Source organism: Melanostigma gelatinosum, assembly GCF_949748355.1.
Source record: "Melanostigma gelatinosum genome assembly, chromosome: 3".
Classification (NCBI taxonomy): domain Eukaryota; kingdom Metazoa; phylum Chordata; class Actinopteri; order Perciformes; family Zoarcidae; genus Melanostigma; species Melanostigma gelatinosum.
In genome coordinates, this window is record NC_136636.1 from 16515458 (window position 1) to 16638732 (window position 123275).

Genomic DNA, 123275 nt, shown 5'->3' on the forward strand with positions numbered 1-123275 from the left:
ATATATGATTGGCTGACTGCAGATTCACAAGCAAGCAATGACATTTATTAGCATAACAGAGAGTCTATTGTTTTATCTTCACAGTGTCTTCAATATGTTGTTGTTAAAGTCAACATTGCCAGCGTCAAGCCAACATAAATAGCAAAGATCTAGTTTGGGGTCACTCACAAACAGTATGCAGTCTGAATGGGATTCTCCAAAGTCTCTGCAGGCATGAATGAACTTGAAGACCAACATTTATTGCTGTATTTGTTGAACAAAAACATAGAATTGTGGCTCTAATGTTACAGCAACAAGACAAAATCTGTGGAACTGCTCCAACAACAAGAGACTGGCCTCAGAGTCAGCATTTATGTTTGAGTTTTTGCATTTAATTATCTTTTGTATCGTTTAGCTTCTGGGCACATAAAGCAAACTGTCCTATAATTCCTACTAAACAACTGTAACGTGACATTTGACGTGGGATTTTATAGGTTTGCGGCGTAAAGATTTAGACTTGCCTTTAAAACAATAGATTTTTTGTTGAAAAGGCATTGTCTAAAGTTAGATATATGGATGGTTGTGGTATGACGTACAAAAGCAAAGTAAAAAAAGTCGCTAGTCATAAAATGTCTCAGGCATCTAAAAACAACCAAAGTTTTCAGGGCCTGATTCAAGTTTTCTCCTCTGTCTGCCAGATTTGTGTTGGAGGTATGACTCTGCGAAGTGCGACGTTATCTTTTTTCCATTTAAATGCTAATGACGTGCTGCCGTACTAGTCAAAGCGCTGCAGAAACCGTGTGAATTTTTAATATCTTATCACACCAAAAGGTAACAGCTCTCCCGGTTAGGTGGAGGGATGAGTGCATGTTCCCTCATTAAATTCTACACAAACTGAGGGCCTTTCTGTGTGTCACGGCATCCTCGGCTCTGTGTGTGTTGCTAGTGTAATGTGTGTGGTCAGTTGTGTGCACTGACATCAGTCTGTGTCATTTAGATGTGCGCACAGCAGATGTGCGCAGCAGTGGGCTGGTGCACTTGTTTCTTCACCTCATCGGTAATGAGCAGCTGTTAATTGCCTCCCCATCATGTGGTGGAGGCAGCAGACAGAGGTTGAGGTTGTCACAGACCGTTCATAATTACTTTAGCTGGTGGAGTCATTGATGACAAAAGGTTAGAGGAAAATTCATTGAATGTAATGAAACTCACATGAGAGAGTGACCTCTGCTCTTATACTGCCTGGATTTGTATTCCCCACTGGCACCTGTTTCCATGAAAACCACCAGTGTCTTCCACAGTGAATGTTAATGTGGTGCATTATTTCCTCATTATAGAGTTACAGTGGATAAAGAAGTGTAAAACGCTCCTCATGAGCAACTCTCAGAGGACTCAGTGAGAACGACAACACTAATCTATGCAGCGTTGCGTTCAAGTCCTCCAGGAAAATGACAACGTTTTTAAATAGATATGTTCAACTTGCCGTCAAAGTTGCTTTGTGGAAACTGGCAGGTTTAGTCTGATAAAAGTGAAGCATTAGAAGTGAAGCGATGTAATATCTGAATCAAATATTATACTTCTCGAGAAAAAGAAGAATTAAGTCTCCCACCAGCAGTATTCAAACTCAGATTTACAAACCTGGCATCTCCTATGCAGAATAAAAACGCTTTAATGTCACTTTTATTTTTTGCAGAATTCCTCTAAATGTGTTGCCTCTGCGGTCTGACAATCGATGGTGATCTTTGGTTTCATTGTTATCCTTCGCATTGTACTCGTCAGATAGCTGCTAGAGTAAGCAATGCTGGAGGAAAAACTGGAGAGGATGAGGGACTTTCATGAAGGCGGGCGCTCCTCAAAGCCAGAATTCAATAATTGCTTTCCTCTTGTCTCACGCAAGTGACAGATGGTGAGGCCACCAAAGGCCTGAAGATGGGAATAATATTGTTGATTAAAAAGAAATATAGAAAACAACATGCAGCTGTTGGCTACAAGACCGAGACAAAAAAAGAAAGAGTGAAAAATGGGAATAGAGCAGGGAAGCAAAAAGAATATTGGTAATGACACAACGAAACATTTAGATTGGAGATTGTTTGAGCTGCTGAAATGTGAAGTTTTGGGAAAGAGATTTTATTGTTTGACTGAATCATTCTTGATGGGTGCTGAGGGATTGGGAGTTGTGTTCCAGATATTTATGAAAGTTGTTATTTATTTGGCTCTGTACCATCTGGTACTCAGACCACCCTTCAAACACAAACGCCCACCTGCACATGTTAAACAGTGAGTGAGAAAAAGAGTCTGATGATTTTTCAAGAACGTCCAAGATTCAGATGGACTAAAGCGAATCAATATCTTCCACATTGTGTGCGTGAGCTCGTCAGCGTGGGGGTAATTGTTTCCCAGAGCTCTTTGCCGGTATCAGGGGAAATTTAACACTTTTAATGGCAAATGCTGATGCTGAGCTCTCTTCCTTCCTCTGCTATGAGCACCAAAGCCTGGAGTCACGCTGCTCAGCCTCTTTTGCATACAAACTAATGTAACGATTGTCTTTCTAAGACATTGTTCAAAGAACAGAAAACTGAAAGTCACAGCCAGAGATCCGGTATCTTTTTGTTCCCATTTATCATGAAAGTACCTTTTTGTAATGAATCCAATTTATTCAAGACAAAAGGTTAGAAAAAGATAGAAAGTATACACATTTTTTGACAAAGTAAATGACAAAATAAACATGCGAAGTCCTTCATCATTAAATTGGTTATTTCAAATGGAGCATGCAAGTAAGTTTCAGTGGAATTACCACCCAGTCAGTTTTTTTCAGTGGTGCAGGTTTTATGGTTTCTCGCTGTAACATAATCTTTCCTGTGAACTAAATCAGCTCCACCGCCATGATTCAATAAAAGAAAGTCATTGTATCCTCAAAATTCCTGTCTGATTCTATATATTTCTGCAATAGCAGCGTCTCCAAGACATGCATGAAGCCTGCGCTACAGTATTTATCATTTATGGAACATAATAAGCATGCATACTGGGCGTCAGCTGCGTTGTGCCTTGACTGGATACGAAGCAAAATAAGCCAGTGTGATCAGGGGAGGGATCGAGTGAGATTAAAAGATTTAAGGCTCCATTTGCCCATGAATATCTGATGCCTATCTGAGGCGAGAGCCGGTGATCCTCCATCAGGTCGTCGAGGTGTCTGAATAAATCTACCTTATCTCCATCTGGCCACTTTTCAACTGTTTCTTAGGTGAACGTGTGGCCACATTCCTGTTGTTCCAAAGAGTCACGCAGAAGCTGTTTGCATCAAATGAAAATGTTTCTTCTCATCTGAAATCATGGTCGGCTCGGTTATTCTCCTTTTGAGTCAAAATATAGTAAGTAATTCATGTCTCCTTCAAAAAGCAAACACTGTTCCATACTGTGAGACTGCCAATACCAGCAGATACTGAACAATTGTTTGGCTCAGACCTGGCATCTGAACGCTTCTCAGCACAACTCAGTGTTGGCACCAGCCAACAAATAAAAATCGGTAGCTGGCAGTCACAGGCTGATCAAGTTGTGAAATGACTTCAGTACTATTTTTGATACTCCAGCTTCTTCAGGACAATCAAAATAATTGTTAAACCTTATTGTTGCATGCAGTTTGGACATGGATGTGATCTGTGAATTTGTGTCAGCAAAATATGACTTCTCTGAGGCAAAATAAAGTTGACATCACATTATCACAAGTCCCTATATGTCCTGACAGCCAGCATGTGTATTTTACATTGTGTATTCCGCAATCAGTCATTATACAGATGTTTTAATTGAAATTGTTGTTTGAGAGCTCCACAAATATGCATGCCTTTGCTTATTTTATCTTAATGTACCTTTATCTTGATCTTAATACATATACCTTTGGTGACAATAGCAAATGCGAATTGTAATGAAAACAAACTGCATCATTCTATTCTACTCAAGGCTTTAGGTTTTATTTCAGTAACAAATCACAAACTACAACATACTATCAGCGCAAAAGTAGCCTAAATGATGTGTTCCCATACAAAACTGAATATGAATATGAATATGTGAGATGTGATATGATAATTACTGATCAGTGGGAAATGTATGACAATGAGAATGCAAGCACAAATATCTGTTGTCAAATGCTTTTAAAGTATAATTAAAACCAGATTTTAAAACTAACTCTTTCATTTTTTAAAGGAAACATATGTTTTGTTTGTAGCATAACGTTTAGAATAACTCCCCCTGTGTTGAAGGGAACATCTCCACCAGCTGCCCTACATTACATGTGGGCTATAGTTTGTTCTTCGTCGTTTTAAGTGAGTTTACCTCTTCAGAGGAGTGTAAGAAGATACAGATCTGATTTGCTTTGTGCTAAATTTTGGGGCGGGACGGAGCGCGGGGATGCTAAGGTGGGTTCCCTCCCCCGTGGGTGTGTCCACCGCCGGGAGACCTCAGTGTATCCACCTGCAGAAGCCGCTTTCTTGCACACTTGAGCGTCGCTGCGCGTGTTGGACGCTCCTCTCCGCCACTCTTCTCCAGGAACAACTCTTTGTTTCAAACCTCCTTCAGTGGAAAATACACAATCTGTTGATACGATTTAGAGATCACTTCAAGTTAAGGCGGCTGCGTCAAGTTCATTTGAATCCAAGCTTTGTTCGGCTCTGGGGATAATCGTGCAGGATCTGCGGCGGATACACTGATATTACTCCTGCGTGCAGACAGAGGAGCTCAAAGGATCTGGAGTGGATGGTTTTAAATGTTGACCAGCTTTAACACAATATTCACTGAACGGAACTAGAAGGTAGGTCATAATGCAAGTGATGTTTTTATACAAGTCAGATTCGTTATCTGTATTGAGACAGATGTGCTTATAAAACAGTAGGAAGCAACATTTGGTGGAGTCGAAAGGAATGATGCATGCTTCACGTGTACGAGTATGCCTCTAATATTTAAAATGTGTCTTAAAAGTTCTATAAAAAAAATTGAATATTTTAAGTCAGAAAATTGAGAACAGTTTATTTTAAGCAACATACTTCAGTTCGCCTATTTCTATGTTTGGCGGATCTTGTCTGGCGCGTGGGAGGTAGTTTTAAATGATCAATTCTACTGGCAAATACAAATTTAAAATAATGCATGAGCAAAGAGCAGTGGTGTGTGTGCGTGTGTGTGTGTGTGTGTGTGTGTGCGCGTGTTATGTAGACAACGTGCAGGAAGCACTGAAAGTTTTGGCTGCAGGTGATGCTGTATCTTTACAATCTGCTATATTCACAGTGATCGAATACAGTAAGGAGCCCTCAACGTTACTTCCCACTGTCTAAAACCCTCTTATAAATGGCACGTGGTTCATGTTCATGTCCTCATAAGTCAAAGCCCAGTCACGCTTTATTTTGGTTAACGGTCTTTGGAGTTGTGCCTTTAGGGCTCAATGTGGAACTTGATCTTAAACCCTGACTGACACTTTGACCTCAGACTCAAATGCACGTTTACGAGTAGATGAATGGATGATTACAGCAAAACAACCTCACTAAAATAAATAGTTTTCTCCCAACATGGCACGGTCAATTAATTACACAAGCCTTTTTTTATACAGCTGTGCCACCTCATCCGCACGCTGATAACTTGGAGCGTCTTTAAATCCTTTTATGGGGATATTATTAACTTCAGCTCTCTTTGTGGCTGATATCCGCATGCTCATGGTGAGCACTGCTCGTGCGCGCCGGGCTTAACGAGGCATCTCCGCGGTGAAATTCAGCTCTTTGTGGGTAACAGTGCTATATTTCTTGACCAGGAATTTGACGCTTTCACAAACACGTTTTGTGTCCGTTTACGTATGTATGAAAAGTGAGCAGGGAGGTGCACGCAGCTCCTCTTTCTCCAGCTGGAAGGTGTCTCCGGTCAGCCACACTGTTGCTCTTACAGCACACAGAAGCAGACACAGGCAAGAATAACAGCAGAGGCACATTGCAATGAGAGATTCATTATAAAACCCGGTAGCAATGATGGAAAATCAATGCTGAACCAGCAGAGTATATTACAACTGTCAGGTTTTATGGTTGAGGTTAAGTTACTTTCTATTGCACACCCTAAAATAATAACCGAGGCAAGATTGTAAGCATTTATACTCCCCCATAATATACATTCAAAGCATGGCACCTGTAGCAGGAACAGATCCAGTGTTTAGCTTTGTGTCTCGGTCCCTGCCTGGGGATCTGTGTCGTTGTATGACTTCAGTAAAAAGCTTTATTAAAACGAGACAATGTGGCTGACATTGGTTGCTACAATTGGTTTAAAGTGCAGGCTTATTGACTGATGCTCAACCCTATCTGTCCCTCAGCTCCTGGACTCTACTTCTGCTCTGTTAACAAACAGAGGGACAATGTTGTGGGACAAGCTGTGCTGGCTCCTGGCCCTGCTGGCCTTATCGTCCGGGGCGCTGCCCGCCTTCATTGAGCCCCTCTCTGCTCCCAGGATCTTCCTGTCCTTCAAAGGTAAGGCACTCACAATACTTGCAGCGTCTGTGACCCAGTTTGTTTCGTTCTGTGCTTCTCTACACAGATATGTAGATTTGATCACCAGAGTAATGGTTGTTTCTGTCATCTGTCTTTTATTTCTTAGTCTTGTTGTGGGTAAACTATTGGCACTAGCTGAATTCAGAGCTTGGCAAGCCTGTCATCTATTCCTTTACTGCCTAACAGAGAGTTTGCTTGTGTGTCGCGATGAGAGGGATGCGGAGATGTGCTGCTGATTGTCCTGACTATTCAGGACCAGAGAATATGTCTTCATTTAATCGCCTGGCTGCCATTAGTTCCTCAAACAGGCCTTTGTGCGACCTCGGCTCCCTTCTGAAATCAAGTCAGATTTAACACTTGGCTGGGCACACACTCAGGGCGCAGATCCAGCATGTTATGAATGTTTGCCAGTGCCACATGAGGCCCTGTGTGTGTGTGTGTGTGTGTGTGTGTTGAACTGCCCTGTTAAAATAGGTCTCAGCGGTGCAGTCTCCGGTGCTTTGTCATTCCAGCGCCGGCTCAGCCATCGTGTCCATTGTGTCCTTGTAAAGCTCTTGAGGTTTTATAGTAGGCCTACTTCGGAAGAAGATTTTAATAAGCATCGGTCATGAGATATAAACTCTGTGTCGAGTTTGAACAGTTAGACACACTGAATGGGAGCTGGAGGTTTCTCTGCTAATCATGGCATTGAAATCATATAGAGAATATTTGTAGAGTTGTGGGAAAATGTGTTTTTTTTAATGGCATCTACAATGTGTCATGTGTCTCTAGTCATATAGTCAACACTGGAATAGCAGAAATAACTAATTTGCTTGCATTTGTTTGTTGTTACTTATGTCATGGTCTCTTGCTAATCTGATTAAAACCTCTCTCTTGATCACCTGTTAGTTTTCTTTCTCACCATTTTTCTCTCTAATCAAGTTGGATTTCACCCTCCACTGGTTTCACATTTATTTGGTAAATAATTAGTTTTCTACTTCTTTTAATCAAGTTCCTTTTGGTTTTTAATTAGTTTTGGAGGTTACTTTCTGCCTCACAGAGCAACTTCAGATAGCTGGAGAATAGAAATGATCCCTATGCTGTGCATTCCCTAATTTAAATTGGTTTTGCACCGTACTGAATAGCTCCGTAATGTCCTTTAATTATTTTTTTATGTGTAAGTGTACTTAACTAAATACTTGGCTTTAGGTTTCATGATAACTGTCTAGTGCTGACACACGTATTTGCTGTTATAAGTGCCTTCTGATAACATAAGCCAAGCTCATTTTTAACAAGCATTTCAATTGTGATGATGAAAGAGATTGAGGCGATGAGCTCCAAATGTCGTCTGCCAACTGTAGCAGCGAAAAGTGTTTTTTGCTTTAATTGCGTTGTTGGTTTTGCTTCTGTCTGTGACCCAGCCTCACATGTTTATCCACGAAGGTTACACAGTATCACTTTCCACCGATCATTTTAATGTTATAAAGCTCCGAGAGAAGATTTTGCTGCTTTTGGCTGAAATCCAGCTTGTCTTTGCTGTTCAATTATTTTCCCTCTATCAAGAGAAACACACAAGGGATTATATAAATAATATAGACACACACACATTTCTCGGAAGAAAAATGATGATATCTCCGATGGCAAATACAGTATTAGTACTGCATTTCACTGTGATCATCTGCTATAAACCCTTACCTTGAATTTCCATTCTGCCATTTAATAATCACTCATTTCCATCTGTGTTCATTTCTTACCATTTGTACCGTTTTCCTGGAACTCTTCACAACTGAAAGCAAAAGGATTTTCATGCATACAAGCCTGAACAAATCAGATGACATGCAACATCACAGTGAAACAGGAGGTTCAGTTTAAATGCTGCACTTTGGTATTTGGCTCTGGCTTATTACTTGAACCAGTAGTTATTTTTAATTTTGTATATATTTGTATTCATATGAATTGTTTAATCAATTCCCCATATTCAATAAATAAGATGGAATACACTATCATATTTTTTGCACTGTAGTTTTCATTGTTATTGTTCAACATTTAAGTTCCATGTCTGCAGGAACCCTCAAATGGAAAACAACAAACAATAAAACAGGAACCCAGTAAGTACATTTTCACCACCAGATTACTTAAAACTAAGGTTTACATAGTAAACAACCATAAGCAACCTAAGCAGATAATTTCGTCTTTTGAGGTTCCTAAGCTACTGAGTGTTTTTGTACAAGCCGAGTTATGAACTGTGATAAGGACCAAGTTAGCAAACAGAGGCTTCAAAAGAGTTGCGTGCACACACACACACAATGCTGGTCTCAAACTAAACAGTGTGTTTTCCCCAAAAAATATAATAGCATGCTATATTCAGTATACATTTATTGAAAAGTGAAGTTGGGGTTATGCAAATGACATTATCAAATAACATCGATATTAGATGTACAGATGGTATTCCTTAAAAGCCACAGTTATGTAGGTGTATTCTTCTTTCTCATAAAAGACTGAACGAGGCTGGCTTAGATCAGCTGCTTTGAGCGCCTATATTTACTTTTAAACAAGGTCTATAATCACGTGCTATTTTAGTGCGAGGGGCTCTGCGAGGTTGTGACCCTTCAAACAGAAGCCAGTCACACCCGAGGTTAACTGCCCTCAAACTGTGGGAGAATGGCACCATATTAACAAGTAATAGCTTGTTGCGCTAATCTCCGGGCCCATTTGAAAGTGTTTAACTTTGTTTTTCTCCGGCCTCTTTAGTCCTCTGTGGAACACCTGGGCGCAAGGTTAGCTCTGGGAAGAAAGCCAGACAAAGCCAGGCGGTCCTGTAATTCTCAGGGACAATCTTAAGGTTACTCCAGCCTCTGCACTTTCCCATACGCTCTTTGTGTCCCACGTAATGCGTCAATGATTGTCACGCCGGAACAAAGACTTCACGATCAGCTCATCTCCCCTGACAGTTTTCAGGGTTTAGATCAGAAATGGCGAGATGTCCTCCACCTCTTTTATTTTTTGAATAATTAGGAGCTGCGACTGAGTTTGAACTTGACTGCTTGTTCTCTACAACAATAGACCTCATCTTCCGCAGCTTATGTTCTATAGGCAGATTTATGTGTATATATAGTACATGAGAGGGGCCCTTTGTCTTCCTAAAGTACTACAAGTGTGACATTCCTCTATGTAGGTGCTCCTGTACTGCTGATGTCCTTTTGACTCCTAAGCTGAAATAGAAAGTATTTTATTCATAATTATCATTGTCGTGCCCTGAGATATTACACTTCTCTCCAGATTGTAAGAGCTCCTTGCACCTCACTCAGCCTCCTCACTTCTTATAGACGGTATGTTGTGGCACTGGAGACAGAGCAAAGTGCAATCAAGTCTCAGCAATCAATGAGCTGCTGAAAGCTTATCCTGCTAGCACATGACAGACAAGGTGCTCGCCTGCAACAATCCCACAGACTTATAAAAATAAAAATAAATGTTTCATGTCTTGATCTGTGTCCTTCAAACAAAAGTGAACAGGCTATAAGTAACCAGCTATTGGGATTGGCTAATCATCAGGGCAATTGCTTGTTCTCATCACCCAGAAACCCTCTTGCTGTTCAGCTCCAAAAATTGGGTCATTAATAAGCCATATCAGTGCATTATATTACATGCATCATCAGAGATGTTAGACATAATCAGACATGTATTGCATGGTGAAACTTACTTGGCAGATTGTCACAGTGCAATCGTTTATTTATGGGTATTACACAATGGTAATAATGAGCATCTACGGTGTGATGTGCTGATGGTATTGCTTTGCCTGATGCACATTCATGTGCAGTATAGAGGTGAACATGCCCAAATGTTGACACATTGACATGTTCTTTGTAAATGGACATACTGTTGTCAGGAAGACACAATAGCTTCAAACAATGAAAGAAAAATAGTGTAACAAGGTAAAGCTTTAGGAAATAGAAAACACCGGCAGGAGCAATGTTTCTTTTTAAATAAATTATAAGTGTGTGTTTCTTTTTGAGAAACAAGCTGAAAAACCACAAAAGCAAATACATTTTTTTGCACTGGCTAAAGTCCATTGTGCACATGCAGTGTTATCTAATTTAAATCCTCTGTGCCCCTCTCCCTACCAGCTGTGCTTGTTTACTCCTTTCCCAGCAGATAATCATCATCAGCACATGAGTGTAACAAGTTTGTCACAGCCTTTTACTGTGCCTCTCCTACATGCGTTCAAATTCTTAGAAATTATGGATGGCGGAATGCTTTTTATAAATGTATTTTTGGTCACGTTGCTGCACATTTGTACATGTAGTACTTTGATGCAGTTTGTGCTCTTGACATGCAACATTGTACCTGTTGGCAAAGTAGTGCCAAGCTGCCTCCCTTCCCTATTATCTCCATCAGAGGATGTCGGGTCACTGCAAAAATGTTTCCACAGAGTAATGCGTGGTGGCTGTGGCACGCAAGCCTGCAGCGATTATTACAATACTTTTCTACTTTCTCTCCAGAGATGATGCTGCTGATGGAGGAGGGGGGTAGTGCGTCCCAGCAACCTCTGCTCTGCAGGATGCATGATGTCAAACTATGATTATTCAGGGGATTTAAACAGAAGGCGACAGCGCCAGTGCTAAATATAGTGTCCTTCCTGTCTGTTTCTTTCTCTTTTTATCTCCCTCTGCCTCGTCGTCCTATTCCTCTCCCTTTACTCTACACTCACACCCTCTCTATTTGCTTGTTGATAAGAGGTTGGCAGTGTGAGGTAATGGGACGCGAGCACCCAGTATGCCGCCCACAGCACCTGATTTAGTACACTAAAGCGGCGAAAGGGGAGATGGGGGGGTCTCTAAAGTGCCCAGACTTTCCTTGAGAGGAGGGCACATCGGTGAGAGAGCAGGGGGACGTTTAAGGGAGGAGTGGGTGGATATATGCACAGAAAGATGTTGCCTACCAGCTCAGTAAACGTGCAGTGAGTGCAGTGCTAACTTAGATCCCAGGCTTAAAAGGAAATGATGTGTCTCCATTCACTTGTTCGTCATTTTCAGTCAATAAATTGCTGGCAAATTGCTAAAGTTTATCAAATGACTGTTTAAATAGTTTAAACTTTGTTTCTGAGAAATCATGTTTCTTTCTTTGGTTTGATATGGCAAATGGCTCTAAATACTACAGTACCCATGAGCCATCAGTCAGCACTGCTACAGAGAAGAAGCAGCGTTATTGCAACTGGAGAATTAAGCACTTTGCCATCGTTGCTGATTACATCTGACATTGAGCCTGAGCTAAACCTGATCTAAACTGCTGCATGTTTCATCAAGTTTCTACAAAACCATAATCGTTAGCTTTCGCTTGCTGTTGGTGTCTCATGCACAGATGATGGAGAGTTTAATGCCCATCCAAGCCTTGGAAGGGCTCCAACTGACCACAGTCACCTAATGTTGTATGCAAAAAAGATCAGGACGTTTACTTTTAAAACATTCTTTGTTAATAGTTTTTTTTTTTTTGTCAGAGATCTTCTGTGTGTACATGATAGTTTACCGGTACTTACGGGGGATGCTTTGGCAGGCTCGATAAATAGCCCATCCAGTTCCCTGTCTGGTGTGTAAAGGGGGGCAACGCTTAGCAGGGTGTGACAGACACGATGATGAGTGTGTGTGTGTGTGTGTGTGTGAGATAGACAGTGCATCCTGGTGTGCGTTTGTGTCTCTCGGTTTCCTCCTGCAGCCATTTTTTAGGAGCGAAATGTTTCAGACAGTATAAAAATAGAAGTAAGCCACAGTGGTGCATCAGACAGATGTCATTTCTTTCTCATGTTGGAGGAACCTGATTGGCTTGTGCAGTTAAAGTGGTTAGTGCAGTCTGTGCAATCGTTTTCTGTCATCTTATAACAGAGCCCACAACTCTTGAGGTGTGATTTTAATCATTGTTAGAGGCAGATTATTATGCATGCTGTGATCAACCTCAGGAGGGCGGGGAGGGGGGGGTTGAAGCGGACGACAGTTGTTGTGGTTGGAGACAGAATTAGAGAGCGAGTAATGGCTTTTACAAGAGGTGGTTCTCTGCAGATTTAAAGTGACAGAGATGAATAGGAGAGTCTTGTTAATATTCTTGCAAGGTTTGTGTATATGCGTGTGCTCACATGCTTGCAGAGCTTCTGTAACGCGCCCTATATGACACATGCTTTGCTTGGTTGCCATGGCAACGCCTACCTGTCACTCCTCACAAACCGAATCGGGTTCAAATGATTCTCTCCACGGAGGAGATGCGGGATGTAATCGCAGCATTGTGCTTATTTCCCCTGATGTCTGCTGTCTCTTCTTCTCTCAGGAAATCCTGAAGTAAAGCAGCGTGGAGGCTTCAAGGCTTCGTTAAGACAAACTACTAAATCAATTTACGAAAACAATAGACTGTTATAAAGCTGCGGCACAGTCTTGTGAAAGTGTTGGGGAGGGTTCGAGAGGTAAATGAGAGAATAAGTGGTTTCTCTGTTTTGAGACTGGACGTGCTCTCCAGATGTAGCCACGGTGTGGGAGTCCTCTGGGGGGGGGGGGGGGGTTGAAATTAAGGAGACAGCGGGTCAAGGGCACCTCTCCACTTATTTACTCAGACAGCTATCATTCATTATCATTTGTCTGTCAGTGTTGGGATCCTGTTACTGCAGTGCCATTGACCTCGTCATATGGTGGCGATTGTGAACACTTGGGGTGGGAAAACTACACTTAAATATACATAGACGTGTGTGTGTGTGTGTGCATCTGTGTGTGTGATTTGATACTTTGTCAAATGCAACTTGCAAAGCTAATTCAGCGTTAGCTGGATTCTAATATCTGGTTCAAGGTAAAAAGTATAATTAATTGTCGTTTTTTTTCCCATATACAATATTGGTATACAGAGAATTGAATTGTGTTTCTTCAGTGTTCACAGATCAGGTTTTATTCTTCCCTGATTTTTCAGCCCAGTCGCCATGAAAACATGGAGGCATTGTACGTTTCTGCAAACTATGGATATGTTGAATGTTTAGGTTTTTGCATTCGGTCCACTGTTTGCATTGGACTACATCAAGTGACGCAGGAGAAGGAGCACCGCGTGTAGCAAGTGACGTAATATATCGAGTGACTGTCAGTGACCGGAGCTGTAGAATACCAATTACAAAAGACACAAAAGTTATTGATCAGACAAAACAAGCTAATTTCGACTTTGAAATATGTTGTACTCTTTTTATTTTATACAATGGTGAAGTCAATGATCAAAAGATGATTCGATGATGAAAGTAATCTTCAGTTGCAGCCTTGCTGGGCAGTGAGTTACTGTTGGAGGAGAGAGCCCACACTGTACAGACCACTGTTCATCAGTGTTAACAGGTGTGTCTGACGTTACATCAGAGCAGACAGGCTGGAGGAGAGTTATCTGTGGAGCTATTGCTGGTATCACCAGGGGAGCTTTGGCAATCACATTAATGTTATCTGAATTGGACATGGGTGACTTGTTCTCCTCCCTATGGACATGGACTGACATTGTTGAACTCGAGGAGCTCGTCTTGTTCCAGCTTAGACATCATACAGGAGGAAAGGAGGAAGGGAAGGAGACAGAGAGACTCAGATAAGCAGAGCAAGAGTCACAGTGAGGACCGTCTGATAGGGTGAGTGGAAGGAAATGTGAAGGGAGCAATAGAGCAGATTCAGACGGGGCTCTCTGAGAGTGCTAATGGACTACAGGGCATCAGTGTCAGGTTTGCTATCTCAGCCAGAGCGTGGATAGATGGAGGGATTTGAGAATGAGAAGGAGGAGAGGAGTGTGGGTGCACAAAGGCCTACTCAGAACAAATTGTGTCTGCTTCCCATTAGCAGTGTATGAGTGTCGGTTGAGATGGTTCACCTCAGCTGGTGGCTGTTGAGCTCCGTGCCAAAAGCCCCGGCAATAACCTCGCACCGCAAGGTTTGATGTTGGAGTCAATGAAAAGTGCTGACTTTACTCAACACTCACATGTTGTCATACAGTTTGTCTTAGAAGAAGTGTTTTTGGCACCTGGGAATATTTGGACTAGCCCAAAGTGCGCCCTGAACCATACATTTATTCATAGACGAGACAAAATTATGTCAAGCCAAAGCACGAATATTTCTTTTTGCAGAGTGTTTATACAATCAAAGTGCTGTAGCTCGCTCTGTGCCACTTTGGCAAAGTTTTATGGGAAGTGCTTCCTTTTCGTAAATTAAAGGTCAAAGTTGTTTTTTTGGCAAGATCTGCGCAACCTCAAACACCCACAACCCCATGAATATTTTCAGGTGTGGGAGATTCAGACTCCATCAAGCCTCTCCGTGTGAACAGTATATGTTGGATGAAGACCAAGTAGCTGTCTCTGTGATTATGGGAGAAATTAGGCCTGTGGTTGAGCCTGACCATGATCCTGTGGGAGGCTGCAGTAGTGGTGTTTCACTATTTGATTTAAAAAGCCAGAACATTCCTCTTCCTCCTCCTGCTCCTGTCAGAGCTGTATTTCATTTTCAGCGCTCTTCATACATTCGCTCTACAGGATGCATAATTGGTGAAAACTGAGCACTCAGTCAGATGCTAACATCATTACAAAGCCCACCCTCAAGGTTCAAGATGTAAATGCTTGGTAAATAGCTAACCTCCCTTGTCAGATTGATCTCGTTTCAATCGGATTTGTATTCCCCACGTTCCATTAGCTGTTGTGGCTTCAGGCAAGTGATGCCTGAGTTTGAAGGTCGGACCTCTGAGTGAGATCACCCCAGTGTGGGCGAGAACCCCCCCTGAACCCATGCCGTCCTGGAAGAGCAAGAGAGCCAACAACCAAGCGGAGGAGGAAGGGCAGAATGTGGTGGAACATGAGGTTTCCAGGCCTTGTTTTCTGGGTTCATGCACTGATGGGCTTCCTGATAATGTGCTGATTGTGGAGGGGAGGAGATTGCCTCTCATCCCTGATCATTGTGGCGGTTGCATTGACGTGATGCCAAGAGTTCTTTTTTTTTCGTGCCCCGTTCACGCCCCTTTGCCTCCACGCTTTGTTAGTCAGCCCTGTTCTCAGGAACCCTCTCTAGGTGTCCCTAATGGTATGTTGGCAGTGTTGTCCATGGTATCTGTGTCACATGTGTGTGTCTGTGTGACTGCATACATGTGTATGAATGAGAAATAGGAGCAAGGGCCTCCTATGTTGCTGTTGTTGTTGTTGTTTGTATCGACGCCTCACTCATCCCCGTGAATGGACTGCTTGGTCTCAATAGAAGAGGGGCGTTTGTGTGGGCTGGGTCCATCATTCATTTACTTCATTCATGTCCCTGGGGAAGCGGAGGGGGAGTGGCACATTGGCACGGCATTCGCGCTCAAAGCATCTCTGTACGTCCTCTTCCTCCCTCTGCTTGCTCTCTCTTTATGTCTCTCAACATTCTCGTCTCTCACTTTTTCTCCTCTTGGCACAAACGCTGAAACAGTCATCACTCAAAGCTTGGCTGTGATCCGGGGCTTTCATGTTCTGTAGGATTTCGTGTTAGATGAATTGATGTGCTCCTCTGGACCATGTGCTCCGCCGCACTACAATGATGGAAGACCACAGACGGCCCCGCAGAGAGCTTATAGGCACCTCCTGGCACAAACACAGAGACGCAAACTTTTTTTTCCGCGTCTGACAGATCGAGTTTTAATGTGGTCGACTCGGCTGAGAATCACACAGAGGAAACAAAAAGGGTCTTTTGATATCGGGGAAGATCTCCAACCTAAATGATGCTTTGTTCAAGTGTAATCGCATTTAGAAAGTATAAAACACTTGGAATTCATTAGTCTGTGGCTTTTTATTGCACCAATGTCACACGCATAAAGAGCTGGTGCACAGCGTGAAATGTACCTTTTCACCACCGTGGCCAGATTACACTGTCCTATTAAACCATCTATGCATGATTAATTAGTCACAAACCATCGTAATGCGTTTCAAGCAAATTAGATCCCAAGAAGCAGGAACCACACCACACTCTGTTCGTTGGCATTCAACAGGATTGTTCTGTGTCACCAAAAGTCATATTGTTTCTTTAGTTGCAAAGATATTATATATGAAAGTGGGTGTGCAGTGATGAACTTCGGATTCGGGAACACTCATCGGATTGGACCAATGTTTTGCATCATGAGATGGACTGTCCTCTACGCACGTTCGGTATCACAGTAGTCCTGTTGCAGTGAGATCCAACTGGCATGTTCAGTTAAAATAAAAGCCACATTTTATGTTTTATTGCGCAACGATCAAACGATCATTTCTCAGCACTCCCAACTCTTTCTCCTGTGAATGTTGGAAAAGATTCACTAGCTCTTAAGATGATCATAACCAGACTGCTGGAAAAGCTACAACAGAAAATATGGCAAGCTGCAAACAAACAAGCAGGAAAAAAACAACTTGTCTTCTGTTCAGATCTGATGAATGAAAAACAGATAGCGAAGATAGAAGAAGGGAGTGTGAGAGAGAGCGGGAGAGGGCACTCATAAAATAAAAATGTCTCTATCTCTCTATTTCTGGTGTGGATCAGTCTGTTTGGTTGCCTTATCAGTGCAGAGCGGATGGCTAAGCACTGATTTATGAGAAGGTATGACAGCGTAAGATAAGACGGGTTTTAGCCTCCATGTGTCCGTGCAATCACTGGCCTCCTTCAACACCCGTTGGGAGAACGGATGGAGGGACTGTGACCAAGATTTCCTTCTGTCACGCATGTTGTCTCCGAACTGATTAGGACTCTTGCCTTCCTCACTGTTTTTTTTCAGTTTTTTTATATCTTGCTATCTCTCTCTTTCTCCAATCAAAACAGGTACTTCCAGCTAACTTTCTTTTGTCAGAACTGTCTGAGCATCTTTCACCTGGATGTTTAAGAACAGACTTGCAACTTTTAGTGGTGTAGTGTGAGCCTGAAGACAAATAGCTACGAATGGCTGGATCCTACTGTAAACGAGACCGTGTTGCACCATGACTTTTTAACTGTTGGAAAGGTCATTTCAACCATTATCTATCTCCATTTGTTTGCATACTAAATATCCCTGAGCAGAACTGCCAACATTAACATGCCACATAAATTACCATTTTAGATTTGCTGGTATTTGGGTGCATCGTCTGAAATCTGAACAGGGCGGTCTTATTTCATGCCTGGTGTGCAGAAATTGCAGTGTAGAATTTACGAGAACCAGAGGCCTTGATGTGATTTGTGTAGTGCAGACATGTTATCTTGTATTAGTTTTTATGATTTAATCCATCTTTTATTTTCTTCCTGCCTCTTCTTCAAAGCTTCTCAGTTTTGCAACTTATGCCTCTTTTGTCTGCAAAACATCACCATTCAACCCCACAATTCAATTTGGGAAACGTATCCTTATTAATATTAATTTCCTACTAGTTAGAGGCATTCGAATATCCTCTCCCCACGGCCCCGAAGCAGCCATACTCTGCATGGCCCTTATGGTCACGGGTGAGAAGAAGGTCGCAGGGTCACGGGGTAGGATGTCCCACCTGTCCATCAAACATGAAAGCAGCCAAATCAACAGGCGCTGGTGTTTTAAATGGGAGGGGTGAGAGCGTCAGTCAGCGAAGGGAGTAAAAAGGCCGTGGATTACACAGACAGACAGTAATCTATAGGTCTGTCGGCCTGTCAGTCAGCCTGACCTTGGGTAGCTTTGCTTTAATTGCAGGCTGAGATGAGAGAGTGGGGCCCGCCTGTGGCAGACAATTCACATTATCCATTTAAGTTGTAATGGCTGCCAACATGTTTTATCTTGAATGACGTTTTTTTGCTTTCAAAGCACATTTTTAACCTATTGGAATGTAAATGGATGTTTTAGCCTGTAATTATTTTCTGTGAAGCCTGCTCGTTGTTGAACTAATGCAGGCCGTTCCTGCTGGGAAAGCCCGTCACACGCAGCTTTCCTCTGGTCACATTCTGAAGTCACTGTTTCCTTTTTGGAGGATACTTGAAATAAAAAAAGACAACTCCAATGCTGATGGTGGTCGACTGCTGCCATGTGAGATTACTCTTCAATTCTGCACCTGTTTGCTGGTTTCTTTAACTGTGTGATGCGAGTCTTCCTTGACGCCTCTGGAAAGCCCAGCTATCACTTTGTCAAATTATCACAGAGACCCTTTGACCGAGAAACAAGACAGGTGGCATATGGTGATGAATTGCAAAAGTAAGAACAACCCATGAAATGTTTGTCATCTTGCAAAAGCTTAAAAGATCCATCCATCTATGCGAAACAAATTTCATATTGTCTTTTTACTGCAGTCAATACAGTTTGAATATGTTCCCAAACCAAACTATTTCCATAACAATGTTCTATAACATTCCTTTCTGCCACCTCGTCCCCCACTTCAGCCCTTTGCTCCAACTCCCTCCATTCCCTCTAACACCATCTCCCGTCATACAGCCACTCTCCCACTTAGAAAAGATGAATGCCCTTGACTGACAGTCATCATCCCCCACTTTGTGTTCTCCACTCGTCTGCCCCCATTTATGCCAAACAGACAGACAGACAGCAAATGGACAAGTTAACATGAACTCATGTGTCTCACAGCACTCAGTCAGCTTATTCTCACCAGTTGGTCTCCCTTCTCTCTTTTTTTCTTCCCACAGCTTGTTTGATTGAATGTTTGGATCAAATCTGTGTTTGTCTACATGGGTCCTTTGTGTGAGAGTATTAGTATGAGGCTGTATTAAATGTCATGCTTGTAAATGTAGCAAAATAGAATAGTTACTGTTATAGGAAGCACATACAAAAGATAGTTGTAATGAAAAGAGCTAGTGTGATGTGGTCTGGTCAGAGTATTAGTTTGCAGTCAGTTCTTGCTCACCATGAAACCCATCATGCCACCAAAGAATCACTAAAGGAAGACTCTGAAACATACAGAAAACACTGCTGCTTGTTCTGTGAAGGGTTCAGGGATAGAGGATACTTAGTGTAAGCAGAGCCAGTGCTGGGCCCAAACCCAAAAACTGAAACACGAGCAAAAACATCTCACATTTGTGGGGCTCCAGCTGCTCTGACCCAGGCCATAAGAACAACACATAATATTGTCTCTTGGCTGCTCCCAAGTAATAACAGCTCAGAAGTTACCTGTCATAACTAGGCAGAGAATATCTGTGTGTGTTTTTGTTTGAGAATATACTCAAGAGTCGTCCGAGTACGTTGCTGGTTCATTTATTTTTCTTAGCCAAGCTTGGAATTCAGAGCTTAAGTGACTGAAAAGGCAGAGTTTGTGATCTGAGTGTAATTACCTTCAGAATCATCTGCTGAGGTCAATGCCATATTGATCTGTTGGTTCCGCGGTGCACAGTCGGACCCCAATGGAATGGATTACTGGAGGAATGTTATGTTTGATTTATTTGCAAAGAACATCTCCTTAGGGAGTGTGATTTAAAAAATATTGACGTAGCACTTGAAGTTGCAGACTGAACTAAATATTTACATTTTATCGGATATCTGTGCAGTCCTCGTCAAAGACTGTAAGGAAGTGAGTTTAGCCAGAAATTATGTACTGTATTACGAATAAGAAAGTGAAAGTCTACTGCCATGCAATCGGCCCTGTGAAGCTAACATCAGCATGCTAACATATCATGTTTAGCAGGTATAATGTTTATCATGTATAGCAACTTAGGTTACCGTGTTAGCATTCTAACATTTGCCAATTAGCACTGAACCCCAAGTGCAGCGGAGGGTGATGAGTATCATTCGTTTTGCAGGTTTTAGGTCATAAAGCAAAGCAATGAACATTTTGACATGATGTCCATGCTAGAAGGAGACCAAAGTTATTACAAGTCATCCTGAAAGGAACATGAATGTCTGAATGAATTTTTGTAACAAACCATTCAATATTTATTTTATTCAACAGGCCCTTTCACTAAAAACCACAAATGTAAACCTCATTGGTGGCTCTATCCCCCTTTAATCTTTTGTGTACATCCTCTGGGAACCACAAATGTCTGTACAAAATGTTTTGCCAATCCATCTCGTAGATGTTGAGTTATTTCAAAGGGTAAGTGATGCTGATGGTGGTATCAAGAAAAGTCAAGGGATCATCAGTTACTAGGATCCATCCTCTCGGGACAGTGAATGTACATTCCGAATTTCATGGGATTCTATCTAATTGTAGTTGAGATATTTCAGTCTTGATAAAAGTGGTGGACTCAACAACAGTGTTATGGTTATGCATGCCTGTCTCAGTCTTTGTGGCAAAACTCCCACTCCTTGTTAACTGAGCACAAAGCCTGTCAGACAAATAAGCAGTTCCTCACTGCAGGCCCGGACTCCCAACACCCCATCTGAGGACCATGCCATGCTGCTCAACAACCAGCCGCCTGATTATTGAGCATTATCTGGTTGTCCCCTGCCTGTCATATGGCATTAGTGCACGAGGCTCGACCCAGGATCTGTGCTGACACGTACCTGGTTGGGGGTGACCCTGCCTTTGTCTAGCAGCCTCGTTGGGTCAAGTGGATGTATGCAGCCGAAGAGCATGCAGTATTATTTCGACCGTGTAGAGGCAGATGGGCTTCTGGCACTCGCCCATTAGCGGCTTTCTATATAACTCCACAGATGCTCATGACCCCGGTGCTCAACTAGCTGCCCTGGCTGGCCCTTTGAAACCGAGAGAACATTTATATTCGCATCACAAACGTCTAATTGACCATCTCGTTTCACTGCAAATATAGGATAAGGAACATACGAGGCATGTCCTGAGCAATGCTGTGCATTTAACAAATAATACCACGTTTTCCATTTGCACATTTCATTTGATTGCTCCAGTTGAGCCTATTGAGTGCATTTCTATTCAACAGTTTTAATGCATGTTTGGAAAAAAAGTGTTTTTCTTTTCCTCTTGGCTAAGTTCAGAACATTTGCCCCGTCTCTCCAGGTGGCCTGTTAGTTGAAGACACACATTACAAAACGTCCCCAGTTCAGCTTCAGCCAGTGGCCTTTGTTGCTTGTCATCCTGTCACTGTCTCCGTGGTAGCTGACAAAAACGCCACATGGGTGTGTATGTGTGCGGACAGAAGAGACAAAGTCATTCATTCAAATAACATAAATGGGAATTATCTGGGAAGCAGCGATGAAATATCATGATGTGTCAGAGTTATTGCTTCTTGTCTGAATATGTCGTTGAGTCACTTCCTCCTCAGTAATTTGCACAACACTAGTTGATGGAACTACCACAAGCCATGGAACTACCACAAGCATTTCTTTTCGTCAACTTATGAGAAATTTGCCTAAAACTGAACATTTTGTTGGAAGCATAACTGTTGTCTCTTAACAACTCTTGTTAACTCTTTCTTCACGTTAGAGTGAAATACTTTTAATGGGTGAATCACAAGCCTGACTTTAATAGAAAAACACATCATCACTGAACACATCATGCATGCATTTCCCCCATCACCCTGCTTCCTCCACTTGTGGCATGCCGGGTGTTAAAGAAGGAGCGTGTTATCTCAATAGGTTGGTATGCAGACAGGGGCTAGTGGATGCTGGCAGGATCAGGCAAGCTGAGGAAAAGGAAAGCTGTCAGGGTGCTAGGTGATGAGCCATTACAAAAGCATAGAGAGGGAGATTCAAGATAGATGGGGATGCTCTCATTTTTCAGAAGAGTTGCATGCAATGACAACATGTTTTTAAGAATCTGTACAATGTTCTGGATGATGTGATGGAAGCTGGCGGAAATGCAATAATCGTGAGGAGGTTGATGCAGGACAGGAAAGTGATAAGTGATTGTTCAGATATTTGTTTCCTCATCACTCCTCACGACGAAGCTGCATTTTGGTTATCTGATTTTGGCCATCGCGTGCTGTGAATTTAAAATATTCCACATGAATGGTTGATTGAGAAAAGGAAGAAAATGTTTTTGCTTGTATTAATATAAGAAAGCTTTGGTCTTAACTGCAGTCACATCTCACTATCAGATGGTGTTCGGCCTTATCTGGACGAATAGCACTTGGATGATTGAACCCTTGCACATAAAACCACAGTGGTGTCAACTTTACCATGTCGGGAGCATAGAGATCATCCTGATCAGCTGCATCGCTGGCTGGACAAAGAAGTGCACTGCCTCAGACCGCTACTCATTCAGAACAATGCGTCTTCCAGATTAAAAGAGATAATTTGTCTATACATCACCTTCAGAATGAAACATAAGCGTTTTCTCATTGGGACATCATTTGTGAGTGCCTTCCAAAATTGTTACAAATTACTGTTGGTGAATAACCGAAAGAGCGTTCTGATCTGAGACTGCTATGGTTAAGTATAAAGTAAGGTTTAGGCACAAAGAAGACTTTCTGACGGACACATCTTGGTTACAGTTAGAAAACGTTGACTGTCGACAGGAAACCAGAAAAGAACAGCATTAGTGTCAGAGTCCAACGATTTGTTGACCCATCCATCCACCTCGACTGCCTCCCTCTGTGGACTTTGTGGCTTTATAACATAAACATCTCATAGCAATCTCCTTTACCTAGACGTAATTCCCATGGCTGGTGTTTGGGGCATTTTCTTGATCGACATTCTACCCAGGGTGTCTACCATAAATGCTACAAAAGCATTGCACTAGTACAGCTAACACCCCTCCAACACTGCCAATGGACTGTTTGAATATATATCCAAAGTGTGTAAACCAGCACAACCAGGTCTCAGTTCCTTACCAAAGGCCATTAGATTCCTGAACACTCCCCTTAATTATCATTTGAATCATTTCTTCCCGCCTGCTAGAACACGCCACTCTGCGTCTATTGCATTTACAAAAATAAAGAGCCAATAGTGTGCATCTTGTATGTCTTATAGAATAGTGCCTATTTGCTCATTGGCCTGTACATGCACGTGAAAATGTAGCACATATCTTCTTAAATGCATGGTACAGTATGTGCCGTCTGTTTACCATGTGAATTTGTCTGCAGATACGTTATGCGAAAATCTTGCTTCCTCATTATTCTTCCACCCTTCTCTTCTCTTGGGTAAATTACTTTTGAAAACTCCTCTCTCCTCTCTTTCCCCTCCTGCCCTCTACCTAAGCTGGCAGCTGAGATCTCAATCAGTGTTTTTGTGTATTTGGGCACACAATCAAGGTGTTTTGTCCTCCAACCCATGATTAGAATACACATTGGAGAGCCTCTCTGTGCCTTTTGTGAGCTGTGTTTTTTGCCCCCTCAGCAGCAGTAGACGGGATCTCAGCCTCGCTGTGTGTTGGCTGCACAGAGGAGCACTCTCAGAGTTTGACTCAGAGTTTCCATGGCTCTCTCCTGTCTGCTTTGATAAATGGAAGTTCTTAGGGTTGCTGTCAAGCTCCTCATCCCTCGAGACTCCTCCCTCCATTCTCACTCCTCTACCATGCCATTTTCTGTAGTGGGTGAAAAATGACCTCGGGGAATATCGTGGATGGGTTGGATCTCCCAAAGAGGGTAGAGGTGGCTGTTCTCCCCAGTGGATCCTGAGTCAACACTTGCTGCTAATGGTCTCTCTAAATTTACCTCCTAATTACCCCCCTCTTATTGCCCCCAGCTAGCAACACTGTGGCCATGACCTTGATCCACGAGAAAGCAAGAGGGCATGCTTAAAATGATGCCATGTTCAGTTCTGGTTAAAATCAGCGGAACAAGCACTGATTTATCGACATCTTGGCTCAGAGACTATGCAAATTTAACTCTCCCAATCGAATCGAGGATAAGAGGAAATCCATAAATAAGAATGAACAGACTCCTCAGAGAAAGCATTGTTCATCTGGGGGTGTGTTGGTGCAGCTGACAGAGAGGGAGAGTATTTGTTCTGAGTGCCAGGTCAGAGGTCAGCCAGGGAGGGGAGGGTTTTTTTACTCATTCACACCAGTGCTGTCCCATTATTCAGCCCTTTCCATAATCCCCCCCTAACCTGTGTTGTCACTGCTGACCACTGCCGCCACTCTGACCAGCTCGCTGCAAGCGACAGCACAGCTACAACAACAAACACAGCTTCATCATCATTACAGCAGCTTGCAGCATCTGCACAGGCCCAATGGCACACACACAAATACTAGTGCATACAACAGCCAGCCTCGGGCCCAAGCAGCGCCTTGGGATAGAGCATTGTATAAACAAAAGTAAGGAGCCAACCAGTGTTTTTCATGCTCTCCAAAACCCAGAGATTAGACGAGTGTTGTAAAGGAAGAGTCAGGTCGACCTGCACACTGATTTCCTGAAAGGCACGGCTTTTTAGTATTTACAGCATAAAATGGATTTCTCTTTTTTTTTTTTTCTGTGAAATGTGAAATATATATTGTATGCCTATTGAATGTATCCAACTATATTTATTCATGTGTAAACAAGCAGAAAAACCTGATAAACAGCTTGCTTTGTCTTTGCGTGAAGCGTATCTCAATTGAGCAGCAGTTACATCAGTGTGTCTTCCCCCCATGCGGACATCTATAAGGAGGGGCATTTTTCCAATCTCTCCCTGCTCTCCTCAAACCATCCCATCCCCTTATCCCCAGTATCATGACCACCCTGCTCTCTCCTGTCCCAGCTTGGAGCAGGCACCCTGCCTGACCCCTCCAGAGATAATCCTGATTATGCCGAAGTGTGTAGGATGCCAGGGATGAGCTTTCACCCCAGGCCCCTTGTGTCCTTTAACCTTTCACCTGCGGTCCTGCAGCAGGGCTTTTGAGGGCAGCTGTCTGTGGCAGTGTGTGTTGAGGGACAAGCATTGGTAGTATTCATATAAGACACCTCAGGCTTTTAGTAGTCACACTCCATTGGTTTTGGCTGGGTCTTTACTGAATGTATATGAAAAGGACTATGCACAAGATATGAGTTTGTCATATATATATATATATATATATATATATATATATATATATATATATATATATATGAAGTCAAGAATATTTGTTTCTTGACTGTTTTCTTGACAATAAAGAACATTCATTTATTATAGTCCATCATTTACAGGTGTAACATTTGAAATAACATGCCTTGTGCATCCCGTCTCTGCATGTAATCCCACTGTATCTCTTCTGATGACAACGTATACAGTATAACATGAATTTAATGAAGGTTGGGTTTGCAGACCAGACACAGTGGGATAAAGAAACTAAAACGACCTTTCCTGTCAGTTGAACCAGAGTTCCTCCTCTACTCCCTCATGCTTTAATTAACCTTTACTGTCATCAGAAACCACAGAAGTAGATTTTCTTTCTAATCTCTAGTTGCCACTCAGGAAGCGAACTCACTACATAAATCAATCTTTCGCTGCTCTTGATTTGTGCAGTGGGAGACAGGTGTCTCTGATTTGATGCGAGGATCAGAGAGCTCTATTTCTATGTACGCACACACATGTGTATCAGTGGCAGACGAGCGTGAAGAGCATCTGAGTGACAGCATCCGGAAGCTCGGAGATAAAGCGTAATCTGGTGCCAATTATTTGTCCTTGACAGGCACAGGTAAGCAGCAATCAGCTCCTGTGACATGTGTTCTGAGTCAATAGTCCTGGCCCCAGAGGGTGGTGAGAGGCTGATTATGAGGTGCTGAGCGGAGGCAAACACAAAGCTTGGGCTGATAAGGCTTCCCAGTGCCGTTCAGCCCCTCTGATATCTGCAATGACCTCTCCCTCGTGTGCGCTTACACTTGCAAAGATACACCGGAGTCACTCACTCAGTATGCACTTGGGATTTGCACTGAACAGACACACATTCTCTCGATCCTTGATTGTGTGCATTTTTAATACAGAAACTAATCCAAATGTCCTCATACCTAAACAACCGAGGAAAGGTCTGCTTGGGTTTAGACAACGCTTGGATGCAGTTGTGGGAAGATTGTGATTGTGGTTAAAGTAATGCTTTGACATTCATGAAAATGTGGGAAATATGCGTATTCACTTTCTTTCTGAGCGTTAGATGAGATACTTAATGTACAGCCATGAGAGGGAAATTGATCTTCTAATCATGCGATGATATAAAAATGTCATTACAGCACAAACAGTAGGTCATTTTCCTTGTAAAAAATAACCAATGCTGTCTTTATTCTGGTGAAGAAAGCCCTGATGTTTAAGCTATCTGTGTCCCACACTTGATAGAGAAAATCCACATTGGGACACATCCGTGCACGCTTGGCTGGAGACAAGCCGCAGCAAGGTGGGGCCACACCTCTACTTTATGAGAAGGTGAACATGAGTAGATTGGGGAATTCAGACAACATGCCAGAGATGCCTGGGCAGGTATGGTTGTTCTGCTGCCTGCTTACTCAGACCCCCCCTTTGTCTTTCACCCGTAACTAACACACACAAACACACTGACGGGAAAGATCTGCGAGGCTGATAACGGCATGAAAAGAAGTGGCAGCGGTATCCAAGTGCTGCGTCTTCCGACATATCTTTACAGATTAAAAACAGAGGTCCCTTATGTCCCTTTGAGGGTGACCCAGGAGAACCACGCCAAGGTGCAACTCTTGGCTGAAGGGCTACATACCTTGGCTGCAGAACAAAGCAGAGAGTGACACAGTTCAGAGGGATCACATCAACAGTTGGACAGACTACAGGCCCAGTTTACCAGCAGATGTCATTCATATTCTGGGCCAGTCGTAGGAACGGATTGAGTTTTATCGAACAAAAAAGATTGTGAACAAACCAAAGACAATTCACACACACTACAAAGAGAAATGCAATTTAGATCTGTCTGCCTGTGTGTCTGGTAGTGATTACAAAGACCTCGCTGGGAAACTTGGTGATACACACCAGATCCTGAGACAGACACTTGTACCCTATCATTGCCGAGTTTAGCAGCTGGTTATAAATTCAACCGTTTAAAACACAATGTAAAGGCTGCGTTTTGTTTTGTAGCATTTTTCTTGGCTTTAGTGGCATGCTCAATTTTGGCCGAGCTGCAACACACAGGAAGTCTTCTGAGAACATGAATTTGTACTGAAAAATGAGCGTATGAGCACCTTGAGGTGGACTGTTATCATGCCTTACTCCTTATCTCACCATGCCACAGGCATTATTTCAAGCGAAATGTGTTTTCGCGTGTCTCATCTTGCAAGGCTGTGGCATTTCTCCTGATTGCCACTTCATTTTCACAGATCAAAATGGCATGATGAATAGAGTTGAAGTACAGTCGAACTCTAATAGTCATTGTCTTTTAGCTGAAGGGACATTTAAATGTACTTTGGAATGAGTCCCATTTACTGTAGATGCAGTCTATATATGATTGTACACTGTATGTCTCGTGCATTATGATTTCCTACAATGCAATTTGATGTAGTTGAACTACGGGGCTGCATACAAAAAGGGTGCTGTGATGTCCATACAGCGCTCATATCACCCACCGACTGATTTTATGCTTTGGCCCAACCATTGCTCTTTAGATTACCAGTTCATCACATTTGGTTATCAGGGATTTGCAGACCTCCATGAAAATATTTCTTCCTTTTCATGTAAATTTCAGCAAACATCAAAATGATTAAAAGTTGTCCAAACCACAATTGGGTGTAATTTCCTGCCATGTTTCAGAAAAAAAAGATAATTATTGTATTTTAAAAGTGTTCAACACAGTTTATTTGAATATCATTTTTTAAATAAAATGATTGTGTTACTGCCTAGAAAGGTTGTTTTTTATCAGTAATGTCATAGGTACAAAATATTCTTCCCAAATTGAAAGTACAATATGTTTCTATGCATTCGGTTTTGATAAAGAGTTGAGTTTGGTCCTCACTGGGGGTTGTTTTTTTTCATGAAATGTGGATCATTCATGAAATTAGGTCCGTTTCAAAAGTAATAGATGTTGATCCAGTGATCCTGAATGGAGCTAGACTTGAGGAGAGGGAGGAAGATGAAAGGTTGTCAGACACTCAAAGTCAGTAGCTGCTAGCTGATAATGTGATTTGATGAATGTTTATTTGTAACATAGTAGGTTATCTGTCTGTCTGCCTGTCTAGTCTGTCTCATCTGTCTGTCTCGCCACTCTCATTGAACTTTTCGGCGACCTAACTGCTGTCGGACTTGTGACAGCCAGTCACCACCAGCAGGCTCCCATTCAGATGTCATTGCGTGTGAAACTGAGTGTAGAGGTGATGAATGTGGGATGTTTAGCTGGTGATGTCTGGTGTCCCTGAAGCTCCAGTATCATTGGATGCTGGGCCTGCCAGAATAGCAAGCTGGCTGAGTGTGTGGCGGACAAGCAGTTAAGGATGGAAAATGAGACGGGGCGTTCATGGAGAAAGAATGGAGATGTGCAGTTTTAGGATGTTTTTCTGTGTGTGTGTGTGTGTGTGTGTGTGTGCTGTTTTTGTGCAATCATAGATTTTAACATATGACACCCAGGGGCTGTGATTCATCATCCTGTTGCTGTCACTGCCTGTACCCGTGTCCTACGTTACTGAGCTCATGCGTATGTGCTCCGATCTAGGGCTGGGTGATAGTTCAAATCGTAAAAAATTGAAGTTCTAATCTTTAAAATTTTAGTTCTGGTTGATTAGGCAACATCCTTCCTTGCTGATGGTAAAAACATGGCGGTTTAATACTAAAGCAAAAACTAATTGCGATTGTTGTCTGTGTCCTCTATGACAAATACATTGCATTTCCTGTGAATTCTTCACAATAAAAGCAACCTGGTGTTTCACCGGTTGAATGCTTTTAATGTAAATTAGCTGCAGTAGGAAATGTTTCTATTATACCGAAAACACGTCAGGCAGCGGCGAAGTGCGGCTCCGCGCCATAGTTACAGTTTCCTGCGGCAAGTTCATAGTTTTCTGGTTGCGTGTTGTCGTTATCCTGAACTTTATTTTAAGTGAGTGAGCTGCAAACGATGAGGTTGAGGTTGATGCGATACCATTATAAACAGTGTTAGGAGTGGTAGGGGGGTTATAGTTCTCCTTTCCCTGAACATTTTGGACTGCTTTTTGTTCAGACATATGATGTGTAGTTAAGCTTTGTGTTGACAATAGGATATCACTGATAGGTGTGCGTGCTTCCACTGGAGTTATCTAGCCAATTACATAATTAGACTCAGCTGTGAGAGCAGCACAACAGGTGAGTGAGTGCTGAGTGGAGTCAGATTCTGAAAGTGCAACTCAGGATATACTCCTGCTTCACACCTTTCCATCTCATGACATTGTGTGGAAGCACTGTTGTATTTCGGGGACCCATCTACCAACAACCTAAACTGAGCAGAAGTAATGTTAACGAACCAAGACGGAGGTTGCAGCTCACGGTATCAGAGACGAGCGCCATCGAGGCCTCTTCTGATGGACCCGCTAAACTGCTAACCCACTGACCAGCCTGCTAACTCTGTAAACTAACCCACCTCGTTAGTCTTAGGAATGAGTCCAAGACATGAAATTAAGCCATCTCACATGGATGACGAATTAAGTTCCATTCTATTCATTCAGCAACTGGTAGTTGGCTAACTAACATTAGCTTGTTAATTATGCTTTCATGCTAACCTTATAAAACATAAAAAAGCGCCACATGAACTTCTGGGCTTCGTCTACTTTTCTTAGGACTTAATGTTTTTTATATAACCGTTCATGATAGCCATTTACCCTTTCAATTATCTTCAGATTATGCTAATTGCTATGCCCACTATTGTGATTAGGGTAAGATCTGAGTGCAGCGGATGGTCTGTTATTCTGGCAAAATACACAAATAACGATTCTGACTTATGAAAAAGTCTGCCCAGCCCATTCCAGTTTTGTTTGTAAGAAGTAGAATTAGCAGTAAGGCTCCAGGCTTACTGTTTTTCACCCCCATCCTGAAAAATGATTTAAACCCGAAGTAAATGAAAACCGTCAAAAATTCCAAATGTTATCGCTTTACTTTTATTGTCATCTATAGTGGTTACTTAAATACAAACGCATAATTCAAAGGGTGAGAAAAATACAGAATTGTATTCATATTTAAATACTTTTATTTAAAAAATCTTGGCAATAGTCGTTTTAATTATGAATTATAAGATGCTTAGAGCTAGTGTTAGGAAGTCAAACAGATCATAATTCCCTCTCTAATTATTTTATATTGCTGTGAAAACATCCGTATGAATTCAAGTTTCTCGCCAAAAACGAATTTTTACAAGAATACATTTCAACACATGTTAGCATTGTGATTTACCTTTGCCCAATCCTGCCAAATTTTTACTGAATGCCTTGAACACCACATAATGCAACTAGTCAATGCAATCTCTGGTACCGTTAGCTGTACGTACATCACAAGAAGGAATGTGCGAGGGTGAGACCTTACTGTCTGCAGAGAAGCCTGTCCCTGCAATTACTCTGAGCAGCATGCATGGCAATAAATTACAATATAATAAGTATCTGATTAAGCCGTTTGTTCCTCCAAGACTTATTTTTGACTTGCAGTTGTGACAAATTGCATATGAAGGAGACATGTGTCCTTCACTCATGCTGAAGAACATCCACACCGCCGACTTGTGTGTGGCTGTGACGGTGCTGAGAGCTGAAACGAGTATTAAAGCTATGTGCGTTTAGAGGCAACTTATGAGAGTTACATGGTTGACAGGCATGTCTACTCCTATTTACTACCTTATCCACCCCACTGCTTGCCGTGATGCTGCAGCGTGACTGCAGCATTTCACAGTTCCTGAAGCAGCTGAGAAGCAGCTGAGAAGCTTTCTGGCTTTCACTTTCCCAAGCATAGTTGTGAACGAGAGCAAGAGAAAGAGAGTCCTCCTATCAGATTCTCTTAACAGCTCGGTAGGTAACGAGAGGACCGGGAGAAAAACATGCTTTCCGTACACCAGATCTCCATTTATCTCCCAGCACACCCCGAGTGTAACTTAAACTCACGCTCACCCACCAGGGATCTGCTCAGAGCAGCATGTGAACCATTAGAGAGAAGTTTCATGTCGAAATAGTTTTAACAGTTATGTGGAGGAAAGGATGTGGCAATGTGTTGTGTATGATATGGTGTGAGACTATACGCCTGGGAGTCGTCAGCATCTTCTCTGCTGCAGTTGAAATGGAGAATTTGCAAGAAGGGATAGTGAAAGCTATCCTCTTAACCACAGCCATAGAATACAAATAAAAAAGCCATGGTGAGACTGCCAGGTCCTGAACATTATCTATTTGGCTTTTGAAATGAAGCATCCTGTGTGGGGGGGGAAAAAGCAGCACAAGCTAAAATGATTATGGTCATTTTGAGTTTTCTTGACACCTTAATGCTGTCATACATCAGTGAGTGATTTATGGTTTGTCTGTTACCATTCAGCTTTGACTCCTGTGAGATTTACTGTTTGTCTCCTTGCTTTTGTCAAACCTGCCATAACCAAATCAAGCCTGTCCATAACCTCATAATGGCAGGATGTAATTGTACGGGGAAAAAAGGAAAAATAAAAGAACTGCTTCTGTTAATTTAATTTAGGAGAGTCCGAGGGAAGATTTGGCACATCATTAGCATACTATCGTGACGTGTGTGTGTGTGTGTGTGTGTGTGTGTGTGTGTGTGTGTGTGTGTGTGTGGTTTAGATTTGTAAATGAAGTGGAGAGAAGATCACCTCTAAGTGAAAGAATGAAATAACTTTGGCAAACCAAATGGCGTCTTTATGCCAAAGAAAAAAGCCTACACACTTCTCTTGTGGCCATGTCTGGAGTTTGTGTTTCCCAAATGTATTGTATGTTTTCTGCTACAGTATTATCGGCACAACTTGAAGGAAAAAAACATTTATTTCTCCATTCTTTCTGTGTCTTTACAGAGTTAAAGTCTACCGGCACAGCTCATCACTTCTCCTTTTTGCTGAACTCGACTGACTATCGGATTCTTCGCATGGATGAGGACCATGACCGCATGTATGTGGGCAGCAAAGATTATATCCTCTCTCTGGACCTGCACGACATCAACAAGGAGCCGCTCATCGTAAGAAATGTCGCACACAAAGTATAATCCTGGCTTAGCTCTGCACAGGTTTATATCTAACCAGCTTGTTGATCTCTCCCTGTCAGATCCACTGGCCTGTTGCTCCCCAAAGGAAGACTGAATGTGTCCTGTCAGGAAAAGACACCAACGTAAGTATTCTAATAGTATGATAAAGTGAAGTGCTGAAACAATTGATTTTTCAATTAATCAGTCAATGCCCTTTTTTTAGTCCTTATTAAGCAAAAATGGCAAACATTTCCAGGTTCCTGTTTCTAAAATATATGGATTTAATATTTTCTTGTAAATGTATTATATTTGGGATTTTTGGGCAGATACAATTAGCATTTTTTTTTCATGATGGATTAAACAATGAATGAACGAGCCCAAAAATAAAATAAAACTCCCATGCAGGTGACCTCCTGAATATTTTGTAGATTTTCATACAAGCCTTTCAAGCATCAACTCTTAAGACCTGTAAGCGTTACAGACCCCCCCAATGTTCCTCCACCAATAAAAGCACAGCTGTACACCATTGTCCCTTTTGACCTGCTGCACATTTAACATAATTTTATCTGGTGATACCCTGGTGTTTAAAATCACAAGTGTGTTTTTCGTGTTAGTGACATGCATGATTTGAATGTGACACTGGGGTCAGTGCAGGGCATTTGTAAAGCTCCTTTCAATGTGTGATTTGCTGTGAAGCTCTTATTTACTGTCTCTTCATCCCTGATTACTGATTGCCTACAGCTGCAACCAATTAAGCTTTGGCAGGAACTCTGAACGTGTGACATTCAGTCGTCTCCTTCGAGTGCTGAAAACATATTACATGCACCTCCCTACATATCTCGTACATGTTACAGACGTTTCTAATTAATGTTTTAACATGATCTCATTTTCTTTTTTGCACAGTGATTATTTTTACCCTGTGTTGTCCAGGCAGGCGGACAAAATTAAGCAGCCCCTGGAAGGTGCAGGCCTGTATGAAGTGTTAATTCAGACGTTCAAACACAGCCACCGCCGGTGCAGCCCCCATGGAAACTCATCATGGAAATTCATATACAAACCAGATCCTTCTCTTTTGATTTTATTCACACATTATGACCCCCCCGAAACACTCGTCTCACACATGTTAGGGGTGAGCGCTGGCAGGAGCGGTGAGCACCGACAGGGTGATGAGGCTCTTGCTAATAACCCTGCTCTTCCCTGCTGGTAGAGAGCGCAGACAGCTGTTTATCCAACTGGAATGTCCATTTATGCGTGTTTGGTGACCCGCACCTAACAGCCTCTGGCTATGTCGTATTGGCCGTGTGTGTGTGTGTGTGTGTGTGTGTGTTAGAGGTGGGTTTGAAATTTCATCACTAAAATAAGAAATACAATTGGCTACTGGGAGACATCTTGGCAATCCTGGCCCACTCTTCAGGGAGTGACAGATGATGACAATTCAAAAGCAATTCAGAGGGGATGTCGGTTCAGGCAGGAGGTCAAAGGCAATCATCCCCACTGTGCTCTCTGTGGGGGAGCACAACTGTGCGCTGAATAATACACGCAGGCCCACATGCATAAACCCACACACAAAATAAAACATCCTCTCAAACCTCTGACTTGTGCATCTGTCGTGTTGCTGAGATCTGCCAGAATGGCTCATCCCCCATCCTGCGTAGAATCTTTTTTTTGTGCTTCGTACATCCTCTCTTTTTCGCCAGCTGTCACTAGTGGCTGACATGACGGACAAATCTAAACAGATATCATCGGCCTGTACATTTATGCTGAGAGTTTTGATTTGGGTGGATTGAGACCAGGAAGGCAGACAGCTGGTTGGACAAATAAAGAGATTAGAAAGCTGCAGACCTCGAAACCACAGAGCTGTTTTCACCAGCAGCACCTCTTTGTCTGCAGCCTAAAAAGAAAAATGATCATCTTCTAAATTCACTTACCACTTAGATATATCAATATGGAAACAAACCACATCAGTGGTGAGATGTTGAAAAGCTCACAACAGGAAGCGTCTCTTTCTAAAAAATGCATTTTCCACTCAAAAGTCTTGTTTGGTTTAACCAAAATGTTTTTCAAGTCTGACAAAACATTGAATTGCCTTCTACCCTCAGTCCCCATGGCGAAAACACTGAGATGCACTGCTTTTCCTGGTTTCTGCCATACTGTTGTATGTCGTATGGAAACACTTTTCCCTCCAACAATGTGGTCTGATGTGAAGCCTGGTCCAAGCCGTCACACAGAGCCAGAGAAAAGAGCTGCCAAACACAAGCCATCCAACAGCGGATGAGGATAGATGTGATGGTTGTAAGCCAGGCAGAGAGGTTATTAACCATCAGTGGGACATTATGTGTTATGTAACCCTTTTTTTCCCCATTGCATTTTCATGATCAGAGTAATGTTTTGAACCTAAATCTCTAATCCTGTTTTTGCTCTCCAACAGGGAGAATGTGGAAACTTTATCCGTCTGATTGAGTCGTGGAACCGGACCCACCTGTATGTGTGCGGAACAGGCGCGTACAACCCCATCTGCACCTACGTGGACCGAGGACGCAGGTCACAGGTAACCAAAGACGCTGCCCAGCAGCTATGGAGACATTTTGACCTTCACTCTCAGGTTCTATCTGTCAATCAATCTCGGGTCAGAGAATCTCCTTCTGCTCTCGCTCCTCGGTTTCACGGGCTCTGCTTCTCTTCCATCATTTTCTGCTTCTTACTTTTCATCGATTCGTGCTGTTTCACGGTCTAAGAGACTCAAAGAAAGAAGCTCATGGCCAGTCCTATCTAGATCTCTATTATTGCAAAATTGCTGTTGGTGAGATACCTAAGTGCCACAGCTTAGAGATTGTTGAGAAACCAATCTTTTCTTACCGCTGGGAATAGCATGTTGACAGTATATCTGTAGCAAAGAGCCTTCCGTGTAGTCCCCTCCTCACCTGTTTCATACACAACAGAGCCTGTGGCCTGTCTTTCTATCTGGGCTGAGAGCTTCTGAAAGGCCATCATTACTGATGAAGCCTCTCATCCATCATCAGCCTTGTAGCTCACCCCTCCGACCCTCCCTCCATCCCTCCCTCGCTCCAGCACGGCGGCCATGCAGAGCTGCAGCAGCTGCCTGCCCGGCTACAGTCCATACACTTACATTCACCACTCTGCCTGTCTAGTCTCACTGTTCAAATGGTGGGTTCAGATTTCAGTGTAAAGGTCAGTCCAGCCTCTTGTCATTCAGCTTCTCCCTTAAGGCCCAAATGCTATGTTACTTCACACTGTAAAGATTTTCTCCAGCAAGTGTAGATGTAAACAGAAACCAATTGTTCCAAAATTCCTCCGCTTAGTACACGGAGGGCTTCACACATTTTCTGTCCTCAGTTAACTCAACTTTTCCCCTTAACTGCATCAATCTTCCTGCTTTTTATGGTGTTTAAGAGCTCCTTTTTGCAGGGTTACACATTTTGGGAAAAATCTAAATGAGACTGCTGTGATTCAGGAGTGTAATGTGTCATATATATATATATATATATATATATATATATATATGAATATATATATATATGTTTTAATTTGTTCTATCCTTCACTTCATACACTGCTAAATGTCATGTATTTTTTTCAGTTGTTTGTCTCAGTTCGGTGCATTTCCTTTTCTTTTTTTCGTTCCTGGCACTGCATGGTTCATGCATGGAGTTTGCAGCTGTGTTTGCTTGACACTGATTCTAATCCAACATGGTTACTAAATGATGAACGTCACCCACCAGGCTTTCGTCGCTCTACTTCGAGCACTTTATTTATTCATTTTCTTTTTTTTAGTTCTTCGATTCGACTTGTTTTTTTCTGGTCCTTCGTTTCCTATTTCCATCTTTTGTTTATGTCCTGGTCATCATCAAGTTAAATACACTTTGTTCTGGGCTGTCGAATGTCGTAATGAGATGGCCCACTGTGCCATGTCTCTGTTTTTAGGGGTCCTACTACCTTCAGGCAGCCCAATCTGGAGGGAGAACAAGTCGGGCAGCAGACTACGGCACTACGTCAGAGCCTTTGGAGGCCAAGGTGGGCTGAAGGGAGTTTTGTAAAGGCTCCTAAGTTTGGTGCCCACCTGGAGTACTTTTTCAGTCTCAGTTGGAGTAGTAGAGATAGCACAGCTATCCAAAACGTTACTGGTTGTCAGACATATTGACACCCTAAAAACATCATGCTGAATCCCCAAAAACCTTTCAAAATATTAATGTGACTAAATATTTTTTTACAAATGTTTTTTTGCAAATAATTGCTTCCCACCAGTACTCAACACAAAACAATGCTTTGTAAAGTTACTATTCTCGTGCTAATGCAGTTTCTTCCATCAGATTTGTACTATGAGTGATGGGATCCAAGATGAATGCAACATTCTCTCCCCATGTCGGAACTATTTTGTTTTTTTCCATGAAATATTTCTTTGTTTTTGTCTGTGCTTTCAGCAACAGTATTAAAATCTTGCTCGATTATAACATCGGGATATTTTTTCCCAAACATTGATTTTTAATGATGCTTGTTTTGCCACAACAATGAATATAACAGAAAACAATTACCGGTAATATTTGGAGGCGTTAATGCTGCAGATAGTACAAAATAAGTGTTGTTGGCTGAAACCGTTGATTTGTTTTTTTTCCAAATTATGGTTTTCATCCACACACATTGTTTGTTTCTTTTATTGAAAACATATCTCCAAGAACGGGTAAAAAACATAACCCAGCTTTGACATTATTCTGCTTTCCCTTACATATTTCCTATCTGTCAGACATCATTAGCCAGCTTTAAAGTAGCTGACAAAACTCCATGTAGACACATACCCAGTGTTGACACAGATGTTCAAGATGTCCTCTTGCACTGTGGAATAATTCATTCTTGTTTGAGCCACTAACATCAGACGCATGGTGGATGAGTTTTGGATTACTCTCAGCATTTTCCTCCACCTCCCCATCTCACAGATAACTGGCTTTTTGTTCCCCTCAGCAGATCCAATATTGCAGTGAGAGTTTGTTTAAAACTGCTTTTAACATCCAAGTATACTTCAAAGTGCCTTGTAAATGCTGCATTCAAAGAATAACCTTCCCCCACAAACACACACCAATGATTCCTTAAACACAATACATCTTTTATCAAATAAGAAAGGAAAACAAGAAAATTATTTATTATGTTTTAACTAATTCTTTACTGTCTCATAGGAATATATCTTCCGACTTGAACCTGGTAAAGTGGATTCTGGGAAAGGAAAATGTCCTTATGACCCCAAACTGAACAGCGTTTCTGCTTTGATCAGTAAGTCCCTGCTTGTTATTTTCCCTCTCATACAACATGTACAGGCAGCTTTAAATAGTGATCCGTGGAAAAAGTTCCTGAATGTGTCTTTTGTTTTAGTCCATGTACGCTGTGTAAGTATTTACTTAAAGATAATCTCAGTTGGTTGTTACAGGAGCTGCCCATAAGGTAATACACTCTGATTATGGGTGAGGTTTCTGCACCAATGAACAGTTTGGGGCAGCATCTCATTTTATTGTCAATTAATCTGCCAAATATTTTCTCCATCAATCATTTAATTGTTGTGTTTGTGAAAGGAAAATGAATTGTGTACATTTTTTTCTTTTAAAAGCCCAGTAGTATTTGTGTTAGCCTAAGGCAAGGATTTTTTGTTTTGGCTTTTTGTCCAACCAACTGTCAAAAACCCAAAGACAATCACTTTACAATCATATGAGAGATAGAAAATGGGCAAATCCTCACAAAGTTGCAACCAGAGAAGTTTTGGCATTTTGTGCCGATCATTTCCGCTCTAGTACAGTTATAGTTTCATCAATGTGTTCACGGTCAGGGTGATGTGGGTGACCTCATGGGGGTGGGTGGTCTTTTGTTGTCAGCAGCTTACAGGTGGTCAGACATGGCAGTTTATCTGTGACCTCCTGCCCTGCTTGCGGGTGTGTGAGAGAGTGAAGGATAAAAAGAGAGAGACCTCGCTATGTCAGCTTAATTCCAGCTGACCTGAACACAACTGTCACACCAAGAAAATGAGCTCCAGGCTGTCCTGCACAGCTGGCAGGACAGAAACATACCACACTGAGGACAACAGAGGAAGCTGGAGTTCCCGTGGTTTAGGCATTTTTACACGTACTACTTTTCTTACCACCTATGACCTATCAAGTCTGATGTCACAAACATGATGCAATTGTGTAAATCCAGCTGTCCTTTGGAGTATCACTGATTGGCCTAATGAGTGTCATTGCAATATAATTGAGAGGTCAACATTTTCAACCCAGACGTGACACTTCTGACACGAGTGGACTGGGTTTGGTGAGATTTTAAGTCTGGTATGTCTTGGCACTGTGCTGTTGTTTTTAAAGAAATTATAATTATCATGCAGAGTAAAGACATCTTAACTCTGAATGGCCACCGCTGCTGTCCGTGCCGCCAGTCTGATTTTGATGAAACCTGGAGGGGTTACTACTTAATTAAGTTTCAATGAGAGGTGGATGACAACATGTTCGTTACTGAAACCTGAACATTTTTCATCCTTTGTGGCTTCACCTCTGCAACAACCTTCCTTCTTCCTCTGTGACTGACAGGTGGAGAGCTGTATTCAGGAGTCTACATTGATTTCATGGGAACAGACTCAGCAATCTTCCGTACTCTGGGGAAGCAGACAGCCATGAGGACTGATCAGTACAACTCCAGATGGTTAAACGGTAATGTCTCAACTCACGGCCTGTTCTGCAGCCAGCATCATTTCTTTCACTCATCTCTTTCCAGACTGTTTCTAATTTATTCCTCAACTCTTGAAGTACACTGCTGCAATGATTCTCGCAACTTCCTGTATGTAGCTTCCACACTGCCCTACATATCCTGCCCTGTCCCTAGACCTATGTGGTCTAGGAATGAGATTGCTGATCTGTTTCAGCCTGCTCCACATGAGCATTTGACTCCAAGCATGAAATGCACTTCGCTAATTGTTGACTGCACGCCTGCAGAGCTGTGACCACAAGGCAGATTACTGAATGTCAATAATAATTGAGAGTAGCCTCTGCTCTCTGAACGTGATTGTCCCGGCGTTGTAAATGCTGTTAGGGAGCTTTCGGTTGATGTTGCCAAATCCACCCCCCCCCCCCGGTGTCCCTGGCTTCCAGATTTTCCTCTGACCCTGTTGCCCTGACAACAGTCCCCTGGCAGTGGCACACTGAATCGGGACACCTGAGTCCTGCTAATCAGCCATGCGGAATCCCTCGGATGTTTCCCCCTCCCCCAATACGTGGTTCCTGTTTATCCCCTCCCCTGGTTTTTGTTTGTCCCCATTTGGGACCCTGGTCGATCACAGAGAGGAGGGGCACCCAGCGGTGACCCACTAAGCCAGCCAGTGGGAGCGTACTGTGATGCCAAATTAAGCATTGTCACTAGGAAGAACTAAAAGGGTGGGTTCAGGACAGTTATAGTGCTATTCTTGGCTCCAGGCTACTATTATTTCGGTTACAGCAGTACTGAGGTCTGGATGAGACCTCTGCCTCATCCAGCTTCTCTGTGACATGTTTACTGTCGTCAAGTTAGTGAGGGTGTTTGGCCCAATGAAACAGGACTTAAAACCTCACTTGTTTTCATGGATATGACTTAAAGTTCTTGACCATTTCAACGTATGTTTCTTAAGGGTCTACTGCTTTCACAGACTCTTAAAGGATTAGGTTCACATTCTTTTGTCTTTCTTAAAAGAATAGTCATTAAAACCATTTTTGTCTGGCTATAATCATTTCTCCTGTTAATCCTGGCCATCAATTTAAGTAATAGGGACCATAATGCACAGCCCTAATTCTGCTTAAACATTTATATCAAAGTTTAAACCAATAAATTGCTCAGATTAAGCAGGTAATATCTTACGAATTTTTTATTTTTTTGTTAAAAGCTCCCTGTTACAGTCCCCCTACCGTAGCACGCCAAGGAAAAACAAAGAGGGAACTTAAAACTAAACAGACTTGGAGGATGTCAATTGTATTTGTCTCACTCAGACAGCTAAAGCTTCATAATAGCGTCAGCTAAACTTAAGAATGATTTTTTTTCACTGAACAAGATCCCCCATAATTGACACTGGAAGCATGTAGATGGATCTCTTTATCGTGTACTTATGTACATGTTTAAGACAGACTTCAAAAATGTGGATCTATTCTTTTTTTTTTAAAGGATAAATAAAATAGCACAAAGGCGGAGGTTGATATGCACAACTTTGATTTCTTTAATTGGTTGACACTTAAACTATTGCATTCACACTACATCCTCACCCGGGGATCATCACATAATAGCTGGTTGTTGTTTTTTTCCTTTTTTAAATTTTTCTGGATCTCTTCTTTCTTTTCTACAGATCCCACATTCGTCCACGCACATCTCATCCCAGACAGCGCTGAGAAGAATGATGACAAGCTGTACTTCTTCTTCCGCGAGAAATCCTCTGAAATGGGCCAGAGTCCAATGACCCAGTCCAGGATAGGACGGATCTGCCTGGTGAGTTATCACACCGGTCGGCAAACCTCATGTTGATCATCACAACTGAAAGGTTTATATGTCTCCGTCACGGTTAGTTATAGTCCGATGCCTGTTTCAAAGTCTCTTAGAGGCCCATAAAGACAGTTCCCCACGATCATCTGTAATTGCTGAGCACGAAACGATAACTCAAACAAAATACCAGTTAGACAATCTTTGCTGTTTGCCTCAACAGCTAAGTTTGGAAAGTGTTGTTGTTGTTTTTTCCTCTGCACGAAATGTTTGAGCGGCAGAGTTTACTTTAGTCCACATCTGTATACACTCATTTACATCCATAGAAAGCTAGAACTGTGTTCACTCAGCGATGTGGTGCTTTGACCCAGAGTGTTGTTTTTCACTGATGGACAAATAATGACACTGTGTCCAAAACTGAGGAAGTATTGGGCAAATGTACATTTTTCACCAGATTATGGTGCCAGCTGAAAGATCAGGGAATTAAGTTTTTTTTATGATTCGTCCTTTGGGGCCTATGAATATCTGAACCAAAGTACGAAAATGTCAAGCTCATGGTGGCGCTAGAGGGAACTTCAGTGGATCACCAAAGTCAATACGAGACTTAGAACCTGTCCAACATTTGGGGCCAATCTGTAAAGGAGATATTTTATTGACCGAGTGAAAAGCCTGACCGGCTGGTGGCAATTTCATGCCCATCCAACCTGACAGCTGTCAAGGTACTTAACTACATTCCACATATATCGGGGGCGGTGGGCTGCCAGGCGCCTGGGGAGCCGGGGGTTCAGTGTATTGCTCAGGTACACTTCGACACGTGACGCGTCCCAGTCGGGGATCGAACCGTTGACCTTCCGGTTCCCAGACGACCTCTTAATCCAGTGCGCCACGGTCACCCCCATGTATATAAATTTCCCAAGGCTCTGAATCTCTACCTCAGCAGTAGAAGTTGGCTGACTCCTTGTGCAGATGGGCCAAGCTGAAACACAGAGCTGATCTTTATTCATACAGGTCCAATAACAACAGACCCTGTGGAAGGTTGTTTCAAACAGCTGTTAGTCAGACGTTGGTCAGTCTCTTTCCACGGAGGTGGCTGGATGACTTCTGTCTTTTCCCTACAGAATGATGACGGTGGACACTGCTGTCTGGTCAACAAGTGGAGCACGTTTCTGAAAGCTCGACTCATTTGCTCAGTGCCTGGACCTGACGGCGTTGAGACACACTTTGATGAACTAAGTGAGTTACTATTTTCTGTTTAAGAGGCTCCCTCCATCACTGATCCTTTCAGAGGATCTATGGTGCTTCATTTTATCTCTAAACATTTATACACCCAATCCCCTCAACAGGTGTGTCCTCTGTCCACCACCTGTTGATCATTTACGGTAGTCAACTTTGTGATCTAAATATTAACTTCAAAGCCAAATATCTCAAATATTTTTTTAAAGATCATGTTCCACAAATCAGGGAACATATGCATCTGCTTAGAGTTGGTGTGAAGCACGTAATGAATACGTGGCAGATGGAAAGTGGGAATTCTTACGTGACCGTGTAACTACAATTCGAAACGAGGGGGCTCCAGATGGACCTCTCGTTGACAGACTCAGTATCAACAACTTTCTCATTTACAGAGTTCCCTTCACATTTTACCCTCCCTTTGCTTTGCATACTTTCACCATGATGTTACAGTTTTAAGGCCTTCAGCATTAGCGTCGACTCACTGTACTGGAAGGACTCACGCCCGGCAAACTAGCGTTTACTGCAGCATGTGTCTGCTTATGTACAGCAATGCTGGGAAGAATCCCATGGAAGCTGCAGCTTTAGATTAACGTATCACTGACTCATACATGTTAAGCTTGACATGTCTATTCCTTTGAACACCGGCATGGCTCCAGTCGGTAACATCCTGAAAGGTAACATCCTGACTGTAAGACTGATCGCACTGCTTTCGAGCACCATCCACATGTTTTTGCAGAGAATTTGTATTTAAAGAAATAAAAAAAAACAAAGAGATTGTAAACCAAATACACACACGCATACAGAGTAATCAAAGTAGTAAGCAGCTGGCGCCAGTCCCCCCCCCCCCACCCATCTCCCGGATCATCCCGGCCTGTCCGTCATTCACATGACTGACAGGATTAACGAGGGATTTGTAGTATGATGGCGGGATGAGCAGTAAGTCTTTCACTACTTTCCACTGGTTTTTGCTCAGTTTTAGTAGAAAATGTGCTCGCTACACAATATTCAATGATGGAAAGACTGAATTCATTCTGATTTCAACTGCAAGCTTGAATTTACTTTGCGGCACCTCACTTTTCCTAAATCCTGCTGAAGAGATGGATTCAAGTTAAACTCTAATGGATAATGTTCAATCAAGTTTCAAGTCTTGTAAGGCAGCTTTTTAATGAAATGGCAAAACAAGTAAGTACTGTAAGTGCCACTGAATACATCTCATGGCCCGTAATGGCAAAAAATTAATTTGGAATGACTACAATGTCATGCACTTTTCTGAGAAATTTGTCATTGAACATTTTTGTATGAAATAGAATAACGTTTAGTCATGTAGTATAATTTTGTGATGCTAAATGCTAACCACCGCTAAAACGTAGAGCTTGTATCGGTAACCACCTTTGTTACAAAAAACAAACACAATTTCAAAAACAAAAGCTAAACAGAGGTAACACCTGCCAGAATATTCTTGAAATGATGGACAAGAATCTTGTGGAATGCGCAGTGTCTTTTAACATGGTCTCGTGGTACGGCCATTCAAATTAAAGGGAAAACGACAGATGCCACTCAGCAGCGGGCTTGGAATGAATACCAAGAAGAAAGAAAGCTCTGTCCAATCCATCGTACCCACAACTTATAATGCTTCCCTCGGGACGACGCTTTAAACTGCCTCAAGTCACCAAAAATGTCTTCAAAAAAATCCTTTGCCCAAAGCTTATCTAAATTATTATATACATAGTCAATCACACAGCTTTTGACTTAAAAGTGCACAATTTAAAATTCATAATGCACTGCTCACATACTGCAGTTACAGCTGATGACGCGGTCCATCCCGGACAGCATCGTTGCGTAAGCGTAGAGGTCGCCCTCCAGTTCCCACTCAGGTAAAGCGCTGTTAGTGCAGTCATTACTGTTTGCAGTTGTTTGCACTAATAGCTGCGAGCGGCCGGCTCAGCATCTAGAGCCGTTTCGAGGCCATAGAAATGCTCCCAATCGCTTACTCACCCCTTTAAACGTTGCACTTGAACACACCATTTAGATCACAGCTGACGGTCAGCAACATACACATACATGTACCCTTTTAAGAATATATTATTTTATTCCTATTTTGCCTATATATTGTGACAGTATTAAATAATTCACCCAGTAACTATGCACCCTGCACAGTTTTGAGTTAAATGTAGAGTAGCATCTCTTATTCCTGCTGTGATGAGGCTTTCCGAGTTGCAAATGTATGTTCTGCATTAAGAGCACTCGGTGTCAGTGACAGAAAAGAGCTCCTCTGGCAGCGTTGCTGCAGTTATAGTCGTCTAGCCACAGCACAGCAGGTCAGTTGTAGTTTTAGTGGTGAGGTCATTGTGAGTCCCGAGGTGCAGTGTAACATCCCACAGCTCTGTGGTCAGTCTTCCCACAACCACAGACTGTCTGGTAGAAATGTATTCTGTCTCCAGTCCTGCTGGTCCTGATGGAGCCCAGCAGAGGCATCAGAGTGGTTGTATGAAGACTCGAGGGAGAGAGTGGAGTAGATTCAGATGGTGAGGCACAGCCAGGGTTAACAGAGGAGAAAGCATTCAGTGGTGTACCGAGGGATAGGAGGAATATAAAGACAGGGGAAAAGACACACAGACGCTAGAGAGATGAAAATATCTGCTCGACAAAAATGAGAATAAATGTGTGGGCCATAACGTTTTATTGCCTTTTCTGAGATATAATTATGAGTTATGTTTCACCGTAGTCCACAAATCCCAAAACCCTTTTATTATCTGTATGAAGACATAGGTCCTTTCTGTTTGGGTTTCAGTTTTCTCTGTACTTTTTCTTAGTGGACATTTCATACACTTTCTCTTGTTTCTAAAAAAAAAGCAAACTTTAAAGCAACCAGAGATGTTTCTCTGCTCCTGTGATGTTGAGAGCGTCTCAAAGGCTGTTTCTGATCTGACACATTGGCAACTAAAGTTGCAACTTGTTCTTGTTCTCTGCTGATTTATTTATTTTCTCTTTCAATGTGCTCATCCTGCAGCCAAGAGGTCTGTGAAACTGGCGTCAGATGGGTTATGAATTTCTTCTTTGTCTGCCAAAAGTACATTTTTGCTTTAGGGTGCAGCCATCGCCTGCCATTCTCATACATTTGCATGTAAGGAGGTCTTTTTCTGAAATGATTTCAAACTCATGATCAAAAGAGTTTGATTTTGCAACTTTGCACATTCAGAAATGTTGTTTTTACACAAGTCGTGTGAATTTAAGCTTGTATGTTTCGTGCACACTCGATAAAGCAAAGGCCATAAGGACCATCACATTTCACCCTCAATTCTACATGCATAATTGTGGCTTAACATTTTGATCTTTCACTTCATGCTTCTCAAGTTGATTCAGGTGATATTTGAGAGATACATCAAATATGAAACAATGAAACTATCTCAGGTTGTAAAACAGAGGATGGGATTTCATGCCTCTTAACTGTAATTGGTGTTTTCTAAATACTTTTGACTGTAGGTTATTGTTGTCCTTCTCTTTTCAAGGCAATTTTAAACCGTTCCACTCGTTTCCAATTGATGCACAGCATTAAGTGAACTCGTGTGTTCAACTGCAGATGAAGTGTTATTCCACTCAACCTGTCTACTTTAAATGTATTCCAGTTTCCTTCTATACTGTTTTTCCTTGCACTTTTCTCTCATTAAGCCATCAAGAGGATACGCAGGGTTCACAACAGCCTCACCCGCGCAGTCATTGGATGCATATGGCTCCTATTAAAGTCATGTTTCACCAGAGATCTCTATTTCACTTGTATTCCACGCTGAGACTCAAGAAGTGTAGTTTAAGCTTCGGAAGAGTTTGGATTCAGGATCTCATTGAGGCTCTCGTAACCGCAATTCATGAGGTCTCCCTTTGCCTCCCACTCCTAGGAAGCAAAAAGTCTCCATATGTTACAATTATTTTGGATTGGAACCAAGTGGAATCAAGCCTTGGGATGATTTGACACAAGACACAGACCCTAATATTTACTTAATTAATTTAATTTAATGAACTTATACTTCACTACATGTCAGAGGGACATGTTGTGTTTATTACGATTCTTTTGATTTTACAAACAACGACATATGAAAAGCTTGTTTAGTACAATGCATAGTTAGAAATTAAACCAGTTGCTCTCTTGTTTGTGGCTCCTTGCAATATGTTTCAGGCTTGTATGAGAGAGTGATTTCCCCTTTAAATGTCAAGTTTCATTTGAATAATTGTTTGAGGCCCAAAAAAGGTCAAATTATCCAATATTTCACAAAAACAGCAAAGGGGCCAAAATATGTAGATGTTTTTGTAGCTGAATTTCTTTCTTTTCTTCTTTTTTTTCTCTGTATTACCTGTTTTCATCTCACAACCCTTCAGATTTATCTTATGGCCTTTTGGTGGGAGACTGACCCCTGGGTTGGGAACCACTGGACTAAACCGCCCAACAGTAAAGCAATTAAATGTAGCTACAAATATCTACCAACAACTGCACAGATTCAACAGTATCCACAATCTAACAATGTCAGGTATAGTAATGTGTGCGTCACAGGCACAAAGAGTCGTTTTACTTTTGATACTTCAGTACCCCTTTGCTCATGATAATTCTGTACTTTTACTAAAAGTTACAATCTTGAAGATCTCTTTGGCAGCACCTATGGCGATAAGCGTTAATTGCAAGATAAGTTTTTAGATGTCAGATCTAAGAGATCCGAGCGGCGTCTTGCCGACCACCCACTGCTGGGTGATGGGAAACGCATCACCAACACCGCTTGTCGCCACAGACACCCAGTCCGTAATATCGCAAATGCTAGGGCTTTCCCCAGTGCACCAAAGGCTCAATCACCATTGTGTTACATCATTTATTTATTTAAATGAGAATCTTAAAGATTATTTAAGTACAATTTTGAATGTCAGGCTTTTACTTGTAATTGATTGTTTTCTGATTGTCAATGTACTTTCACTTAAGGATCTGAGTACTTTCACTGCTGCCTTTCATGGTTTGTGACTGTGACTAATTACTATAAATGATGTGTTTATCTTTTAGGGGACGTGTATATCCAGCCAACTCAAGACACCAAAAATCCTGTCATCTATGGCGTCTTCTCAGTTTCAGGGTGAGTGACTGACGGCTCTCTCAAACTCTCCAACTTTCATGCAGTTTGGAGGGAAAGTGTATTTTGGTTTCCTCCTGCAGTTTTTTTGTTCATTTTCAGTCAGCCTGAAGTTGTCAGCGCTCCCTCTGATATTGAAATGCTGTGTTGCGTATGGCCTGTCAGATTCAGGCTACAAAGACAAAGGCTGTGAATCTGGAGCCCGGAGGGAGTCGCGCTCGTCTGAGAGACTGCGTGAGCCTAAAGTTCCTCGTAGGTCAGGCTTGATAGCAAGTTCTCATTCAACACACAGCATTAAAATGGAAGGAAACCCAACCAGACATAAATTGAGATTCTGTCTGCGCTCAGGCAGGGAGAGGAGCGCACAGAGTCATAATAAACATGTCTTGATTAATGTATTTGAGAAACAAATCCTGTTATTGTTCCATCCTCCCCTCGGGCATCAGGCACGTTTAAACCCAGCTGATAAAAACACATGCAGCGCTAATGATAGATCCCCATGACAGGAGTTACAAACATGGTACACCCACCACACAGCAGCAAGCAGCCTGAGCTCTGGCGATTCACTGCAGTATGTGGGTGTTTGTATGTCAGTGTGTCAGACAGCTTGACTCTAGTTGAGTCGGTTTAAGAGTGTTTGTGCGTCATTATGTTTCATTTCGTTTCTGTAAGAGGCCAGAGTACGTGGGAAGGAAGTAGATTCTACCAGCCGCACAGAGCACCCCGTACTAATTATCTCAGGGAGTGAGTTCATCTGTATCCCTCTAGCCGCTTTCTCTGTGTGTTCACCCTCTGTTCTCCTGCCTTCCTCCAGAGCTGTGTTCAAAGGCTCGGCGGTGTGCGTCTACTCCATGGCTGACATCCGTATGGTCTTCAACGGGCCTTTTGCCCACAAGGAGGGGCCCAACTACCAGTGGGTGGCGTACACTGGGAAGATCCCTTACCCACGACCTGGCACTGTGAGTTATAAACATAAACCATCATGAATACACATGCCTCCTCCCATTCAACACTAAATTGTGTGTCTTCCTTTTATAAGAAGTTTTTACTGCATGAGGAATTTGGTAAATTGCAGGGTTCACAGTCCTACTTCTTTTTTTTTTCTTTCAACAGTGTCCTGGAGGCACTTTCACCCCCAACATGAAATCCACAAAGGATTACCCAGACGAGGTAATCAACTTCATGAGAAACCACCCCACCATGCACAATGCTGTATACCCGGTGCACAAGCGCCCCCTGGTGGTCAGAAACAACGTGGACTATGAGTTCACCACAATTGCAGTGGACCAAGTGACAGCTGCTGATGGGAGCTACGAAGTGCTCTTCCTGGGCACAGGTCGGTGATCTCAGCCCTTAATTGACATTATGTGCTGATTGTCTAGACAGTTTTAAGTTCAGTAACTCTGACCTTGCCTCTCTCTGGCAGGTTCACACATAAGCAGCACAAACCTGCTTTGCTTTTTAATCATAGATAGGTTCAATTTAGAGAGTTCTCAAACCAGTTTTCTGTTAAACAGACATCTAAGTAGATGGATGAAATGAGTGCAACCTAAGCTAAGGCTCGAAACATCAACAGGGTTGCGGTTGAGCTTCTATCATGTTTTACAGATCGGGGGACAGTCCAGAAAGTGATTGTCCTGCCCAGAGACGACTTACAGACAGAGGAGTTGGTCTTAGAGGAAGTAGAAGTCTTCAAGGTCAGTCTTCTGAACTTATTCTATTTACTTCTTCTCTCTCCGTCCTCGGTCTCTGTCCTCTGACATTGTTTGTTGTCTGAGACATAAAAATAAGACACAAAATATTTCTTGCCTGCTCATTTAAGGCTGTTGTTAACTGTGTTACTGCAGGTTCCCACAGCCATTACCACCATGAAGATCTCATCAAAACGGGTATGTTGTTTGAAGTGGCTTTGACCAAAATGAAAATTATATAATTTTGGTAAAAATGATCATAATTTACAACACAATGTGGTAATGCTTTACTTTACAGTTCTCATAGTTTCAGTGAATTCATAGGAAGGTTCTTGGAAAGGTCTGACATTTGGTGCTTATCATATGGAAAATGGAAACAGTGTTAAAATGATTTACAGGTTACCATTTCAGTTATGCTTCAGTGTAGAAGTGGCGTTGAGCGGGAGTTTTTATCTTAGTGGAATTTATCTTAAGGGAAAAATACTGTACATATAGCCTGGAGAGCAATGTTTCCAATGATGCACTAAAAACAACTACTGCTTATAAATTCAACACAAGTAACTAATGTCCTAAAACTTCTACTTCCTTGCTTTTAATTTTTCTAGGAAAGCATTAAAACCTGAATATTGAAGTACTCTTTTTTTTATTTCATTTTTTTAACAGCAACAACTGTATGTGGGATCGGTCTTGGGGGTGACCCACCTGGCTCTCCATCGCTGTGATGTGTACGGTGAGGTCTGCGCTGACTGCTGTCTGGCCAGAGACCCGTACTGCGCCTGGGACGGCAAATCCTGCTCCAGATACTCTTCCTCACAGAAGAGGTGAGAATTAAGATCGTGTACACTGGCATGCATTGGGTACGGTACTTGTTTGTGTCTGTTTAGAACGATTTCATTCTTACGTTAGCACGTAATGTTTTCAAAATATGTTGAAGTTAAGCTTTTTATTTTTGATTGTTGATCTGACCCCTCCAGACGGAGCCGTCGGCAGGATGTCAAGTACGGCAACCCGATCCGCCAATGCAGAGGTTATAACTCCAACAGTGAGTATTAGGACAACTTTGCATTAAGCCCAGACAGTACACACACAATTTGGGAACAAACATGAAAAATGGAAATAGTAATTTTGTTGAAATTATTATTTTGCCTCTGGCTGGTTATTCTAATTCATGTCTTACCATCCATCCATCTATTCCATATCATTTCTCAGTAAATAATGCATCAAATATATTCTACACATTGTTTTACAGCCAATAAGAATACTCTGGAGACAGTTCAGTATGGGGTGGAGGGCAGCACTACGTTCCTGGAGTGCCAGGCCAGGACTCCTCATGTGTCTCTCAAGTGGCACCTGCAAAAGGAAAACAGTGACAGGAGAAAAGAGGTGAGCAAAGCTTTAACGGTAAAGCAGTTACGTTGTTTCAAATGAATGAATGCTGTTTCAATTGAACTTCTTTTAACATCTTAAAAATTACAGTTTTTGAATTGTCCTCTTAACTGCCCTTCTTTCCAGATTCGCTCAGAGGGCCGCATCCTGAAAACAGAACAAGGTCTTTTGATCCGCTCACTGCAGTCCTCTGACAGCGGCATCTACCTGTGCACATCCACAGAGAAAAACTTCAAACACACGCTCGTGAAACTGCAGCTCGTGGTCCTTTCCAGTCGCATGGTCAACAACGTGTTGGTGGAAACGGGCAGTCCGGCCCTCCCTCCACTGCAGTCCAGTGTCTGGACTCCGAGCGCCGGTCAGTATAAAGACCTGCTGACCATCCTAAGCCAGCCGGAGATGGGCCTTATCAACCAGTACTGCCAGGATTACTGGCAGCTTGGAGACGTCAGCCCCGGGGACAACAAAGCCAAAAGCCTGAAGGAGCTGAAAGAACAGAAGAAGCCTCGCAACCGTCGGCATCATGATGAGGAAACAACTCCCGCTGAGACATGAAGAGCTGGACATACACCTCATCACACTCCCCCAGTCTACCTTTCCACACCACCTCCTAACACTGCAACCCTCCATTCAGGGGAATGACTCCAGTTAGAAAGATGAAATTATCTTAATGGACAAGACAGATACTGCAACCAAAAGCAACAGCATCAAACAGTTTCTATGTAACTGTTGGAAAAAAACACAATATTTATTGTCGGTTGTAAAAAGTAATTCTTTGTACCTAGCTAGAAAACATGTTTTTTTGTGAATAGGTAAATTTGTGCAAATATTGTTGTATTATTGTTCGTGTTTATTACAATGTGTTATTATGTTGAGAATATCTTTATGTTTGGTGTTTTTGAGAAACTGCAACAATAACCGAGGACTTTGGGAGTATTCACAGACGGACATGTATTCAGAAAACTGTTACAGGCGACCATGTTGGATCACTTGACTGCTGGCAGTATTCAGTGTCTAAGCTGGAAGTCGAATCGCTGGTTCAGAGAAATTCTCGAATTTCCCTAAACTTCCTCACCAGACAGAACTCTCTACTGTATATCGAACAGTTTTGTTTCACTGCAAGATACGAGCTGTTGACAGAATGATCACCGCATTTCTTGGGACACAGAAGAATAAAAGAAATGGCAACAGACTGCAAGCCGTGACAACATATCACGGTCAAACAGTCGCACGTTAACGAAAGGCCCTGTGTGGCAGGTAAGACACCAATCCTTTAAAGTGTGTGGTCCAGCCTGGCCTCAAGTAATGATGTTACATCAACCACCCAAACTCTTCCAAAATCCGTTGCTGCCAAGTGTTTTGTTTATATGTGAATAACACATCTCAATGTTGTATCCTTAACAAACGTGATCTTTGTAATAAGCTGTGTTTTGGGGGGGAAAGGGTCCTTTAACGGCACAAAAGTTGAAAATATAACATTGCCTTCTCTTTTGAGATGAGAAATTCCAGCAAGTTTGTGACAGTTTGTGATTTAAAAAAAAAAAAAACTAAAAAAAACATCAGACACAAAGCACCTTCTGTTGCCAAATCGGTAATCTTGATAAAACGGTAGATACTTCACATGTATCTGTGCCATATGCAGTATATTCATATCAGGCAGAGCATGCCGTTTGTATGCTCAAAGGTTTTTTTTGGCTCTCAATGAATCTAAAGGTTGCATTCCTGCCAGTTTCATGCTAAATATTGGTTTCTCTAAGTGAATAGTTATCATTAGTCATGTAAATGGTCTATGCTTCTCTTGACTTACAGCCACAAATGGTTCTGTATTTTCTATAGCAGCTGGTTAACAACAGTCAGCTACTTGTGTCAATCCAATGCAGCGCTATGCTGCTGTCGTATGTGCCACATACGTCGTATAAAAGTTCCATACAGTGAAACAAAAGTCACAACCACGAACACGCTGATCACCACTAAACCTGAAGAGAAACATGTACCAAAATCTTCAGAAGGTGGCTTTTCATTGTGCATGGCATGTACAGTGTAATGTATATGGTATTTGTCTAAAATGCTACGTTACTGTGGATGTCAGTGAATGTCTTTCTCGTTGTGGGAATATGAAAATACTATCCGTGCAAGAACGATGCTGAAAGTACAGAAAGGTCAGATTGTGCTTTTAGATTTCAATCTCTTTCGCTCTCGCTCTCGCTCTCGCTCTCACTGTATGTCTCTTGTTTTCTCTTTTTTTCTCAAATTTGCATATATTTCAAACATGTGCATCTGTTTTATTTTCTCTGTTTGGCAGACTTTGCTCTGGGTCATTGAGGTAAATTAGTGTATGATATAATGCACAGTTGGTGTTATTGTAATGTTTTAAAAAAAATACCATCTTTTCTTCCTCATCAATGTTGCTGACTAATAAATTAAAGCTCTATATTTTATAATAACAGAGATTCTGTTGTCTTTGCTACATAGTCTGAAGGGTTTGTTATGTGATATGTAACACACTGGCTTCATTGCTGTTTGTGTTGCTGATGCACAGTGTTGGAGGAAGCAAACAGACCCTCTACTAAAGAAGTAGCATTACCACACTGTAAATACCCCATTACAAGTAAATGTCTTGCATTGTTACTTTATCTAAATAAAAGTATATAATGATCAGCTAAATGTACTTGATTATCAAAGGTAAAAGTACACAATGCTGGAAAAATGGCTCATTTGAGTGATTTACTATCCCACATTAGATCATTTTTTTTATTATTACAAACTTAGCTGATTAAGATAAAGTTATTGAAAGTTATATTCATTGTTCGATAACATTTGATCATGTTTCATAAGCTCATCTGTTTTCTATTTCTACAGTAACCTACAGCTGTCATATTGACCTGAGGAAACGTAATGGACTATAAGTACAAAGTGACATGAAGTGGAAATATTCAAGAAAAGTGCAAGTATTTGAGTAAATGTACATATTTACATTCCACCACCTGCTAATGACTCAGGACGACTAAGGAAGGGAGTGTGGTAAAGTTAAAGTGATATATTCTCAGAGCGTTTACAACAGACTAACGGTAAAGTTGCTGTAAGTGTTCGACAAACGTGCAATGCTAGCATACAGTTACTGCACACACATACATACATAATTGAAAGTGAGTAGATTAGGATCCTGAACCAGCTTCAGATTGAGGTCAATGAGATCTGTCAGGTGAAACTGCAAAGCTCTTTAAGCACTTCAGAGCTCACCCTTCAGTCTGCAGTATCTTATGAGAAATGTCAGTTTGTCTTCCTTAATTTTTGGGACTGGCAGGTGAGGTCTTGGTTATTTATCTCAATGACCCCATTTTGCTGAGTGCATTCTTCTGCTTTCATCACTCTATTTGACCTCTTTGCAAAAGTGGGAGTAAGTGTGGTCTTACGTTTACTCCCACTTCTGGTTTAATTTTATTTTGGTGCTGATGTGAGATGAATCTAGTTTGGATGACTGAGTTCCCAGCCACAGGCACACTCAACGCTCAGCACCAAGTTATTTAGCTTCACATGCTTCTCTTTTAAAGGCACCCACGAACAGCATAGAGAGATAAGCACTTGAGCCGATGTTCATCTTCCGCTGAGCACAGCAAAGTCCCCCTAAATGTTAGAGCACGCCTGCACTGATGTATGTCTGCTTCTCCTCACACCTTTGGCTCTGCCCTAAAACAATCCTGTCCTTGTGCTCCATTGGCCCTCCTCAGTCAGGTGGGCAAAGGATGCCCAAAATCCTCTCCTAAGACAGGAAAATACTCAAACAGTCTCCAGTGTTTGCTGCGGCGCAGTTGACGGCACCGGTCAGGAAGGAGGGCGATCAGCTAGGACCTACTTCCATTTTTCCTGACACTTGGCTTTTGAGCAGAGGGGCCCAAGCCGGGAAAAAAAGTAGGATGGGGGCTGGAGCGAGCGCCGAGGAGAAACACTCCAAGCAGCTGGAGAAGAAGCTGAAAGAGGATGCCGACATCGATGCGAGAACCGTCAAGCTACTGCTGCTAGGTAAAGACGGTCAAGTTGGATACAATAGCGGGAAACTTGGGTAACCCCCACGGTGACACATATTTAAGGGCCTCATAAGGCCCCATGGTGAGGCTATACTTGACCTTAAATCCAGTCTATGGGACATAATTGTAGCTGGTGCATTATTTTCTCTCTTGTAAAATATTGGTGTACTCTTTATTTCTAAATTATCAACACAGACAGATCTTGTGTGACGTAACTGTGTTATGGATGGACCATATTAATCTGAACAACCTTTAAAATGTACTTAATTTTATAGTTTAAAAAGCCTGTTTGTTTATATTAACCGTGATGAAAACAAAAAGCATGTATGAGTAAAGTAAAGGCTTAATTACCTGTGTCATAGAATTAGACACTTTAATAATCACTCAACTCAATCCCTTTTTAATCCTGAAACAACGGGTCGTCCAACACAAAGGGCTTAACCCTGAAGGACACAGATACGCTACTGCGCAACACAAACAGTGGCTGTAGCATTCAGATACAATAACCTGATGTTCTTTTAATAAAAAATAAAAAAAGTTTACACCCAAATGTCTTGGTATTTTATAAAACATTTTTTGGTACAGTTGGCATATTATACCGCTCTGAATATCTGTTGGGTTGTTACAGATTGTTTCACACTCAGCTTAATCATCTCCGAATGACAATGTAGGTCAGGGCCAGGGAAAGTTCCACCTGACATCAGCTTTCAACAAGATTAGACCTGAAGTAAGAAGTATTATGACCTGTTGCGATCCTCTATGCCATTGCCTGCAGTTAATAGCATTAATATAACACACAACGTAAATGAAAGTACCAAAACTACAGTCATATTTTTTCGAAATCCTTATAAATGTGGAGCATTTTGAAATAAAGTTTGGAATAAAAGCATAGATGTATTATTTATTGCAAATAACATTTAATGTTTTTCTACTTGCATATAGGCGCTGGAGAATCAGGCAAAAGCACTATTGTCAAACAGATGAAGTAAGATATTTGACTTTTGCACCAAAGCAGTGTCTCATTTCCTGTCCAACACATACTAATGCTCTGTTTTTCCCCAATCAGAATTATCCACCAAGATGGTTACTCACGTGAAGAATGCTTGGAGTTCATTGTCATCATCTACAGCAACACCCTGCAGTCCATGATGGCCATTGTGAAGGCTATGAACACATTCAATATTAACTTTGGCCACGCTGATCAGCAGGTAACATTCTGAGAAAGACTTCAATGTGTTTTGCATAATTTGATTTCAGTTGATGTGACCCTGTCCACTTGCATCTGCCCTGCAGGATGATGCCAGGAAACTCATGCATCTTGCAGACACCATTGAGGAAGGCAGCATGCCTAAAGAGTTGTCGGACATCATTATACGCCTGTGGAATGACTCTGGCATACAAGTGTGCTTTGACAGGGCCTCAGAGTACCAACTCAACGATTCTGCGGGATAGTAAGAAATCACACAAGCTGAGATTCAAAATGGTCCCATTTTTGTTTGTTATTGAATTACTTTTATCTCCCCCTCAGCTACCTGAGCGACTTGGCGCGACTGGTCACACCAGGCTACGTGCCCACTGAGCAGGATGTGCTGCGATCAAGAGTGAAGACCACTGGTATCATCGAGACAACGTTTTCCTTAAAAGATCTCCATTTCAGGTCAATCAGTGCAGTATTTCTCAACAGAATGTTACCAAGTTACCAATAACTCATCATCGGTGCTGCCACTGTGCGGCCTTGCAAGATAAAATGTATGCTTCTGTTTCCGTGCAGAATGTTTGATGTGGGTGGCCAAAGGTCAGAGAGGAAGAAGTGGATCCATTGTTTTGAAGGTGTGACTTGTATCATCTTCATTGCTGCTCTGAGCGCCTACGACATGGTGCTGGTGGAGGATGATGAAGTGGTATGATAACAGTATTCTATACAATTTGTCTCTCTTCTTTTTTTGTACAGTCAATAGCTGGTTACTTTGAAAGGTTCTTGACTGGGACTTGGTAAAATCACAAATCCTTTCTTTCAGAATCGAATGCACGAGAGTCTGCACTTGTTCAACAGTATCTGCAACCACCGCTACTTCGCCGCCACCTCCATTGTGCTCTTCCTCAACAAGAAAGATGTGTTCGTTGAGAAGATCAAGAAGGCTCATCTCAGCATGTGCTTCCCTGATTACGATGGTGAGGTTCATCAAAACGCACACTGTAATTTGTCGCACATTTGAGAACTTTAAAAAACGGTTTAATGTACCTCTTCATCTTGATTTCTTTCGCAAAGGCCCGAATACTTATGAGGATGCTGGTAACTATATCAAAATTCAGTTCTTGGACCTGAACCTGCGCCGAGACATCAAAGAAGTCTACTCTCACATGACCTGTGCCACAGACACAGAGAACGTCAAGTTTGTGTTTGACGCCGTAACAGATATCATCATCAAAGAAAACCTGAAAGACTGTGGTCTTTTCTAAGAGCCACACGAGCCACAAGACCAACGAAGGTGAGTAAAGGTTGCACTGTATTGTAATGGTGATTCAGATTAAAACGTATAAAGTTTATAAAACCAGCTTATAAACCTTTTCTTTTTATTTTACAGGGTGATGGTGTAGCTCTGTCACATTCCACAAATCCCCCCTCAATTCAAACTGAGGACCGAAGATGAAAACTATCCCCTCAAATCGCCATCCTCAAACCAACGAACACAAAAATAAAAATTAAAAACTGAGGCCAGAAGACACCTCTTCAGTCAGAAAATCCCGTGCAGATGTCAGATGAGTTGAGTTTTAGTCAAGCTAACTTTTCTCATGAGTCTCTTGAAATCATCTTTTGGAGGGCTATGCAATCTGTCGTTAAGACATCAAACGCTTCAGGCGAGAAGTGATTTCTTCTCACATGGACGAATGTGACTAGATGTCAGGCTAATGCATCTTTGCTCAACTAACTGGTCAGTATACAGCCAAAAAGCAAACGAGAGGGCCTCACCACCTGCAGATGCACTTCAACCTGTTAGATTTGAAAGAAATTGTCTAGAAATGGCTTTTATGTACACTCTGCAGCACAATTTGAGACAATTCAAACAGTTCAGAAATGGAATTTTTAAGATTTAGAAAATGTCACTTTTTGCAATAGTTGAAAAGGGCCAGTGTAAATAATTAAACTGTTTTCGATTGGACAGTTGCTGAAGCGTGGCGATACCCTGTGGATCTGTAACACGGTAGAGTGATAGATGAACTTTAACTAAAGGCATTTGAGCAAACTATCCTGTACAGAGAAATATTTGTAAACCTTGACTAAACATATTAAAGCTTCTGTAGAAAACTGAGTACTTTCCCATTTTTCACCAATAAAAAACAGCACAGCAATGTCTTGTTCATAAACAGTTATTTAATATTTCTGGTTCTTTGTTTAGCATTATAAAACCACTCATGTTTAGAAGTAAACAGCCGTTACCTTAATTCAATTTCTGACAGATTAAAGGCATAATTTGACATTTTGGGAAATACACGCATTTGCTTTCTTGCCCAAAGTCATGTGAGAATATTGATACTTCTTTCATGTCTGTAAGGTACATTTTAAGCTACAGCCACCATCTCTTTACAGCTGTAGCTTAGCTTAGCACAAACATTGGAAACAGAGGTAAACAGTTAGCCTGGCTTTCGGCACCAAAATCTGCTTGCTATCATCTTAGAAGCTCACTGAATAACACGTTCTTGTTCATTTCGTCTTCTTTTTTTTTTTTAAAGGCAGCCCTTTCCTCGTTTCCCGTTTTTGTGCTAAGCTAACCTAGCCAGCTGCTGAGCGTGGATTACCATACAGGGAACCATTTCACCAAATTTGCGATAAGGGATCAATTCCTATCCACTTAGTTTTGATTAGTACAACACAAACATTAACACCAAACTGCTGACAATTGCATGAGCAGAGTCCTGCAGGACTTGCCTATTTAGCTGCAATTTCTTGAACAAACATTTGCATCCCAAAACTCTTCTCAAAAGTCTAAAGTGAATAAGCGTAATCCCCAAAATGTCACTATTTCTTTGCGGATAATCTGAGACAAAGCGGTTGGGGTGATCATTCCTGTGGCCTGGAGCAGTTTAGAAAAAAACTTGATTATGAACAGCTGTCTCCCAAAGCCAAAGAAGATGCTGATGCTGTGAAGTAAGAGAGCCATGCGGCCTGAAGATCTGCTGAGCTTTACAGACACTCAGGTTGTTTGGTAAAATATGAACCAGCCCAGAGGAGAAACATCAGTAGAGCTGTACACAAATCAAACATCACAGTTAAGGAGACATCACACAAGGTGTCTGTCTGTTTGGAACAAGAATGAATATTCACAGTACAACTGTACTTCAGTTCAGTGCAGTTATCCTTTGACCTCAAACAACCAAGTTGGAAGATTTGCAATATAAATACCTAAGGCATTGTACGCAACAACATTTCGAGAAAGTATGTTTCATGAAAGCATTCATTGATTTCACTTTTTCCTTTTAACCCTGAGTTCTAACCACATGGCAATTAATGGGTATGATGGTGTGCAATTATGTGACAGAGAAACAGCAAATGGAAATCTCCATCTACTCTAAACGACAATAAAGTATGCAGGAGAGTCTGTGTACCAGTACATCTGACAGAAAGATTATGGAAAACAAACACGTTTCCGCTGGTTAACATTAAAAACAAAAATAAGTTTTATGGCTTGTTTCGTTGTGTCTAAAAAGAAAGGAGCTTAATGTCATAATCAGTGTAAAACAGTACATACACATGGAATGACATCAATTGTGCAATATTGACAATGGCTTCAAAAAATAAACTGTTCTCCAGAAATAAAATGCGCCGTTCCGCATCCAGAAAGTTCAAGAAGAATTGAAGGCACTTTAAAACAGCGAGTCGTCCTGAGCCTCTCTCTCACCGCCATTGTTTGTTACTGTGCAGCCCTTATTTAACAGCACTGACATAGTCAAGTGAATCAAATGCAAAGAGGCACTAATCATCATGTTGCGAGAGATATTTTGTTTTTATAGGCTATACATTGTACATGTGTGGCTACTAGATGGCACTGTTGCCAGTAACACATTATGATTCACAGCTCAGCTGTACAAATATCTCCACACACACACACACACACACACACTCATACCTTAACCAACACACCGGTAATTCTAAAACCCACTTGCACAATCTCAATTCATCACCAAGCAAACTATGACTCCTCATTTTCCAGCACCTTGGTTGACCACATGCTCACCCACCGAAGAGCAAAGCACCCGCACAGACTTAAGTAATACAGCAAGTCATCAAGCTTCTTTCTCGGGTTTCCTTTAGTGTCAGTTTCCTGTCTGGATCCGGAGCAGTGGAACAGATGGGACGAGGATTTTGACTGAAGGGGTACTGAAGGCCTTTCCATGCACCGTCTCACTCAGAAAAGTCCCACCATGTGATCGATCTGCCTCATGTAGACACTCTTCAATGGCAGAGTGTACCGTCGCTCCTCTGGGATCCTGTTGCACTGTTAGAGAGAGTAAAGGAAGACACAATGCATTTGGCGGTGAGAGGTACATGATATGAGATTGGGAGCATTTCGATTGCCTCTCAACAGCTCTCAACATGGCGGCGCCGTAGCCAGCAGCTCATAGCTAACGGTGCTAACATTACAAACTAAGGCAAACGTGCTGACAGCGCTAACAGTGTTTACCTGAGGCGGGGAAGTGGAGGGAGGGGTACTACGCTTCCGCGACGACATTGTCGATCGGGTTATCAGTTGTAACCGGCATATGACAGCAGCGCCGCAAGGTGGCCGTGAGCTAACCAGTGAGGCACGCGCCCGTGCACTAAAAGCACAAGCGGCAGGCCTGGCTATATACATAAAGCAAGGAGAAGCTCGAATAACACACACACAGAGGAAGAGTGACTTCATTCTCTGTTCTGATAGACATCACTCCACCATATCTTTACATTGCAAATCGTTTTTTGCTGCTATATTAATGCTCTAAATGTCGTATATTGCTCCTTGAAAATGCACAGTATCATAACATGTATTTTAAGATTATCATTCTTTTTTTAAATCACAACATGAGTTACATATGAGACTGAAAACGAGGACGGTGGCCTTACATTGCTGATGTTGCTCGGTGGTGGTGGCCGGTTGTTTGGCTCTCGTTCTGCCAGCACTCTCTCTTCACAGGGAAAGAAGTCGCTCCACTGTTTCTCCCTGAAGCGCTTGTCGATAGGCACAAGATGGCCCTCTGTGGTGAAGATGTACTTGTTGTCGGATTTGTGAAGTGGGTTGTCCTCATCAAACAGCTGCAATGCAAGACAGACGTTTGGGATGAGTTGAGCCAAAAAGGGCCTGAACTGTATTCCGACGATGGCCCGGTGTTGCCAGCAAAATCAAATATGATTTTTCATTGATATTTTGGATTCCAGCTCGTCAAATGTTGGGATTTGCTGCTTTTATCTGGTTAATATAATTTAAAATCAAATACATCTGGGTACACAACTGCTTGTTTGAACAGAACAAGCAATTTGAGGATGCTGCCTTGAACTCTGGGAAAAAGCTGGTTTCTGACATTTTCTAACAGCCATTAATTTAAAAAAAAATTAAATGAAATCATCTATAAATTAATCTAATCATGAATCTATAAATACCCGTACATTCATTGCAGAAATATTTTAAAACATAAGAACATAGTGAAATTAGGTTATAATGAACATTTGCTCAGCTAGAACAGTGTAGTTTGTGAAATTGTACCAGGTAATTTACTTGCAATAGCTTTTTTTACAACCATCAAAACTTTACAACATTTCTAGAATCATATATAACAAAGCTCCATCTCTGGCATGCTCAGGCTGTTACTTACCAGGTAAAGGTATTTGCATGTCTCACTGAGGAAGAAGCTCTCCATGCGATCCTCTTTGGATTTGTCCACGACATGGTGGAGAGTGGCGTACCCACATCTGCAAATGAAAAGCTCAGCTCAGCTCACAGCATCAAATCATTGTACAAATTACCAAAAAAGGTATATATTCCACATTTAGTTATAAATATATTCCACACCTGACTTTGGTATTTTTCTCAAGGCTCTGAAGAATATCCATTCCAACATGCAAATAGAAAGGATTTTTTGTCGCCTGTGGGAAGGAAAATCACTCTTTAGTAAAAGATAACAAGCCACCAGTGCTGAGTTACAACAGGTCAGTACCTGGTACAGCAGGTAGGTCGACTCAGCCAGCTCCGGTCTCAAGGGGTAGAAGAGCACATCGGGAGCCTGCAGCTGCCAGTTGTATCTCTCTGGCAGAGCTCCAAAGCGCTTCCAGATGGCATAGTAGAAGGCGTGCAGGCAAATTGCATTATCGACGTCACCATTCAGCACCTAGTGCACAGAGCGGCAACACATAACTTTAGTTGAACGCAACAACACACACGTTACACTTGTTTCTACGACCGGTCATGTGTGTGATCTAACCTGCAGCCCAGGAAAGAAGGCCTGAAGGGAGTCGATCCAGGTGTTCATTATTTCACCACTGAACATGTTGACATTAACATAAAGAGGTGGGTCACCCTCTCCTTCGTTGCATGACTCTCTCCTGGAAATACACAGAGGCAGAAGAGGGTTCACATTGGGAAACTCTACTAAGTTGAGTGCGTTTGCAGTCCCCCCCAGTGTCACCCACTCTGTGTCACATTCTTTCAGTGTGGGACTCACCCTCTCCTCATGTGGCTCTGAATGCTCCCATAGGCAGCTTGGAACATCCGGTGGTCCTCTATCTCACCAAACAGGATGTACGATTTGAGCAAATACTCATAGAAAGAGTCCATACCAGCTCCCAGACCGCTCTGTTTGCCAACCCACTGGCCTGTTTGGATATTAACTACATTCCCTAAAGATTTACAGAATAAATGCATTCAATTATATGGTAATTGTAGGCATCATATCTACATGTTGAAGACTTAACCATGCTGAGTAGTAGCTTTAATAAAACTCTTTTTATGTGACTACACAGCTGTACTTGCCCAAGAGGCCGGTTTCGTTGCTCCTCAGGTTCCACAGAGCTCTGACAGCTCGCCTGGCCACCCACTCAAATGTCGAATCTCCAATCAAGCGGCTCAAAATCCCAAACTCCACCAGCAGGGACCCAGCTCCTGCAGTACACGTCTCATTGATGCTATCAGGAGGAACTCCAGTCTTCAGGTTCACCTGAATTTTAGATAAAAATCAATAAAGATGCTGAGTGAACGTGAATGTTATTCGATAGTTAAGTGTTATTTGATAGTTAAATGTTATTTTGAGAGTTAAATGTTATTGTTCATTGTTGAATGTTATGCACCTTCCACCACGACAAATTCCTTGCAGGTGAAAACTTGCTTGGCATTCTGAGTGACATTTCAATCGTTACAGCAGGGTTTCCAGGAGGTCATGGAACTTGACTCACATGATAACTACTTTAGGCTGTGCTCTGACTGCTTGAGTACCTTGTGTGTATCTTAGCAGGCATCTGGTTTAATTTCTAACAGCCTCACTCACCCTGGGGTAAGGAATGCCTGTGCTGGTGTTCTCAAAGGCCGGCAGTAAGCGGACAGCCAAGTCATGAGCCAAGTGAAGCAGCTCATTATCGTAACCATCAAAGCCGACGTTGCCAAATGGATGTTTCGGGTCCGTCAGCAGGATGTGAGATGAGATAAGGCTTCCCAGGATCCTTCAAAAGAAAAAGGGAACATTCCACAGGAAACAGGTTCGGTAAAAAAAATGTTTGGAAGGCATTACGAGTTATTTCTCAAGTAATTCAAAAGTCCAATTAAGTTGCTACAGACGCAATCATATCATGACCACAATCAAGATTATGAGCATGTTTTGTATCTACAGCAAGCTGGGCCATTTCTTCTTGTGCATGAAGGTGAAAATAGTGGCAACATTTTGTACCTGATGTTTGCCTCAAACACCTGCACCGTTGAGTCCTTGTCAAAAGATACAGTATCTATCACCAGCTTGACAGCCTTCTGGAACTCTGTCACGTTGCCGAGCACCTGTAGAGAAAGACCCGTTATGCTGCATCAACGGGTTTATCTGGTCGCATTACTACTGAATGGCTGCCAGGTATTTTGCTCAAATTCAATTTTTATCAATGTAGATTGCAACTATTGTGGAGAAGCTCCAGTTAAAACTTTGAGCCATTGAGAAGTTACAACTTCATAGAAGAGTCGGTGCATGTTTATGAGAACTGCAACATGTTCATGCATAGAGATACTGTTGGTGCCTTTGGAGACACCCTGGAGTATTGGCTCCACCCGACTCCATGTCACTAGACGTTTTGACTGTGGCAGGAAGTGCTAACCACTGCGCCACCGAATGTCGTGCAAAACACTGCTTTTTACAAAACAGGTGATGTTAAGACCATGGGGGGGGGGGGGCTCACATTTTCTACCTTGTCAAATGGATTAAACTGCTTTACAACCTGTTATTTAAAGTTAATATATTGCCAAATGCCAATACTAATCAGTCTGTTAGATCTTACAATCAATCCTGCTGGACGAAGAGCTCTGCTGACTTTCGGGACATTGTATGACACAAGGACACAGCACAACTTACCAGTAGGGTGTCTAAGGTGTCAATCAGGGTGAGGGAGTAGTTCCCCAAGGCGTCGTTTATGTTAATGTTTGACCTGAAATGAAAGTGAAACAGACTCAGTGGTGTCGTTGCAAAAGAGGGAGAAGGAATTAACAGATCACAATAGAGAGAATATTTGAAATCCAACAACAAAGTGTTGGACTTAGACTGTTTAGATGTGAATGCAGAACAACAGAAACATACCAGGTTAACACAAACATGTGGATTTCCTTTTTGAATAGTCTGACATCACACAACAATTTAGAATATTAACACAATCAATAAAGTTGATCTGAAGATAAAGGGCGGTTATTCTCCCTCGCTACATCGTTATTATCAGTACAGGCTCACTGCAACTAATAATTATATCCATTATCAGTTAATCTTACGATTGTTTTCTCTATTATTTGATCATTAGATCTATATAAACGTAAACAAAATTTAGAAAACTGTATATTATCCGAAAGCCCAAAGTTACTTCTTTTGCTTGACCAACTGTCCAAAACTAAAATATATTAAATATTAAGTGGAAAGCAGGAAATTCTTGCAATTGAGAAGCTAGAATTGGGGAATGTAAAACATTTACCTTATCTTAACCTCAGTTGCCTTTTATTTTTTTTGTCTAACACATTCCATGCAATGAGTGCATTAGTATCACTTTGTATACAAACCGTTGACCCTGAAAGTGTGAGATGACAGTGAAGGGGAGCGAAAGTTTTGATTTGATATTTTAGTGTAATTCTAGTCTTTCTGTTTCAGTGTGCAGCACAGGGGAATAACATGCACACGCACAGATGTTTCAGGTTTACTGTTACACACTGAAACAACTGTACTCCCCTGAGTACATAAGAACTGGGTATTTGGGTATGCAAACACATCTTATGCTTTCTGGATTTCCTTCTGCCCTTTTATGTCATTAGTTGAGTGTGATGCTTTTAATATTAATCTGAACTTATTTGGCCAGTAAATGAATCATTCAAGTCATTTAAAGTCATTTATTTAACAAAAAAAGCCAAATATTTACTGTTACCAGCTTGTCAAATCTTAATATTTTGCTGGTTTTCGTAGATCTTTATGATGAACGGTTTATCCTTAGGTGTTGGACTTTTGTTTGTACCAACCAAGCGATTGTTAGAGGTCACCTAGAGGGCTCTAATGTGATGGGCAGGTTTCACTTTATTCTGGCATTTAATAGACCAAACAATGAACTGATCAAATATGCAGCAGATTATGAATAAAATAATCGTTAGTTGCAGCCCTTGTGTCTTTTTTCTCTAACTTCATTCGATTTCATATTTCCACAAGGTCTAATCCTAATCTCAAATGAATGATGTGATGAAGACATGAAACAGCTCCGTGACAGAAACCCCCTTAGACCCGCATCCACGACCTTTAAGGGATCCCAGTTTACTGTACTGTCCAACGCAAAGGTGTCTGAACGGTAACCTGTTCATTACTGAGCAGCAGCGGGCAGCACTGAGAGCAGCACCAGGCAAATATGATTATAAAGTGCATGCAAATAGTCTGCAGAGGACAGTTAGGATATAACAGACTGTCTGTCCTGCAGCGTCCTGTACGTCGGATGAAACCACCACCACCACAGCAATGAATACACGTGTATTAAAGAAATCAGGACAGCTTTGAATGACTCACGGGTTCAGCATGTCTGGTCCCCTCCCCTCACAGTCAATGGGATTCAGTTCGTCCTCGGGAAAGGCATATTTCATGTAATTATCATACCCGAAATAAAACATTTCTTTGGCCATGTCCTTCATTTTTGCTTTCAGTTTGTCCGGGAAGAAGCTGTACTTCCGGACGTACTCGTCCTGGTTGCCATCGAAGAAGCTCAGGTAGGACCCCTTGGGTGACGCCTCTGCAACCTTTGCACAGGTGGTCGCCGCCTCTTCATGTCTGTGGCCGGGTATCCGTTGAGACCACGAGTTACCCCTCGGATCGGTTCCCTTCTCGTCCCTGAATAACAAGTCTAATTTGTGCAAACTGAAACTAAGTGGGAAGTTGAACCCCAAGCTGACGTTAGGTCCGAGCCCGAACGCTAGCCACAGCACACAGCTGAGAGAGAGTCTCAATACGACCAGACCGACTACTAATGACCTCCATTGCATATTTGCCCCGGCTCGATCTTTAAACGCATAATTTAAGTCCACACAAGACTGAGGGATGCACGACTGTGAGGTCCTCTGTGTGTCAGGCTGAACTAACGTTACACGAACAGCCAGCCTGCGGTGATTCCACCCAGCACGCTTCCTGTCAACAGACCAGCCCCTCCCAGATCCTGAGCTGTGATTGGCTCTTCCTTTGTTGCGTCACGCAAAAAACCGAAGCGAGCTCGTCCTGCGATTGGCCGCAGAGCTGTCAATCACTTGGTTGCGTTTCGTGGCAGTCCTGACATGTCGCAATTCAACTTCTGCGCCAATAGAAAACAGCCACAAGAGTGAGACGTTCAGGGGCACAGAGCTTTAAAAACGGAATGCTTAGGTTCATGGTTAGGTTAGGTTTAGATGGGTGATAAATCGCCGAGGAATATTGGCCAAATCCCAATGTCCCCCCTAAACCCTGAACCCTCAAGGACTTAATTTACGTCACCTGGTAAGTGGTTGAGTGTGAGAGACTGTGAGGGCTTGAGATGGTGGAAATAGGAATTGGACAGCACTTTATCATGTTACCATGAAAACGACAAAAAATATGATGTATAATTGTGGGTATTTATTTTATACTTTGTACTCCCTGATTTGAACGTCTTCCAGGCTCTTTCCTCACAAGATGAGGGAACTTCATATCATCTATTTACTCGTTTTTGTCAAAACAGCTTCAATGACAAAATCAAATATTTGATGAATAAATATCCTCTGATTTCATGTTTATTTTTTGTTCCATCTTTAACCCTTAATGTTTGAGTACATTTATTATGACAGGCTGAACACACGTGATCCGTCCTCTTTGTTTACCTTTTTTTTTTACGTCTCCATGCGTCCACTGGTTATCCCGTGTTTAACGTCACATTGCAATGATTTGTGGGTAATTCCCTTAGGCTAAATCAGCATACCATGCTGACTTACGGAAAGGGTTCATAAAGGGCTCAAAATGTCTGCGAGAGAGCCTCAAACACTCGATGATTTGACAGTGGGACATCCCTAAACCCTCACGGACTTCGCGGGAGCGCGCCTCAAAGTCCGTAAGGGGGGCCATACATTCATATACCAGTATATCGGTACTAAGCACTTGCACATGCGTAGATAGTCTCATGAGCTCTCAGGGCCATCATATCAAACTCAGCATGGCTCTAACCGACCTCAACCTAAGCAGTGGTGCTCATTTTTAAAATGTGGTGTAGCTACAAATTGTATTTGCATTTTTTCCCCAACACTTGACTGTAAAAAGAATATATTCTCACAATAATTGGATCATACTAGGCTTACTGTATTAAAAGTGTCCACACACCTCTATAGTGATGTTTTAAAGTGTGTGAATGAATAGCAGGACAATGTCTTAATTAAAAAGCATGCCTTTTTATTATTTGAATATACTGAAGTTGTGTTTTTATTTATTTTTCATTCTTCCCAGGTAGGCACACCTTGCACCTTTGCTTCAGAGCTGAGAGACAATGCACAAGGCACTTTGAATTCTCACTCTCTCAGCTTCGAGGCAGCACAAACATCCTGCCAAACAGAGGCCAATATGTACCACACAACTCCGTACAGATTTTCTTTTGGTACATTAAGACTTTAAATAGAATCACATATCTATACACTCACATCAGTAAAAATCATACTAGCTTGATATTTGTACAGACTAAATGCACAGTTGTCTGAAACATTTTCACAAAAGAAGAAAACCTGATCAAGCGAAGGGTGAGGGTCATCAAAGACGATCACGGAGCAGAGCACGATAGCCGACTGTGTAAATAACACTTCTTGTTGTGTGAGGCCTGTTTGACACTATCAACCTTCCTTCAAGAGCGCGTTGTTGTACACCTACTTAGCATTATAAAAAACACTGAGTATAATCAACCGGGTAATGCCTAAATGGTAGACCGAAATTATGTTCCGACTCTTAAGTTAAAGAACAGCTTTACAGGACAAATAATGCCAACAAGAATTTCTTAAATTTGGTTTCAGAGTCACATCTTTAGTAGTGCATTATCAGGGTTTGTGAAAGAAGCACAAGGTGAAAATGGGGGGGAAATACATGTGTGCCACGAGCAGAACAGAGCAGCATGTGAGTTGAAGTGTGAGTTGGGGTGGAGGGGATGCATGGGGAGGTGGGAGGGGGGGGGGGGCATGACAATAACATGAACAACAACTCCATTTTCAGCTCCTCCTAGATTTTGAGTGCTGGATGAGCCACTGAAGTGTGATGTCTGCAATCAAAGAAACATGCTGGGTCAGTCTGAGGATCGGTTTATGATTCAGGCATTTCTAACTCACTAGCAACACAAGAAGTAAACAGCTACACGGAACCCCATTAAAATACTATCATAATCTTATTTAGTGCGTGACATAAATGATTTCTCTCACTTATACTGCACGAAACACGAGGGTGTAGGTTTACAATGAAACCTGATGTTTTAAAAACATACAAAAGTAAAAGAAACTAATCAATTAATCTAAGAAATTGTTAATTACATGAAGTGTTGCTTTATTAATGTACTATCCAGCTTAATATCATGCTTAGTTTCCTTAACTGAGCCCTTTGAGTCGTTAATTGCAACTCACCAATGTTGTCTTTCTCTTTGCAGGAAATGGAGTAGCAGCATATCTCTCTGTCCTGAATAGCTGCCAGATTCCTTTGAAGGGAAAATAAGGTACATGAAGAAACATATAAGAGAAGTATTCAGGCTGGTCATCAATCCCACTCATCTGCAGCTTGTGGGCCAGAGTTTATGAGCACAAATGTTTCTAACCCGACAGCAGAGGGAGCCAGTTCCTTTCAGTAAACTACAACTTGACAGGACTCCAGTTATTAAAAAAAAAAAGGAATTAAACAACAAATGGTTCTAATTTTTATTATTTCTATCTTTAGCATAAAAGGTGGATTAACTGATATGGGATTGAAAAAGAAAACCAAATCTAAGAAGAAAGTTGTAATATGTATAGACAAGACCTAGTTTAAAATAATATTCTAAAATTAAATCTCAATTTATTCCTCCAGTAAACCTTTAAACAAGAATAAATAAAGAGTCTACAGTGCACGGATGTACATTAAAAAAAAAAAAAAAAGAGCATCTGACAATTCAGCTGAGGTTAAATTGAATACGTTACGGTCTTTGCACCATCTTTCATACTTACATTTTCTCAATGAGCTGCTTTTCATCTAGAGCACTGGGAATATCCCTTTTGTTACCGAGCACCAAAACCTAAAAAAAAAAAAGTTTGAAATCTGCAACTGCAGCAAGTAATCACTAGCAGAACCCACAAACAGTTTTGCATGACTGGTGCAGAAATCACACTTACAGGAATTCCTTGCAACTGAGGTTTGTCTAATAAATTATGAAGCTCATTTCTAGAAGCCTCCACCTTTTCTTGATCTGCTGCGTCAACCATGTACCTAAGAATGAGCAACAACGAAAGTATTAGTTTGATGTGTTTTACATACATTTACAGTATACGTCCAGTTCAACACAGGGCGCTTATTCGATTTGTTCTCATTCGTTTTTCAGACAAACCTGAGAATCGAAACTGAGATACTCACACGATTGAATTAACGCCGCGACAGTAGCGCTCCCACATGCTCCTGAACCTCGGCTGTCCTCCTATATCCCAGATCTACATGTACAGAATGAATGAATAATCATCACCTCCTTGTAAAAGCAGTGTGCTGGTTTCATTTCATTAGTAACAGTTAAACTGTGACAACAGCAGAAGCATTAGAATACCTTGATGGTGACGTTTCCTTTAGTGACCTTCCTCATATTGAACCCGACTGTAGGAATCATGTCTTCACTGAAATGCCCGGACTGAAAGGAAATACACAAGTATAAGTCATTTCTTATAAAACTGTACGAGTTTTGATTCTCCCTGCAGAGAGCATGCGTGGGGTGGGATAGCATAGATAGAAAACAAGGAAGCCGTAGGAGTCCTATGTACAGCTGTGTGTGATTATTTGATCAAATACAATATAATTATGACAAGCCGCTTGGGATCTCTTGTACTTTTACAGTTTCACATACTTTTAGTAGCTTGAAGTCTAATACTGCTCACTATACAGTATTCAAGATTGAAATGGACTACGAAAAAAGTAATATATGCTGCAATGACTAAAAACCTAGTTTACTACATCCAATCCTGTGATAAGGCAGAGACTGGTATTTGTGAAAAGCTAAAATGTTCTCTTAAAACTGATTAGACCTAAATAATGTTTCACCAAAATGACCAACAAGCCAAACGCTATATCTCCACATGTCACAGCTTTTGTGAGTGCTGATTAATGCAAACAGAAGTGAGCAGAAAACTCAATCTCGACATACAGAATCAGTGGCATTCCCCCTTTAACATCAAAACTCACAAGCTGCGTCTATTCCTTCTCGCTCCCCCCCCCCCCCCCTCCTTAAACCCGCGATCATGCACATTACATTACAGTCATTTAGCAGACGCTTTTATCAAAAGCGACTTACAATAAGTGTATTCAACATAGGTATTCAAGAGAACTACTAGTCACCAGAAGTCATAAGTGCATCTCCTTGTTTACACAAGCATCTAAGAGCATAAACCAGAGCAAAAGTACAGTGCAGAAACAAAGTAATACGAATACAATAAGTGCTAAGTGGGAGGCTCTGGGTAGTACTTCTGCACCGTCTGCTGAACGCACTCCTCACATCACATGACCTGCAGGAGTCAGCTGATGAAGCTAAGTGGAAGTGAGTGCAGCAGTCTTATGACTGGGAAGGAGGATCCACCCCCGCAACAAACATTCATGCACTCCTTTGTGTCGCTGGCTGGCAGAGCATTTTGTTTTCCAGCAGTGTGAGAAGGAAGGATAAGGGTTGCATTGAGTTAGCCAACTTCCTCCTGAGGCACCAGTCCTGTTACCAGACACCCAGAGTGCACATTTAACAAACTGTGAACTTTTCTGTCAAGACATCATCTTCTCTAAAATATACACTCTGTAGTTTGCTTTCTCCTGAACAACACTTATGTCAACATTCGTAGTAAGAGCTTCTCTGGTAAAAGTGACACCAGTTTCTGAGCAGATTGTACTTTTTATGTTTTCATTAGAATTCTGTGTGTGAAAAAAAAGTCTGACAATCTGTTAACGCCTAAAGTGACATCTTCAAATGGCTTGTTTTGTCCCACCAACAAATCAAAACATAAATATATTCAGTATATAAAGATATGAAACACATTGATCAACGAAATTGTTGCAGTAATTATTTCTCTACCACTTGATTAATCAATTCACCGTTTCATTGCTTCAGCTCTATTTTGAGATATGTATCAAATTAAACCGAAACTTAAAACCCTGTCAATCCAGTTAAAAAGACCTTTTAAAACGGTGTGTACTTTGTTTAAGTACTGAAAACGCACAGATTTAAAAAGCTCAACAGATCAGGACAGACCGCCATAGTCTCAAGAGAAACTTTACCAAAAAAAAATACATCTGTGCAAAATGTCATGACAGCCATCACAACTGCAAACTGACTAACGACTCCAGACATGAAACTTAAGCTTCCTTTTTCACAACATGCTGTTACAAACTCAGTGGCTGTCTAGTGATTAGCTAATGAAACATTGCTCCACCAGAAAACTGCCAGTTTTGAGAAATCTCAAAGTTGCACAAGAGAAATGGCTTTCATTTAAACAAAACATTGCTGTTTAGCATCAATCACAGGAAGTTAACACCAAAATATACAATCTGTGTGTGTAACTTCATCACAAATTGAAGGAAAGCATCAATTTTGGTTTATGTTAAATGCTACATTTAACTTTTATGTCACTGGTCACCTGAATTCAGGCATCAACACCAACAATGACCGAAGCACAGATCTTCTTTTGTCAATATGTGACCAAACTAAATTGATGCACAAAATAAAAAATAGCTGAGCCAGTCTGTATTCAGTCAGTGAGTCAGCTCCTTTGTAACTGGCTCCTAAAATCTTGAGAATAATTAGATAATTAGATCATTTTGTTTTGGAGTGTCAGTTTAAACTTGTCCAGGACACCTGTGACTTCTGTGCTCACGACGAGGCCTACGTGTGATGAGTTGTTGTTGGTCAACATGTTTTTATGTTAACTTCCTGCTGGCTCTCAGCTTGAAGCTCTGTGTATAATGATCCCACAGTTGGTAGAGATAACTAAGCTAATATGTGCATGCTGCGTTTGGGTTTAGTATGCTAAACAATCACAACACAGTAAGAACTAGCCGACAAGGATCCACCAGTTAGCTCAGCTGACTAGTTGACGCAGGTCCAACAACTGACTGGGTTTCATGTTTGTTTTAATGGACGCATGCTGTCCTAACAGATAACGTTACATTGTTTTAGTGTGACGCAAAGACCTAACGTTAGTTATCCCATTATTAGCGCTAATATAATTAGCATTGCCCAGAGCAGGGTAGCTAGCAGCTGAAGACTTACAGCGATCACGTTTACAAATGTTGTTTTTCCCGAATACTGGAGACCGACCAGCGTCAACTCCATCTCCTCCTTCCAAAACAGAGCCTTGAACCAGTCCAAAAGCCGGTTAACTATTGCCAGCATCTTGAGGTCGGGTGTTCACGCTCCCCTGTGGTTGTGTCTGTCTTCTCCCTCCCTGTCAGATGTGGCGTTTTCCCAGCGAGAAAGGGAAGTGGGACGCAGGCAGCAGCTGTCATATGATCAGTCTGCAGAAACGCGCCCGACAGCGCCCCCGCTGGAGCATGTAGGAAGTACATCCAAAAAGTCTTATTAAAATAAGACTTATTAAAAAAGTCTGATTCAAATAAGACTTTTTACTCAACAAAAAAAATCTGCTCCCCTGAATATTATACCAGGATCCGCATTCTTCTTTTTTTATTGAAATAACATGTCAAGAGAGAAAAGTACACATACGGTCACACCTTTCGTGTACTGCTGTCCCAGCAAGAATACATATATTAATAACACAAAAACACACTGACACAAGGGGCAGAAATTTACAATACAGTACATGCACATAAGTAATTCCTGCCAGTCCGCGGCCACAAACTACAGGGCCACCAATATGTGCTATCCTTTGGTGTAGGCCTATATGTTCCCAAATGTTTGTTGGTTTGTTTGTTTCATCAGTCACTTTTTAAGAAACTAAAACATAATAATGATCTCAAAATAATCAAAAAGTATAACCGTTAGCATTTTGGTTGGTCATTATTTACATAAAATAAGGCAAAACAACAATTCTCATCCAAAACGCTGAATGTAGGATTTAGCACAGACATGTCAAACTCAAGGCCCGCAGGCCGAAATTGTCCAAGAATTTAAAGGCAGACTGCAATCACAGCAGAATATATTTATAAAAGCTACAGCCCAGTGCATGCTTAAAAGTATGTGAGCAGGTGTGCTCCGACCAGATACAGACTTTTACAAATGTCAGTTTGTGAAGAAACACCATCGCAGACCGAGTTCATGAACTAGCAGCAATCTAACAACACAGCTAGCCGAAGAGACGAGCAGGTACTCGTCTTCTTCATTAGCTGTTGATGAAAGCACAGACAACACGGATACATCATCTATCAGTGTTTATAAGAGGCTGAAGGCAGACTTGACCGAATATTTCAAACTGCATGACCACTGATCTTTTACAAATTGTAAACACATCCCTTCTCTCAGGTGTCTTCCCACAAGCCCTAAAAACTGCAGTTATTAAACCGCTCCTAAAGAAAGCTAGTTTAGACTCCGCAACAATGAAAAATTATAGGCCAATATCAAACCTCCCATTTTTAAGTAAAATAATTGAAAAAGCGGTTTTCCAACAGCTGACCAACTTCTTGGCCGTAAATAACTGCTTTGATGTTTTCCAGTCAGGCTTTCGACAGCACCACAGCACTGAAACTGCTCTTGTTAAGGTTTTCAACGACATCCACTTAAACATAGACAATGGCAGAAGTTCAGTCTTAGTGTTACTGGATCTCAGTGCTGCATTCGACACAGTCGACCATGCCATACTCCTAGAAAGACTAAAAATCTGGGTGGGACTCTCTGGCACAGCACTTAACTGGTTTGAATCCTACTTGAAGGGCCGAGAATACTTTGTGTCTGTAGCTGATTACACATCAGAGCTGACTAAAATGACATGTGGTGTTCCCCAAGGTTCAATACTGGGGCCTCTTCTTCAACATCTACATGCTTCCACTAGCTCAGATTATGGAAAACAACAAAATGTGTTATCATAATTATGCAGACGACACACAAATCTACATAACTATGTCACCAGGGGACTATAATCCCATACAAGGGCTGGGTAACTGCATTGCACAAATCAACAACTGGATCTGCCAGAATTTTCTTCAATTAAACAAAGATAAAACAGAAGTAATTGTTTTTGGTACCAAGGACGAACAATTGAAAATCACCGCTCAGCTTCAGTCACTGATGTTAAAACCCACAAACCAAGCCAGAAATCGAGGTGTAGTTATGGATTCAGACCTCAACCTGAACAGCCATATCAAGACAATTACAAAACCAGCCTACTATCACCTTCAGCAGACTGGACTACTGTAACGGTGTGTTTACGGTCTCTGTAAAAAGTCCGTCAGAAAGCTGCAGCTGATTCAGAACGCTGCAGCTCGAGTCCTCACTAAGACCAGGAGGGTGGATCACATCACTCCAGTTCTGATGTCTTTGCACTGGCTTCCTGTCCAACAAAGAATTGACTTTCAAATCCTGCTGTTGGTTTACAAAGCACTGAATGGTTTAGGGCCAAAATACATCTCTGATCTGCTGCTACCTTATGAACCATCCCGACCCCTCAGGTCGTCTGGGACCGGTCTACTATCTGTTCCCAGAGTCAGAACTAAACATGGAGAAGCAGCGTTCAGTTTTTCTGCTCCACATATCTGGAACAAAGTCCCAGAAAGCTGCAGGTCTGCTGAGACCCTCAGCTCATTTAAATCAAGATTGAAGACCTTTCTGTTTGCTGCTGCCTTTAATTGAACCACATTCAATTAATATATTTATCAATTTCCTGCATTTCTGCATTTTACTACTGTATTTTATTTCTTACACTGTTTTTTTATGTTTTAATGCAATGAATGTTCTTAATTGTTTTTAAATCTCCTTTTCTTTTGCCTTATGTTTTGATGCTTTTAATGGTTTTATGTGAAGCACTTTGAATTACCTTGTTGTTGAAATGTGCTATACCAATAAACTTGGCTTGCCTTGCCTTGCCTTTGATGGCAACCGTGATGCTGATGTGGCCCAGGGTGAAAATGAGTTTGACACCCCTGACGTAGCACGTCTAAAATGACATGTGTTTGTATTCAAACTTTCCTCATTAAACCTTCATATGTTGGTCAGACAAATGCTGATCTTTAACTTTCCACTGGAGACCGAACCAGGGACCTTTCATTCACACGTGTGCATCGCTGCCCTTAACAGGTTTCTCTATATTTCAATGTGTGCTGATAGCAAGCGAGATGCTTTGTACCATTACATTAATATCACTATTGTGAACAGACTCATCATGTCATCTTACACTTGTTATCAACAAGTGGTGACTTTTTACAGATGCAGAAAGCCCAAACTGTTGCTGTTCTTTAATTCATCCTGCACGATAAGCTCGAGCCCACTCTCCTCCTTCGACAGGTGAAAGTCACTGGCATTGGTGGAGACTGCTAAGACGTCCGTAGGATTATTATCTGGATTGGAGAATAAATACAAACAAAATATTTTTAAATCAGTAGCATCATCATATTGCAGTCATGTCATAATATTGTGTGTGTGTGTGTGTGTGTGTATTTCCATTAAGGCCCACTTACATGCTTTGTGCTTCCTCAGGCTCTTTATACAGGCATAAGATAGAAACACAAGGAGGGTGAGAGAAAGCAAAACAAAGCCGATGCCAAGGATCAGATGAATGGGGTCTATTCCTTCTCTGTGCGTCTCTGGTGAAACATCAAGTCAAGTTCGTTCAACACAGCTTCATTGTCATTTTGTATTTTTGTAACAGAACAGCAAAAACATTTATTTTGCTTCCACTTACTGCAGACATTCTCTTTCACATCAAAATGTGTGTTATCAGGGCATGAAGGCGGAGGCTCACACGTATATGAATACTTTCTCAACCCGACACCCAAGGTATTCTCTGCAAAGACAGACAGACAGCCACAAACGTGAGTCCACCACCATTCAATCAAAACGTGATCTTTATTTGTGCAATATTTTACCAAATTTGATCCAGACTGAATTACTGTCAACAACTTGGATTGCCATGAAGTTTTGTACAGACAATCGAAATGCCTCGAGGATGAAATCTAATGTCTCCTTGATATTTTCTCTATCGCCACCATGAGGTTGACATTTGCATTTCTTTGGGAAATATAAAAAAACGTATGACATTCACATCCGCCTCAGCTGTACTTTGTGTTAAGTGCTAGATAGCACGTGTTAGCATGCTAAAATGCTAAACCAAGATGGTGTACGTGGTAAACATTATATTCAGCCTGTTAGCATTGTCATTGGGAACATGTTAGCATGCTGACATTATCATTTAACTCAGAGCACTGCTGAGGAGCCTCACAGAGCTGCCAGCATGGCAGACTCTTGTTCAGGTCAAACCACAGCTGGCATGATGGTGTAAGAGTCTGGTGATGTTGAGTAGGCTATGTTCTGTCTTCCCCTTATCAAAAAGGTCATCTTTGAGTTTGACGTCTGATCAAAGAACTAAAACATTTACCAGTCAGCACTGCTTGTATTTCCTGAGGTTTCATGTGGTAAACACTGGCAAACGTCTCGACACTGAGCTTCCCGGACATTGTTAGTTTGCTCTCCTTTTACTCACTTGAAGTACAAAAGGGGCCACATCAACACTTTGAATGACAGATGCGACAGCAATTTGGGAAAACCTCCCCAATTGTGTGTGTGAACTGAGATATTAAGATATTTCAAATTGTTGCATGAATACTCAATTATAAATTATGTGGTCTTGAAATTATCAAGTGAAAAAAAGTGGAGTGAGTGCATTCCAACCTACATAATAGTAAATGGCTGTCTTACTCATTTACACCTGACATGACACCCACAAAAAAACAATATACAGTAATTGACATCTTCAAAACTGTTTTTTCCCAGCAGCAATTAAACAACGCAAACAACGCATTTACTTGTTAAAAAAAAAAGTACACTCTCACCTGTCCTCTTCAGTTTCTCCCCCGTGACGCATTTGTTTTCCTCACACTTTGAGCAGATATTGTTAGAGCACAAGAAACCAGAGCGGCACGAGCAGTTTGCATTTGTGGTCGGTGTACATTTCTCAGCATAATCTGTAAACAGACAAGAAATCAAACCACAGGACTTCTAGGTGATGATAACACTGTTTTGTCTTGATTTAAATGTATTGGCTACATCAACTGGTGTTTCACTAGAGATCCACAGAGAGCAGGAATATCGGGGTTTTATTTCAAATTCACAATATTTACCACGAATTACAGTCTTACCTTGTTGGCACGACCGACATTCCTGACATCTGTCAAACAAGTGATGTTGGTCCGAGTAGTAGCCATCTTCACAGGGGATACAGACAGATTGCTGCTTTGAGCAAACACTCTTCCGATGCGTACCTTCAAAATAAGAAACAGATTAAAACAGTCACTCTCAAGAATATGGATAACATCCACACACTTAGATGAAACAGTTTGACAGATTTCTATGAAATACAGTCAATCTTATTTTAAATATTAATTATATGTGTGTCTTACCTGGGGGACACAGGTCACAGCATAGCCCATCTACCCGATACTGTCTATTACCACAGCCTGCATCTATAGTCCAGATACTCAAAACACACATTACTGCCAGGGAAAGGCTCAGAGGAACCATTATGACCAGTGCTCTGCTAGTGGCATCAGGCTTTTATCGCGGGTGTTTGGTGACGTCAGAGTGGGTTGTGAGTGTGGTTAGTTCGCCGAGAGACACTGTGTGAGACATCTAGTTCAGGAAGTGAAAGACCACTTGATTTAACAATAGTATGAACTGAATGGAACAATTATTTAGTTTATTCAGCTTTGTAGTTTGTTGTTTTTTTAACTGAAGATGTCCCTTGGGATTTTATTTAAATGTTTAGTTTTATTTCATATATCCAAGACAGGGCGATTTAGCTTGGCTTTAGGAGGGCAGCCAGGTGTTTGTTCATCAAAAGCAGAGTGCATATGTAGCATAGAGGTGGAACAGATTTATAAAGACAAAACAGAGACATCAGCATGTCTTCACTATTATGTTTCTGCCTTCTAGATGATTTCCTATAAAGGATGTGTTGGTGTTGGAGGTGTTGTTTCAGGATGTGTCACGTCAAAAACTTCCAGAAACTGTAGATAAGGCAGTTTAACCACCTTCTACACGTTTGAGGAAACATTAACAAACTCAGAGAAACATTTACAAACTCTATGATGAGTAGCTGTACAAGGCTCGGCTCAAATCTCATGTGTTCCCATTGTTAAAGAATGGTTGACATTAAGAAGCCATGACACTCAACCATAAGCAATTGCAATATTCTGCATATGACTTAGTTTGGTTTCTGGAAAACCCGAAGCCTACAGGGTAACAGCAAAAGCAACCTGCATAATATAATTTAATGTAAAACGAGTCCCTGCAGTAAATTCTGTCGTTATACCACCTGTTAGCCTACTAAACTCCTCTGCATAAAGGGTTTCCCTGACTTTTCAGCAGCATCCCCAACAACCACAGGATTAAGATAAGGGGTCGAACAAATGATACAATATTTGTAGTCGCATAACATTTTAGAGAGTCACATGCTGTGAGTATTTCAAAGATGTTAACCCAGTGTGAATCTTTTTTTCAGGCTTATCAAAAGCCCGAGATTACATTTTTAAAAAGTGTGAAACATGGTTATGATTGGGGGGTTTTGTTGGTTTGCAGTTCATTGTGTGGTGTTCAGCACTGCTATGTGCAGCAGGTAAACATCTGATTTTGCTTGGTGGTTATGTAGCTTCTAAGATGCAGGTGTGGAAATGCATTATGATTTGTAAAGAATTGACTGCTGTTTGTTTGGGTTTGTTGACATTTGGTGCAGAATGAGGGAGTTTCCTGGCAAATGCAACACACTGTTGAATAGTGCTGAAATGACTCGTAAGTCAAATTGACAGAAATTCAATCATCAACAATTTGGAAATTGATTAAATGTTTGTTTCAGTTATGCACTATCAAGCAAACATACCAAACATTTGCTGACCCTGATTTGTCAAAGTTTGGGGATTGGTTGTTTTTTTCTCTGTAACATCATTGTAAATTGATCTTGGTTGATTCCACGAAACAAGCAATCTGGAGACATTATCTTGAGCTCCTGTTGTGTAAAAAAAAAAGCAATATACCACATTATTAATCAAGTAATCATAAAATATTTAACAGACTTATCTAGAATAAAAAACAATCATTGGTTGCAGCCCTACTGTTGTTGTTGTTGAGCTTTATCCAGGTGTTGTGGGCTCCAGGGTCACTCTGAATGCTTGCTTAAGTGATTAATATTGATGGCTGACTTGTGGTCCTGTATATTTTTGACGAGAGAGTCTGATGTTTGCTGTGGTCTTCATTTGCATAGATTTTGTGTGTTGTGCTTTATTGTGTGGTCATGTGGATTAGAGGGTATTTCAATATTTCCAAAAAAACTCTCCGGCAAACTTACCGTAATGCTGGTGTGCCATTGGTTAAGCTACTACGTGGCACCATTGGTAACCCCTGCCTTAGGTGAGGGTACAATGTACAGTATCGTAACACCAAATCGTGTGACATCCCCCAGAGGAGATCATACCAAATTGTCATCACATGTGATCTGTAGCATCACTGCATTCATCTCTCCCTCTGTCACTCACACTCACTCACAACCACATGGTCTCATGTTTGAAACCTCCGTCAGGATGTGAGATAACCATAGACCGACCTATTTACGTAGTTCTCAGCAGTGTGAGTCGTCACTAGACACAAAGGGCGACAGAGACGCTGTAGAAAGCTGGAGTTCCCTTCACAATGCACTGCACAATCACCCACTCTGTGTTGTGGTGAGGGTGGGTGGAAGACATGCTGTTGACGTCTACTTGTTGTTGCTGAGCGTGGTAATATAAAAACCCACTAAAGGTTATGGTATGGCATTTGATCGTACTGAATACAGAAGTAGGCTCCAGTAGGCATCTCTATTCAAATCTGACATCCAGAACCAATGGAGCTGAATATGGAAAATAGAGTAAAATGTTAATCGCCCCTTAGAAGTTTTTATGTTGTATTGCCTTAAAGGGGAACTGTTTAGGTCTTGTGCAAGAGGCTACTACTACAAAATGTGGGGCATGAGTTACAAGGCTTACACCCTTTCATGGCAGAGGGAGCTTCATGAAATCAGATAGATCAAAACAGAATCTTGGTGTGTAGAGTTAGAAAGAAGTAATCTCACCAGACCTCTGTTGCCCACTTCTTATCTCTCAACAAAGAGGCCAATTACATAAAAATCAATTACAAATAGAAATACAAAGATAAAGGAACCCTCGATGAATTGTTTTTATCGTATAAACTGTAAGAAGCAAAGACAAACAACACCTTTAGGTTTACATTCTTGACAATGATTTGTGATAATGGCTGTCCGGATGACGTGATCTATTGTTGTCTATTTTCAGTTAGTGGCATTAATTCTTGTTATTCGATGAGTTAAGTTGCAGCTAGTTCTGCAAATAGAAAGGGTTTGGTTAGCATGCTGTATATTTCTTCTGAAAGTCTGCAGGGACTCTTTCCAGTGTACGGTATGTGCACACTCTCTGTTACAAATGCAAAGACTCGACTGGGTAGTTTAAGGCCAAATATTTGTTCACACATTCTCAGGACATCACAGTGCATTTTGAAAACGGAGAACAAAGATCGGAGACAAAATATTTGACAGAAAACGTGCTTTACAATAAGAGTCAGATAGCAACTATTTTGTTGTTGTTTACACTGTGAAGAAAGTTACTAAGCACATGTACTCAAGTACTGTAAACTTAGTACATGTCTAAGGTGGGCCTACTTTACTTTAGTATTTCCATTTCATGATACTTTATAGTTCTACTTCACTACATTTCAGAGGGCAACATTGTACTTTTAACTCCACTATCCACTACTTTTATTTGACATCTAGAGTTACTTTCCAGATTAAGATTTTGTATCTATCACAAATATATGCTGAATTTATAAAAAACAGTGATTTCTTATTATATGGTAATATTGTATAAAATATTGGACATTTTTCTGCAGAGTACTTTTCATACTTTTACATCCATATTTTACGACTAAAACATGTGTACTTTCACATTGTTGTATTGACACATAGAGCCAGCCAGAAACACACCAAGCCGCCTGTGATTTGAAGGCTTGTTTATCTGATTTCTTAGCGTAACATTAGCAAATAGAAATAATGAGGGTATGCTTTCATAACTCTTTTGACTGTACTGATCTGGGGAAAGTCTCCAACATGGAGGTATGAACAACATGAAAGTCTGTACATTTACGACATCTTTCCAACGGCTAAAACAAAAACACGAGAGCAAGTATCTCTCAATGGGAAAGAGAGGCACACGGGGATCTCCCCCAACCCCACACACCACTGAAAGCACTGTTCTCTGCTACCGGTGGAACAGAACTGAATCATCAAAACATGACAAAAAATAGAGACAGACAGACTGCGTGAAGATAGAAAAATGTGTTTATCTCAGACTCTCCAGACATTCATAATCATAGGTATTGATTGTTACTACAATGCTGTAAATACTGTGTATTTCTCAGACTTGCGTCACTTGCCCCATTTTAGCGAGACATAATATAAAATACCATGTGGTACCATTTAGTAGCATGATCTCTGCAGTTAAATATCAAGGATACACAGAAAGTAAATTTGAGTTTGATTATCTTACTAAAGAAAACACATGAAGTAGTAAAAGCTACCTTCTACGATCTAACTATAAACTAACCTACAGTTAGTTTACAAAAGAGTGCGGTGTGATCTCTTTCACATAATTTGAACGATATTCTATTACAACAGAACAAACAAAAGTCAAATATTGACCATACTGCATACACCTGCCACAATACAGACACAGTCAGTAATCTTTCTGATGTAAAACCAACAATACAAGGAAAATATAAGTGGTCGGTATGAAATGATTCGCATGATGATTATTTGATCCAATAATTCACAGTCTTAGTTGACCGATTCATTTAAGACCTCAGTGCTGCCCTGGGATCAGTTTGAGCGAGGACAAACTGCCCTCGCCGCTTTCCTCAACTGGCCTCCGACACAATGAGTCCTTTTCTGAAAACAAAAATTAAAGCACAATTGATTTAAAACATACGCTCTTTATATCCACAATTACATTCCTTGTCTTTTGAAATGTCCTTGGTAAATGGCGCAAAGCCAAGAATGAAGGAGCAAAGGTGGGCAATTTCCTGTGACCCATTAAAAAGAACAAAAATTTCCTACAACAATGAAAAACATTCATATTCATTATAGCAATGAGTTTCTGCCAAGGAATAATGTCTTTCAATTTAACATGCGCAAGGAGTTTAATGGTCAAAGGAATAAATTGACAGGAAATATGCTTGTTCGCTTTCTTGCCGAGAGTTAGATGAGAAGATGAACACCTCTTTCATGTCTGTCTCCATGGCAAATATAAAACTACATCCTGCATCTTATCCCCCACAACAACAGGATGCGTTGTTTTTACACTTCGATTTTTGTAAGATTTAAACAAACGACAAGTGAATTTGCGAGCCTTAAAGGTGTTAGTATAGCAAGCACATTTTGTTACACCCAGGCTAACTGTTTCCCCTGCTTCCAGTCTTTGTGCTAAGCTAAGCTAACCACCCTGCTAGCTGTAGCATCATATTCAGCTTAGAAACACGCGAGTGGTATCAGTTTTCTCATAACTCTTCGCAAAAAAACTAATATTTTTCAAAATGTCATACTTTTCCTTTAAGTGCAGAATCCCTTTACCGGTACTTTAAATCATACGACATACTTGGTGCTGCTGGTTGAGGAGTAATGTGCAGCTTGCAGGCCACAGCTACAAGCAGTCCAATTATTCCAAGTATGAGGAGGGCCATACCTGAGCAAGACAAGCAAGCTACAGGTTACTTAATGAGCTTTATAACTTTATGAGGTTGTGTCATGAAAAGATAGCCGCATAATGTTTTACCTGTACCAACGTAGATGGCTTTGTGTCCTGGAGCAGCCGTGGCGGTGGTTCTAGTATGCGTCCTCTGAGTATGGGCCGTCTCATGAGGATGGCGGGATGTTAAGCGTGTGATTAGAGAAACCATTTTGTTTGATGTCGGGGGTGTAGTGGTGTAAGTGTTACCGGTACTTGCATCACTACACCCCTCTCTGCAGATGGCATCTGAGGACTTGGTTCCATTCATTTTCACTCCACATTTACATCTAGAGGGAAGTATAAATGATACAGCCATAAACAACAGGTAACTACTTTAGACGTGGTTGGGCCCTATATATATTCAGAGTTTGATCAACATATTAATACAGCAGACTTACTCTTTCCATTTTTGACAGTGCGAGTTGACACTGAAGTATCCATCTGTACATTTGCAAGTGGAAGAATCTCTGTCCCAGGGAACTAATTCTCCACCGCACTCACATGTTGTGTCTGTCTCGCTCGTGCACTTCTCTTTAACAACACTTCCCGATTCTACAACAACAACAAAAAATGAATTCACATGAGATCACATGAGACTTAAAAAGAAGATTTCTTCTTCAGCACAAAGTGAACCAAATTGCAACGTTTTGGCTCTATTGCCAGATGAATTACTCGTAGCTAGTGTATGTCAAACATCATGTATGTTTCTCAGCTATTGCTCACAGTATTGGGTTTTTTTGTGTGTAAATCCATCATTCCAAAGCTTCAACACTTACTGGCATCACACTTTGTACACGGTCTGCAGTGTTGGGCATCATTCGTTTCAGGCTGGTAAGATTGACTGGGGCATTTTTCACAAGCATTCTTATCTGCTTTGTGTACTCTGTAACCTTGGATTAAAAAGATAAGCAGAAATTGTAAAGCTAAAAATGTTTGTATATTCTACAGCATTATCCAGAATGACAAGCGAAATTAGTACAAGAAAGTCATACTTTACCTTTTGGGCAAGACCTCCCAGCATCCAAATCAACAATGAATTTGTAAAATGTTAAAGTGAATAAAAGTAGTTTGAAAAGAACCATGTTCAATATTTCAGAGCCGGTAAGTGCCACTAAGGGTTTCCTGTGTGAAACACCACAAAGAGTGAGACAAAAACCCCAGACTTGAATCACCCCCTTATAAAGAAGTGAAAATCCCACGTGTTTCTTTTAACACGATATGAATCTCATTCATGCAACAACCCTTTTTATTTTTTTCTGCTGGAAACATTTAAGGCTTGATGTGATAAACAGGAGTGATAATATAATGTATTATAATGTTGTGCTTTTAAAACTTTGTAATGAGAGTTAGAAAAACTCACAAATTATGTTTTTTATCAACCCCTTTAATCTTGCAGCATACTTATTGGGAAAAGCTGGCAACTGGACCTTGAGTCAAGTTTTTTTTTCTTTGTCAAACTACTGTTTCCAAAATCAAGAATGGACACATAACATGTGAATTGTTCTTATTTGCCATGTTGTAATTTGTTTAACAATTGTGCTTTCTGATTCGAAATGTTTTATACATTGCAAACCTGTGCTACTTCATATAACATAGAAAAAGCAGACGGGCTAGTGACAAAATAATTAAAGTCACATCGTTTCACAAAGAAAACCTTTCAATGATGAGCGCAGTGGGTTTTCTAAGACACTGTATTATTGTTCTACTTCCATGAGGGAGGATAAATGCTTCCTTCTCACAGACTCCTGTTACAACCTACACTGATGAGTTACACAATAATGATATTCCATTATTCAAACTCACTTCATTTTTTACAAAAATATATATTCTGGTGATGTTACTTGACAAATCATTCAATACTGAAGTTAATTTGATTGATATGAAATAAATAAAAGGGATAATTGTTTTACATTTGTGCTGCAGCCTGCTCAACTATAAACGTTTTTAGAAACAGAATGTTATCATCTATAATAAAAATAGAGCTACTTTGACATGTTTTTAAAAACCTTTATCTTCATTCTAGTAGGAAAGTAGGTAAGAACCATGTGGCTTGTCTATCGGAAACGATGCAGCTTTGTGTTTTTTGCCAGTAAGAACGTGACGTAATTGCAAATGAGCTACTAAAACAGATGGAAAAAAACCCACAAATTCTTGATCATTCTGCAAGATACAACTACACAAATACTTGCTCGTTTCTTGAAACGGATGTTGAAAAAACACCTCCGCTGGCTGTCACTCAGTGAAATTACAGTTAAATTAGGACATCCAAAAAGTAATATATCCATGTTCAAGTGGTTGTAATCTTGATACAATATTAACATAAACCAATGATGTGATGAGTCAGGCTGAGCTGACATCCCTGAAATAAAGTTCATCTGATGGCCAAAGTGAATCTATTTGCCAAGATTTGTCCATTGTTTGTCTCTTTCTGACATCTCAGAAGGTTTTGATCTGGTTTCTAACTGCAGGAGAGTTAGAATCACACGAAATAGTATCTCCCTCAAAGAAATGTTGCTCCTAAGAGATCGTCAAAAGCAACAAACTCCAAGACAGGTTTCACATTATGTCAGGGAAGTAGAATTTTCAATAATGTGATTGTAGTGTCACAACATAACAAGTTTCTTTGCTTCCTGCTCGTACAGTTTGGACAACCCATCTACAAGTACTAAAGGTAAGACTGTGACGTGACTTTATCAGTGAAGATGTATTATGACACTTTTTGGAGTTGAACTGTGGTAACTTTTCAGCACTTCATTATTCCCTATGAGTAGATGTATCACGCAGCGCTAAAGTGAAATTATTTACTTGTCATTTCTTTTTTATAGTTCAGCAGTCATACAGTCAAATCGAGTTCACATTAAAGCATTGCACAGTATATGCATTCTAATGGGAGTACACTTTTGCATTCTCATAATTTTGCTGAAAGATGAAGCATATGTGGAATTAAGGTTTTTTTCTGTGGACACACAAATACACAAGTTTTTATCTTGTGCCCGAGACTTGAAAAAGTTTTTATAGAAGTTAAAATGAGCGCTAAGACAAAAGACGATAATAAAGGAGCCAGCCTTGTGCAATCTACTCAACCTCATTATCAATGCACAGAAAACTAACTCTGTAGATAATGGAACAGCACCCATGTTGAGGTAACACAGAAATGAAAACTAAACATTTTCAGTTTCAGTGTGGTGAACAAAATATAGATAGAAAAAAAGCAGTTGAGTCAACATAGTGCCATCGTGACTTCAGACCTCTGAATGCAATATCATTTCTTTGCATTCTTACCAGAGGAGAAAGTATTGGGTGCTGTTTGTGGTGTCTTTTAAAAACTGCATATTTCTAAAATCTTATGTAGGTTAATGGTACCACTGAAACGATGGATGTCCGATGGACCTATATGATCACTCGTAAGACAGACTCATGGTCAAATACACCACTTGTGCGATTTAGCTTGTGTGGTGTCTAAATACTGCACCTTTAAAGCTATATTTACATTAAAACATGTGTCATTACTTTGTCACTACAGTATTCAATAAGGATCCCACCCCTACCCAGCTCATAAAAGCTTTTGATCTTTCTATTGTTTCATTGATTTATTTATTTTTGCATAAGACTTCAAGTCGATTAAAAGCCTCTGCATGCAAAATGTGATTCATGCACGTTGAAAAAAAACCTCAAACTGCGAAAATCCAAAGAAACAGACAGCACTAGACCAAAGATTGTGTGTTCTCCAAACCAAAGACTTTTCTCATAAAAAAGCAAGAAACAACAGTGGTTCATCATTATTTATTTCCTGTTCAATGCGCTATGTAAAGCATTTTGAATTGCCTTTCTGGATGAAATGTGCTACATGAATAAACTTTGGATTGGTTAGCTGGTGTATTCAAATGCAAACCCAAAGTTACAGCACCAACGGTCTAAACAAACCTGTAGAATCCTGCTTTATATTATCTATCTTTTTTTATGTACATGTTCTGGACTCTGTCGTGTCATTATGTAGGCTATACCAAACAATAGGCCTACTCAAAACATAACTACGATTAGTTTCATAATATAGGCCGACACTGTGTATCAACATGCCACAAACTGAGGGACAGTGAATGACCTACACACACACACACACACACACTCTCTGTATTTTACTGTATTATTAAACTGTATTTGTAGTACCATATATTAATATGATATATCCATATGGGTAACACTTTCTAATAATAATTCAAAGTTTCATTGTGTCTTTTCTTGAATGTGTGTAATTTCCAAAGGATCCAGTAGATGGTGGTAATAGCACTCCGGCTTGCAGTGTTTTTGAGATTAGAAGAAGAAACTATTCACGACTGCACATTCTGTATTGCGACATGTCGGAAAAAAAAGCTGGCCGAAATGCGGCACAACTGAGCAATACTTAATGTTGTTTAGTTGTTAAAAGAGAAACTGACACGCCAGACGTTTAACCAGTAGGTGAAAAGCAGGCACTGTCTTTCGGTGTAATATTAGTTTCCCCCTTTTGTACTGAAACACGTATTAAAACTGAAAATCAAAATAATAATTGTGGTGTCTCCTGTGAAACAACAAGGAACTACACTAAACGCATTCTGTTTGCAGCGGGTTTGTCGAGTGATCCTGACCCAAAACAAGCGATGTTGGTCACCGTTTTCTGCGAGCCGAGGGATAGCCTAGAGACTACCTTTGCTCTAGATGTATCCCCAGAGCTGGAGCTGAGAGACTTTATAGCACTTTGTGAACTGGAATCAGGAATCCCAGCTGGGGAAATCCAGGTAAGACCCATGCTAGCTGTAGCCAGATAGCTAACGTAGCTAACGGCTAGCTAGCTCTAACTTGCTAGCATGAATCGGACTTTTGCTGTTTTGCTGGACGGGTTGTTGCGAAACTCAGTTTATCAACCTGCAGACAATTCTGCTGATTTGTGCCCCCGACGGCTATTAACTGTTACAAACGGTCGGCTTGCTGGGTATCTCTAAAATAGCTAACTAACGCTAACCGAAAATCAAACTAGTGAAGCTAACCGTTAGACTAATTAACATATCGAGGACAACTGTTTTGGCTTAACTAGCGATTACGCGGAGTTTACCACACTGACGTTAACTGGTTTTCTTATCGCTTTATTGTCCCAGATACGTTAATGTTACGTGAACGAGGGTCTAACGTTAACCCATGTGAGAGACGTTATTTTGACAGAAATGATCTTCATAAAGTCTTGTTACCCCAACACGTTCCCCAGAGTTCAACAGTGATGGGTCATGGGGCGTGTGACTAAAATAATTGTTACATTAATAACATGTTTTTAGGTTTATTGGGGAAGTGGAGTCATCATATTTACGTTGTATTGGGGCCATGTCCGACAGGTACAGCATTACCTTCATCTCTATTTAGCTTGGGAGCAGTAGTTTAATTTTGATTGTAGCAAAATAGCATGTATTATGTAAAGAAAGTGAGGGGCACAAATTCACCTGAAACAAATAGCTAACGTTACATTGCTACCATCACAGCAATATATCCTTGTAGTTCTGGGATGTAAGTTTGTTGTTTTGTGTGTCATGTGGACCACTGAGTTGGCTAGCCATTGAAACTATAGCCCTAACATCAACAGCTGTCTGGTTTACGTAATGAAAAGTAGATTTAGCAAAAGCAAGTGCCACCTTATGACTGCAGCATTTTGTAACAACTGTACCATTTGAGCTAATGAGCTAATATCCACATCCATTACAACAGAAGCAAAACTTCAGTATGATGATGTTAAATTTAATTCTGTATTTCTCCATAAACAGATCACACATGTAGAACAGCCCCTAAAAGACCACACTCGTGCCTTGGGGACCTATGGTGTTAAGGATGGAGATGTGGTGGTTCTCAGGCAAGCTGACCGAAGGCCACCACCAACTCAGCCAGCCTTTCCAGGTAACACTTTTTGAAATGTTTTAAAAGCTAATAATTTAGATCTGTTTCCAATTTCCTCTTAAGATGCAAATTATTGAATATGAAGGTGGTTTGATATTTTTGCACAAGAAGACGGGTAATGGGTTGGGGTTTGACTTTGAGACAGACTTCAATTGAGATTCAGAAATAGGCAAGAAAAAAACAAACAAATATATATATAAAAAAGATGAATGCATCATTTATTTAGTGAGTTTTTGTACATGCAAAATGCGTGTCTCTCACCATGTATCCTTTGTGCTCCTCAGGTCTGCCCCATATTGACTTTCGTTCCATCACAATCCCCGGCACCTCTTCTTCAACCAGTCAACGTGGTGCCATAAGGCTGCAAGAGTCTCAGCCGCAGCCTCAACAGCAGCCACAGCGCGCCGCACAACCGTCCACGCCAATGGCCTTTCGTGGCTCCTCTCCTCAGGGGCTGGATGACCCTGCCTTACTCCAGCAGATGCTTTTATCCAATCCGCATGAGCTTTCACTCCTCAAGGAGCGGAACCCGCCACTTGCTGAGGCCCTGCTGAGCGGAGACTTGGGTAAACAAACAAGAGCTGGCGCTGTTACAGGCCACGGTTTCTGTTTCTGGTCTCTTACTTGAGATGTGACGCAGTCGCGTTATTGTAACTGTCTATTTTCTCAGAGCGGTTCACCAAAGTGCTCCAGGAGCAACAGCAGGATCGAGCCAAGAGGGAGCAAGAGAGGATCAGACTTCTGACTGCAGATCCTTTTGATTTGGATGCCCAGGCAAAGATTGAGGAGGACATCAGGTATGGTGCAGAGACGATAGATCTGTTGACCACTTGGGAATATTGATAACACAGCATTGATAATCTTCAGCACGGTCCAGCCTCAGTTTTACTTCCGTAACCAGATATTGTTATGTAATAATTTGTAATATGAAGATATTTTTAAAAGATAAAGCAGCTTACTCACGGCAATGAGGCAGCACGTTGTCATTCTTTTTAAAATATCACGTCTCTTATCCATGCATTTGTGCATATTCCAGGCAGCACAACGTGGAAGAAAACATGACCATTGCAATGGAGGAGGCCCCAGAAAGCTTCGGGCAGGTGGTCATGCTCTACATTAACTGCAAAGTCAATGGGCACCCTGTGAAAGCCTTTGTTGACTCAGGTAATGAGCATCACATTCCGATCCAATCTGTAGTTGTTACAATTTTCTGGCCGTGAACAACAACGGTACTTAAATGTTGGTGTGTTATGGTTGAGTTTTTGTTTGTGGCTTAACGGATGAATTAGATTTAGATACTGTACTCGAATAACAAACTGATTCCCATCGGCCTGCATATCTGTAAATTATAATCTATTTCAGCCGCTTGTATCTGTGATCTCGGTCCCCTTTGTGATATTTACAAGACCAGTTTGACTCTGAACAGAAATATGATGCACTAACTGTACTATCTGGATTCACACAGCCTTGTATTCATTGCACAGGCTTTTTTTGGTTCGAAACAATCATTTAGTAGAGCCCTGACATTCCTTGTTTTTAGGAGCCCAGATGACCATCATGAGCCAAGCATGTGCTGAGCGTTGTAACATCATGCGGCTGGTGGACCGTCGCTGGTCTGGAATTGCCAAGGGAGTGGGCACCCAGAAGATCATTGGCAGAGTTCACTTGGGTGAGTGTGGGGGGTTTTTTGGAAGTATTTTTTTTTGGAGCAACACTATTATAATGTCAAATTAGTCCCCAGCAAAACATTACGGTATGATATTTCTGTCAACACTTGCCAACACTCAGACGAACTCTGCATGCAGTTTGAAACGGTTGGATAGCCTAGCTTAGCACAATTGCTCGATGTCTTTGACTCTACTTCCTGTTCACATTTATCCAATGTTATGGTTTAATTAAGTGTTGATTATGTTGTACAATGTGTGGGTATGAAATGGCTCAGAAGGAAACACTGTCAACGCAGTTTCTCAAATACAAAGTAAATACTTGCAGATATCCACAAACGAGCTCACCCTTCAATGTACCTTTTTTTTTTTAACTGCACGCAGAGATATAAAATGTGCCAGAGATGGTCTGACTCTCAGTAGACAGAATCATTTTCCCTTGATCTCTTCCTTTTGCCTCCATTTTTAATTATCTGCACGACGTTTCTTGTGTAGTTTTGAATTGTCGTCTTGTTGCACTCGTGTAGCTCAGGTCCAGATAGAGGGGGACTTCCTTCCGTGTTCATTCTCCATCTTGGAGGACCAGCCGATGGACATGCTGCTTGGCCTGGATATGCTGAAGAGACATCAGGTGTGCGCGCCAATTCATCTGATCATTAATTGCATATTAGAGGTTTCCATTTTCTGTTCTCTGGTCACTGAATGTACAAGACAGTTGAAGAATATCTGTGAGCATTATTTGTCCTAAATATCTTGTAGTGTTCGATCGACCTGAAGAAGAACACGCTCCTAATAGGCACCACGGGCACCGAGACTCACTTCCTGCCTGAGGCAGAGCTGCCAGAGTGTGCCCGGCTGGCGTATGGACCGGAGGGGCACGACGACGCCCGTCCAGACGAGCTAGCGGACAGAGAACTGGCAGAGGCACTTCAGAGGTCAATACAGGAGAGCGGTAAGAAACAGTCTCTCATCTCTGCACTTCAGCCGGTTCTCAGCTCAGTTAGAACCACATGTGCATGCGCCACTTAAAGCTTCTTACTCTCAACCCCCATTTATGCAGTCATCTTAAATTTCAGTCACATGATCACTTAATGTCATCGCCTCAGCAAATTACATATGCTTTAGAATAAGATGAGGTCGGGAAATTGAGCGATGTCCGTCAGTAAAATCGAAGTAAAAAGATAAATTACTTCTTGGCTGAGATCAAGCTTCTTAAAGGGAAACACGTGATTGTGTTTGGCTTGTTTATGTATGTAGAGGGGCCTTTGGTTATGTGAAAGGCACATATTATTGTTATTATTATTTGAAACTATTTCTATGTGTTATTTAATGAACACTTCATTACCAATCTTTATCTCTATATGATAGTTAATTAGCAGACGTACCACAGAACAGTCTTGTGTTTGCCTTTGCCTAGTTTTTAGCTTCTCTTTGTGGCTGTGATGTTGTCGTCATTTACCGTGTTTTTAAACGCATATCGAGAGGAACTTTGGAGAAAACACTGAAGCACCAATAGCTCTGTTTGCTCCATTATAAGCAATCAGTGCTAATCAATAGCACTGAGCCGGATTGTGTCTCGTTGCAGTAGTTCAGCATGGACTGTTGCATTTAGTCAGATTCTGTGTGAGCCAACAGTGCGGATGGATATCTGAAGGAGTTTGAGAACAGCAAGTGAAATGGACATCTAGTGCCAGTAGAAATGGAGGTGGGGGATTATCTTACACAGTAAATCAGTGAGATAGCAGGAGCACTATAGTATTGCATTTCATTTTTCAGAGGATAAAACAAAAACACCTTTTTTGACTGAAAATGTGAGTTTCCTTCATTAAGAATTGTTCGTGGTCTATCAGGTATTTATTTTACTGGATCAACACATAGCAGACATCCTTGATCGGTTGCTCTTTCTGTTAACCGTTTAAACGCACACTGTCCCATTATTTAAGCATCTGTCCGAGGTTGACTGTAAGCAGGAAGTGGCGCCTTCTTGGTGTGTTGTAGCTTTTGAGATGGTCAAAACACAATCATGCAAGTGTTTCCCTTTTTAATGCTTTTCAAGGCTTCCAATACCACTCGTGCTATTGCCACTGATATACTTAGTCTTTGTTGTTGTTTCCATCACCCAGTCATGTCCGGTAATGGCTGCACATAGCAAATATAATTCAAACAAAAAGCAGCAGCAATAAAGTTTCAGAGAATTTTCAGTGACTCTTTGTTACAGCAGCGATATTGGGGAAGGAGGCAATCCTCCACTAGAGAAGAGGCATCAATCATTCTGGATTTGATTGTCATGGTTGAGGGACTTTCCTCAAATGTCCTTCTAACTTCACCTCAATTGAGTTTCAGTGACGGGTAATGTGATTACACTGTGACCCCTCTGTTCGGACACTTCTCACATGTGTGTGTGTGTGTGTGTGAAAAGGCTTTTAGGTTGATGCATGCTCTGTGTGTGTGACTGCTAACTTTCTCCATCCCTTTGCATGATGTGTGTGGTGTGCGCCCTAACCCCCTGAGCAGGACAGCACTGATGCATTTGGAGACAGCTGGAGAGAGAGACCTACCAACCAGGTACTGCAAATTCATAAGTCCATTGCGAGTGCCAAGTCCATTGCTATTTATGTCTTTTATTTTGCTGTTGTTTTGCTGCTGGATTGTTTAAGTGATGTACTTTTGGTTCAAAGTATTCATGGATTTGTAACTGTTTATCATAGGAAAAAGTAGCACAGGTCACGAACGATGTAAATGCACACACCGGGTATTCATGAATAACACAACATATTTGTTTTAGGTTGTTTCCTTAAATGCGTATTACCCAAAGTAATGCTTCCAGCGGTGTCCACACACTGTCTTACTCCCGGTTGTATTTTCTCTTACAATAGACACTGCAGATGGACGAACTACCTCACCGCAGCCCCCACCATTTACATTACCCAGAACCTTAGACCAAGCGTCTTCATCCACCTCCTCTTCCCAAAGCCCTTCCTCTGGCCAGCCCCAAACCCTGGTTCGCTCTCAGTCCGACCCGGCCGCCATGGAGCAGGCCTCGGCACCAGGGCTGTGCCATGACCAACCTGGCCGCCAGGGGCTTCCTCAGCCTTCTTGCTCAGCAGAGGATGCTGGTTTTACACCGAATCAGGTCCACCCTCTGCCTGTCCATACTGAGTCCAAAGTGCCCCCTGTGCCCAGTCCCCCAACAGCCGTCCTCCGTACATGTACCCCTCCCGCGGAGGTCCAGCCTGGCCACACAGAGGGGAATACTGAATCAGATGAGGTAATGAACAGCCCCGTGCTCCCCCATCCTGAGGAAATTTCCCCCATTCAACCCATGGAGCAGGAGGCCACTGAGTCGGACACCGTTGATGCCACAGAAGCCTGTCTGAGTGTTCTGAGCCAACCGGACTCGGTTGAAATGGAGTCCCCCACTGCCTCCCAGGGCAAGATGTCCTCTGAGAGGGACCAGCCTGAAGGAGAGCACTGCTCCAGCTCCGACAGCATCCCGTCGCTGGCAGCCGCTCTGATGGAACTTCACGAGCTGCTGGTGTCCAATAACCGCGCTCAGTCCCAAAACCGCAGCGCCTCCTGCTCGCCCTCACACCCACTCAAACAGGAAACGGAGGAAGTGTCCCCCGAGCCGTGTACCCCCACACCCGAAAACACCCAGCGGATCTCCTCTATTGCCATCTCAGCCGGTGCAGAACCAAACGATGCCAAAGCCAACCATGCTGCTGCTGTGTCTGATGAGGGACCATCGAAGTGTCTTGTGCCTGACCTCTCTGGCCAGGATACAGCAGAGACTGTGGAGGGACAAGGGCCACCGCTGTGTCCAGATGGCTCCGTCGAGAGGAGGGCAGATAAGTGCGGGCAAGATGACGCAAATAACATCAGCCGTTTTGAGCCTGAGCCAGAGGTTCCTCCTGATCCGGCAGGGGACCTGGAGGTCAGGGAACCTCCTGAGGGACAGCAGGGGAGAGGGGTTGCAGACGGACGAGCCTCTGGCACAAACACCCCAGACACTCCTGGCCTCCAAACTGAGGACACTTTTCTCAGCCCCCTGTCCATGGCAGTGGGCTCACCTGAGGAAGTCTCTAGCGCCTCCTCCCCCTCTTCCCCGCCACTTGCTCAGGCTCTCCAGCTTACACCTCCAGCCCCTCTTCTTCCTTCTCCGCATCCCTTTATAGAACAATTTCCAGCTGAGCACATCCAGAGAATCCAGGCAGCAGGGTTTTCTGCCAGGGAGGCTGCAGAGGCACTGGAACAAGCCCATGGGGTTGTGGAGCTAGCTCTGCTGGCACTACTAGCCCGCAGTATCACTGTGCCCACCAAGACTCATAACTAGCCACGCGAGTCCTCAGCCTCCCAATTCAGCATCTGTCTTATGTATACCTTGTTACTGAAGCCGATGTCTCAGTCCCTTCTTAGCAGGGAGCACGTATAAACACAGGGAAATGCTGTCTCTTGGTTTGTCGTACAGAATATCCAAGAACAAAAAAGGACAACTGGTAATACGTTTCTGGATATTGCAGATATGTGAGGTGTGTTTGCATGCAGATGTTTTGGGTGGCCACCCATTTCATTGGTTTTTAGAAATTTGGTATGGTAGATTGATTTCTTTTTTCTTGTTTTATCGTCCAACGTTGACACATCAAATGCCCAATGTATGATTGATTATTTAGCCACTGAACATTATTATAATTTCATCTTTAATATGTTTCATAAAACTATTGTCTTAAGTTGTGGAGCGTCAATAAAAAACCCTTAAAGTGGAGTAGCGTTAGTCCTACTCACCGCTCCAGAATAACACTGGTGAGCTGTAGATCATTCAGCACAAATATGGATATTTGAAGCTGATGAAGAAAGCACCGTGTTGATGTTTATGTTCGTAGCCCCTTCACAATGATGGAAAAGCTCGTGTGGCAACTAACCGTTCAGAAGGGCTAACTTTTCACATCATTTCTCCAGATAAGTGGAAGCCACATTTATCACACCAAAATATCAATAGAGCCACAAGTGAGTTTGTGTTCAGAGATGGCATTTGTCGATTCAGTATGTGTATTACAGAAGGTTTATTGTACTGTATGTATTATTTTCCACAGTTGGAAAGTTTTGCAATGTAGTTACAAAACAGTTTGTAGCTCCTGTTCAGAAAGTCCTTTTTATTTTGTGTCAAATCCTCAGTGTGTTCATACCTTAAACTCATCCATTTTCATTTGTAATCTGTTAGAATATTGCCATGTCAATACATCATATGTTAAGGTTTTTAATGGTTTTATTTGAGTCATATACCAACAATATTCAGACGATTGAATCATGTACTTTTATCTTGTATGAAATTTTAAATTGCAAATAAAATGGAGCTAGTATTTGTACACACTGTGAATTGACTTTTTTACTTCCTCCTGAGTAGGTCTGATTAGAGCTGCACTTGAATAATCATGTCATAAAATAATTTCTGGATATAAACAGTGGCAATCAAACGACAATCAATTTACCCAACTACACCAGGGCTGCAGTCAGAAGTCCTTTTTGCTTAGGAAGGTTCCTAACTGAGTGAAATGACCCGGAAGTATCTAAGTGCTCATGATAAGAGCTGTTCGAATTCTCTAAATGCTCAGGAAAGGGGCTTCAATGCGTCCTTTATTAGCTCCTTTAGCAAAGGAAACACTGGACCTTCCTTTACCAAAGGAAAGTAGATAATTCCGCCCCACAATTCCTTGCGGCGGAAACATTTAGGTGACTCACCATTCGGCCGTCATGAAAACAATGTGCAATATCTTGCACAGGTTTAACAATTACACTCATACAGTCATAAACTAATGGGATTTATGTTGATGAATATGAACAGACGGTTCATTTTGTGTGTTTATTTACTTCGAACAAATATGTTTAAAAAAAAAAGAATGCAAAGTAAAAGGAACAGTAAATATACCAAACTGTCGAACAAATTCTCGTTCTCAATAACAAGAAGCATCCATAAAAAACAAAACAAGCTTGGCCTATGATATGATAGCAAAATATAACGAAACCGTTGAATCTGCATTATTGCACAAAGAACAAATTGATATTGAACAGTTCATTGATGTTGCACATGAGTGAATTGTTTCTACTGAAGCAGTGTTGATCGTTAAGTGTGACAGCAGCAGGAAGGAAGGAGCTGAAGCATCCTCTCACAGAAGAAGCTCTTTATAAAGCCTGCATGCAATTGGGTATCAGATTTCATGGGATCATGTTTTAGTTGCCCTTTTTGTAGTCCTTCGTTGTAGTTTCGCCATGGCAGACCGAAGTCAGTGACATCCGCTGTCGCATCATCATTCGTGAAAGTGGAGTCGGATTCTCTGAGCACCACGTTGTCTTTTCCAAACTCCTCATGAATTCTCCTACACATCTTTCCTTGAACCCATGACGTTTTCCTTAAAGGTCAAGGAAAAGTAGTTAGGAATAGACGTTAGGAGGTCATTGCTTGACTTTTCGACTGCAGCCCAAGTGTTTGATACGGCAGGAAACAAACAGTGAATGCAACAATACATACACTAATGCATGTCAAACTGCGACGTTGTAACGCCACTGATAATTTACATTCAAAGCAAAATGTTTCTCCAGATTAATGGTTCATTTTATCTTTTTGAGGTGTTCACAAGCTCACAAACCACCAACCAGTTGCTTCCATTTCCTTAGTGCCGTGCATTGTGGGAAAATGGTGTCACCAATTGTATTTTTCCCAATCTGACTTTCCCATAGCCAAAGGTGATGTCGACAAAGTGATTGTTTTGTTCAACTAAAAACCCCAAATATTACATTTACCACCATAAAAGACCAGCAGGCCACCATTCAGTCAGTTTGAAGTACTGAGATGGGGAAAAAGCTAGCGTACGAAAAGCAGATTGCCAGAAGCTTGAAGAAAAAAAAAAAAAAGAACCACACCTGGTTCCAGTTTGTGTGATTGCATACGAGGGTGTAGCTCTGGGGCAAAGGAAGGACGCTTGATAAACGGCCACTTTTCTGACTTGTTCAGGGTTTTAAAAGAGAGAGTCTTGGGGGCAGCTTCATGTGAGAGAACAGTTCCAAACAGAAGCATTATGGCTCAATTTGACGGCACAAATGAAAACAGCCACTGTTCGAAGAGCAGCCGTATCACTAATCTACACTGCTACTTTGGAGATAGTCCTACAGTGAATAATTTGATTTCACAGATACAAACCATAAGGACACGAGAGGCGCAATCCAACAGCGCTCAGGACTGTGGAGGTCTTGGTGAGAGCAGTGACTCTGTCAACCAGCTTGAGGATTGCAGGTAAGGACCACATGGTGCCTCTAGAAAATGTCAGTCAACTTTGTGTGTAGGATTATGATGAATAAATGGCTTTGTCCTTTTTTAGTCCTCCCACGGACATATCTTCAGCTCTCCGGTCAGTAGCTTTAATGCCAAAATTGGATTTGAAAGAAATACTCAGTCCACATAGGCTCAAGCTGTTCTCAGGACTTGGCCTGAAGGAGGACGATCACATTTTGTCTCCATTAGATGATCAGGATAAAAGCACAGACGGGTAAGAGGCTTTAAATCTTTATGCGCTTTAAAATCTTTCATACTTTTAGCTAAATGTGGTCTGCTCAACAGACTCGGGGCAGCAGATCCCGCTGAGGAGGAAGGACTGAGTGTGTCGTTCCAGTCAAAGTTCATTCATCGTTGTAAGTTGACCCTTTTCTTTGGGCCTTGTTGTCAGTCACTGAATAGTGTAACAATTACAGGAATGTAAAGTGCCTTGTCTGCATTTCTTCCTTTGCTCTGCAGTCCCACTGTATCAGGACTACTTTCTGCAGGTGCTGAACGATGATCTGCAAAGACTGAACAAGACCTTTGAGTCTGGTCAGATAACACCCCGACATCTGTCGGGTGTGCGGCCCCAATTTGCCGCTCGATGCTTCTCTGTGACATCTCTTCAATTACACCCTCCGGAAGCGACTCAGTCCCCACCTTCACCTCAACCTGTCAGGGCGGCGCCATGTACCCTTTGGCAAGACCTAGAAGAGGTGAAGGAATCTGGTCTGCTCAGCATCTTGACAACCAGGGAGATTCGCCTTCAGGAGGTGTGGAAAGCTTTATATTTCATGTTTTAAACTTCATTATGACCAGTATGTTGCAGTCTTATCTAATTAAAACCAAGTGATATTAAAATTACAAATAGGATTATTAAAAAAAAATGAACAAGACAGAAGAGTAGAACAATGATTTTCCTTGTGACACTGTAATCCTCATTAAAACGAATGTGGAGGGACAACTACTCTAGTTACCACTAGTCTCATTTTAAGTGTTACTACAGTGTGTATATAGGCTGTACTTGTGTATTACAGGATGAGTCTGATGTTTGTATGTTAACAAATCCCAGGAAAAGACTTCAGTGTAACTTCAGACAGACTTCTTAATACTCTCTGGTGCGTACGGCCCCTGCATCGTTCCTCTTTAAAGGCTCACTAACTTCATAAACAACATTTTCAACCACAAAATGAGTCCTACTTACACGTTATGCATTTTTAACAATGGAGGCGTATGACGGAGCGGAATAAGCTTTGACTACACGGGCAATACCTGTTAGTAGGATCAATTCAGTTTTTCCTTTTTTTTTTTTTTTCTTTGAAGTGTCTAGAAATCCTTATTTCTTGGTCTCTCTAGATCTCTAGTAATTCTTGTTCTCTCATTTTCCTCTGAAGACGATGTTTGAGTTAATCGGCTCTGAAGCGTCTTACCTAAGGAGCCTTGGAGTTGCTGTCAATCATTTCTATGCATCGAAGGCACTGAAACAGACCCTGACTCAAATGGAGCATCACATTTTGTTTTCCAACATTGGTGGCGTGATGGCAGCCAGTGAAAAGTGAGCGCTCCACATACCTGTACCTCCTCTTATTAGTTTGAACTGGTTTTGTTAGTGTGGATGCTGAGCTGGTGTCTTCCTGTCTCTAGGTTTTTCATAGATCTGGAAAAACGACTGAGAGAGGGAGTGTCAATGTCTCAGGTCGGAGACATTGTGCTGCAGCACTGCTCCAAGTTCCACAGCCTCTATGTGCCATATGTGACGAACATGATGTACCAAGAGCGTCTTTTCAGCCATCTGCTGTAAGTTCTCTGTTCTGTACTGTAGCCTACTCGCCACACCAACCAATAAGACTTATTCAATGGTGTCGCTTTTTTATTTCTTTCCTAAGGCAGCAGAACAGAGACTTTCTGAATTCACTCAAGGAGCTTGAGAGTGAGCCAGTGTGTCAAAGACAGCGCCTGAAGTCATTCATTGTCCTACCCTTTCAGAGAATTACTCGTATTAAACTCCTCCTCGAGGTAGACATCTGATGATATTTGAATCATATTCATCCAAACGTATATTTTGAACATGCATGACACGTTACAAAAGTCCACTAAAGGCTTCTGTTGGGTTTTCTTTAATTTCAGAGCATCCTGAAGCTGACTGAACCAGACTCTGACTCAATTTCAAATCTTAAAAAAGCAATAGAAGCGCTCCATGAGGTAATGCAGTTTTACATTCAAGTGTTCAAAGCTGCACATTCATACTAAGACAGAACTGAACAGGGGAATGAGTGTTATTGGAAGTGAGCTGAGCAGATTAATTTCCATTTAAAATATCTTTGCTCTGACCAGATGATGAAAGAGTGTAACAATCGGGTCCGAGAAATGAAACAAATTGAGGAACTGGTCTGCCTGGAAATGCTGCTGGACTTCGGCAACGTTAAGGTGACGAGTGTACTTTTGTTTCTCTCAAACTAAATTCATTGCTATCTGCAGGTTGCGTAAGAGAATAAAGTCTGCGACACATTCTAACTGCCTCTTCCTCATCCAGTTGGTCCCTCTGGTTGTAAGCGGCCGTTTTCTGGTGCACCAGGGTCCCATGAGACAGCTAACTGTGGAGGCCACTTACCGCCCAAGAATGTCATTCATGAGTATCTACCTCCACCTCCTCAATGACCTTCTGATCATCTCCTCGGAAAAGTATTTCACCAGATTGTAAACTGGCGCAATTGACTACTAATTTTTAACACCACAACCTAATTTCTTATTTGGTAATTCACTGAATTGTCCTCACATTGTTGTCTGCCTTCAAACCACACTGTTTTCTCTCGCTGCAACATGTCAGGGCTCCGATGTTCACAGTTATGGATCATGCATCGGCCTCACATGTGCACGTTCAGCATCTGAAGGCTGAGGTCCTGGGCCTGCCCCAAAACTCCTTCCTGTTGCATCTCTCCCAGAGTCACACCGGACAACCGACCGCCATGATACTTGTTGCAAACACAAGGTACAGGTTGACATCTTCCATATCTTTATTCTTTTAATGACTAATACGGCTCCTGAAGCAGCCATTCATCTATCTGGGATTCTTGTCTGATTTTTTTTTTTTTTTTTTTTTTTTTTTTCCCCCCCGCAGGTCCGATAAAGAGGAGTGGATGAAGGCGCTGTCGTCGAAACAGTGATGGAAACATGATTCTATACGAAACAAACTAATGCCGTTTTTAACTTTCACATTACTAATGCATTTTAATAATTTGTTAACTTTATATTTAAGATTTGTATACATTTAACCACACTTAATAATTTTGATAATTGCACCATACATCACTAATGATTCCAATATGCACTGAGATTGTCACAATAAACCAACACGCATGTAAGGGGATGTTTTTTTTTTTGTTTTTATATTGTGAATATAGTTTTTCACTTGTATTAAAATTACTTATTTTAAGCAATGTGCCTTTTTATTTATATTCTTTTTTTTGACTCATCAGCCTTACACAACAAACTCATGCTTTAACCGAGTACAGATATTAACAAGAGAGCTTGACATAAGCAGCCCCTGATAGTCTCAACGTGAAATACGGACTAAATATTTAATACAATATCTCGCAGCGGCCGATATTTAGATTATGTGTTGGTGCTTTGAGAGGATATTAACAGGAATCCATGACAAACTGTGGAAAAAGGCCTTAAGGAAAAGCAAGCTGTATCCCATTAATAAAAGCAACAGTCTCAGACAATCTGGTCTCGTATCATGATATTGATACGACACACAGCAGTGACTGCAGCATTAGAGGGCGATCCATTTAATTCAGCAGCTTTTCCTAAAAATTTCCTATAAACATTCCCAGTTTATCATTTAAATGCAATCCCTCAAAGCCCTTACCTGGACCTCCAGTTCACTTCCACTGAAAAATCATGTGCAGTACTTAAACGGACATATGCTAACTTTCATATTTGTAATTTTGTTTTTTTACTAGATTATGGTTACATACTTCAATGTCAAAAACACAATTCTCTCATACTGTCTGAATATACCTGTATTCATATTCCTCTCTTTAAACCCCCCTCCTGAAAAAGGTCTGCTGTAATTGGCTTGCAAGAAAAATATGGCACACCTTTACATATGGGGAGATTCTAATGAGCCTGCAGTTGACTTAAGGAAGAGGCGCAAATCTGAATGGTTAGTTGAACACATCTGGTCGAGGCACCCCACAAAATCTGACTCTTATTTCAGTTTGTGGGTTGGTAGGCACTCCCGATACACTGATGTTTGTGCACAAGCACTGAGAAAGTGATTTGTTTTTCATATGTCCACTTAAAGTAGAGTCCCGGTGTCCTGCTGTGAACGACGGTTGGCTGATCCAGCTGTAACACAGTCCTGATGCCACAGGTTCTCCGCCAGGCAGTTGAGAAGTGGGGCTACGTCACCCAGCCCGTCACTGACCTCCCCGCCCACGCGCAGCACTCGTAAGTTCCACGTCTCCTGGAAGTCCCTCACGTCTCTCTCCGGCACATCACAGTGCATGAAAAGGTCAAATCTGAAGGAAACCTTGAGGACAAATGCTCATCTCTGTATTGATATAGTAGCTATAAAGTAAGCCCGTGACTAAAAGTGTCAGAAAACCAACATTCAAGTTTAAAAAAAAAAAGACAAGAGGATACTTGGTGCCAACCACCAATTTCACAGATGTCCCAGTCCATTTAGCAATTTGATTTGCCAAATCATCAAAGGACGTTCTGTCAGTGAAGGAGAATAGGAAAAGGACGGCATCCACCTGCTCCTTACAGGCCTGGAAGACACAGAACAGTGGTTTTACAAAACGAGGTGGTGTTAGCGTATTTATTTTGATATAGAATAATGTGAGCGTAGTCATTTTTCTGTTTCTGTTATAACTCAATACAATGTGTTTTGTGAAAACACTATTTTATACATACTGGAAGCAAATGGTCAAATCTACGCAGGGTGTTCTCTCCACAGTCCCACAGCTGCAGCCGGAAGAAGAGCACTCTACCATTCTCTCTCAACTTCACGGGCCAGTACACCACCGTCGTTTCAATACCTTGAGGAAAAGATTCATTGAACGAATATTTGTGCGATCTCATTAGCCTTTAGGTTGAAGAGTTAATTGTGTAATTCCCTCTAAAAGCAACTGACTTACATTGATTGTGGACCTACCTGTGGTTTCATAGTGCAAGTTAGGAATATTCAGGCCTGCAAGACGCGCAGCGAGAGCAGTTTTCCCGACTCCACTCTTGCCAGAGATGAAGATCTTATAGTGAACTGTGTCCACAGCTACGTGTGGGGGCATCACTGGAGACTCCAAGAGGCCTGTAAAACAAGTTTGAAAAGGGCCGTCTACATATTTACTTCTGTGTACTGCTTGGAATTCATACTTTCTACATGGACCTACATGATGTGCTGGTCAAAGATCACAGTGTAACTCTGAAAAGGGCTTAAAAGTACGGTGTATGACAGCATGGAGATGACAGCATGGACGTAGCAAAAAGTCTATCTTATTGTATGCAAATCTTGGATGTCTGTAAAACAATAATTAACACACAAACAACAATCTTAGGCTGTTTTATGTCATCTTGTTTTTGGTGATTTCATGTGGATTGTGCAGTAAAACGGTACACTGAAACACTGAGTCAGGCTTGTATATTATTCATTTCTTTACATTGTTCTGTTTTATTTGTTTAGCCTCAATATAGTGTTTGCAAATGCTACCAACTCTCCCTACATCTAGGGTTCATAATGACAAAACCAAAATGTCTTTAAAAATATTTAAAATAGTGTCCCACTCAAATTATGATGAAATTAGAATAAACGTATCTTGTTACTTTTGATATGTAGCAGCATGTTGAAAGTTGTCTGAGTCAAATATGTAACAGTTACTGTAGAACACATTTCTTGAAACACTTTGTTGTGTCATCAAATCCCGGGTAACACGTGCTGCATTTGAAAATCCATTATTTAACAACGTAACAGTTTATTTGTCATACCGAAGTTTTTCCGTCTCTTCTTGTGTAGAATTTTGCTGAAATATTCTTTGCTGTCTTTACATTGATGCCAGTCAGCTACTACGATTGATCCGGAGGAAGGAGCATCTTGAGACATGTTATCGCTCGTGATGCTGCTCAGCAACAGCTAGCATCACACTGCTGACGTCAGTTTATTTAATCAAACAAGTCAGACTGTAGCGGAACAAGACAGCCCGTTAAACCGGTGTTAGCGTTACAATAAACAGTCTTTTCTCATCATAAATTTGAAGCATCAAAGTGCAGCCAGCTGATAAAAACTTCCGTAAACAAAGCGTCTCCATGGGCAGCAACCTGACAGGAAACCCCTACGTCACTTCCGTTAGCGACTGCAATTCGTGATAATGGTCTGGTTCTCCAGAAAGTCGTTCATTTCGTATTTTTTCGAGGCACTAACCTGTCGTTTTTGACGAAAACAAAAAGCCTGAATTCAAGAAGCAATCCCGACTGTGAATACACTTTACCTGTTCTGTTCTAACTCTGCTGTCAGCGTCTTAGCACCTCTGACAAAATCACATCATCATAATGTAGGAACTTTGGTGGAAAGAATAATTTAGCACTGTGCTTGTGTGTGAACAATGTTGTATGAGTTATTGTATAAGAGTGAAACATGCAGGGCACGGCTACTCTCACATTTCTAAGATGTCTCACATCTTTTTATAGCAGTCAAATGATTGTTGTTTTAGCCGCATGTCTATATCTATGCATGTACATTTAGATAAGTCATATTCATTGTATGTGTACAAACTTAAAGTTACATCAGCAGGTCATGACCTCCCTTAGCAAAGAGCAGTAGCTCACATTTACTTCTATGATCCAATGACATCTGCACACGTCTAGGTTAGAAAAGAAAGACAAGATTTGATCGTTTCTCATTCTGTACGTCAAGCACAAGTTAAATACTCCCCTAAAAGCAGAAACCTTCAGAATTAATGGTGGCATTGCCTTGTGATTACATTCCTGTGTTTCACTTGTATTGCTGTATCTCAATTCTTCTGATTCTTCTGTCTGCCGTTAATCTGCTCACATGATTTCAATCATCACAGCTTTGGTTTACACCAGCTGTTCCAAAACGCAGCACTCTTTTGTCCACAAATGATTGTCATCAGTGAAGTTTCCATGGTCGGAGAGAGGACTGAATCCATCCATCAGTTTGAGTAGATTATTTTTGTTTTTAATAAACTGTCTCACGTCAGAAAGACTATGAGCAGTGGATGTTACAGGTCCAACCTTTCTAATAACAGATTAAAAATCTTGTTTTATGTTTATTTTTGTTGTTTAAAAACGTGGTCAAATCAAAATATACACATTATAAAACAGAGTGACAGATATCTACACATCAAAATAAGCATTTTTAACTGTAACCTAAAACACCACGATAAGACATTTGTCAATTGAACCAATAATCGTACACTTACCAGCACATACAGTATAATAACTAAGAAGCCATCACTAGAATCAGGTGAATTATATAGCTTTCAATGATTATTCATACCACTGTTAATACTGTTGTCACTCGTGAAACAATACCACTAATTGTTCATTTCACATTCTATTTTATATCTATATTAAATGAATGAGGAAGGCCTGAACAAGAAAAGTGTTTGCTCGATGTACTGCTACACATTTAACTGTGTTTAAACATATAATATTTCACATGTATTTATGTTTGTTCTGAGATGTAATCTACACAGATTAGATCTACTTCAGACATACAGATTTAATAATGTATTCATTTAACATCTAAAAAGTTGATTGATCCAGAACTGAAATTTGTGTCAAAGGGAGAGTTGGAATTCTTTCCAGCTTTTCTAACTCACCACTGACCTCAAGACAAATCACAGATCAGCAACAAACTGTACGGACCACAGTGGTTATTGTGTTATCTCAACGCATTCACATCGTCCTCATGAGGAACAGAATGAATTCACATCTTACTCGTAAATCCTTCTCATCAACAATGAGAGCGCTGCTCTTCAGCAGCATGTCAGTGGTGTCTTGTATGCAGGAGGGCAAAGCGTTCACCAGCTTCTTCATGTGTGAGTCCACAAAGATTTGAGACTTGAGATGAATCCTCATATAATAACTTGTTCAACTGTTACTATTTAGTTTGGATACAACTTGTTGTATTTCTTATTTCAACCACAAGATGGTGCCATGATATTAAAGGCATGTACACACGTGACAAGTTAATGCCGGTGATACATGTTATGGTTTGATCACCAGCGATGTGATTCTATTATAGGATGCCTTGTTATGTGCGAACATGTTTTTGGAAATATAAAAAGTGGTGTTAAACTTTGTGAACAAGTTTATGTGTGTGCTGTCCTCCTCCGTCAGCCAGACAAGAGTTCCAGCAGCAGCACAGGTTTGATGAGGTTGAGTTGTTTTTTTGTGACTTCATAAAACTCTTTTTTTATAAACAACAAAAAACAGGTCAAACATGCTTTGTATAAAAAGCAAAACAAATGAATATATACATGTATATCTCTATCAGTCTTTATTTTTCTGACCTATAAATTCTCTCCACATGTCTGCTGAGGTGATCGTGAATCTTCAAAGAAAAGACTTTGGCCTTTCCCCATACAGGCTGAGGAAGTGGATTGTCTCTATCTATCCGACTGTATACAGCATGGATCCAAGATAGGTAATTATAATCTTCCTTGTGTCTGATGAAAGTGTTGCTATATCTTTTATACTCTTCTTAGTCCCACTTGGTGTGTGTGTGTGTGTGTGTGTGTGTGTGTGTGTGTGTGTGTGTGTGTGTGTGTGTGTGTGTGTGTGTGTGTGTGTGTGTGTGTGTGTGCGCGTGTGGTTGGGTGGGTGCCTGAATGATTCAGCTGCACTGGAACATGACACGGATTGTAGATATTCAATGTGTCAGAGCGGTTGTTCAACTGTTGGTCAACTGGTTCAAAATGTCTAGCCGCACCCCAGACTAGGAGCCTGTGAGTCTTTGTGTTTGTGTGAGAAAGGAGCGTTGAGCTGTGTCAGTGTGATGAAATAGGCTATAATTATCAGGTGGGAAATTAAATGAACCGTCATTCACAACTTATAATAAAAGTGTCACGCAATAAAGTAGCTTTTAACGGGGGTTTTTAAGGCTATATCAGTCATGGTTGTCACAGAAATGACACCGTACTAATGCATCCCAGTGAAAACCTTCCAGAACTTAACATGTCTTAGTGACTGTGATATGATGGAGCATAGCTGTGTGTAGGTGTGATATTCTGCTCCACTTTGGCAAAGTCACTGAGGTTGATCAGCTCCGTCTGGATGGCAGAAGTCACCTAAAACAAGCTTTGTGGGGCTGGAGTGGTAAATTGTAACAAAAACCAAACTGTTAAGATCAATACAGTTGAGGTCTGTAATTTGCTTTGGATTTTCGTCTTGGTGAAGTAAACGTACCAACTGGCTTGAGAGTGGTGTCAGAAGAAAGGCCTTTGGCAACTTACATTAAAGTTTATCGTGTTTTTGGCACAAGGTGTTAAGAGCTATGTGTGGCAGAACTGCATAGTTGGTTTGTGTGAGAGTGTTGTAATTAGGTCACGTCTACTGTTCACTGAGCACATATATGAAAAGTGATTTTTTATTTTGTACAACATTTAGGCTTTAAGTATTTGTAATAGTTTTTTTACTGGCTGTCATTTCTGTACATCTTAAACAATATCAGTAAAAAAACAACAAAAAAACAGTGTTTATCACTGTTACTGTCCTAGTTCCACGATCGCATGCTAATAGTTAAAGTACAGCTGTGGCCGGTCAATTTTAAGATAATTTGGTCATAAACCGAATAATTGGACAAATTACATTTTTGACCAGATGATGGTGCTAGAAGTAAATTTGTGGGCTCACCAAAGTTCACAAAGACTGTGAATGTCTGTAACAAATTGAATTGCAGTCCATTCAATATTTGGCGAGACATTTCACCACAAAACACAAATATCAACCTGCTATTGGTGCTTGATGAAAAGTCAGGGGATGACCAAAGTCGGTAGGGTTCACCATAATAATATTAATGACGCCTGTTCCCAAGTTCACGGCAATCCATCCAACAGTTGTGGAGATATTTCATTCTGGAAAAGTTTAAAACAAATACCCGTTGACTACATGAGTACAAGAAAGTGATCCAGTAACATAGAAACACAGATTTTATTTAAACACAAAAATACACTGCCTGGCAAATATGCACCAGATCAGTTATTCATCATGTAACAAATGCCATAAATACAAAATCAAATAAATATTAAATTTAAAAAAAATGGACAGCTGTATTAAGACATTATGTAAACAAACAAGACTTGAGGAAAAAAATGCATCATGTGATACAGAGACCAACTACAAAACATAACAATGTGTGATTCTTTGCCCTGAGTGGAATTATAATTCCAAATTTAAAAGCAAGTCTGATTGACCATAAAACATGTAGAAAAACAAACAGATGTAAAGATCCAGAAACACTGGCAGGATAAAGTGAGTGCTTGGAAGGAAACGCCCTTAAATGGTAAAGAGCATTACATTTTTCAGTCGTTCAGTAACTACAGACCAAGCACTCTCGCGTTGTCTCACATTTTGCACTTACTCTTATAATTGTTTTATTTACTACATCACATAACTTATGTTTATGTTCAACATATAAAACATTTTTACATGAAGATAAATTATTTGTCTTCTGTTATAAAGTACTTAAGTGTTTTTGATCTCAGTCCTTTCCGAGTGGCTTGGAGGGTCCTCTTCAGTCACGCCACAAAGTAAACCCCCTGCAGTGTAGCTCAGTTTCATCTCCCCCCCCCCCCCCCCCTCACTTCAGTCCTCCTCGTTCGTGAGTGAAATGGCGTGGTCGGTCAGTGCTCTTAGATTTGGAGGAATGCTGAGATCACACTGCAAACACGCTGAGGGAGCTGGTCTCATCTTTCAGACCCAGGATGCTGTATGCTATCCTTTTCATGTGGCCGGGCAGCCGCACTCCAATATTCCTGATGTCTCTGAAAGGACAAGATCAATGACACCGTTTAAAAAAACGCTAAAAACATTATGGACTCTGTTTTGCATAAAGAGACTACAGAGGTCCTTGTAAAGCACCGATTCTCACTGGGGAGTATCTAAACTAATTAGAAAAAGATATAAATTGTGTTATTTTCAGAAAACAAAATGCACATGTTGCATCTGAAAGCAATGCACAAATGGCTGAAATAGATTGATTAAAGTACTGAATTAACAATGAACTGATAAAATGTTGGGCAGGACTGTGGCGCTGCATCAGATTAAAAAAGGCCACTGCTGTGGACGCTATGGCAGTGGAGAATGATAGGAATGACGTGGCAGAGTGAAGTATTTCAACATTCACAAACTGGCTGACAAATGTTCAAGCTGAGCGCTCAATACTTCCTCTGTGTTACTACAAAGCGTGGCCTGGTGCCAGATAAAATCAGCGCAGCATGGCTGAGCTGCACCTGTGCCATGTGTGCACTTACTCATGCCTCAAGGCGAGCACCTGCTCCATGTTCGTGATCCCAGCGCGAGCAAAGCTTTCGTTGTACTGGTTCATTTTGATGGACTCCAGCCACTCGGGCACCGACCTGAACATGGTGCCGTCACAGCCGCTGGTGCTGGGCAGGCGGATGGACACGCTGCGAGGAACAGTGTACATTTGGATTACTCATCATTTACTGCCACATTATGTTCACTGAGTACATGTGAGGATGTTTGAACGAGAGGGAACCAATGTCACCGTCAACTCAATGCGGACAGTTTCCAGAGATGTTTCAATCATTTGTAATTTTCTAATGGCAAATACCAAGACTAATACAGCTCTAGTTAAGGAAAACAGTTGGAGACATATCTTGGAATTGAAATGGAAGATGAATATTAGTTTCATCTGCTTATTAACACACAACAAGGGTTTATAAATAGAGTCTAAGTTGTGTAATTCATTATGCACCTGAGAGGATTAGTCTCTTTTATCGGAGTTATTTTTCATTTAGTCTTTTACTTTGTTACCAAATCATAAACTTCAAGTCATACCGTGGATCAAAGTCAGCGATGGGTTTCAAAGACTCTGGGCTTCGGAGCAATTTGTCCAACATGTTGACGATGTCTGTGAAGCGAGGTCGTTTGGGGCGGTCCTGCTGCCAACACTGGAGCATGAGCTGGTAGATGGCGGATGGGCAGTCCATCGGAGCAGGAAGCCTGAAGGCCTCGTTGATGGCCTTCATGACCTGAGGAAGAGGGAAGGCATCTCTTAGATCTAAAGTATATTTACGAGTGTGCTGACGGACAGTCTGGAAAAAGTGCTGTGTTCGTTTGTTGGCATCAACAGTAAATTTGAAGACGATGGTGGGAAACTACTTTGGACGTCAGGCAACTTTCTACCGCCACCTACCCAGCAGACTCTGTGGTTATAGACATTAAAGTTTGACCTACACAGGCTAAAACAATCCTTCATCTCAACCGCAAGAGGTGGACATACCTCATGGTTGCTCATGTCCCAGTAGGGCCGTTCTCCAAATGCCATGACTTCCCACATGACGATGCCGAAGCTCCACACGTCGCTGGCTGAAGTGAATTTCCTGTAAGCGATGGCCTCGGGGGCCGTCCAGCGGATGGGGATTTTACCTCCCTGACAGAAGAGAAACATCAACAAATCATGTTAAATGTGAGAAGGGAGTGGAAACACAAAGCGCTGAAAGACCAACACTTTGGATTGGACACTTGAGAGTGAAAATACCATTAGCAGTCTGGCATTCGTTGCTAGAAAAAGAAAGGGTTGTTCTCTCTATGCTTTTAGGCTGTTAAATATGCAGCTGTTAGACTCACTCTGGTTGTGTAGGTGCCCTCAGCATCATCCTCCAGCACACGCGACAGCCCAAAATCAGACACTTTACACTCCAGGCAGCTGTTAACCAAGACGTTTCTTGCTGCCAGGTCCCGGTGGACGTAGCTCATGTCAGAGAGGTATTTCATGCCAGCAGCTATTCCACGCAGCATCCCCGCGAGCTGATATGATGGAATCTCTCCATCGCGGCCCTAAAGGAAAACAATACGTCGATTAAATAACTCTTTTAAATCATTGTTACACGATTTTTGTTCTGTCATAAATTACAGTCGAACACAATTTACTTTTTTTCGGCTTTTAACTTTATGTAATGTATTAAAGGAATAGTTCAACATTTTGTACAATGTAAATAAATCAATACCACCACTTTAATATGATCTAATGTAAATAAATATATACACAGAAACACACTTCCAAGTTCCTTTGCACGATGACGCACAAAGAAACGTATAAGATCGTTAAGCTCAAAACACCCTCAAGGTATATTAAGGACTAAAAAATATATAATTTCAAGTCATGTGACCTTCCTGTTTGCAACAAAATGCATGTACCTACCTTCAGATATGTGTCAAGAGCTCCGTTCTCCATGTATTCTGTCACTATCATGGCATGCTTGACTGAAAATTAAAACAAAAACGTATGTTTAGTGAAAGCAAAGTATACAAGCAGTTGATACAAATGAGTTGAGAACGATCGTGGGACTTCTGTCTGAGGTTTTCGACTCACATTTGGTGACAACTCCCTCCAGGCGGATGATATTCGGGTGTGAGAACTGACCCATGATGCTGGCCTCGCTCAAGAAGTCCTGCCTCTGTTTCTCAGAGTACCCCGGCTTCAGGGTCTTGATCGCCACGGCCACCTCCCCTCGCTTGGGAGACTTCATCACGCCCCAAAACACCTCCCCAAACTCTCCTGATCGGCAGACGGACAAGCAGGAGGAAACATTAGAAACTGCGCTCTGAGATCTCATTAAATGTCAGACAGGTGATAAAAGAAAACACTTACCAACACCGATGACTTTCTGTTTGCTAATGGCAGTGGGGTCAATTTCTGTGACAAACTTCTGGATGGCGATGTTAGGGTCCTCATACGTGTGTGGATCAACATAAGTCTTCAGAGGCTTGAGTTGATCTATGGAGGAAATGATGACCAGAATAGTAGGCTGAATATTAACATAATTAACTGTTGTTATTATTATTGCATGTACAGAATGGTTTTCTAACCTGATGAGAAGTAGGGATCTTCAGGTCCTCCCCTGCCGCGAGAGTTCAGTCTCCTGGAAGGAAAACACGAATAATCACTACAGGACTAAACAGAACATAGGCTGGCTTTTTAGTAATTGCAGGTCAGTCTCTACTGAAAAAGACCAAAGCTGTGTTCAATAGCAGCACCAGCTATTACTGATAAACCCTCCCGGAGCCGTCATACCAGAAAATCTTTCATTTGCTCGAGCTTGTGGCACATAATCACAGTTTGCAGGTCTGTAGATAACATTTATCTGAATGACGCAGGCGTTGGATGTGGATATGAAGCATGTTGTTACCCACCGTCTACGCAGCAGCAGGACGACCACCACCACGAGCAGAATGATCGCTACTCCAACGACAGCTCCCATCACCATGGTGGAGTTGTTCTGGATCTGAGACTCAGCTGTGCAAATCACAGAAAAAAAAGACAAATTTAGCAACTCAATATGTGAAATAAGAGTTTATACGGAGAGACTAGTTTCATCTGCTGTCGATTTTAAGGCTGCTGGTACCTAATGGTGAGGTAAGGAACTCGTGCTCCACACTGTAGCTGCCGGGGTTTCCTTCGGGACTCAGTGCCTGGACCCTGAACATGTAAGTAGTGTCTGGGGTGAGGTCAATAATCTGGACAGAGCTTTTCTCCAAAATCAAGACTGTGTAGGTGGTCACATCACGCTCGCCCTCATCATCCTGCGAAAAGGAATAGTGGGTGGATTAGAAACATTTTGGAACAATTTACCGCCTCAACTTTGAACGAGGGGAGGGGAGACAAAAGAGCACAAAGCACTCAGTCTTACTTTTCTGCGGTACATAAGCTCGTAGCGGTGATTGATGTGGGCTGGAGGCCTGCGAGACAGAGTCCAGGACAGAGACAGGCTGGTGGGGCTGCGATCATCCAGATGGATCAACGTCACCTTTGGGGGATCTAACGGTCGGTGAGAGACAGAAAGCAAAATAATGGTTAGTGACTAATCATAGTCTTTGGAAATAAAAGCCTTTGGGATTCAGTGGGTCAGACTGAATTCCTCTGTGTAGTAAGCCCTTCTTTTTGTACAATGGTTTTCAGCAGCAAATACAATTTTACATGAAACAATGTCTAAATATCTAAATGTCTAAACATGTCTGTTTAGGGTTCTGGAGAAAACAGATCGTTTTTAAACAGCTCAAATAACATACAAAAAAAATAGTTTTACCACCTTGATACTTTTCCTAATCTCATCAGAATTCCTTATGAACATAATTTTGAAGAGATGACATGTTTCATAAGTCTGCTACAGTAAAATGTAAAAGTAATATTTGGCAATTTGGTATAATAACATTTTATGGTCACTTCTTTGCCAATTGTACATGTTCTGTTTGTTGCAAAGGAAAGAGTTACCACTTCAATACTTCTCTACATGTTGGGTTTTAACAGGGATTTCACAAATATTATTATTATCACACATTTGGCAGTTGAGTTTAAAGTTGGGATTAAATCAAAGCACAAAGAAAAGGCTTTTGGTGTGATCGGGCTCACCTGTGTAGTCCAGAGCGGTGGTGATGCTTGCCATGGGCCTGTCGGTACCGAACTGGGACACGCCGCTGTGAGCCTCGACGGTGAACGTGTAGTTCAGGTGAGAATCCAGGTCACTGACGACGACCGTGGTGTCCTGCAGGTCCGTAGGACCTGGCTCGAAACGGATATTCTCGCCACAGGTGACACACAGGGCCTCGTCGCAGTGCTCGCACACCACACTGTAGGTGAGGTCGCTGCGGCCCCCGGTCACCAGCGGTGGGCTCCAGGCCAGCTGCAGCCTGCCCTGTGCTGACAGGGTGGTGGAGGTCAGGTCACGAGGGGCACTGGGCGGAGCTTGGGGAGGAAGTACAGGACACAAAACAGTTAGCCTGATATTCTGACCCCGCCTGTGATGAGCCAAAATGTGACTTTGTCAGTACTGTGACAGTGAGTGTGGTTGTTACCAGAGCAGGGTGACGTAGGAGTGTCTGAAGGGGAGCGGAAGAAACCTTCCTCACATTGACATTCGGTGGCGCCGGCTGCGGAGGGCTTGCTGTTATCAGGACAAACCTGACATAACTCGCTCGATACAGATGTCTTGAAGTAGCCTGGTTTGCATGCTGTAAGAGAGAGAGAGAGGTGTGTGTTTAAGCGTGACATTAGGAGTAACTGAAACAGACAGACACAGGAAGGGATGACTGATCTAAACAATGAAGCTGTCTCTGTAACACCAGTCCGTTCCACCCAACAGGAAGCTTTTGTTGTGGGTAACCTATAATCACTGAGGCTTTGTATCCAGAGGAATGAAAAGGGATTTCCCTGACGATCTGTCTCTACTCGCCTCTTTCGCCTGAAGGCCTAATCTCAGGTCACATTGCCAGTGTCAACCGGATGACAGCAGAGCATTAAATCAGTCAGGTGATCTGATCTGCCTTTCCCCTGTGAACTCTCGGCTCATATTCTCTGGCAGATAACACTTGTGTTTTCGCCAAAGGAAACCCTGGACACCGCTGGAGAGTTGTGATGGACATTTCAGCACACGGATAAACAGTCTTCCAGGGCACGGGAGGTTAATGAACATGCAGAGTGGACAGAAACCAGGACGCAGGAGCTGCAATTCAGTCTGGGGCTGATGTTTCCTCTCTTTCTTAGTTCCTTCCTTCCGCTAACCCCCCCCCACCGACACCAATCGCAAATTACAGCATCCACGGTTGAACAGTTAGGAGGACAAGAGAATCAGGAAATAGGAAAAAGATTTTCATTGTGTTTATGGAAACAGACACTTTCTGAGGTGATAAAGGGCTCCAGCACAGTAAAAAAGAACATTTTAAAGGAATGGATCTTATGAAAGATCTCCTCTCTCCGCTTTCATTCTGCTGTCTCTGAAGGGAGGATGGCTTTCATCTGGCCCCTGTGCTGGTGGCCGTGAGAAGAGGTCGAGTGAACCCTGGATTAAAGACGCGGCCGCGTTACTTCACCATTCAGGCGGAAAGACCTTTGCACTCCAAGTATTGCCGCAGTGGAGGAGAAGGAGCAGGTTGAGTAGGAGGGATGAAGATGAATAGATAGATGGATGGATGGGGGATGGGGGGGGGGTAAAGGTCTGGAGCACCAACAGAAGTTCTCTCCGGGGAGTCACTCGGCGGCAGTGGGGGGTGTAGCTGAGGTCTTTTCGCATAAGAAAAGGAGGCCAGCCCATTTCATCTTGAGCTGCAGCAGCAGGACCTCTGTCACGTACCAAAGAAACTGCAGCCCTATTCATCTATTGTCTCTGAGATTGGACAGAGTGGTGCCATAAATGTGTTGGCTTACTCCTTATACAGCTCCCAAATGGCGGCATGTGTGCAATGTATGAACATAAACATTGTTCATGCAAACTTTGGCAACGATGGATTCTCATATTTACTTTGAATTAAAGTGTTTGCGTTGTTTTGTTAATCTAGGGAAAGGGTTGAAATACTGATTTCATTTGATCCAAAACTTTAATTTCCCCCTCTTGAATGAATGAATAGTCCCACGCTCCTCTATGGCTACGACACACACGTGAAAAGGACTTAAGTTCCACTCCGGTGCATCTGTTAATTGAATCCGTTTTTTGTTCTTTGTGTCGACCCATTGTTCTAATGAGTGGGAACATGGATTAGGGAGCTCGTTGCGTGTGTTAACAACCGGATGAAAGAGCAAAGGGAGGCAAAGCGGGGCATGTCATTGGCTAACAGCTGTCCTGTTGCTCTACTAATCCTCTTGACTAAATTACACTCCACACCTAACTAAGCAGCCACCAAACTAACCACCCTCATGCACCAACTGTCGACTGACTCCCCACCCTCCGACTCCGTGGCGAGGACAGCCTTCTTATGCGTGTCAGTCAGCATTCCTCCTCATGTCGCTTTACTTCCTTTTCCCACAACAGTTGTGCTCTTCAGTGGAATGCGCACATGCGGGCCACGAGCCTTTAAGGATCTCACTCTCTCTTGTAAAGTGGAAATAGGGTGTTGGAACAAACTAGAAATAGAATAGAATAGAATTTATACTATCTTTATCCCTTTAAGGGGGAAATCTTTCTCTGCATTTGACCCATCCCTGTATATAGGGAGCAGTGGGCTGCCAATGACAGGCGCCCGGGGAGCCGGGGGTTCAGTGTATTGCTCAGGGACACTTCAACACGTGACACGTCCGAGTCGGGGATCGAACCGTTGACCTTCCGGTTCCCAGATGACCTCTTAACCCAGTGCACCACAGTCACCCAAACTACAACTTATTCGCTGTGTTTTAACTTATTTAATGAAATGCGTTTCCTGCATCCTAATACTCAGGTCATCCTCCAGACTTTGGAATCACAGTTTTTTCCGATTCATAAACATTTCCTGTCCTCTGCCAACTTCCGTTTCAAGTGACCGGCTCAGAGTCCACCTGTTGTCAGAAAGCTCAGAGTCTGAAACAACCTTCTGCCATGACTTCCTCCCTGCATTCCTCTTCTTAATCACTTTTACAACAGCGGGACAATATTTACTCTATGACCCACTGCACTCATCTATCAAAAGGCATGTACAGCTGTGACTAACAATACAACTTCCGATAACTATTAATCTAGCAACTAATAGATTATTCATTCGGTCTATAAATGTCACTAAATCGTGAAAAATGCTTGTCACAATTTCCTAAATCTCGAGGTGACATCTTCAAACGTGTAGTTCAGTCCGACTAACAGCGCAAAAGCCAAAGATATTCAGCTTCGAGTGATATAAGACACAGAGAAGACAAACTATTGAAAGGTTGGAAACTATTTCTTTGCATTTTTAGTTGACAAAAGGACTTAAAGGATGAATCAACTGTCAAAAGAGTTGCTTACTGTTTCCTGTCTATTAACTAATGGCTTATTTCTTTAAGCTGGTAAGAATGATCTGCCGTCTCACAGGAATGAGTCTAAAAAGAGACCAATCTCAGCCAGTCAAGGTGCCTCGGACAGACCGCAGCCTGACTCAGTCTAACCTCCGGTAGGCGTGTCGGCCCCGGCCCTGTAATCTGTGGTTCCGGTCGCCTTAGCAACTGGCGCAAAACAAATACTTTGAGGAGAAGACGCAGCACTCAGGTAGTTATTCTGACACATTCACACGGTCCCTTCTTTTCGTCAATCAGAGCCGTAAGGTGACGCGAGGGTGAAAGAATTCCTTTCAGAAGTCCCTGCAGCACACTGTGCCCTTCCTCCCTCCTTCCTGTAGCCTCTCTCCTCTCTCCTTCCTCTCCTTTCTGTAGCCTCTCTCCTCCCACGTTTCCTCCAGACAGCCCAACACACCACACCCGAGGAAGACAAATTCCACACAAACAGGAGACTGTTCAAAACGAACACCGCAGACATGTCCTTTACTGGAAATATCTACTTGGTTTTTTTTAGATACTGCAAAGTTTTTGCATATTTTACCTGATTTTAGGTGTCACTCATATAAATAGACAAAAGTAGACAACTTCAAAAGTATGTTCCCAAACTGCTATAATTTTAGATTTTTTTGCTTTTAGAAACTACCTGCTTATAAATCTCATCTGCTTATATCTGAATGGTTAAAAAGTTTACTCTCATGTCCCTTTAATGGAGAAAGTTTTCCCTTTTCATTACTACATGGCAACACTACACAGTATGCACTGTAGTACACAGCTTCTGCAGTTTGTATACAATGAATGAATGTATTTTACTATTTGAGCGAATTAATATCTTCCAAAGAGAAAGCTAAATGTATACCAAAGTATTTAATACTTCATAGTTTTAACTCTTTTCCAGCTTTAATGAGCTCTTCATACTGAGCAGTGACTTGTGGGACAATAAAAAACTTTGAAATTTAGGACACAAACTGACATCTTTAAAAGTATGTTGTCAAATCTCCAGTGTAAATACACAACAAACTTAGAGTACACTTAGAATTATGTAGTAATTGGGACACAGCTTCTTGAGCTGTACTTTATCACCCTCAGCCATCGACCTATCCACAAAACTGTGCCTCAGCCCGGCCCCATTCCTGCATCCTGAGAAAAAAAGGCAGTGGAAAGAATGTGCTGTTGGCCAGCAGGTAGGGGGATGAGGCATCGACTGGAAGCTTTTTATCCCAGATCACATGACGCAATCTGTGGTTGCCGTAAAATCGAAACAAAACAAACGGGGTTAGACATCTTGTCTGTTTCCTCCCTTCCCGACGCTCCACCTTCGCTATCGCACCCACTTCAACACAGATATCACAGCGTGTTCTTCTGATAGATTTCCAAACAAACTAGACGCAATTAACATTCCTCTGTGCTCATTCCTTACTACCGAAGTAGCGGTTGGAGGAGTTTAATTTACTACAACTCGCATGGCAACGCAAACACGCGCGCGAGTGCGTGGCACACTTTAGTGCTTACCTTGGCAGGAGTCCCCGGTGGTTTCGTAGCCGGCGAGACACTGGCACTGACCCACAGGAACCACCCATTCACCATCAGCGGTGCAGTAGATGCGTGGGGTGGCCTGACTAACGGCATTCTCCACACAGGCTCCCTCCACCTCCCTGAGAGCATCCGCCACCGTCTCCGGGAAGGCCGCCAAGCTCTGCACTGTGGACGGGCACGTTTTGTAGTACACTCTGACAGACAGCAGAGCCACACAAGCGCCCATGTCCTGAAAAGCCAGGTAGAAGCCCTTTCGAGCCAGCGGCCCCACGGCCCTCGTCTCCGTGTTGACCTTCAGCACGGGGCCCCGCGTCACCTCGTCAGGAGCGATGGTGGCCACTTTGCGGAACTGACCTTTGCGGAAGTTGGTCCCTACGTCGGCATCAGCCTCCGAGATGAAAAGGTTGAAGGTTTCTTTGCAGGCGACAGAAGCGCCATCAAAAGTGTTGCAGTCTCGCACGATAAACTTGAGCTCCACAGAGACTCGGGTAGACCCCGGGCGCCGCTGGATGAATGTCGTGCGTAACCAGTTGTCCTGTTCAGTGGAGTCTATGCTGCAAACGCTGTAGGTATAGAAAAGTGAGCCGTTCACCACCGACTGGACTATCTCCCACTGTGGAACAGAAAGAGATAAAGCAGAGGGATTCGTTTTAGGGGCAAAATTCACTGTTACAAAGCTACAATAATGAAAGGAGAAAACTCCTTTTTTTCCAGGGAATAAGTACAGGGTTCAGAGGCTTTGTTCTTGCAGAGAACCGGTTTTATTGATGAGACACCTCTTCGTTCATGCTGACTGAGAAGCCCATAAAGTGCAGAAGTGAGCTGGAGCTGTTTTCCACACATTAAGATTATTGGCCTGGACATGTGGCGTGCTCGCGACGTGTGTGGTTTTCCACCGACACACGAGGGTGCATGTGTGCGAGATCCAGCAAATACTACTGAGACTACCAACCAACATTTAAGGCAGTTAAATGAGCTTTATAAGCAAAGTGGCAGCAAAATTGGCAGCAATTAAGACTTTTTAAGAGAGGGACGCAATGACGAGCAGAAAGATTAAAAGCCTCCATCTAACATTAAAGGTTAACACCCCACATGTTAGCACTATAGTGAGCTACTGCTGTGTTTCAAGAAACACATCAATGCTGAACTTAACCTGTTAGAAAAGAGAGGCATACATATATATATATATATATATATATTTACACTATTTTAAGAAAGTTAAATTGCTACCATTCGAATAGAGCAACACTCTATGAGGCATTAATACATAATTTCAGACAATTACTATCCAACTTCTATTGTCTACTGTTCAAATGTTCTGAAGCCAAGACCACACCTTGCAAATAGTCACCCCTGGTACAAATTTAGATACATTTGACAAGTGTGAGAAAGTCGGGATAGAACAAAGCTAAGTTTGATGGACAGCGGGAAATCCTATCTGATCAAAGGAGAGCCCTCAGATCTTTTGAGAACGTAAGAAGAAACTTTGCCCACACAGTGGAAGTGGCCATGTCCTGTTGCTTTTTTTAGCTGGAAAGCCACAGAACTATAGATAGAGGGATAGTTCTCCACACATGGACCATTCTTTCTTTCGCTTTTACTTATACATCTTCCCACAACTGTACATATCAGCTCACTGCTCTTATCTCTAAATTCGGAGAGGAATCGCAAGAAAATCTTAAAATTGTGTTCCTTGGTTCATCTCTGGAATTAAAACAACCTCCTGTGGTTGTGTTGAAAGCACGACGGCACAGTAAATTGAAATGTAGGTTGACCCTTGACATTTTAATGGCATTCATAAGTTCTTCATGAAAGGGTAGCGTTAACACAAGACTAGCTGAGCTCTGCCAAACCTCATCGAGCTGCCACTCATTCCATCTCTCCCAGAGAGCTTTTTTAGTGGACTGAACGAGCAGAAAGAGGCCTCGGTTATTGTTGCTAAATAGTATGCAAATCCTCACATCAACTTGTCTTCAGCTGCCCTTTTGAGCCATTTGTTGTCTTACTCAGAGAGAGACGGTTTCAAGTCTTGAACTTGAAGTCTTAGGAAAATGCCTGTTGAGGTATAAATACTCACTCCGTTCTCATATGGCAACGTCAACCACCCCAACTCTGATCCTGAAGCTCTCATATCCAGCAATACTTCTACAGAGACAGAAAAACATATTATGGCATAGTTACAACAAGCACAGAAGCATCTGAGATAGAGATAGAGATATATATCTCAGATGCTATATGCAGGCCTAATACACCCTTTTGTCCTGTTAAATTAGAAAATGACTACGTTTGGACTGTGCTGTGTGACTCTACAATTCAATTCTCTGCCTTGATCTCGTGGGGGGGGGGGGGGGGGGGTCATTATCTTTACGAGGGGCACATGCCACGCTTTGACAGTCTAATCTGGCATGTCGGTCTGATTCAGGACTTCATTGACCGTGTCCTCCTGGTCCAGGATACAGGACTAATAATGTCTGAGACAGGCGGAAGCAGTTAAATTACCATGACGAGAGAACGACATGAATATGTGCCACACGTGAAACAGGAAGTGGGACATGTTCAGGCATCTCACAGGTGACATGTAATCCTAAATTGACAAAAGGCCAGTAAAACAAATAGAAATAAATATGAAAAAAAGTATTTTTTGTTACTAAAAATAGATAATTCCATCTTTTCGATCATTCAAACTATGATCGAAATGATCTAAACTAATTACAACAAATTTTTTTTGTCAAATGGTAAATGTATATTTTCAAAAGAGGCATTCGCCACATTATATTATGTTTTATACACTTAATGAAAAACAAAAGTAGAACATAAAGTCCTATACGTTAGCACTTTAAAGCCACATTTACATACTTTTAAAACACTTGAGGCTATCAAATTCCAACCTCCTGACTCACGATGTCCGGTAAAGCTCGGCTATACACTTATTTCTTTTTACACAACGCGTGAAAAACTTACGTTCTTTGGACTGGAGGCTGATAAATACTTGGTTGATGAATAAAAACAAGAACAAGTTGACCCGATGGAGCTCCATGATTCCGCACAACTTTTAATGAAGCCGTGGTTTGAAGTCTCCAAAGCCTTTGCTGCGCTCCTCCGTCTGTCCCACTGGCTCCACTTCTCCAAATACTTCACTCCACCGGCTCAGTGAGCACGAGCCCGCAGACCATTGAGAAACAGGTGGCGTCATCGCTCCGCCTCTCCCCCCCACCCCCCCACCCAACAAAGCTTTGGAATGCTGAAGTTCTCCAAATATGGTAATATAGGGGCGGGGCCAAGACGGTTTAACCGCACCTGTTTCATTGAGAAGGATGAAGGCCCTCATAAACTGTCATTTTATTGATTTTAAAGTGTTTGTTAAATGGATAATTCAATATTTAATCAAACTCTGTACTATCATGTACATTTTGCATATCAAACACACGTGGATATTAAAGTCAGCAGAGGTAACTTATGTTAACAACAACAAAAGCTAAATGCAAAAGATTAAGTCATTGTTTAAACATTCTGCAAGTTTGTCAAGCAGTGATGGTGAAAGTAGAAATCCCTCAATGTTAACCATTATGTAAGTAGCCTAAAGTAAGTGTACCAGCACAATGCACTTTAAGAATCAAGAGTTTGTATCATGTAAATTAACCCTTCCAGCATATATTATTATACATTATACCCCTTACTTGATTAAAAGTTTTAAAACATGAAATATTCTTAAAGTATCAAAAGTTATAGTATTATGCAGAATCATCTCTTTTAGAGGGTCATACTATTATAGCCTGTAATATGGGTTTTTATTACAGATGCAGATCCATTCATCATTATTTAGCATTTGATCGTCTGTTTTATACGTTAAATATACTTTTTCAGACTTACTACAACTATAACAAATGTACAACAAATAAACAGTGGAGTAAAATATACCAAGCTATACCATAGCATGGCTGTAAAAGATCCATTCTAGTCCTGCTTGATCACATTTGAACTTGGTGTACATTTAAAAACCTTCTTGGATGTTTTATCTGTGCTGCGATATTACGCTCTGGCAGCGGGCTAAATGTTTCAAACAATAAGTGTCAGTAATACAGTACAAAAATGTTTGCGCTTTACTCGCCTTTCGAAATGAAAGAGTGTTAAAGCTGGACAATCTTTTTTGACCGTCTTCCAAGTAATTGCCTGAATCCTCCACGTCTCGTCCTGGACTTGTCTTTCCCACGACTGGTAAAGGAGGGGTCAAGTGGGAGGGGGTGGTCTGGTATGAATATATGACTACTAATGAGACGCTGCTCATAAAGAACCTTACAATTTGGGTATGAATATGTGACCACAAAGAAGATCTGACAATAGCATCACCTAGCAACTCTTATCTGGAGGAATTTCAGAGTCAAGTCTTCTCTGTGAAGCGCCGTGTACTTGGAGAGTAGAGCACCTCGATTTGAGAGCCAAACACAGTCAGCCACCCTGACAAAGACCCCCCAAAAAACCAACTGAAGAGGCGGACATTGTCTTGTCCGACGTTACCATACACGGACATTAATCATACAACAGACAGAGTGAAAGATGTTGGTGAAATAATAGATTAACAAGTTAAGTGTGGGCTGAATTATGGCTTTCTGACCTTCAAATGACAAATACTTCAATTTCTCAAACACAAATTGTAGTTTAACGTGAAAAGTATATCCAACAGAACAGAAGAAGAAGAAACCTGACGCCGTCTTATTAAATCATGCACTGCAAGTAAAGATGCGCCTCTCGTCT

The 123275-nt window shown here is 41.7% G+C and overlaps 9 protein-coding genes across 11 annotated transcripts; 3 read left to right on the forward strand and 6 right to left on the reverse strand.

The window, feature by feature from the left end:
* Positions 1-4445: 4445 nt before the first annotated feature.
* On the forward strand, positions 4446-52642 carry sema3fa (sema domain, immunoglobulin domain (Ig), short basic domain, secreted, (semaphorin) 3Fa). 2 transcript variants are annotated; one of them, XM_079265655.1, is made up of 19 exons: positions 4446-4777; positions 6311-6464; positions 32137-32297; positions 32384-32446; positions 34732-34851; positions 36245-36334; positions 37489-37582; positions 38878-38997; positions 40653-40792; positions 41902-42016; positions 47055-47124; positions 47936-48080; positions 48235-48457; positions 48730-48818; positions 48969-49010; positions 49476-49633; positions 49787-49854; positions 50062-50195; positions 50325-52642. In XM_079265655.1, exons 2-19 carry the CDS (start codon positions 6353-6355, stop codon positions 50751-50753), a joined length of 2373 nt encoding a protein of 790 aa, XP_079121781.1. In that variant the 5' UTR covers positions 4446-4777; positions 6311-6352; the 3' UTR covers positions 50754-52642. The 2 variants fall into 2 exon arrangements, with proteins under 2 accessions (XP_079121781.1, XP_079121782.1); XM_079265656.1 differs by lacking the exon at positions 36245-36334.
* A 1470-nt stretch (positions 52643-54112) lies between these two features.
* Positions 54113-56902, forward strand: gnat1 (guanine nucleotide binding protein (G protein), alpha transducing activity polypeptide 1; the record flags this gene model as incomplete). The annotated part of the gene is made up of 9 exons (XM_079266485.1): positions 54113-54218; positions 55166-55208; positions 55290-55431; positions 55517-55674; positions 55752-55880; positions 55995-56124; positions 56242-56395; positions 56493-56712; positions 56809-56902. The coding sequence occupies 8 exons, from the start codon at positions 54113-54115 to the stop codon at positions 56681-56683; spliced, it is 1053 nt and encodes a 350-aa protein (XP_079122611.1). The 3' UTR covers positions 56684-56712; positions 56809-56902.
* A 680-nt stretch (positions 56903-57582) lies between these two features.
* On the reverse strand, positions 57583-66007 carry edem1 (ER degradation enhancer, mannosidase alpha-like 1). Its single transcript, XM_079296380.1, has 12 exons — positions 65468-66007; positions 63797-63869; positions 63131-63234; positions 62735-62906; positions 62224-62407; positions 61916-62090; positions 61676-61796; positions 61412-61582; positions 61267-61340; positions 61070-61166; positions 60324-60512; positions 57583-59718 (listed from the first exon to the last, which is right to left on the reverse strand). Exons 1-12 carry the CDS (start codon positions 65935-65937, stop codon positions 59629-59631), a joined length of 1920 nt encoding a protein of 639 aa, XP_079152506.1. The 5' UTR covers positions 65938-66007; the 3' UTR covers positions 57583-59628.
* Positions 66008-67332: 1325 nt separating this feature from the next.
* arl8ba (ADP-ribosylation factor-like 8Ba) lies at positions 67333-72591 on the reverse strand. Its single transcript, XM_079297206.1, has 7 exons — positions 72405-72591; positions 69708-69788; positions 69524-69597; positions 69286-69379; positions 69121-69188; positions 68548-68618; positions 67333-68192 (listed from the first exon to the last, which is right to left on the reverse strand). The coding sequence occupies exons 1-7, from the start codon at positions 72525-72527 to the stop codon at positions 68143-68145; spliced, it is 561 nt and encodes a 186-aa protein (XP_079153332.1). The 5' UTR covers positions 72528-72591; the 3' UTR covers positions 67333-68142.
* A 2912-nt stretch (positions 72592-75503) lies between these two features.
* Positions 75504-77819, reverse strand: LOC306775655 (tumor necrosis factor receptor superfamily member 6-like; the record flags this gene model as incomplete). The annotated part of the gene is made up of 4 exons (XM_079266114.1): positions 75504-75640; positions 77132-77263; positions 77438-77560; positions 77699-77819. The coding sequence occupies 4 exons, from the start codon at positions 77817-77819 to the stop codon at positions 75504-75506; spliced, it is 513 nt and encodes a 170-aa protein (XP_079122240.1).
* A 4050-nt stretch (positions 77820-81869) lies between these two features.
* Positions 81870-84201, reverse strand: LOC306775656 (uncharacterized protein; the record flags this gene model as incomplete). The annotated part of the gene is made up of 6 exons (XM_079266115.1): positions 81870-82281; positions 82988-83074; positions 83165-83406; positions 83518-83671; positions 83896-84009; positions 84117-84201. 6 exons carry the CDS (start codon positions 84199-84201, stop codon positions 82196-82198), a joined length of 768 nt encoding a protein of 255 aa, XP_079122241.1. The 3' UTR covers positions 81870-82195.
* A 3297-nt stretch (positions 84202-87498) lies between these two features.
* ddi2 (DNA-damage inducible protein 2) lies at positions 87499-96062 on the forward strand. Of its 2 annotated transcripts, XM_079297029.1 has the most exons (11): positions 87499-87573; positions 87722-87894; positions 88906-89035; positions 89320-89601; positions 89706-89832; positions 90072-90199; positions 90576-90704; positions 91227-91330; positions 91459-91651; positions 93214-93264; positions 93576-93712. In XM_079297029.1, the coding sequence occupies exons 2-10, from the start codon at positions 87757-87759 to the stop codon at positions 93222-93224; spliced, it is 1242 nt and encodes a 413-aa protein (XP_079153155.1). In that variant the 5' UTR covers positions 87499-87573; positions 87722-87756; the 3' UTR covers positions 93225-93264; positions 93576-93712. The 2 variants fall into 2 exon arrangements, with proteins under 2 accessions (XP_079153155.1, XP_079153154.1); XM_079297028.1 differs by lacking the exon at positions 93214-93264 and having other exon boundaries at positions 93576-96062.
* Positions 96063-101637: 5575 nt separating this feature from the next.
* On the reverse strand, positions 101638-104111 carry cplane2 (ciliogenesis and planar polarity effector 2; the record flags this gene model as incomplete). Its single annotated transcript, XM_079266410.1, has 5 exons — positions 101638-102531; positions 102656-102783; positions 102929-103053; positions 103170-103322; positions 103997-104111. The coding sequence occupies 5 exons, from the start codon at positions 104109-104111 to the stop codon at positions 102309-102311; spliced, it is 744 nt and encodes a 247-aa protein (XP_079122536.1). The 3' UTR covers positions 101638-102308.
* A 4084-nt stretch (positions 104112-108195) lies between these two features.
* On the reverse strand, positions 108196-121639 carry LOC306797763 (ephrin type-A receptor 2-like). Its single transcript, XM_079297175.1, has 17 exons — positions 121485-121639; positions 120601-120668; positions 118500-119136; positions 114074-114229; positions 113631-113963; positions 112912-113039; positions 112627-112804; positions 112415-112517; positions 112091-112143; positions 111873-111998; positions 111594-111779; positions 111423-111484; positions 110849-111058; positions 110502-110651; positions 110057-110250; positions 109507-109662; positions 108196-109017 (listed from the first exon to the last, which is right to left on the reverse strand). The coding sequence occupies exons 1-17, from the start codon at positions 121558-121560 to the stop codon at positions 108909-108911; spliced, it is 2925 nt and encodes a 974-aa protein (XP_079153301.1). The 5' UTR covers positions 121561-121639; the 3' UTR covers positions 108196-108908.
* Positions 121640-123275: the final 1636 nt, after the last annotated feature.

Coding starts and splice junctions, on each gene's coding strand:
- edem1 (XM_079296380.1), bottom strand. CDS start 65,937: ATGCAATGGAGGTCATTAGTAGTCGGTCTGGTCGTATTGAGACTCTCT. Junction 63,870..65,467: donor GGACCAGACATGCTGAACCC/GTGAGTCATTCA, acceptor CTTTCATTTCAG/GTCAAACATTAACATAAACG. Junction 59,719..60,323: donor CACCGAGCAACATCAGCAAT/GTAAGGCCACCG, acceptor TCTCTCTAACAG/TGCAACAGGATCCCAGAGGA.
- arl8ba (XM_079297206.1), bottom strand. CDS start 72,527: ATGCTGGCAATAGTTAACCGGCTTTTGGACTGGTTCAAGGCTCTGTTT. Junction 69,598..69,707: donor AAGGAAACGTCACCATCAAG/GTATTCTAATGC, acceptor CTGTACATGTAG/ATCTGGGATATAGGAGGACA. Junction 69,380..69,523: donor CGCGGCGTTAATTCAATCGT/GTGAGTATCTCA, acceptor GCTCATTCTTAG/GTACATGGTTGACGCAGCAG.
- ddi2 (XM_079297028.1), top strand. CDS start 87,757: ATGTTGGTCACCGTTTTCTGCGAGCCGAGGGATAGCCTAGAGACTACC. Junction 91,331..91,458: donor ATATGCTGAAGAGACATCAG/GTGTGCGCGCCA, acceptor AATATCTTGTAG/TGTTCGATCGACCTGAAGAA. Junction 91,652..93,575: donor GAGGTCAATACAGGAGAGCG/GTAAGAAACAGT, acceptor CTCTTACAATAG/ACACTGCAGATGGACGAACT.
- LOC306797763 (XM_079297175.1), bottom strand. CDS start 121,560: ATGGAGCTCCATCGGGTCAACTTGTTCTTGTTTTTATTCATCAACCAA. Junction 111,780..111,872: donor ACAGAAAGTCATCGGTGTTG/GTAAGTGTTTTC, acceptor TCTGCCGATCAG/GAGAGTTTGGGGAGGTGTTT. Junction 109,018..109,506: donor GTGCTCGCCTTGAGGCATGA/GTAAGTGCACAC, acceptor TTGTCCTTTCAG/AGACATCAGGAATATTGGAG.
- sema3fa (XM_079265655.1), top strand. CDS start 6,353: ATGTTGTGGGACAAGCTGTGCTGGCTCCTGGCCCTGCTGGCCTTATCG. Junction 34,852..36,244: donor ACCGAGGACGCAGGTCACAG/GTAACCAAAGAC, acceptor CTCTGTTTTTAG/GGGTCCTACTACCTTCAGGC. Junction 49,011..49,475: donor TGAAGATCTCATCAAAACGG/GTATGTTGTTTG, acceptor TTTTTTTAACAG/CAACAACTGTATGTGGGATC.